The sequence below is a fragment of the Podarcis pityusensis genome, assembly GCF_964106645.2.
Source record: "Podarcis pityusensis genome assembly, chromosome: 2".
NCBI lineage: Eukaryota > Metazoa > Chordata > Lepidosauria > Squamata > Lacertidae > Podarcis > Podarcis pityusensis.
Genome location: NC_138029.1, coordinates 8,704,913 through 8,849,091, shown reverse-complemented (window position 1 = coordinate 8,849,091; position 144,179 = coordinate 8,704,913). Strand labels below are relative to the sequence as shown.

Here is a 144,179-nt window from a genome sequence, read left to right as displayed (position 1 = left end):
GCCTGTTGTTATGTACTGAGTTTGGATCCTAGAACAATAGGCAGGTAGGATCCTAGAAGGCAGCAACCTGATTGGTCTGCAGGAGCCACCCAATCCGGCTCCAGGAAGAAGTGAATCAGCAACCTGACTGGCCTGCAGGAACAGTCCAATCAGGCTCCAGGAGGGGAGTTGAATCAGCCAATCACACGGGACCCATTGTGTAAATAATGTACAGTCATACCTCGGGTTACAGACACTTCAGATTACTTTTTTTGGGTTACAGACCGCCGAAACCCGGAAGTACCGGAATGGGTTACTTCCGGGTTTTGGCAGTCGCGCATGCGCAGAAGCGCTAAATCGTACTTTGCGCATGTGCAGAAACACTGAATAGCAACCCGCGCATAAGCAGACGCGCCGCTGTGGGTTGCGAACGCTGCAGGCTGCGAACGTGCATCTTGCACGGATCACGTTCTCAACCTGAGTGTCCACTGTATATATAGCCAGAGGTTTGGGAGGAAAGCACTCACTCACTGTTCACCATGAGCTGAAATAAAGAGCATGAAATCAACACTCAACTCCGAGTATATTTCACCTGTCTTTTTTCTGGACTAGTGCTGGTGGCATGGGTAATGCGAGGGCTTGGCATGCAAGCCAAATCCGCCGATGCCATTGCAAACACAGCCTTTCCTTGAGTAATAGAAATGACTGTTTAAGCACAGATAGGCGTGGCTATCTTTCAATAAGCAAATCTCCATGGACAAAGGGAAGCCCACACTCCAGAATGTTTAGTCAAACCAAGTGGAAACATTGCCAATTGTTCTCTCGGTAGCTCCGCTGCGCCGAGCAAAAGGCTCCCTGCAATGAACGTGGCGGCTTTGAAGGATGCCTGGTGGACTATGCGCAGCAAGTGAGCAACCAGTGTCCAGTACTCTGCAAAGTGCTTAGAACGGAAGGGCACCTTTGATACATTATGCACCTCGGTGGAAACTCCCACAGTCGTGTCCGTGCTGAGCTTTGTCACCGTGCTGCCCTAGTGCTTGGGCTGCTGTCGGAAATGAGACTGGCGAAGCTTTCCCCATCCCTTTAACTCTATGGCGGTTCCCTCATTGCGAGAAGCAAAGCTACAGGGAACCTGGCAGAGGGCCTTCTCGGTAGTGGCGCCCGCCCTGTGGAACGCCCTCCAATCAGATGTCAAAGCAATAAACAACTACTTGACATTCAGAAGACATCTGAAGGCAGCCCTGTTCAGGGAAGTTTTTAATCTGTGATATTTTAATGTATTTTTTTTTTTAAATGATATTTATTAAAGTTTCACAAAAATACAGAAAACAAAGAAAAAAGTGTAAATTACAGCAAAAAAGCAAAAAGTAAGAAAAAACATACAAAATAAAACAGTTAAAAACACAATAATGTTCCATAACCTATCTTCCTTACTCTTATTTCCCCAGACCTCCTCATACCTCCCTTCTTTGTATTCCAATTCAGTTTGTTGGTTCAGCAAATCCTTACCATTAATCTTTTACCCAATTGTTAACCTTTTTTTTTTCCATGTCTCTTAAAGCATTACAGCTAAAAACCTCTTAATTTCTATCCAGCATCCTTCTAAAGTTCCTTAATTTTACAATATTTCTGTAAATAGTCCTTAAATTTTTTCCAGTCTTCTTTCACCGACTCTTCTCCCTGGTCTCGGATTCTGCCAGTCATTTCCGCCAATTCCATGTAGTCAATCACCTTCATCTGCCATTCTTCCAAAGTGGGTAGATCTTGTGTCTTCCAATACTTTGCGATAAGTATTCTTGCTGCTGTTGTAGCATACATAAAAAAGGTTCTGTCCTTCTTTGGCACCAGTTGGCCGACAATGCCCAAGAGAAAGGCCTCTGGTTTCTTCAGAAAGGTATATTTAAATACCTTTTTCAGTTCATTATATATCATTTCCCAGAAAGCCTTAATCTTTGGGCACGTCCACCAAAGGTGAAAAAATGTACCTTCAGTTTCTTTACATTTCCAACATTTATTATCGGGCAAATGATAAATTTTTGCAAGCTTAACTGGGGTCATGTACCACCTGTATATCATTTTCATAATATTCTCTCTTAAGGCATTACATGCCGTAAACTTCATACCTGTGGTCCATAACTGTTCCCAGTCAGCGAACATAATATTATGTCCAACATCTTGTGCCCATTTAATCATAGCAGATTTCACCGTTTCATCCTGAGTATTCCATTTCAACAGCAAGTTATACATTCTTGACAAATTTTTAGTTTTGGGTTCTAACAATTCTGTTTCTAATTTTGACTTTTCCACTTGGAAGCCTATTTTCTTATCCAAATTATATGCCTCCATTATCTGATAGTAGTGGAGCCAATCTCTCACTTTATTTTTTAATTTTTCAAAACTCTGCAGTCTCAATTTATCTCCTTCTTGCTCCAAAATTTCCCAATATGTCGGCCATTTGGCCTCCATATTGAGCCTTTTCAGAGCTTTTGCTTCCATTGGTGACAGCCACCTTGGGGTTTTATTTTCCAATAAGTCTTTGTATCTTATCCAGACATTAAACAATGCTTTCCTAACAATATGATTTTTAAATGCTTTGTGTGCTTTGACCTTATCATACCATAAGTATGCATGCCATCCAAATACATTGTTAAAACCTTCTAAATCCAAAATGTCTGTGTTTTCAAGAAGTAGCCATTCTTTCAGCCAGCAAAAAGCTGCTGATTCATAATAAAGTTTAAGGTCTGGCAGGGCAAATCCACCTCTTTCCTTGGCGTCAGTTAATATCTTAAATTTTATTCTGGGCTTCTTGCCCTGCCAGACAAATCTAGAAATATCTCTCTGCCACTTCTTGAAACAGTCCATCTTATCTACAATTTGTAATGTCTGAAACAAAAACAACATTTTAGGCAATACATTCATCTTTATCACAGCAATACGGCCCAGCAACGAGAGTTTCAAATTTGACCAAATTTCTAAATCTTTTTTCACTTCCGTCCAACATTTTTCGTAATTATCTTTAAATAAGTTTCCATTTTTGGCTGTCATATTAATCCCCAAGTATTTCACTTTCTTTACCACATTCAATCCTGTCTCATTCTGAAACCTCTCTCTTTCAATCGGTGTTAAGTTTTTCTCTAAAACCTTAGTTTTTAACTTGCTCAATTTAAAACCTGCCACCTGACCAAATTCCTGAATTAATTCTAAAACTCTTTTAGTACTAGATTCTGGCTCCTGTAACGTCAATACTAGGTCATCTGCAAATGCTCTCAATTTGTACTGTTTAGCTCCGACCTGTATGCCCTTAACCAACCGGTCCTTTCTAATCATATTTAGCAAAACCTCCAGGACCGATATAAAAAGCAGTGGGGAAATTGGGCACCCCTGTCGTGTCCCTTTTTCTATCTTAAATTCTTCCGTAACCACATTATTTACAATTAATTTAGCCTTTTGTTCAGAGTATATTGCACCTATACCATTTTCAAAACCTTGGCCTACCCCCATCCCATGCAGATTCTTCTTCATAAAACTCCAAGAGATATTATCAAAAGCTTTCTCCGCGTCAACAAATATCAATACTGCTTTGGTGTTTATATTCACTTCTAATTTTTCCAAAATATCAATTATATTCCTCAAATTATCAGACATGTGTCTTCCCGGGAGAAAGCCCGCTTGGTCTTTATGAATCTCTTTCATCAATATTTTTTTCAATCTCTTGGCCAAAATGTCTGCAAAAATTTTGTAATCCACATTAAGTAACGATATAGGGCGATAGTTCTTAAGCTGAGTCTTTTCAGTCTCTGTTTTCGGTATAAGTGTGATATACGCCTCTTTCCACGATTCTAATTTTAATGTATTTTTGGTTTCTATGGAAGCCGTCCAGAGTGGCTGGGGAAACCCAGCCAGATGGGTGGGGTACAAATAATAAATTATTATTATTATTATTATGCCAGCAGAACAGGAAGGCGCCCAGTCACACCATCAGGTCCTTCTGGTTCTGCATGATACCGATTAGCAGTGGCTCTCCAGGGCTTCAGATACGAGATGCTCCCAGCCAGTGCTGGATTTATGTATAAGCTACACAAGCTATAGCTTAGGGCCCCACTCTCTTGGGGGCCCCAAAAAAATCAAAGGGAAAAAACCTGGATCTACATTTCCAAAGTATAAGATAAAAAACAAATAAAATAAAACCTACATACAGCAACAGGGTTTTGTGTTGTGTAGGCTTCTATGATGTAAGTAATGGGCTGCACCTGCTAGCCTGCTCCCTAGAATATCACTGGTTTGCTCATTTCATTTCTATATATAGGGTAAGGGACGCGGGTGGCGCTGTGGGTTAAACCACAGAGCCTAGGACTTGCCGATCAGAAGGTCGGCGGTTCGAATCCCCGCGATGGGGTGAGCTCCTATTGCTCAGTCCCGGCTCCTGCCAACCTAGCAGTTCAAAAGCACATCAAAGTGCAAGTAGATAAATAGGTACGCTCTGGCGGGAAAGTAAACAGTGTTTCCGTGCGCTGCTCTGGTTCGCCAGAAGCGGCTTAGTCATGCTGGCCACATGACCCAGAAGCTGTACGCCAGCTCCCTCGGCCACTAAAGCGAGATGAGCGCCGCAACCCCAGAGTTGGTCACGACTGGACCTAATGGTCAGGGCCCCCTTTACCTTATATATAGGGTGCCTACATTTTAAGTAAGAGCTTAATAATTATTTCACTCTTAATATACTTCTTCTTAATTGTATTTCAGTTCAACAATTACTTTTATAAAATACATTTTTTTTAAATGTGCAAATTACCATATAGCATATATTCAGCACAAAAAACTGCGACAATTTGTTGTTGAAAAGGACAGCTGGACATATAAAGGGCCCCATTGCCTTCAGTAGCTTAGGGCCTCATCAAACCTATATCTGCCCCTGCTCCCAACTCTACTTGCAGAAGCCATTGGGTGGAACTGGGGTGAATTTATGGCACAGTTACAGGTTAGAGGGGCAACCAACTCCAAAGACTGTAAAATCTTTGCTGGCTTGCAAAAATCACAGTACTTTGGGGTGGGGGGGCATGTAGTACTTTTTGATGGGGCTAAGGACTAAGAGCTAGTACAGATAGCAAAAATGTACAAAACCGGGTCAAATACATGTTGGAAATGTAAAGAAGAAGAAGGGACTTTTTATCATATGTGGTGGGAATGTAGAGAAGTTAAATATTTTTGGGAAATGATATATAATGAACTGAAAAAAATGTTTAAAATGACATTTGTAAAAAAACAACAACCAGAAGCATTTCTGTTAGGGTTTGCAGGACAAGACTTGCCAAGAAAAACAAGGAACCTATTTATGTATGCTACAACAGCGGCAAGGGTCTTGATAGCACATGGATGGAAGAACGAGGAAATCCCAACGAAAGAACAGTGGCAAGAAAAATTGATGAGCTACGCAGAGCTGGCTAAACTGACATACAAATTGTGGGACAAGGACAACTGTGACTTTGAGGAACAATGGGAGCGTTTTACAATTTATCTAAAAAGACAACAAAATGAATTGGGCTCCTTGGCAGGTTTTGAATAAACATACACAAATTTATTAGTTGATAATATGGTAGATAGATAATGTAAGGATATGTATACTTTTATAACATGCAGAAAATAATATGTGCTGAGAAATCACAAAGAGGAGCTGTGGGAAGTCTTGGGGGGAGGGAAAAAATAATGAATATGATATGTTTTGATAATTTGTTATTTTGAAATTGTGAATAATTTAAAAAAAAAAATAGAAAAGAAAACAAGAGCTAGAATGACCTATGCAATGGTACTACGTGATGGTGAGGCATTCTTACCAGGAGCTTTCCAGGTGGCAGTGGGGGAGAAGGGATCTTTTCTCCCAGGAATGACCCTGGGATTGATGTCCCATCATCACATACTTTTCTTAGGAGGCATTCTGGCTCTTATTCTCAAAGCACTTGGCAGCTAGGCTCAACGTGGTTTCTCCTTTTTTGTCTATTTTTCTTTCTCCCGGTTCCAGTTGTTCTTTAATTAGCTGTCCTCTTGGCTGCGACTCTACTCAAAATTTGGAATATACAGGAAATGAATGCTGGAAGGTAGAGGTGTGTTCCCATTTAGCGTGTGAAATTGCAGCAAACATTGCCTTTGCCAGTGTGAGGTTGCTGAGCCACAAACATGAACAAAGGATGACTCAGAATCCTATTTTTAGTTGGCTTGATGAATTGCTGAGTTGCCCTTCTGAAGGTGGTGCTCTCATGATTACTCAATGAGTCGGTTTGGGTGATCCCATCTTGGCTCAATAAGCTGAGATGTGCACCAGAGTTTCACCTCTGTGTGCATCCCCTTCCCATTTCTCTTCTCTGTGAATTGCGATGAAACCATAGTTCAACTAACCATAGTTTCCCATTGCATCCTAAGCAGGGAGTAATGATGGTTGCTCAGTTTAGAACAGGCACCCCCAAACTCAGCCCTCCAGATGTTTTGGGACTACAATTCCCATCATTCCATGGTCCTGTTAGCTAGGGATGATGGGAGTTGTAGTCCCAAAACATCTGGAGGGCCAAGTTTGGGGATGGCTGGTTTAGAATGTTGTAAAAATATTTAATGAAAATGCTTCAGATGTGCCCAGGTATTTATAACTACAGCATGAGGGAATAATAGAATCAAAGAGTTGTAGAGTTGGAAGGGTCATGCAGGTATCTCAACTAGATCATACATGATAGATGGCCATCCAATCTCTGCTCAAAAAACCTCCAATGAAGTACAATCCACCATCTCTCTGGGCAACTAACACCCCTGCTGTCACAAAGTTCTTCCTGATGTTTAGTCGCAATCTCCTTTCTTTCTCGTAACTTCAATCCATTGGTTTGGGTCTTAGCCTTTGGGAAAGGAGAAAATGCAATGTGTTATTTTGTGAACTTCGTTTTTCTACAGAAAGGTAATTCTGTTTTAGCGAATATCTATCATAAGAGTTTTGAGTTGAAAAGGGGCCTTGGTGGCCGCCTATTTATTTATTAAGACGTTTATAACTTGCTCTTAATTAAATATAATCACAGAGCATGGTACATCATAACAAACTTGATACAAATTCAAAACAATATAACTTTAAAACAGCAAACGAAAAAAACAAGTTAAGTCTAGAGTGGGCAGACATGTTGACCTCCCACCAATTAACCTAAATAAGGACAATATTAACTGGCGCTGGAAACCCATCAGGGTTGGGAGTTGTTGAACCTGAGGAGGGAGGGCATCCCATGATTTGGGCACAAGTATTGAGAAAGCCCTCTCAGACTGATGTGTTCAAGGGCCCTGTCAAAACAGGACCTATAAAGCAGTATGTGGCTGATACTTGACATTTTCATTCTTCTCTAGGTTAATAGCTCATTTCATTAAAGTACATTCTATGTTTCACAACACATTTTTAAATATTTGATTTGTCTGCCCACAACTGCTTTTGTGTTTATCTATGCTCCTGGCAAATAGAAGGGGAAGAAATGGAGGCATTTTACTTTCTTGGGCTCCATGATCACTGCAGATGGTGACAGCAGTCACAAAATTAAAAGACGCCTGCTTCTTGGGAGAAAAGCGATGACAAATCTAGACAGCATCTTAAAAAGCAGAGACATCACCTTGCCAACAAAGGCCTGTATAGTTAAAGCTATGGTTTTCCCAGTAGTGATGTATGGAAGTGAGAGCTGGACCATAAAGAAGGCTGATCGCCAAAGAATAGATGCTTTTGAATTATGGTGCTGGAGGAGACTCTTGAGAGTCCTATGGACTGCAAGAAGATCAAACCTATCCATTCTGAAGGAAATCAGCCCTGAGTGCTCACTGGAAGGACAGATCGTGAAGCTGAGGCTCCAATACTTTGGCCACCTCATGAGAAGAGAAGACTCCCTGGAAAAGACCCTGATGTTGGGAAAGATGGAGGGCACAAGGAGAAGGGGACGACAGAGTACGAGATGGTTGGACAGTGTTCTCGAAGCTACCAGCATGAGTTTGACCAAACTGCGGGAGGCAGTGGAAGACAGGAGTGCCTGGCGTGCTCTGGTCCAGGGGGTCACGAAGAGCTGGACATGACTAAATGACTAAACAACAACAACAAATGTGATTGCAACTGTGACTCTCTGCACACACCGAACCCAGTGAGAATTACTTCTGAGTAGACATGTGGAGGTTTGAACTGCAAACCTGCTGCATTCAGTTTGTGATGTGAATCAGAACGGTGTCTCCCCTCTCCGCAACTAAATGAATCACTACCTCCTTACATATGCTGCTTTGCATTTCTTGGTCTGCAGCAAGGGTAGGGAACTTTTGGCTCTGCAGATGTTGCTGAACTATAATAATAATAATAATTTATTATTTATACCTCGCCCATCTGGCTCGCCCATCTGGCCTCGCCCACTCTGGGCGGCTCCCAATCAAGTGTTTAAAACAGTACAGTGTTAAATATTAAAAACTTCCCTGAACAGGGCCGCCTTCAGATGTCTTTTAAAGATAGGATAGCTGCTTATTTCCTTCACATCTGAAGGGAGGGTGTTCACAGGGCGGGCACCACTACCGAGAAAGCCCTCTGTCTGGTTCCCTGTAACCTCACTTCTCGCAATGAGGTAACTGCCAGAAGGCCCTCGGCGCTGGATCTCAGTGTCCGGGCAGAACGATGGGGGTGGAGACGCTCCTTCAGGTATACAGGACCGAGGCCGTTTAGGGCTTTAAAGGTCAGCACCAAGACTTTGAATTGTGCTCGGAAACGTACTGGGAGCCAATGCAGATCTCTCAGAACCGGTGTTATGTGGTCCCGGCAGCCACTCCCAGTCACCAGTCTAGCTGCCGCATTCTGGATTAATTGCAGTTTCCGGGTCACCTTCAAAGGTAGCCCCACGTAGAGTGCGTTGCAGTAGTTCAAGCGGGAGATAACTAGAGCATGCACCACTTTGGCGAGACAGTCTGCAGGCAGGTAGGGTCTCAGCCTGTGTACCAGGTGGAGTTGGTAGACAGCTGCCCTGGACACAGAATTAACCTGTGCCTCCATGGACAGCTGTGAGTCCAAAATGACTCCCAGGCTGCGCACCTGGTCCTTCAGGGGCACAGTTACCCCATTCAGGACCAGGGAATCCCCCACACCCGCCCACCCCCTGTCCCCCCAAAACAGTACTTCTGTCTTGTCAGGATTCAACCTCAATCTACAACTCTCAGCAGCCCCAGCAAGCATGACCAATAACCAGGGATGATGGGAATTATAGTTCAGTAGAGAGCCAGATGTTCACTTCCCTTGGTCTGCAGAAACTGGCAGGAAAAGCTTCTCATGGCACAGAGGTAAGTAAGCTACTCTTATGGCATAGCTGCAGTGCCTGGTTGGAAAGTTGGCAATCCTAGAAGCACAGGAGGATATGCCTGGCTCCTGTGACTGTTTGCAAAGGATATTTCAGTAATGTGGAATGGGAACTTTCTCCCATGTCAGTGTCATAATTTGCCTACATACATTTATTGCAGCTAAGGTTCCAAAGGCCATGTATACGTCACGGCTAATGGCAAAGTCTTTCTTGCCAACTGTTGAAACGCACAGGTACACAATGGTTTCTCAATATTTAAAGACCAGTCACGGAAGATCCGTTTCCTTCTGGAGCAGAACGGAGTTTGACTTTTGTGTTGCACAAAACATTGACATTTCAGTTATTCTTTTAAGCTCCTCCAGAACTTCCTCCTTGGCTACCGATTGTGCACAGAAACCAGATTGGCTTGTCAGGCTCTGTTGCAAAGACTTGACATGTCAGCTCAAGGATGTAATCTGGAATCCACGTCAGCCAGGGCACTATCTTGTCTAGGGCTGTAGCAAGTGATCTACATCGCTGAAGTCAGCACACTGGCCTTGTATCCTGGTCAGCCAGAGATTTTAGGAATCATTTTGCAATAGAGTTAGTATGCCTTTTATGTTCTCTCTTTATTTCCTGCAACACTTCCTTCCTTTCCATTTTCTACAAAGCCACAGAAAGTGTCCCTCTTGGCTTTTCAATAATCAGGTCCAGTTTTTCAAGGAAAACCTTTGTTATTGTAGATCAGGATCCCATTGTACAAGGCCTCTCACCACCACTAGGTGGTGCAAGTCCTCAAGAAACAGACCCCCCCCCCCCCCGGTTTTCTTTCTAATTCCAGGATAAAAGCAGAAAATAAATATGCAGCGTGCCAAGCAAATATCTCCAGAATGTGGTTGTTCCCATTTTGCTTTTCCATTTGTTGTTTTCTTGTGGGGAAAAGGCAGCATGAGACTATAGGTGGACCGGAGGCTTTGGATTTGGGCATAGAAAGAGGTCTTATGAATACTGATGCCCCAGGCAACACTCAGCTTCTGCCCACACCCTTATACACCAGCCTGGAAACTTTCCTCCTTCATAAAGTGACCTTGTGACTTGCTCAATCTTGTGAGGGCCTCCTCCATCCATGGAAGGTCTATGCCAGGGGTCAGCAAACTTTTTCAGCAGGAGGCCGGTCCACTGTCCCTCAGACCTTGTGGGGGGCCAGACTATCTATCTATCTATCTATCTATCTATCTATCTATCTATCTATCATCTATCTATCTATAAAATGAATGAATTCCTATGCCCCACAAATAACCCAGAGATTCATTTTAAATAAAAGTACACATTCTACTCATGTAAAAACACACAGATACCCAGACCGTCCGCAGGCCAGATGATGATGATGATGATGATGCTGATGATGATTTTATTTATACCCCGCCCATCTGGGTGGGTCTCCCCAGCCACTCTGGGCAGCTTCCAACAAAACACTAAAATACAATAACCTATTAAACATTAAAAGCTTCCCTAAACAGGGCTGCCTTCACATGTCTTCTAGATGTCAGGTAGTTGTTTATCTCTTTGACATCTGATGGGAGGGCGTTCCACAGGGCGGGTGCCACTACTGAGAAGGCCGTCTGCCTGGTTCCCTGTAGCTTTGCTTCTCACAGTGAGGGAACCGCCAGAAGGCCCTCGGCGTTGGACCTCAGTGTCCTGGCAGAACGATGGAGGTGGAGACGCTCCTTCAGGTATACTGGACCGAGGCCGTTTAGGGCTTTAAAGGTCAGCACCAACACTTTGAATTGTGCTCAGAAACGTACTGGATTTAGAAGGCAATTGGGCCAGATCTGGCCCCTGGGTCTATGCTTACAGAGACAGCCATCAGCTGCCCCTTTCTGGGCTTCCTAGACTGTTCCATTCTTTTCTAAGCCTGCCAGGGACACACCATATGTCTGCACATTTAGTTTGACACTTAAGATACTTTAAACCTGTATTTCAAGACACAACCCATGTGCTGAAGCCGGCTGAGATCGAATAGGCTTACGCATGCTTAGCTCTGTATTGAGTTTATAACTCGTGAGTGCGCCGTTCAAAGTCTCCAATCAGGAAGGAAGCTCACTGGGTGACTCTGAGTCAAGGGCTGCAGCTCCCTCATCTCACTATGATGGATTTAACAGGTCACTCCTGCCACCTGCTGCAATGAAACGGTATGTCTGGCATATTCACTGTGCAGCTTTGTCTACAAAGTTGAAGTTTCTGCAAGTTTCTCAGCCCTTCTTGTCCTTGGGATTTGACAGCAAAGGTACCTTGTTTTGGGGATACCCACCTCTTTTGCTGAATTTGCTGTTCTGTTTCAATTGGAATGGTTTTACTTACTGCAACTGCTTTATATGTTTTGATAATTGCAGGTCAGGGGTGGGGACCTGATAAAGAGGTAAAGGGGACCCCTGACCATTAGGTCCAGTCGTGACCGACTCTGGGGTTGCAGTGCTCATCTCACTTTATTGGCCGAGGGAGCCGGCGTACAGCTTCCAGATCATGTGGCCAGCATGACTAAGCCGCTTCTGGCGAACCAGAGCAGTGCACGGAAACGCTGTTTACCTTCCTGCCGGAGCGGTACCTATTTATCTACTTGCACTTTGACATGCTTTCGAACTGCTAGGTTTGCAGGAGCAGGGACCGAGCAACGGGAGCTCACCCCGCCACAGGGATTCAAATTGCTGACCTTCTGATTGGCAAGTCCTAGGCTCTGTGGTTTAACCCACATTGCAGCTGCTTTGTATGTTTTGATAACTGCAGGTCAGGGGTGGGGACCCGATACCTGGTAGCTAAATATGCTCTTCTGTGTATCTCTGCATCTGGCCCTGGGAACTCTCCCCAGCCCTGCCCTACTTTACACCCCCTGAGTGTTTTTGCCTGGCTGGAATCTGTCCTTAAACTTTGATGACGCCTCTTCCTTGCCTGGATGGAAAATAGAAATGGATGTGTGAGTGATTGCATTGAAACTAGCCTACTATTGTTCGCATTCGTTTGTCTCGAGAGACAATGGAGTGTACCTCCAGGGGTGAAGTCAGTGAGCTTCCTGGTACACAAGTCTGGGCAGTGTGTATGGAGTTCCTGCGCTGCCCAGACAACAAGACCACCTTCTCAGCCTCACTGATGTGGCTCAAAGGAAAGCAATATATTTGGCACCAGCTAAGCTGCAGGAGTTGCCGGAAGGAGGTGTACAAGGCACAATCCAATCATCTGAGGGACTTCATGCTGGATTTGTGCATAGCTGTCAATGTTCCCCCTTTTAAAAGGGAAATTCCCTTATTCCGAACAAGATTCCTCTCAAGAAAAGGGAAAATTTGACAGCTATGTTTGTGTAGATGTATGGAAGTGAGAGCTGGACCATAAAGAAGGCTGATCGCCGAAGAATTGAGGCTTTTGAATTCTGGTGCTGGAGGAGACTCTTGAGAGTCCCATGGACTGCAAGAAGATCAAACCTATCCATTCTTAAGGAAATCAGCCCTGAGTGCTCACTGCAAGGACAGATCCTGAAGCTGAGGCTCCAATACTTTGGCCACCTCATGAGAAGAGAAGACTCCCTGGAAAAGACCCTGATGTTGGGAAAGATGGAGGGCACAAGGAGAAGGGGACGACAGAGGACGAGATGGTTGGATAGTGTTCTCGAAGCTACCAGCATGAGTTTGACCAAACTGCGGGAGGCAGTGGAAGACAGGAGGGCCTGGTGTGCTCTGGTCCATGGGGTCACAAAGAGTCGGACATGACCAAACGACTAAACAACAACAAAATGTTTGTGTAGGGTTTACTCCTGAGCCTTCTTCTCCCAAAGAGATCCCACAAGGCAGTGGAGGTTTAGGGTCAGAGTTTTCCTTTTCCTGGTTAGGCTAGCTTCCCAAGTGGACGAGCCCGATCTGCCCCTGTTGTACAAAGGTAAAAATTTAATTTCTTGCTCCAGTCATTTTTGCCTCCACCATTGTCATGTGGCCGCCATATGGTTGCCAAGAATAGAATGTGACCCTTGGGCTGAAAAGGGTTCCCCAACCTTCACCATAGACTACATAGTTGGAACTCACCTGGCAGGTAAGAAATCATTTGTTGTTGTTTAGTCGTTTAGTCGTGTCTGACTCTTTGTGACCCCATGGACCAGAGCCCGCCAGGCACTCCTGTCTTCCACTGCCTCCTGCATCCCCTTCTCCATGTGCCCTCCATCTTTCCCAACATCAGGGTCTTTTCTCTTCTCATGTGGTGGCCAAGGTATTGGAGCCTCAGCTTCACAATCTGTCCTTCCAGTGAGCAAGAAATCATATAAAGAAGTAAATATCTAACTCCGGTCTCACTACAGAATGTTTCACTCCTGCAGATTTTGGGGCTTCTCCAAGCTTGCAAACACTCCCTTCTTGTGTGAGGACTCTGTCATTTTGGCTTGACAAGGATACACCCTCAGAGAACGTGTTCACTATTAGTATATAGGACGCTGAGCACAATTTCCCAAGAGGCAGCTGAAACCTTCTCCGTCTGGCAATCCTTATGCCTTGAGTAGCAGCTGGGCAAGTGAGAAAGCGACTCTCTAAGGCGGCAATCATAGCATGTGGCAGGGGCAGGGGTTTGCTTTATATATCTGTAGCTATTGGTTACTGCTGCGCCCTTGAGAGGGAGAAAGGTAGGAGAGCAGCGAGTGACAATCTCGTGCAAATGCTGGATGTGTGAATCACACTGCATGATAAATAGGTGCTGGGACACAAGTTGAGCAGGTGGTGTATTGAATAGTACTCAGATGGTGTGCAGCAACATTAATTGAAAGTGCAATTGCAGGATACTTTGTGGGGTTTAAGAAAGCTTACCCACAAGTTCTGCTCAGATTAAGTGAGAACATGGGAAGAGCCCTGCCTGCCAAAGGCCCATCTACTCCTGCACTCTGTTCTCACATTGGCCAACCAGATGCCGCTATGGCAAGCCCACAAGCAGCCTGGCTCACTGAGCGTTGTTTGTACCACCTTGCAGTGCCACCTGCAGTCTTATAAAGGGCTTGTCCACATTGGAGCAAAATGTGGTTTTCTACTTTCGTGTCTCTGTGGGAATGTTTAGGGTGGCAGAAGAGGATATATTGTTTATTAATATCCTTCCTAATTTGTGTAAGCAAGTTTCTTTCCTTAGCAGAGTTTACATTCCCCTTTTTACATGCACAGCAGACAGCTGGTTGCAGGCTTGTGTAAGCCTCTCACTATTATACATTTCAGTCTGTCTAGGATTGAACTGTACATTTCTGGTAAGTTTCCTAGAAGAAGAAGAAGAAGAAGAAGAAGAAGAAGAGGAGGAGGAGGAGGAGGAGGAGGAGGAGGAGGAGGAGGAGGAGGAGTTTGGATTTGATATCCCGCTTTATCACTACCCTAAGGAGTCTCAAAGTGGCTAACATTCTCCTTTCCCTTCCTCCCCCACAACAAACACTCTGTGAGGTGAGTGGGGCTGAGAGACTTCAAAGAAGTGTGACTAGCCCAAGGTCACCCAGCAGCTGCATGTGGAGGAGCGGAAATGCAAACCCGGATTACGAGTCCACCACTCTTAACCACACTGGCACACTGAATCCCTCTTAAAAGAATAAAGACACCACAATCTTATTCAAAGTCAATAAAAGAAGTTTACTTACATCAGGCAGAGCACAGACTGAAGGCAGACTTGGTTACAAATATGTACATGTGGATTGACCCCATATGGGGGGATGATCCCAGTGTTCCTGCTAACTAAAAGCTAGGAGAACAGACCTAGCTAAAAGCTGGTTAAATGACTAAGGAAGTCAAAAAGAGGGAGGTTTGCTGCATGACTCGTCCTTTTGTTACCTGGACAGCTTAGGTCAAGCCCACCTTGTATCACATGCAAAAGGAAGGATGCTCCAGCCCAGGAGGAAACAGGAAGTTTCTACTGGCTGGACCAAACATCCCCTTGCACGTCCACACTAGGAAAACAAGGAATGTTGTATTTGACTGCTCCCAGTAGCTTACATCCCACAGTCTCCCCATTAACATAAGGTCACCCATATGACATTACCTGAACCTCTGTGTTGCCCCAGACCCTTCCCCTTTCTGACCTGGGTTTTCTTTAATACTTGAGAAGCCTGAAGTGGCCAAGATTGAAAAGCCCTGCTTTTAAAAGAAGGGAAAGGTCCAAGGACAACGTTGGGAGCGGATGTCAGGTGGACACTTGGCGGGCAGGTGCAAATGCTCATTTTGCTCCAGGGTGGAAAAGTCCTAGGATTGTGCACCAGCAAAACCAAGTTCAGTCAAGTGATCAGAATGGGGGCATGAAAATCTGTGTAAGTACCATGCTGGACTCAGCTTCGTGGACTCAAGAGGATATGGGTGGGTGGCCCATGGCCTGAAACTTGCACCTGCCCTCCAAAAGGTTTTTCTGTGGCCCTCCAAGACTCCCCCTCCAAATTTGCCATTAAAATGCACACACACAGAGAGAGTTTTATTTATTTATTTTAAAAACCTGCTCCTATGGATGTTGCATAGTGACATGACAGTGGTGCTCTTGGAGGGCTGACGATGGCTCAGCGTGGCCCTTTTTGTGATGTACAGAAGCCCCACATGAAGGACTCCAGAGTCAAGCTGTTTTTTAAGCAGGGCTTTATTCCAATTGCAGTCTTGCATCATCATAAAGCAGTCTTCCTACATCCAGGAATCAGCATACACAGGTGGGATTACATACAGGGGAGAAGCTAGCATGGATGGCTATAGACCAACTAGGCAACGCCCCATGTCTCATGATGCTGACTCATCACATGATACTGAGTCAGTATTTGCATTTAGCACAGAGTGTTAACCCCTTGATACCCAACAGCCCTTGCCTGAAAAGGTTTAGCCACGCCTGTACTATGGCATGACAAAACTTTGGAAGAGTGAGACAGAAAGTTGGGAAATCCAATTCAGCTCACATTCACACTTCCCAAAGCAATGTATGAATTGAAACACAGCCATCCTTCGAAATTCGTACTCCTCCAAATTTTGTGATTCAGTTCTCTAGCCAAGTAATGTGTACATATACTAGGGTAAAGTGTGCATTAAAATGCATATCTTAGTGAAAATAACATGCAAAAATGCATTACATATGGGGAAATTGCTGTGCAAAAAATGTGTACATTGGGCAAAGTTGCATACTTTTATTTGGGCTTGCATTAGGAGAAATTTGCATTGAAATGCTGATTAATTTTCATGAGGGTTTAAAAATAATAACCCACAAACTTAATTTAAGATAGGAAAAAAATAAGAAGCTAAGAGAAATGGAAATTGACTGAGCTACACATCTTTAATGGCAACCAGCTGATTTCCTGACTACAGGCAAAGAGCAGAAAGCTAGCAGAATCCTAGAGAATCTTATAAAAGGACCGGAGACTTTACAACATGATCTGCTTTGTCCCATCTGAATGGTACCTGCTACTTTTGATTTTACAGCTCTGTTCCAGAATGCATTTCTCTGCAGTTGTATTCCAGAGCCATTCACTAAGAACCAGCGGCGTAGCGTGGGTTGTCAGCACCCGGTGCAAGGCAAGTAATTTGCGCCCCCTAACCCCTAACCTGCCGCCGCTGCCAGCTTCTTCTTGCTGCTGCCTGGTCTGGTCTGGTGTGGTTCTCTCCTGCGCTCAGCGCTGCGCTGGGCGGCCGCTGCACTGTCCCTCCCCCAGATAGTCCCTCGCTCTCTCTCCGCACCGCACGCCTGGCACCCACCCCCTCCACAGTGGACGGCGACCCAGCGGCTCGGATCGGATTCGCACAGCCAGCACTGCAGTGAGAGAGAGTGAGTGAGCCAGGTAGGGGCAGAGAGCTGCGAGTGCGAGCGTGCCCCCCCAGATGTTGCGCCCGGTGCGGCCGGCACCCCCTGCACCCCCCACGCTACGCCACTGCTAAGAACACAGCCAGAAAAATTAACTGATACTTTTTGGCCCCAGTCATTGCAAGTCCTGAGGTTTTATGGCACTCCCACAGCCCCTACCCCAAATACAGTGGTACCCTGGGTTAAGTACTTAATTTGTGATGGAGGTCCATTCTTAACCTGAAACTGTTCTTAACCTGAAGCACCACTTTAGCTAATGGGGCCTGCCACGCCGCCGCTACACGATTTCTGCTCTCATCCTGAAGCAAAGTTCTTAACCTGAGGTACTATTTCTGGCTTAGCGGAGTCTGTAACCTGAAGCGTATGTAACCTCTGAGGTAACACTGTATCTATTTTTTTTCCAAGTAGGTAAGCACACCTAATAATATAAATATCCAGTTAGCTAGTAAGTAATCATCTATTTTGAATCAAGAATTACATCACTATTCAATGTTTATGCGGTGCTAACAGAATTGTGCAAATTGAACAGATTGCACAGGATATTTGCCTGTTGGATTTGGGGGAATTTGGACGCAATATTTAGAATATTATTGCTGTTATTATTAATCTTCCTTCCAAATGCAGTTGTCTGCATATATTGGATCCTCTGCAGTCCTTTAATTAGAATGACCTCATTTTCTTGATTCCTAAGCAGAGATAAGTCTTGTCTTCTTGGATGGAAGGTGCTTTCTTCCCAAATTCAAAATGTGACAAGCTGTTAGCACCCGTCCCTCCCTGCTGTGCTTGTTTCCTGAGAACAGATTGGATCCGCACAACAGCTTACATATCTTGGAGGCGATATTGTTTCATCTGTATGGCAATCCAGAGGAGCCGCAGGTGCATTGGCCTGCAAACCTCCCTAATCAAACAAGCAGCCTGGCTCCACTTGCCAGTGCCAGATTTACATATAAGCTAAACAATCTACAGTGGTACCTCAGGTTACATACGCTTCAGGTTACATACGCTTCAGGTTACAGACTTCGCTAACCCAGAAATGGTGCTTCAGGTTAAGAACTTTGCTTCAGGATGAGAACAGAAATCGGGCTCCGGCGGCACAGCGGCAGCAGGAGGCCCCATTAGCTAAAGTGGTGCTTCAGGTTAAGAACAGTTTCAGGTTAAGTACGGACCTCCAGAATGAATTAAGTACTTAACCTGAGGTACCACTGTATAGCATGGGTAGGCAAACTAAGGCCCGGGGGCTGGATCCGGCCTAATCGCCTTCTAAATCTGGCCTATGGATGGTCCAGGAATCTGTGTGTTTTTACATGAGTAGAATGTGTCCTTTTATTTAAAATACATCTCTGGGTTATTTGTGGGGCATAGGAATTCGTTCACCCCCCCCCTTGTGGAGTCTGGCCCTCCACAGGGTCTGAGGCACAGTGGACCGGCTCCCTGCTGAAAAATTTTGCTGACCCCTGATCTATATCTTAGAGCCCCACTCTCTTGGGGGCCCCCAAAAAATTAAAGGAAAAAAACCTGGATGTACATTTCCCAAGTAAATAAAAAATAAAAAAACCTACATATAGCAACACTATCTTGTGTTGGGTAGGCTCCTATAATGTAAGTAATGCAAGCAATGGGCCTGCTAGTCTGCTTCCTAAAATATCACTGGTTTGCCCATTTCTATATATAGGGTGCCTACATTCACCTATTATTATTTCATGTTATAGCAAGTTTCTGGAGACTTGATTATGAGTCTTTGTAAATTGTGTTTCTAAAGGAACTTTTGTTATTTCCAAATGCCAATGTGTTTGCATTATTAAGTTTGTTATTAATAAAAAATCCTTTTAAGTTAGAGCTTCATAATTATTTCAGTATTAATATACTTTTTCTTAATTGTATTTCAGTTCAACAATTACTTTGATAAAATACATTTTTGGTTATGTGCAAATGACATTAGATACCTATTAGGTCCATAAATTACCATATAGCATATATTCAACACAAAAAACAGTGACAATTTGTTGTTGGCAAAGGACAGCTGGATATATAAAGGGCCCCATTACCTTCAGTAGCTTAAAGTAAAGGTAAAGGGACCCCTAACCATGAGGTCCAGTCATGGCCGACTCTGGGGTTGCGGTGCTCATCTCGCTTTATTGGCTGAGGGAGCCGGCGTACAGCTTCCGGGTCATGTGGCCAGCATGACTAAGCCGCTTCTGGCGAACCAGAGCAGCGCACGGAAACGCTGTTTACTTTCCCACTGGAGCGGTACCTATTTATCTACTTGCACTTTGACGTGCTTTCGAACTGCTAGGTTGGCAGGAGCAGGGACCGAGCAATGGGAGCTCACCCCATTGCGGGGATTCAAACCGCCGACCTTCTGATTGGCAAGTCCTAGGCTTTGTGGTTTAACCCACAGCGCCACCCGTGTCAGTAGCTTAGGGCCTCATCAAACCTAAATCCGGCCCTGCTTGCACTGTAGCTATGCATTCAGCATTCTGAGAACCTGCGGCCAGCCAGCCAGTATTTTCAAGTCAGGGCAGGGAGGGTGGGGGCAAAGAGGTCAACTCTCTGTCCCTCACCCCCATTGCAGGACCCCCATGACTTCTTGAAAGAAAGGCACTTGTCTCATACAGTGCTTCTATTTATGATCATTAATTTAAAATAAGGGACGCGGGTGGCGCTGTGGGTAAAAGCCTCAGCGCCTAGGGCTTGCCGATCGAAAGGTCGGCGGTTCGAATCCCCGTGGCGGGGTGCGCTCCCGTTGCTCAGTCCCAGCGCCTGCCAACCTAGCAGTTCGAAAGCACCCCCGGATACAAGTAGATAAATAGGGACCGCTTACTAGCAGGAAGGTAAACGGCGTTCCGTGTGCTGCGCTGGCTCACCAGATGCAGCTTGTCACGCTGGCCACGTGACCCGGAAGTGTCTGCGGACAGCGCTGGCTCCTGGCCTATAGAGTGAGATGAGCGCACAACCCTAGAGTCTGTCAAGACTGGCCCGTACGGGAAGGGGTACCTTTACCTTTACCTAATTTAAAATAATGCTGCAGTCCTAAGCGTGGCTACTTGGAAGTGAACTCCTTCAATTTCAGTAGGGGGGGGGGGAAATTGTTTAGGATGGGAACATTACTGTGAAGGGAGCATTATGCTGTACTTTCTCTTCCAGAAATCTAACCTGTGGGACGAAGCTCCCCCCTCGGAAATGTATTTATGCCTTCTTTGCCCCACTCCTCCATTTGTTAATAGTACCACCACTGAGAGTATTTTTATTGGCACATGTTCTTTAAAGGAACCAGCCTCTGAAAAAGCGGTAGAATTCAGATTTCGGCAGGCTCTGCTTCTGCCCTGGCTGTGCTACCAACCTGCCAAATTCCTTCCAGTGTCCCAGGCTCTGACGCAGCTTTCTTTGATCTAACTCCTGGTCCCTCGAAGATGAGTGACATTTAAAAAAATAAAAAGTGGGGAGCATCACTTTGCTTACCACCTATTTTAATACATGGTTACTTATTGAATATTTAATTTTAGTGTTACTAAATAAGGAACTGTCCCTTGAAATAGGGAGCGGGTGGTAAGTCGGTGTCCAGATTTTCACTTTTGGGAATATGGCAACCCTATACAGTGGTACCTTGGTTCTCAAACTTAATCCGTTCTGGAAGTCCGTTCAACTTCCAAAACATTTGAAAACCAAGGTGCGGCTTCTGATTGGCTGATTGGCCCCAGAAACAATGCCAACAGCTGAAACAGATGTTCGGCTTCTGAAAAATGTTTGCAAACTGGAACACTTACTTCTGGGTTTGAGGCATTTGGGAGCCAATTTATTTGTCAACTAAGCCATTTGGGAACCAAGGTACCACTGTATATGGCAACTATAATGTAGGCAACAGTGAAGAAAGTCTTAAAAAGGTAAAGGTAAAGGACCCCTGACAGTTAAGTCCAGTCACGAACAACTCTGGGGTTGCGGTGCTCATCTCGCTTTACTGGCCGACGGAGCAGACGTTGGTCCACAGACAGTTTTTCTGGGTCATGTGGCCAGCATGACTAAGCCGCTCCTGGCAAAACCAGAGCAGCGCACGGAAATGCCGTTTACCTGCCTGCCGGAGTGGTACCTATTTATCTACTTGCACTTTGACATGCTTTTGAACTGCTAGGTTGGCAGGAGCTGGGACCGAGCAATGGGAGCTCACCCCGTCGTGGGGATTCGAACAGCTGACCTTCCGACTGGCAAGCCCTAGGCTCTGTGGTTTAGACCACAGTGCCACCCACGTCCTGAAGAAAGTCTTAGGGTGCATTAAATCAGTGTCTCCTCTAGATACAAGGAGGGGCCTTAGCTTGATGTCATAACTTTTGCTTTGAATGTAGAAGAACCCAGTTACATTCTCAGCATCGCCAGTACAAGATCTTTAGGAGTGAGAAAAACCACCATTTGGAACTCCAGGAAACTGCCACCTGTCATGAGTAGACCATACTGGGCTAGACCTGGGGTGCAAAACCTATGTGGCCCTCCAGGTGTTGCTGGACTTCAACTCCCATGAGCCCTAGCCAGCATGCCCATTGATCAAGGATGATGGGAGTTGTAGCCCAGTAACATCTAGAGGACCATTCATTCCCTGTCTTTGCCACACACAGATCTTTCTATAGTGTTAAATATGTTGCAGTGATCAGATTGGTGGTCTTGCTTGAAACCAAGGTTCAAATCTTCACTCTCCATATGGTGGTTTGCTTGATGGCTTTATGCAGACCCCTTTTCACGACCAACCCCACCGATTTGGCAGTGGCTAAAACTACCACACCTTGCTCCTTGGATGTTGGGACTTGAAATACATTTTGCATCGCAGTCAAAAAAGATGGGACCCAATTTGGATGTCTGGGTAGAGCCCCCGAGTTACAGACCTGAGTTAAGGCTAACTAGCAGTACAAACAGCAACAGCAACAACAATTTTTAAGAAATACCTCTGTAATATACACAAAAAACCACAACGATGTGTCAATGAAAGTCTATATAATTTGGCCTTCTCATATTTCATCCAAAGCACCATTGAGGCATTTTGGTAAGCTGGTGTCCTTTGCTTCCATTGCCAAGAGGCAAAAAAATTGAGAGCATCACAATGCATTGGTCCAGGAGAGGGCAGCAGCAGGCTCCCATAATTCCTCAAAAAACCTGAGTTCCAGTACTATCGGATCCAACCGACAGTAACAGCAAAAGCATGATCCTAGCTCCTAGGATAGTTCAAAGCCTCCTTTCCTTGTGGAGTAGTCTAGGGTTTCAGATCATGTGATTCCCGAAAGAGAAAAAAACATTGAGGCTGTACTCCATATATTTATGGGAACCAGACCAACAAAATATGGCCTCTTTGCTGAGACTGGGTTTAGTAGTTTGAACCAATAGCAATTGGTATATCTCTGCTGTAAGTGAAGTGGTCAAGAGAGACAATTGGAAATTACTTTTTAAAATGGCTCAGTGTTCCTAAAAGATTTGAACTTCCATGACAAAACAGCTAACTAATTCAGACCAGGTGTCTATTCTGAAGAAAGGGATTAAACTGGAAAGGTGGGTTGGATTTAAAATCAAAAGGGTGGTTGCTCCCCACAAGGATTCAAAGTCCCAGACACTTTATATTAGGGCTGTCATAGGTTACTGGGATTTCAAAGGTGGAATTGATGTCTAGGGAAAATTTCCCAAAGGTGGCGCTTTGCCCTGGATCTTAGGCAAGGCCTAATCGAAAAATTGTTTGTGGTTTGTCTACAAAAAGCTCAACCATTTTGGTGGTTTCCTAAAAAAAAAGCTCAACAACAACTTTTGGGGTGTCCTGCCTGGCCTTAACTTTTTGAAATATGGGAACCCTACTCTATATGGCATTGTTGGTCTGTAGTGGAGTTCTTGCTGGAGGAGACTCTTAAGAGTCCCATGGACTGCAAGAAGATCAAACCTATCCATTCTGAAGGAAATCAGCCCTGAGTGCTCACTGGAAGGACAGATCCTGAAGCTGAGGCTCCAAGACTTTGGCCACCTCATGAGAAGAGAAGACTCCTTGGAAAAGACCCTGATGTTGGGAAAGATGGAGGGCACAAGGAGAAGGGGACGACAGAGGACGAGGTGGTTGGATAGTGTTCTCGAAGCTACCAGCATGACTTTGAGCAAACTGCGGGAGGCAGTGGAAGACAGGAGTGTCTGGTGTGCTCTGGTCCATGGGGTCACGAAGAGTCGGACACGACTAAACGACTAAACAACAAGTGGAGTTCTAAACATGAACATATTTTCATATTAAATCATAGTTATTTTCACATTAATGGCAGCTGCCTTCTTTTTTAAAAAAATGATGACTTAACTGGGGTCTACTTGATCCTGTTGCCATATTACTAAAGTGCTTTTTGCAAGCATAGATATGTTGGTTTCTGATATTTCTGGCCAGCACACCTGAGTCACCGAGGCATTTTGGAACATTCTCCCACTGTGCATGCGCACAGACAAAATCTTTAAATACCACATATGCCTGTTCTTCCTTTTAGAATTAGCTTTGTTGGAAACTCAACACTGAAATGTCATACAAGGGAACATTAGTCACCTCTGATGAGGCCATCAATGCTGGAAGAGAACCTTCAAATTGTTGCCTCAAGTGTTCCTTTTTCCCTTAAACAACCTTAAGGCAAGGAAATTTGTCATAAACCAAGGCCCAAGAGTAGGTGGTGTCTCATTATTGCTTTCTAGTTTCGGCTCACTGTAGTTGTCACCTTGGAGTGAGGACGTGTTTGACTGATGTTCATTTTAGGCACTGAAGAATGACAGACACAAAGCCCCATCTGCAGCACTTGATGTATAAAAAGCCTGATATGACTGAAATCACATTTTTCAATCAATTCTCATCCCATTTGTGTAGTAATCTGCAAGCATCCCTGAATACCTACAGACCAAAATGAAAAAAGACATACAGTACAATGCTCAAAGTATATGTGAGCAGTTTTTTTAAAAAGACATTGGATCGATTATTATTTATAGGGTCATTGTCAGAAGAGTACTTTTGAACCAAACCAATTAAAAGTTAGTCCAACTCGGAACAGACCCACTGAAATCAATGAACATTGCTAACTTTGGCTGATTAATTTCAATGTGTCTACTCAAACTTGGTTGAATACAGTCCAATAATCCATCTGGACTGTGTTTCTAAGCAGATGCCTCTAGGATTTCTAAAAGGTGGCTATCAAGGCAACACTCCTCCCATTTTATCTGCCCGAGCAACCTGTATTCAGAGGTGAAATGCAGCTGAATATGGAGGCTCAATTTAACTCTCATGGCTAACAAATGTTGGCAGGTGTATGTTCCACAAATCTGCTAAATTTGCAGTAAATTAACTGTACGTGTAGTCACAAAATTAAAAGACACCTTGCTTCTTGGGAGAAAAGCAATGACAAACCTAGACAGCATCTTAAAAAGCAGAGACATCACCTTGCTGACAAAGGTCTGTATAGTTAAAGCTATAGTTTTCCCAGTAGTGATGTATGGAAGTGAGAGCTGAACCATAAAGAAGGCTGATCACCAAAGAATGGATGCTTTTGAATTATGGTGCTGGAGGAGACTCTTGAGAGTCCCATGGACTGCAAGAAGATCAAACCTATCCATTCTGAAGGAAATCAGCCCTGAGTGCTCACTGGAAGGACAGATCGTGAAACTGAGGCTCCAATACTTTGGCCACCTCGTGAGAAGAGAAGACTCCCTGGAAAAGACCCTGATGTTGGGAAAGATGAAAGGCACAAGGAGAAAGGGACAACTGAGGACGAGATGGTTGGATAACGTTCTCAAAGCTACCAACAGGAGTTTGACCAAACTGCGGGAGGCCTTGGAAGACAGGAGTGCCTGGCATGCTCTGGTCCATGGGGTCATGAAGAGTCGGACACGACTAAACAACAACAACAAACTGTACGTGTATAACTAATATGTATATTTCCCTCTGTCAGTCCCAAACCTACTGCTAATGAATTTTCCTGTATTATAAATAGGGTTATGGTGTCATAGAAGGGTTTGTGTGTGTTTGTGTATTATTCCTATTCACTATACATCAGGGGTGAAGAACCTGTGGACTACTACAATTCCCATCATACTTGATTGGCACTGCTGGTTGGGGCTGATGGGAGTCAGATTCATAGCAGCCAACTCCTAGGCCCCCCCCCCAAATATTTGAGGGGGCTGAACCCCCCCCGAAAGTTGATGAGCATTGCCTTTCAAATGGTGTCCGTGCGGCATGCCATGTGATTAATTATGTGGGGCAGGGCTTATGTGCCCCCCCCCCCCAATTTTGCCCAAGTTGACACCCTGGGTTGGAGTCCAACAACATCTTCAGATACACAAACTACACCGATGATGTATGGAGCGATGGTGTTACAAGCACCAACAATGGTGATTAAAATTGTGGAATTCCAAGGAAAATGGCCAAATACCTTATCAGAATTCCTTGTCAGGTCTGGCAGGTTCTCGAATGCCCTCTGCCTTGTTAAACATGTATAGGGTCTCTCTTTATTCACCCGCGTTTAGTCGTTTAGTCATGTCCGACTCTTCGTGACCCCATGGACCAGAGCACGCCAGGCACTCCTGTGTTCCACTGCCTCCCGCAATTTGGTCAAACTCATGTTAGTAGCTTCGAGAACACTGTCCAACCATCTCGTCCTCTGTCGTCCCCTTCTCCTTGTGCCCTCCATCTTTCCCAACATCAGGGTCTTTTCCAGGAAGTCTTCTCTTCTCATGAGGTGGCCAAACTACTGGAGCCTCAGCTTCAGGATCTGTCCTTCCAGTGAGCACTCAGGGCTGATTTCCTTCAGAATGGAGAGGTTTGATCTTCTTGCAGTCCATGGGACTCTCAAGAGTCTCCTCCAGCACCAGAATTCAAAAGCATCCATTCTTCGGTGATCAGCCTTCTTTATGGTCCAGCTCTCACTTCCATACATCACTACTGGGAAAACCAGAGCTTTAACTATATGGACCTTTGTCGGCACGGTGATGTCACCTGCATTACCAAATGGCAAAATCCTCAAAAGCAACCCGACAACTACTTCCTCTTCTGCATCTTTTTTGATTTTGGTCATCTCTGTGTTTGTCTACACCACAATGGCTTACCTTGGCATAATATTCTAAAGCAGAAAACATCCTCTTGCAGAAAACAACCATCTCCCTTGGCCCATTATTTATATGCTCTGCTAGAACATATAGCAAAATATATTGCAGCTAGGTTTCCTCTTACTGATTGTCTCCCACGTTGCTTCCTGTTAGTAATTCTTTTGTGATAAAACGTGCTCTCCAAAGGGTGTACAGAAGAGTAGGTTAAGTACAAAGCTATAGTCTGCTTATCAGTTTATTTAGTCGCAATGAGTGAAACATTCTGTTTGCCATATGCATGAATACAGTTGGAGCCATTTCTGTTTGATCACCTATGGCTTTTGTTGGTGGATTCTCTGCATTTTCATGCACCATAAAGGAAGGGTGGATTCAGGCAACCACATTATTCTGTGATACTGAGGCTGTGTATCTAACAGGGAACGTCCTCTTCCACTCCTGTCCCCGCCACCCGTCCCCACATGCCCTTAAAATCAGTCCTGGGGGAATTCCCAAGAGCAGATTTGGGGGGAGGCCAGAAGACAAAAGTCTCATTGCACCAGTGGGACCCCACTGTTACATTTCTATGCATACTTCACCCTTGGCATATGCATTTTTGGCACACATTTCTTGGCTCGAGAATGCCATTGCGAAATTAGGAGAAATGTGAATTTCGAAGAAAGGCCATACAGTGAGCCCGCCACTTATACAGTGGTACCTCGGGTTAAGAACTTAATTCATTCTGGAGGTCCGTTCTTAACCTGAAACTATTCTTAACCTGAAGCACCACTTTAGCTAATGGGGCCGCGTGATTTCTGTTCTCATCCTGAAGAAAAGTTCTTAACCCAAGGTAATATTTCTGGATTAGCGGAGTCTGTAACCTAAAGCGTATGTAACCTCAAGTGTATGTAACCTGAGGTACCACTGTATGTGCATTTAACTTGTGCGCATTCAGCTTTATGTGCATGGCAAAGAAAAATAAATAAATTGGGGCAGTAAGGGGGTGGGGTTCTGGGAAAAATGACATTGGCAATCCCACCTGCCATGGAACCCAATGGGTCTTTGACTGCACGTGATTTTGGCTTTAGGCTCAATCAGGGCTTTTATTTTTTTAAAGAAAAAAGGTGCCAATGCTACCATGAAATTGTTACAAGTGGCACACTTATAATATTGAAAAAAGAGATGCTGGTAATGGGTAGCCTTAAGTATCCCCAGAAAGCACCCCTGCGTAAGTTGTGGGCTTCATAGGAACCAATTCCTAGGGGCAGAGGGGTCTTCGCCTCCCTCAATAAAATATTTGCGGGAGCCCCAAAGCTGATGGGCATTGCCATTCCAATGTTGTGCGTGTCCATGTCATATGATCAGTTATGTGGGGAGGGGCTTACCTGCGCCCTCCCCTATATTTTATTCAAGTTGGTGCCCCTGGCGGGCTTCTTGTGTTAGTATTATTATTTATTAAATTTCTTTTTTTTTTTTAAATGATATTTATTAAAGTTTCAAAAAAGTACAAAAAATACAGAATACAAAAAGAAAAAAAATAAAGTTTTTTTTTTAAAAAATATAACCAAAGAAGTAAAAAATAAAAGAAAACATACCAGATAAAACAATTAAAAGGACATTAAATTTCCATAACCTATCTTCCTTATACTTATTTCCCCAGACCTCCTCATACCTCCCGTTTTTGTATTCCAGTTCAATTTGTTGATTCAGCAAATCCTTACCATTAAAATTACCCAGTTGCAAACCTTTTTTCATATCTCTTAAAGCATTACAGCTAAAAAAAACCCTTAGTTTCTATCCAACATCCTTCTAAGATTTCTTAATTTTACAATATTTCTGTAAATAGTCTTTAAATTTCTTCCAGTCTTCTTTCACCATCTCTTCTCTCTGGTCTCGGATTCTGCCAGTCATTTCCGCCAGTTCCATGTAGTCAATCACCTTCATCTGCCATTCTTCCAGAGTGGGTAGATCTTGTGTCTTCCAATACTTTGCGATGAGTATTCTTGCTGCTGTTGTTGCACACATAAAAAAAGTTCTATCCTTCTTTGGCACCAATTGGCTGACAATGCCCAAAAGAAAGGCCTCTGGTTTCTTCGGAAAGGTATATTTAAATACCTTTTTCAATTCATTATATATCATTTCCCAGAAAGCTTTGATCTTTGGGCACGTCCACCAAAGGTGAAAGAATGTACCTTCAGTTTCTTTACATTTCCAACATTTATTATTGGGCAAATGATAGATTTTTGCAAGCTTGACTGGGGTCATGTACCACCTGTATATCATTTTCATAATATTCTCTCTTAAGGCATTACATGCCATAAACTTCATTACATGCCGTAAACTTCTTAGTCGCTTGATCTTGCCCCAGGCAACTCAACGAACAACCACAAAAGGTTTCTCTTCTGCCAGCGAAATCAGTGATGATACACCAGGCAAGAGACTTTGGTTATAGTATACAACTTCTATCATGGGAAAAGTTATGGAAAGAAGATTTGAAGTTTACGGCTTGCTGTTCGTTGAAAGAAAATTATATGAAAATGATGTACCGTTGGTATTTAACCGAGTAAGATTGCAAAAATGTATGGAACCAGCTCAAATTTGTGCTGGAAAATGTAAAGGAAAAGAGGCTACTTTTTATCATATGTGGTGGTCCTGCGGAGTGGTAAAAGCTTTCTGGGAAATGATATATAATGAGTTAAAGAAAATGTTCAAGAAAACTTTTGTTAAAAAAACAGATGTTTTTCTGTTAGGTATAATAGGAGAGGAACTACCAAAAGAAAATAAAAGACTGTTTATGTATGCAGTGATGGCAGTGAGAATGCCTTTAGTCCAGAGATGGGAAGAAGAAGAAGACCAGAGAAGAGTGGCAGAACAAGTTGATGGAATATGCAGAAATGGCAAGACTGATGGGAAAGATCAGAAACCAGGAAGACCAAGTATTTTTAAAAGGCTGGAATAACTTTGTAACATACTTAAAAGACCACTGTAGACAATTAAAATCATTGGCAGGGATACAATGACACTTGTAAAGTGAAATGAACTTTGGTTATATATGATTATATAATAGATGGATAACGGTAAGGTATGCAGGGGAAAAAGAAAAAATCTTTAGAATCAGAACACAGAGAGGGAAGGAAGGAGGTCCGAAGGTTCGAGAGAACCTTTTCTATTTTTCTGTTTTGGAATGGTTGCAGTTATTGTGTATAATTTTATGTAAAACAAATAAAAAATGATAGAAAGAAAGAAAGAAAGAAAGAAAGAAAGGTTTCTCTTCTGCCTTCACGGCCACCTGTCAGTTGAGCCTTGCTTCCTTTCAGCCTCCACCTGTTCTAACCTCCTGCTTTGGCCCCATCACATTCCTGGGATCCTACCCCTCAGGGAGCCTCGTCCCTCCCTCATTCCCGCCTTTTCCCCTCCACCATCACCAGTGCCGGATTTATGTATAAGCTAAACAAGCTATAGCTTAGGGCCCCAAGAGAGTCCCCCCCCAAAAAAAAATAAAGGGAAAAACCCCAGGATGTACATTTCCAAAATATAAGGAAAAACCCCAAATAAAATAAAACCTACATACAGCAGCAGTGTTTTGTGTTGTGTAGGCTCCTATCATGTAAGTAATGGGCCCCACCTGCTAGCCTGCTCCCTAGAATGTCATTGGTTTGCTATTATTATTTCATGTTATAGCAAGTTTCTAGAGACTAGATTACGAGTCTTTGTAAATTGTGTTTCTAAAGGAACTTTTGTTCTTGCCAAATGCCAATGTGTTTGCATTATTAAATTTGTTAGGAATAAAAAAAATCATTTTAAGTTAGAGCTTAATAATTATTTCACTCAATATGCTTCTTCTTAATTGTATCTCACTATTAATACACTTCTTCTTAATTGTGTTTCAGTTCAACAATTACTTTGATAAAATACATATTTGGTTACGTGCAAATGGCTTTAGATACCTATTTAGATCCATAAACCATCATATATAGCATATATTCAACACACAAAAAACCAGCCACAATTTGTTGTTGACAAAGGACAGCTGGACATATGAAGGGTCCCATTAGCTTCAGTAGCTTAGGGCCGCATCAAACCTAATTCCGGCCCTGGCCATCACCTGCCTCGCGCCCCTCCCCCCTCTGCTCCTCCTCCTCCCCGCTCCCCCTCCCCCGTTTCCCCTCCCATTCTCTCGCGCCCCCTCCCCATTCCGCGCCCCCCGCCCGCCTCGCTTGCGTCTCCCCGGACTCTCCGCTGCTGCGAACGCCCCCCCGCCCTTTTTCTCTGCCCACTCCCAAACCCCGTCCAAAAAAAAGCCACCCACCCCTCTCTACCCCCCCCCGGCTAAAATCCCTGGCTTGGGATTGGCTGCTTGCCGCGGCCGGAGGGGATGGTGCGGTGCGCGGCGGGCAGCAGGCGCCCGTGACTGGGCTCCTCCGGGGAGTCGCTGGGAGCCGCGCAGGGCGAAGCCCACTCCGTGCTGCGCGCCGCTCGACGGGGTCCCCGCTCCGAAGCAGCTCCGGCCACCTGCTCGCCCGGCTCCAGCCATGCCCGCCGACAGCAACGAGCCCGACTGCCTGCTCAGGTACCAGGTAAGGCAGCAGGCAGGCGAGGGTCTCCTCGGGGGAAGGGGCGTCTCCTGGCGCTGCTGCCGCAATGTCACCTTCTCGTGCGCCCCGGGCGGGGGCGAGGCTGGAGGATGCTGGCTGGGGCTCCGCGCTTGGTGCAGCCGCTCCGGGTGGAAGGAGGCAGCTCACTGCGGCAGAGCCGTGCGCCTCGCCGAGAAGACCGGGAGAGGAAGGGAAGGGATGGGGCGCGCGGCTGCGGGCCCGATCCGGGGAGAGGGGGACGGGCCGGCGGGATGAATGCGAGGGATGGATGCGAAGGGGAAGCTGCTCCGGCTTCCACCCGGAGGAAAACGCGCACACGCGCGCGCGCGCGCGCGCGCGCACACACACACACACACACACCCTGCTTTATTCCAGGAACTAGGCACCTCAACCTCGGATCTTGCTCTAACCGCCCGTTCTTTCGAGCCGAAAAACAGTTCCGAGGATACCTGTTTTGCACGGGGAGCAGGCGAGCTCTTGGAGAGACTCGCGACGTCAGGCGATTTATTGGATCCAAAATATCCAGGGATCGGGGCTAGCGTCATCTTCTGCGCTCTCGCTCGCTCTGCCTTGTGTGCGCGTGTGTGTACACACACACACATTAAGCATTACTGGAATTACTGGAAGGCTTCTGCTTTTCTTAAGCTCACCAATCGCTTCCAGAGACAGAGGCGAACTCTTCTTCGTCGCCAAAGTACGGGACACTCTTTTCTAATGTGTGGGATGACTGGCTAAAATCCCCTTTGTAACACCAAACTGTTTCATCCAGGCTGATTTTGTTGGTGATCGATCAGTCTGTCTACATATAGCCTCTTTTTCAATTCACACATACAAACACACTCATTAGCTGGGATTTATTTACCTGTTGGGTGTCTGTGCTGAACATGCCTTTGCACAGTTGTTATTCCCGCAAACCCAGACTCCTGGGAATGAGCTTTGGCAGCACAAACAGGCTCCAAAAGGAACTGAAGGGTTTGCAGTCAGGAGAAGAATTAAAAGTCAAAAGCTATTGTGCTGGATTGTGGATTCACCCTGTGTCTGTTGAGATACCACTGCTTTGACACACCAGCCTAATATTGCAACATTTGTGCTGTGTTAATCCCCACACATTTCTACCCAGCTTTTTGTTCTGCAGTCGGTAAAAATAGCATTTGAATAGTACTTTCCTAACATTCAAAGTATTGCATAAACATTACTTCAGTAAACTTTACAGCAGCTCCTCCAGGTTGGCCAAAGGTAAAGGGACCCCTGACCATTAGGTCCAGTCGTGGCTGACTCTGGGGTTGTGGTGCTCATCTCGCTTTACTGGCCAAGGGAGCCAGTGTTTGTCCGCAGACAGCTTCCGGGTCATGTGGCCAGCATGACTAAGCCGCTTCTGGTGAACCAGAGTAGCGCATGGAAAAACCGTTTACCTTCCCGCTGGAGTGGTACCTATTTATCTACTTGCACTTTGACGTGCTTTCGAACTGCTAGGTTGGCAGGAGCTGGGACCGAGCATCGGGAGCTCACCCCATCGCAGGGATTCAAACCGCTGACCTTCTGATCGGCAAGTCCTAGGCTCTGTGGTTTAACCCACAGTGCCACCCGCGTCCCATAGCCATCAGGTAAAAGGTAAAGGTAAAGGTACCCCTGCCCGTACGGGCCAGTCTTGCCAGACTCTAGGGTTGTGTGCTCATCTCACTCTATAGGCCGGGAGCCAGCGCTGTCCGCAGACACTTCTGGGTCACGTGGCCAGCGTGACAAGCTGCATCTGGCGAGCCAGCGCAGCACACGGAAACGCCGTTTACCTTCCCGCTATTAAGCGGTCCCTATTTATCTACTTGTACCCGGGGGTGCTTTCGAACTGCTAGGTTGGCAGGCGCTGGGACCGAGCGACGGGCCATCAGGTAGACCAGTATTATTGTTCTTTCATTGCAATGGTGGCTAATCGCATGTTGGACTGATGGGAGCTGGAATCCAACAGCATCCAAAGGGCCACAGGTTCCCCACTCATGCTTTCTTGCAGGATCTGTGCCCAGCAGCTTGCTTAGGTTACTCAAAGACAGAAGGGCTGAGGAGCTGGAGGTTTCTTAGCTAACCCTCTTAGGTCTCACTTAAGGCACTTTTCTCCTGCTCCGGAGGGTAGGATCCAAACCAACGGATTCAAGTTAAAAGAAAGGAGAATCCGACTAAACATTGGGAAGAACTTTGTGACAGTGGAATGGACTCCCACGAGCAGTGGCAGATCTTGGGGTCTCAGATTTCAGTGGTGCCTTGTGCAAAGTGAAAATTCAGCGCCCCTCCTCCTGTTGTGCTCCATTCTAAATCATAGTTAGACCAGATGACTCTTGGGTTCCCTTAAAACTCTACGATTCTATGATCCTAAGCCTGTACCCCACAAGAGTTGTATAAATTTGGGGATCGTTTCCTTCACATTCTGAAAATATAGGAAGCTGTCTTGTACAGTGGTATCTCGGGTTACAAATGCTTCGGGTTATGAACACTTCGGGTTACAAACTCGCTAACCCGGAAGTAGTACCTCGGGTTGAGAACTTTGCCCCAGGATGAGAACGGAAATCGCGGGGCGGCGGCAGGAGGCCCCATTAGCAAAAGTGCGCCTCAGGATAAGAACGGTTTCGAGTTAAGAACGGACCTCCGGAACGAATTAAGTTTGTAACCCAAGGTACCACTGTATTGAGTCAGACCGCTGGTACCTCTTGCTCAGTATGATTTACACTGACTGGCAGTGACTGTCCAGGATTTTCAGACAGGCGACACTCCCAGCCCGACCGGGAGATGTCAGGGATTGAAACTGGGACCTTCTGCATGCAAATCAGATACTGTCCCACACTCCCTTTAAAGTTCTCCTCCCCGTACAGAACTGTGTGACCCTTTTCAATGTCACCAGCACAGATTTCCTTCATGACCCTCTTCCCAGTTCTTGGGAGAAACCGACAAAGTTGCCATTTCTGGGGAAAGCATAGTTTGCTCCAATGAACAAATGAATCAGGCGAAGGTTCCTACACGATAAAATGCTTTGGATTTGACATACAGGTGTGGTTTTTATCCTTTGTTGCCACTATGCTATGTGTGTGTGAAAGTTCTTTTGTCAAACAAAAGTTTTTGTCATTCTACTTACGTTCACAGACAAAAGGGATTGTCATACGTATGCCTTAGACCTGCTTATGCTTAAACCGGTTTATAACGTGAATGTAAGCATACATTGGTTGGAAAGTTTCTCTGGTATTTTCTCATCCATTGCCAGAATTCATGTGTAGCAGCAATAGTGTAGCAGAGAGTCAGATACTCCATCCAGAATCATCTCTGTTGTTGGTCTCAGGGCTATAGCAGTACATGCCACATTCATTATCCAAGATGCGATGAGTGGAGTTTTGTAACATATCTCAATATTACTGTTTAATATTATTAATTAGGGACACAAGACACTGCCAAGTCAGACCACTGCCCAGTGCAGTCTACACAGAGGGACACCTCTCTACATTTTCTTTGCAGCCCAATCTACCTATAGATATAAGGGACCAGATGCTGATGACCTTTTCTGAGTGCAAAGCAAGTGCTGTACCACTGAACTTCAACCCTTACAGTGCAGCGTAGTGAAATGTGTGATTTATAGTACTTAAAAACAGCAAACACGTCAGGAGACTGTAGTTCTCACTTTAGAGGTGGGGATGCGGGTGGCGCTGTGGGTTAAACCACAGAGCCTAGGACTCGCCGATCAGAAGGTCGGCGGTTCGAATCCTCGCGACAGGGTGAGCACCCGTTACTCGGTCCCTGCTCCTGCCAACCTAGCAGTTTGAAAGCATGTCAAAGTGCAAGTAGATAAATAGGTACCATTCCAGCGGGAAGGTAAACACTCTTAAGTGACTCCTCCTAACTTGTGCTAGGAAGGAGACAACCACCTCCTTCCCAAACATTGCTGTTGCTGCTGATGCAACCTCCTCATTTAAACATACTGTAATTTGCTATAGGGGACATGGGTGGCACTGTGGGTTAAACCACAGAGCCTAGGACTTGCCGATCATAAGATCAGCGGTTCAAATCCCCGTGACAGGGTGAGCTCCCATTGCTCGGTCCCAGCTCCTGCCAACCTAGCAGTTTGAAAGCATGTCAAAGTGCAAGCAGATAAATAGGTACCACTCCAGCGGGAAGGTATACGGCATTTCAGTGTGCTGCTCTGGTTCGCCAGAAGCAGCTTAGTCATGCTGGCCACATGACCTGGAAGCTGTACACTGGCTCCCTCGGCCAATAAAGCGAGATGAGCGCCACAACCCCAGAGTCGGTCATGACTGGACCTAATGGTCAGGGGTCCCTTTACCTTGCTATGGTTCTCCCATGACTCCCTCGGCTGTACGCTGAGGAAGCCTGATCTATGGCCTTTTAAACTGTGTGTTTGGGGACTATTGGTTTGTTTTTGCTTGTATGTATGTTTTGTTTAACAGGGACGCAGGTGGCGCTGTGGGTTAAACCACAGAGCCTAGGACTTGACAATCAGAAGGTCGGCGGTTCAAATCCCCGCGACGGGGTGAGCTCCCGTTGCTCGGTCCCTGCTCCTGCCAACCTAGCAGTTCGAAAGTATGTCAAAGTGCAAGTAGATAAATAGGTACCGCTCCGGCGGGAAAGTACACGGCGTTTCCGTGCGCTGCTCTGGTTTGCCAGAAGCGGCTTAGTCATGCTGGCCACATGACCCAGAAGCTGTACGCCGGCTCCCTCAGCCAATAAAGTGAGATGAGCGCTGCAACCCCAGAGTCGTCCACGACTGGACCTAATGGTCAGGGGCCCCTTTACCTTTACCTTACTATGTTTTGTTTGTATGGTATGTATTTTTGTGTTTTAATATTGTAACCCACCCAAATAAAATTTGCAACAACATTAGTACATCCGTTATGTTTCTTGGTAAACAATCTTGGAATGTTACTTTATATATTTGCTCCATCTCTCTCTCTTTCCCTGTTGCAAGTCTTCCCATGATCCCCTTTTAAACTTCAGGAGTTTAAAGGTGGAGGGGGTTAGACTTGCAAAGCTGTGCAAGGGCTTTTTTACAAGGTGGCATCTCTGCTCACCTGTCAAATTTGACTGGCAAAGTTGATCCTAATAAGTATCAGGCTTGTGAAGCCAAGAAATTCCCCAACTCCTGGTCTAAAATGATCTAACTACACCAGCATTGCTTTGGGTGACCATTCCTGCTCAGTATAAACACCCCTTTCCCAACAGGAGCCAGTGAGGTGTAGTGGTTAAGAGCGGAAGACTTGTAATCTGGTGAACCGGGTTCGCGTCTCCGCTCCTCCACATGCAGCTGTTGGGTGACCTTGGGCTGGTCACACTTCTCTGAAGCCTCTCAGCCCCACTCACCTCACAGAGTGTTTGATGTTGGGGAGGAAGGGAAAGGAGAATGTTAGCCGCTTTGAGACTCCTTCGGGTAGTGATAAAGCGGGATATCAAATCCAAACTCTTCTTCCTTCTTCCTTTTGCAGCACGTTTTGGAATAGGAAACAACTCAAAGGGGATATGAGCCTCTGTTTTTATTACCTTAGAATTCTCCTTGTACAAGTCTTCCTTTAGCTCCAATCCACTGTAGTTAGCAGGAGAAAAATCTGTTGTACATGCTGTGTTTTTGTAACTACACCCTTCCTTTAACGAAGCATTTCCTCTACTCCAGGAAACAATTTTAACCAACTGAGCAGTTTTAAAGGCAAATGTCAAATAATAAATGAAAACATGAGTAGTTATTTTAATTTACAGATGAATATATGCATGTAATAGATGCATTCCTGAGCCTTTTTTTTTTTTTGCAGTTTCAAATACTAGAATGAAGACTATAGCATGTGCAGTGTGCCTTTGTCTCCCATCATTGAGTACTCCTGTCTTTCCCTGCAATCGCGGAATTAAAGAGCATTCCATGGAGCTTCTTTTCCCCACTGTAGATCTGTGCACTGGAACATAATCTTTTAAAAATTAAGGAATGTCTCCACCTCCTTGGACAGCATTCTGAGTATACAATCCAAATATTCTTTTTGAGACTTTAAATATTTATAGTGGCCCTTTGTACTGAATTAGACCCGCTGATTGTCACCACTGCCTTTATTGAGGATGAAAATACAGCCTTTGCTTTCAACAATAGCTGTGTGCATGCCAATTGGGGTTTTGTGTACTGTTTTTTTATTTTTAAGAGTTCTGAGCCAACAGGGCTTTTAAGCACTCAATGCTCAGGGCCAGATTGGAGTCCCTCCTCCACCAGCTTCCCAAGGTAATTTAGGCACCAATGCAACTGCTAAGTTTTCCCAGGAACCAGGAAATGCTTGTTGTGCTCTGTCTGGCCTAGGGTGGCCATGTGCCCTACTTTATGTCACCTCTTTGAAAGAGTGCTCTCTCTGAAGGATTGTTCGGTCCAAGTCTGATTTGCAGATACCCTAAGAAGGGAGAGCAGGGTGGCTTTGCAGTTGCCCATCAACAGTTAGCACCTGGACAGGTGACTGAGCAGGTGCACAGGTCACCTAGTCAAGGTCTTCCACACTATGATGAGACGTATTGTATTTCCATTTAAAATATACCGGTAGTCATTATTTCTACATTTTGCATAGGTACACTTTATGCAAATATGTGTTCTCTTTTGGTATGCCCCACAGAGAAACCTACGGTCTGCAAATAATAACATCCTCAAGGTCCCAGGCCTCAGAGAGGTTAGGCTGGCCTCAACTAGAGCCAGGGCCTTCTCGGCTGCGGCTCCAATCTGGTGGAATGCTCTGTCACAAGAGACTAGGGCCCTGCAGGACTTGACATCTTTCCGCAGGGCCTGCAAGACAGAGTTGTTCCGCCAGGCCTTTGATCAGGGCGCAGCCTGACTCCCTCCTCTGGCAACCTGCACAGAACTTTGCTTAATTGGTTGCCATCAATTTGATTTAATTAATTTTTATAATGAAATATTTTTAGATTGTGTGATTATTTGATTATTTGATTTTTTGATTGTTGTTAGCCGCCCTGAGCCCGGCTTCGGCTGGGGAGGGCGGGATATAAATAAAATTTATTTATTTATTTATTTATTTATTTTTGCCCTCCTCCTTTTTTTGGTTGATGCCTTTCACCTTTCTCTTTTTTTGGCATAACTGTCCTAAGAGCAGGTGTTTTTGGAGGGGAAGGACTTGGATCAACTCAGCAGCCATGCCATTAATTTATGAATAAACTACATCAGACAAAGGATAAAAGTGCATTCCCCACCCACTGTACTCATTTATTTTTTTAGAAAGGCGAGGAAAAAAGTGGGACCTTTATTTCGTGAATCATCTGCTAGAACAGAGAAGCTGAGGTATAATTATAATTATAATTATAATTATAATTATTATTATTATTATTATTATTATTCCTCTTGTATCCCATCTTTCCAGATCCGAATTCTGGAGCAGCTAAAAACATGAATAAGATACATTGTAAGAATAACAGTAATAACACATACCACAATATACATATACAGTGGTGCCTCGCAAGACGAAATTAATCCGTTCCGCAAGTCTCTTCATCTAGCGGTTTTTTCGTCTTGCGAAGCAACCCTATTAGCGGCTTAGCGGATTAGCGCTATTAGCGGTTTAGCAGCTATTAAAGGCTTAGCGGCTTAGCTGCTAAAAGGCTATTAGCAGCTTAGCGACTTAGAAAAAGGGGGGGGGGAGCGAAAAAAATCTCAAGACTCGCAAGACATTTTCGTCTTGCGAAGCAAGCCCATAGGGAAATTCGTCCTGCGAAGCGCATCGAAAAACGGAAAACCCTTTCGTCTAGCGGGTTTTCCATCTTGCGAGGCATTCGTCTTGCGGGGCACCACTGTATGGAAATATATATGGCAATCATTGGTAGGTTGAGAGGAAACCAGGGCTGTACTGTTAGGGAATGGACAGAACGTTATCTCTGGGCTAAGCATGTGCTTGGAGGCAACTCACTCCCAAAGACCTGGAGATTATAATCATTGAGTAGTGCACATTCTACAAATAATAATAATAATAATAATAATTGTTAGGTCGTGGGTTGACATAGCAGCCGGCACAGCGATTTCTTCAAGTAGCTCTTTATTATGGTAAGCTGGAATAGAACTGACTGCGAACAGCTCAGCCGGCCTGTATTTATAGGCAGCCGGCTGTCAACATTGTAACCACAACAGCCCAGAGTTCCCGCCTAAAATAACAGACGCGGACCTGAGTGAAAACTATCTACAGACCTGAGTGAAAACTATATACAGTATCCCCCTGTTGGCCCAGGGTGAAACTACACTACATAATAATAATAATAATAATAATAATAATAATAATATTAATTATATCCCACCCATCTGGCTGGTTTCCCCAGCCACTCTGGGCAGCTTCCCACAAAATATTAAAAATACATTAAAACATCTGTCATTAAAAGCTTCCCTAAACAGGGCTGCCTTCGGATGTCTTCTAAAAGTCAGATAGTTGTTTATTTCCTTGACATCTGATGAGAGGGCGTTCCACAAGGCGTTCCACATATATGCTGAGGTATATTTTTCTTCTAATGGTCCAAGATTCAGGTCTGATTTTGAATACAGATCCCTGTGCTGCGTTTTGATACAAAGTGGAGAAGAGGCAGGAAGACTTTAGTGGGTCTGACTATAGCAAGATGTGCTGGTGGTGGAGAACTGTGAAAAAAGGGAACATGTTTTCGAAAGGTTACTAGAAGGAAAGGGGGAAAAACTAGTGGTGGAGTAATGGGGGCTGAGTCAGCGCTTAATTTATTAAGTGAGAGTTGGGGGGTTTAGATCTGTGTTGGAGAAATGCTATCACATTGCTTTGTAATTATAAGTGTGTGCAGAGGGGAGAAGCTGCAGGCGGTAGGAAGGGGAAAGCATTTGATGATGCTCTGTTTCCACCTGCTAATTTTACTTAAGATTTCCCCGCTGTGGATTCACTGACCCGGTTGCTTATTGCTGTGGTTGATTGTTCCATAGCTACAGAATGGGGCAAATGTCCTCTTAATGCAGTATAATAGATGCATGTGTCTTATGTGGTTCTTAAAATTGAAATTTAAAAGTTGAATTTGAAAAGTGTGAGAGTTTACTTCAGAATGGCAAATTTTAAGGTTCGAGACTGAAAAAACTATATAAAAACAAATGAGATGTACCATCTTGGAATGAACTTTCATTTCATCAAATCCAAGCTAAAATCGGACCATAGGGCTTCTCCATAATCTGCTATACATTATTTTCTGACGCTTATTTTTTCTAGATCATTGACTTGCATCTATATTTGTACCTGAATTCCCTCGGTTCTTTGCCATGCAGGGTATGTACTGGCTTGCATTTTTCTTCTGGAAATTGTGAGTCTGGATTGAGGTTGTCCTACCACACTCTACACAGAGCCTAGGATTTGCCAATCAGAAACCTAGCAGTTCGAAAGCATGTCAAAGTGCAAGTAGATAAATAGGTACCGCTCCAGCGGGAAAGTAAACGGCATTTCCGTGTGCTGCTCTGGTTTGCCAGAAGCGGCTTAGTCATGCTGGCCACATGACCCGGAAGCTGTACGCCGGCTCCCTCGGCCAATAAAGCGAGATGAGCGCCACAACCCCAGAGTCGGTCATGACTGGACCTAATGGTCAGGGGTCCCTTTACCTTTACTTTGCTATGGTTCTCCCATGACTATCAAACCTTTAAAGATGCAGAGGGCATTTAATGTCATGTTAATGTCAGCAAACATTTTAAGCAGGGGGCTGGTCCACTGTCCCTCAGACCTTGTGGGGGGCCGGATTATATTTTGCGGGGAGGGAAATGAAAGAATTCCTATGCCCCACAGATAACCCAGAGGTCCATTTTAAATAAAAGGACACATTCTACTCATGTAAAAACACCAGGCAGGCCCCACAAATAACCCAGAGATGCATTTTAAATAAAAGGGCACATTCTACTCATGTAAAAACACCAGGCAGGCCCCACAAATAACCCAGAGATACATTTGAAATAAAAGGACACATTCTACTCATGTAAAAACACGCTGATTTCCGGACCATCCGCGGGCTGGATTTAAAAGGCGATTGGGCTGGATCCGGGCCCCGGGCCTTAGTTTGCCTACCCATATTATAGACCCTGCATCTAATCTCCCTGTGGATTCACACATCTCTATTTGCATTGCTCTTTGAATTGGCCACTGCACCGGCACTCTTCCATCCCAACAGTTGCCTTTGATACCCCCTGCAGTAATTAACTGGTGGTGATGATGATGCTTACTTCTGTGCCCTAAAAGCTTCACAATATAATGAATCTGCTGATGTCTGCAGATCAAGTTGCTGTTAAAAGGCACAAGAGCACAACAGGTTCCCCACTTCATCAGTTGGCAGCCCTATTCCCACCCACCCCTGGTCTTTTGGAGAAGCACAGCTGTTGAGTGGAGCTAATTCAAGGTTGCAGATTGAGCAGAGGAGAAAGGGAGATGGGCCTGCTCTTCCCAGTAATTAATCATACTTATTATGTATCCTCATTACCTCCAATGATACAGATCCAGTAGGTGGTGAAATATAATCTGGGGCTGGGAAAAAATGATGGCTAATGGCTGATTCACCATTTAGTGTACGTTCTGGCACCATATGCAGCCATATGTCTTTGCTGTAAACTGCCCCAATCAGACACCTGCCCTGTATAAGCAGGAATACTTACTGAGGTGTATTCTTCACAGGAATGTTGGGTCATGACTCAAAGAAGTTTGAATTAGGCATATATCTATCATTCTGGACTGTAACCATGCTTTAAGCGCATGTAGCTGTATTTCCCTATGTTCCTCACATAGGATGGAGCCCACAAGCAGAAAGTCTGAGATGTAGCTCAGACTTCTTTTCACTGTAACTACAAAACAAAGCCTGCCTTCAGATGACTGCTGTGAACTGAATGTGAGTAAAACATTGTTCTTACTTTTAAAGAAGACTGTGTTGTGTTATTATTATTATTTTAAGAGGGAAATAAAGGGGAAACATACCAGGAACAATCCAGACTGGACAAGCCAGACCAGATTGTTTAATTAAAGGGTTCTAAAGAATCAGCAACTTGCTTCCAATAAGTTGCAAAGGGAATGTGCTCTGTTGTTTACTCACTAGAGTGAGTGAGGACGGATACTATCAAAACAATATATCCTCTCCTACCTTCCTTAACATTCCCACAGGTATGTAATTCCAAAGAATATTTCCCTCTGGTTTTTCGCCCTGCACAGTCATGTTTATACAATCCCATACTTTCTCCTGTAAAAGGAAAGGTAAAGGACCCCTGGACTGTTAAGTCCAGTCAAAGGCGACTATGGGGTGTGGTGCTCATCTCGCTTTTCAGGCTGAGGGAGCTGGCATTTGTTCACAAACAGCTTTCTGGGTCATGTGGCCAGTATGACTAAATCGCTATTGGCACATGGAGGACTGTGACGGAAACCAGAGCTCACGGAAATGCCTAGTCCTTCCCACTGCGGTGGTACCTATTTATCTTCTTGCACTGGTATGCTTTCGAGCTGCTAGGTTGACAGAGCAATGGGAGCTCACCCTGTTGTGCAGATTCGAACCACCAACCTTCCGATCGGCAAGTCCAAGAGGCTCAGTGGTTTAGACCACAGTGCCACCCATGTCCCCATTAATACTGTACATATTGTTGGGAGGGGAAAGAAAGCTTTGAGATTGAAAGAAAAACAGCCAGCCTTGTGTGCTCAGTCAAGCTATCATGCTGATTAGGAGCATCTAGCAAGTTTAAAACTCAATTTAATGATCCTCCAATGTTTCTTTTATTCTGAAAGCTTTTGATGTTGCCAGAGTGCAAGGAGCAGTTCCTTTCCCTGGAGTGCAGAAGAGAAATATCAATTATTTCTTCTTAGATGATTCTCTAGTTTCTTCCCTGTATTCTTATAACCCCAAAATACCTTTTATGTGATACCGTCAATAGCTAAAGGCAAGTACACGTGTTTGTTTTTTAAATTAAAAATTGCTGCACCTAGCACCAGGAATATGAATGCTGCAGCCTGTATAAATGTTGCAAATTTAAGCTAACCCTTTTTTTTTTTTGCCTCCTCTGAACCTAGAGAGGCTGAAGGATCTGTTCAGGGGGCATTCGGCTTTTCCGCCCACTTGCAAGTTCTCTCTCCTTTGAGAACTACAAACTTTGTAAAAAGTGATACTAAGATTCTGAGCACAAAGGCAGAAGACCGACTTCGCGCCGGTCTCCCAAGGGTTGCGCAGAGCTGCCTGCATTCCCAGGCTTCGCGGGGGGAAATATATATTTTTTTCATTATTTCCCCCCCCCCAAAAAAACAAGGTGCGTCCTATGGGGCGGTGCGCCCTATGGGGCGAAAAATACGGTATATACGATTTACAACTGATTTACTCTAGAGCAGCAGTCACATAAGCTGTGGAGTAAGTTGCATAGCCTCCAACATTTATCCATAATAAAAGTGACATGCCTTTCATGGGACATGCAAACTGAGAGCAGCTCCACATGTAGTGCAAGCCATGCATGTTTACACAGAAATTAAATCCCCCACAGTGATTGACAGAGTTCACTTCCAGGTAAGTAAGCATAGGATTGCAGCCTAAATCAAGGGTCAGCAAATTTTTTCAGCTGGTGACCAGTCTACTGTCCCTCAGACCTTGTGGGGGGGGGGTCTATATTTTGAAAAAATAATAATGAACGAATTCCTATGCCCCACAAATAACCCAGAGATGCATTTTAAATAAAAGGACACATTCTACTCATGTAAAAACATGCTGATTCCTGGACCGCCCATGGGCCGGATTGAGAAGGCAATTGGGCCGTTTCTGGCCCCTGGGCCTTAGGTTGCCTACCCATGGCCTAAATAGTGCAATTAGACCTTTTGCGGAGTCTTGCCGTTAGCAACTCTCAGCGATATATTTGGAGAACTTCATTTCAAAATACAATTTTCCCTGTCAGCTGGAAAATACACTTTGGTAGTTAGAGCTGCTGCATCCTTCTAGGTCAGGGATGTGCTTGGAACCCCAGCTCCCATCATTCCAAACCACCATGGCCAATCACTAGGCACGATGGGAGTTCAGAAGCATCTAGCAGGCCACATTTACTTACACCCCTATTGTAGGTAAATGGCTCCCCCAAACCTGTGGTCCCCACCATGCTCCCCTCCCCTTACTATTGTGACGGTTGGGAATATTTCATGTACAGTAATGCTGTTCTAAGCTTCAGAGATGCTTTGAGTGCCCTGAAGAAGTGTGCATGCACACGAAAGCTTATACCCAGAACAAACTTAGTTGGTCTCTAAAGTGCTACTGTTGTCTTTGTCCATGGAGTTTTCTTGGCAGGGATACTGGAGTGGCTTGCCGGTTCCTACTCCAGGTGCATCACGTTTGGGCAAAACTCTCCACTATGACCTGTCCATCTTGGGTGGCCCTGCACGGCATAGCTCATAGTTTCTCTGAGTTATTCAAGCCCCTTTGCTACGGCAAGGCAGTGATCCATGAAGGGGACCTTGCCAACAAAGGCCCGTGTAGTTTAAGCTATGGTTTTCCCAGTAGTGATGTATGGATGTGAGAGCTGGACCATAAAGAAGGCTGATCGCCGAATAATAATAATAATAATAATAATAGTAATAATAATAATAATAATAAATTGAGAGCTGTACCATAAAGAAGGCTGATCGCCGAAGAATTGATGCTTTTGAATTCTGGTGCTGGAGGAGATTCTTGAGAGTCCCATGGACTGCAAGAAGATCAAACCTATCCATTCTGAAGGAAATCAGCCCTGAGTGCTCACTGGAAGGACAGATCCTGAAGCTGAGGCTCCAATACTTTGGCCACCTCAAGAGAAGAGAAGACCTCCCTGGAAAAGACGCTGATGTTGGGAAAGATGGAGGGCGCAAGGAGAAGGGGACAGCAGAGGACGAGATGGTTGGACAGTGTTCTCGAAGCTACCAGCATGAATTTGACCAAACTGTGGGAGGCAGTGGAAGACAGACGTGCCTGGCATGCTCTGGTCCATGGGGTCACGAAGAGTCGGACACGACTAAGCAACACAACAACAACAAGGTGCTACTGGACAATATTTTATTTTTTATTATTTCTTTCAACCGTGTCAGACCAACACGGCTACCTACCTGAATCTGAAGCTCAGCGTGAGGTCAGGGGAAGAGTCTCTGTCCTTCCTAGCACTGAACTCAGAAAAGCTGTGGTTTGCCAGTTTAATAAGAGTGGTAGGAGATGCTCATGGCTCTGAGTGCTGTGTATGAATTTGTGGACCCCTTGCTGAATAATTACAGTAGTACCTCGGTTAAGAACTTAATTCGTTCTGGAGGTCTGTTCTTAACCTGAAACTATTCTTAACCTGAGGTACTACTTTAGCTAATGGGGCCTCCTACTGCCACCGCGCCACCGCTGCACGATTTCTGTTCTCATCCTGAAGCAAAGTTCTTAACCCGAGGTACTATTTCTGGGTTAGCGGAGTCTGTAACCTGAAGCGTATGTAACCTGAAGCATATGTAACCCGAGGTACCACTGTATAGGCACAAAAATGCAATGCAGAGATGAATTTATTTTGCCCATTCCATTGCAAAATCTAGAATGCATAAGTTTCCTGTTCCTTTTAGCTGATGTAATCTTTCCTGGCTGCTAGAATGCATAAAATCCTAACACTAGTTTCAGTGCGAGGTCAGTCCATCATTCAATTTCAGCTCCTCAGTTAAATGAAGGTAGGCTGTCATTGGGATCTTAGGTTTTCTGGAACTTGGAATGGAATAAGTGTATGCATTTGTTTTAATAACTAATGAAAAACAAAACAATTGTGCCTCATTGATTTAATTTGTTTTTGTTGCCAAAACAAATTAGATTGCAAATGGATGAATTCTTAATTAGAAATCACATTAGTCATTTGTTTGATTCATTTTTCGTTAGTTTCTAATGAAAAATTGGAATGTTTTGGAACAGTATGTAACTGAAAGGTTACAGAAGGATAAAGAGACGGAGGCTGCACTGAAACTCACAGATGTAAACTGGGAACCCTTTGCTCTATTTGAAACTTTAAAATGTCTCCTCTACTTGAGGAGTGGTACAATGACGGAAAATTTCATAGGAACAGGTGTAAAACACAGAATTTACAAGCAGGAGAGGAGCACTTGGGAGCACTCTCATTGAAAGGATGTAATTACAACTAAAGAATTTTATCTAGACAAATGAAATTAACGAGGCACATTTTTCCCATAGGATATCAAAGCAAGTTCCAGAGAGCATAAAATCCCAGTAATGAACATCTGGGCCCCCCATTGAATGGATTTTTTTTTTTAAAGCCTCTAAAATGCCCTTTTCTAATGTGTCTCAAATTTGGCAGGGGTGCTGCATTCAAGGCATAGTAGAATTCCTCAAGTTTCCATGCCATTTGGATGGTACACATCAAATTTACAGTCAACAGAAAACTGGCTGGGTCTCCCATTGAAATCAATGGGGGGGAATGGATGGGAATGATAAAACAAATGAATTAATTGCAAATCAGTTATTAAAACACATGAAAAATGAAATGAGCAAATAATGAAACAAAATGAAGTTTTCATAATAAAAAGGAATGGAGAAACTAAACTAGCCTAGTTCTCGCACATCCCTGCAATGGAATCGGTGAGTGAATTAGGCGTAGCTGTTTCGATTTTTATATTTACAAGCAGTTTTGACAATGGATGGAAGGTTTCTAGATTTAAACTTATTCTAAGTATGTTTGCTTTGAACATTGTGTTAATACAAATGTAGCTGCAACCTCAATTGTATTTTTTCTCTGTGTAATTATTGGACTAGGAAAAAAAATTTGAAGCTGATTTTCAAGGCTAATTTAATTTAAACCTTATTAAATATGTGTTTTAGGACATTAGAATCAACTGCGTCCGCCAAAAGCTTGAGAAAACCATTCTGCTTGGATAATTGCAAGCACTACCACTGGCAGAAGTTCAAAGTATGACTAAACCCAGCTTTAAGAATTGATTAGTTTTTTTTAGTACTGGGCTCCCACTGAGGGTGTTGGTTTTCTTGGCTGTTGAGGATCCAAGCAGGAGTTACATGAATTGAAGATTGAAGATGGCCTAGTGAGATCAAGGGAAGATGGCAGAAGAAAAAGGTTTCATGTATCAGGAAGCTCAAGGCAGGATAACAGCGTTATTGAATAGGCAGAGTCAAGGTTGATTATAATTGAACACAATCATCTCAGTTTCTCCCATCGTTATTGTTAGGACCTATTCTAGAGCAAGAGAAACCAATGTATTTATAAAGGTGCATGATGATTAAGCTTGCCATCTATCAGCCCACAAATCTGGGAAAGTTACATGAATAAATATTTCCTTATCTTTGCACCCACCAAATACTAGGAGTCATGAGAAAAGGGTGCATTGGAGGCCAGGTCATTTTCTACAATTCAGTTAACAAAGCATTCTCACAATAAGGCCCAAGGTAGTTAAATGCATGTATCATGAGTCTATAATTTGCGTCTTGAAATACAGTTGTCTTAGCCCAAGTACTCCTCTCTCAGTACGGAAATAGGTTGATTTCCTGTACTAGTATCCTAAAGCTGAGTTTGAGGTGGGGTAGGGATGTGGTATGGGATGCGGGTGGCGCTGTGGTCTAAACCACTGAGCCTTGGGCTTGCTGATAAGAAGGTTGGCGGTTTGAATCCCCACGACGGGGTGAGCTCCCGTCACTCGGTCCCTGCTCCTGCCAACCTAGCAGTTCGAAAGCACACAGTGCAAGTAGATAAATTGGTACCACTCCAGCGGGAAGGTAAACGGCGTTTCCGTGCGCTGCTCTGGTTCACCAGAAGCAGCTTAGTCATGCTGGCCACATGACCTGGCTCCCTCGGCTAGTAAAGCAAGATGAGCGCCGCAACCCCAGAGTCGGCCACGACTGGACCTAACAGTCAGAGGTCCCTTTACCTTTAAGGTAACACATATGTAAACTTGGTGCTACAAAAGAAAGGTTTTGTTTGTTTGTTTGCATGATAAATAAACAAAAGGAGCTTCAGGTAAAATGCCATTGTACAACAGGGATGAGGAATCTGTGGCTCTTCAGTTGTTGCTAGACTACAACTCCCAACATCCTTGGCAGTGGACCATACGGGCATAGTGGCTAATGGGAGTTGGAGCCCAGAGGTGGCTTGAGGGGCCCAGCTTTCCCACCCCTGATGTGCAAAGTCTGTTTTCTTTGTGAAAGGAATGCTTTCACATATGTTTGGAGAGAGTCCAGGCCTACAGTTGAACCTAGTAACCTTGTGGCTTCCTGCTTGTTAGGTCAACAGCAAATCTGAAGGCACAATAATGTTGAGAGGAGGCCCAGATGGCAAGTGATTAGCTGAGGTTGAGATGCGTGGGTTTGGCTGACTTCATTGCACCCTGGTGACTATGATATCTTTTCACTCCAAATGCACTTCACAAAATGACCCCTCTATGTGATTCGCATGGCACCACATTAGGCGTGTATTCGAATTCACAGCACATAGCAGCCACAGTGTAGTATAGCAGCCATGCGTGTGTAGTAAGCATTTGCAGCCATGCTCCTCCCATGTGATGCCTTAGTAACCATCTCTCATATGTGCGCTGACAGAAAAAATGGACTTTTTCCAGTTCTGGGAACTGACAAAGAGGGTCCATTGGTGGCCATTAGACATTCCTGTGGGACAGTGTTGAATTGACGGTGGAGCAGTGTGCTTGCACGCAGTTCTGCTGCGTCTCTGAACTGGGGTGGTTGTGATCAAGGAACAGAGATCTGTGATGCTCTCACCCCCCTTTGAAAGAAGAAAAGTGAAATTCTTGCTGGTGCACCTCAGGAAATTAAGCATTCAGATCTGCAGAATCTTTTTGTTAATCTTTTAGCATTTAACCAGTTGCTGGAAAACACAAGGCAAGAAGGTTGTCCTCGGACTTGCTTGTGGGTTTCCTGAAGGATGTTCTTATGTTCATATCTCCTTATGTACCAGAAGAATTAACAATCTTAAGTCTATGCATGCTAATAAATAGTAATAATAATAATAATAATAATAATAATAATAATAATAATATATTAGTTATACCCCACCCATCTGAGTTCAGTGGGGCTTCCTCTCAGGTCCGTGAGATTGCAGCCTAAGTCACCTGTACAATGTGTTGCTGAACTTGTTTGTTTATAATACTAAGCCATTTTATTATCAAGGCCTCCAAAGTGGTGTACACTATCAAAAGCAACACCAGACACCAACTTGTGTCACTTGTTTTGAGCAGAACTTATTACTCACCATTTTCAAGACATAGTTTGAAAAAGTTAGTTTTAAAGTGAGTCTCTGTGTTGTATCGTGTTTCCTTTCCAAAATACAAACCTTCATTTGGGTTTCCACCTCCAGTTGTTGGCTTAATGAAGGTGCCCAGACTGGTACATGCAAGGATTAACTTTTGAAATGAATGGACACGTTAAATAGATATAAGCAAGCTTTCGTCGTTCTGTAACTGATTTATTGATTAAATAAATGATTTGCTTGGTGCAACATGCAAAGTTATCTGCCTTCACTGCATAACTAGAGACGAATACTAAATAACTAACTCTGAAGTAAGTGTCAAATGGTAGAGTTTGAATCTTTCTTATTTATGAGGACATTGATTTCTCTAGGGTTTTCTTTAAAAAGTATTATTGTTTTTCTCCACATCTCTAGTTTGTGTGTGTGTGTTCATAAGGAGAACAATTGTGCCCCCAGACCTGGGAACAATTTGGTTTATGATTTCTCATATAATGTAGAAAGACTTCCAACTGTCAATCAGTGTTCTGTTAGACAACTGTTGACCACAGTGTGTACACTTCACTGCTACTAATAAAAGACCCAACAATGACTTTAAAACCCTCTGTTGTTAGGAAGATATTTATAGTTGTGGGGATTGAGAAATGGACTTGACTTCAGCTGTTCTGTAGAGCATGGAATGAAATTCCAGCACTTCCACTGACGTAGAATCTGGCAATTGCTGTAAGTTTTGAGAATTTCACTGTCACTTAAAAAGCCTAGCTTCTCCCCAAGCTACTAGTTTGTTTTATTCTGGAAGGCTATTTACATTAGGGACCATTCAAACAAGCAATTCTCCACCTGCAGTCTAAAGTGATGCAGTCGCAGCAGCCAGTACTGTATGCTCTTCCCAACTTAACATGTAGATTAATAACTCCACCATGTAGATCAGCTCAAAAGTGTGCCCAGAAGGAAACTGATTTTGCGTTTTCCTTGGGATGCGTATTCTGTTTTCTCCAGATGTTTACTTTTGTGTTTTCCCCATTGTTAAACAGTAATATGGGGCACAGGGCTGAAGGCCACGGTCACCATCTAATTTTAACTGATTGGTGTCGTTTTTCATTTTGGATGCCCTATTACGTCAATGATCACATTTCAAGCAGAGCTTGCCTGTTAACGGGCATAGTCGTCGTGAAGGCTTGTCTGCTGTAGGAAAGAGAATTTTCAACATAGAGCTCACTCATGAGTTTCAGAAGGAGGGAAATATATCCTAAAAAACCCAGTAGTGCAACCTTATGCATGTTTATTCAGAAGTCCGTCCTACTGTGTTCAAGGGAGCTTATACGCAGGTAAGTGTTCTTAGGACTGCAGCCTGTGTTAGAATGTGCAGATAACGTACATATGCATGAATGGCTCCCCTTTTCTTGTGATAGACACCCTATTTTCTTGTATCTGGCCCTGGTAATGGCCCACATTTTTTTGCTGGGTGCAGTTCAGCACTGAAAAGGATATATCAAGAACTCTGGCCAAAAGTTTCAATATAAGGAATAATTCCTACTCAAGAGTTGAAATGAAAAACGTGTGTATTCTGCTAAGAATAACAGTTTGAAGCTAGTAGTAGATTTAAACACAACGTATAAGTATGATAGTTTTAAAGTAATGGTAAGTTTGGATACAACGTTTAAGTGCAGAAATAATGTCGTTTCAAATATACAATGATATAGTACAAAGGTACATGAAATACCAGTGCACAACAATTGTTTTATACAAGTCTCAATAGCAGTCAAAACGAGTCCACATTATATAAAATTAGAATAAAGAATAAAGAATGAAGGATCAAATGGGGCCAAAAAGGAGTATCCGGAGTGTGAATCAGATGTACGGTTCAGTGGTGGTAACCAGGACAGGGCCCTGTTTCGGAGTACACGCCTTCTTCAGCTCGGTTTTTTGACGACTATAAATCTGTTGGAAGTCTGTATCATTTAGTTCTTTTATGTTTCTATTTCGACATGCGTCTTAGATAATTGCATCCAAGTTTTCTTGCGTTTCTCTGTGCGTTTCATCTGTAGGGCTAGAGGTTGCTACAGAGGACAGTGCCTACCTCTGTACCCCCACCCCAACTCCCCTTTTAAACTTAAACAGGGCATCTAGCCACCCACAGTTTCAGCAGCTAGTGCATCTTGCCATTAAGTCTCCTCCCTCCTAAGAGGACTTAACTGTGTGTGTGATGTGCAGGGAGCCTTGTGTATTAGCTGCTCAGGCTGTAGGTGACTGGATGCCCTGTTTTAGAAGTTATAAAAGTTTGGGGGTTTTTTTGGAGGGGAGGGATGAACCCCCTCATAAATACTATTTTTTAAAGTGCTTTGGGTGGATTTTAAAGGATTTCCCATTAAAATACACCTTGAAATGTGATGGGAATAATTTAGTTCTCTCCCCTCAGGGAACTGGAATGGACCCCAACCCAAGATAAATATTTATAGGCCCCTGTTGCCATGACACCTACATCTGCTCCCAATCCCCTCCTCTACACAACTTTCTCTTAAAGAAAGTTGTCCTGCCCTCTTATTTTTTCACATGGCTAGCCTATAAACAAAAGAATGCTGCCTTCTTACCGGATGGGCAATCTGATGAAGCCCGGTGCATTTTGTACTGACTTCCAGTGTCAGGGAAGTTGTGGTGGGAACAGGACCTCAAGGTTTAGTTCCTTCCCTCCCACTCCCCTTACTTTCCAAGAAAGCTCCTTAAGAATGGATTTGATGAGACAGAAGGATGGGTACCATTTGGAATATTCATGCTGCCGTGTTCCATGCTGTCATAGTAATGAAGGTCAGGTGGCTCTGGGAACAGAGTTAGCGAGGAAACCCAGCTGAAGCAGCATCTTCAATGGTTCAACCTTTCCCCCTCCCCTACCCACCTGCCCATTGAAAAAGATTGTCTAAAAGAGATGCTTTAAGAAGTAGCAAGTGGCTTCTGTTGGGGGTCAATACCTAGTCAGCTAAATGGGTGTATGGAATGGACTCGAGCCTCCCTTTGGCTACCCAGACTTGCACCAGAAGAGAACTTAGCCCAGGACCTGGATTCTTGAACATAATTGTAGAAGAAGATTGATTCTTCTTTCTTTCTGACCTTGCACGGCTTCGGAGGATAACCATGACATCATTCAGGAACTTGCAGGTAAAGCGCTTTTATGAGGATGGATGAGTCCCCACTGGAAGCCCTGCAAATGGTTAAAACCCTTAAAGGTAAAGGTAAAGGGACCCCTGACCATTAGGTCCAGTCATGGACGACTCTGGGGTTGCAGCGCTCATCTTTCTCTATAGGCCGATAGAGCCAGCGTTTGTCCACAGATGGTTTTTCCGGGTCATGTGGCCAGCATGACTAAGCCGCTTCTGGCGAACCAGAGCAGTGCATGGAAACGCTGTTTACCTTCCCGGTGGAGCGGTACCTATTTATCTACTTGCACTTTGACATGCTTTCAAACTGCTAGGTTGGCAGGAGCTGGGACTGAGTAACAGGAGCTCACCCCGTCATGGGGATTCGAACTGCCGACCTTCTGATCAGCAAGCCCTAGGCTCTATGGTTTAACCCACAGCGCCACCCGCGTCCCCGGTTAAAACCCTTAGGACTTGTATCTGGCATTTTCTGTTTCTTTTAGAACAGGCAGTTTGGGTGACCATAATTACTTATAGCATTGGTTAACAGTGCTAAGGCTATAGCCTTCTTTTCAGACGTGAGAACTATGTAATTCATGTGAGTCTTACTCCCAGGTAAGTGGGTATAGGATTGCAGCCTAAATCAATTATGGTGTAATTGTAGTGTTAACTTCACACCATGAGTAGATGGTGTTAATGTTACCATAGTAGAAGCACTTACTTAATCACCTTACAGGAAACCAGGCTCCAAAGGTCTATCAGAGCAACAACATTAAAATAAAGGTTAATGTCAAATAAAGCCAATACCTGGATCTAGTGATATAACTGAATTAGAGTTGCCAGCTTTTTCTTTTTTTAATAGCCCTTGTCCTGTGCCTTTTACTGTTTTAGGGTGGTTTAATCCTAGACAAGGGACGCGGGTGGTGCTGTGGGATAAACCACAGAGCCTAGGACTTGCCGATCAGAAGGTTGGCGGTTCGAATCCCCGTGACGGGGTGAGCTCCCGTTGTTCGGTCCCTGCTCCTGCCAACCTAGCAGTTCGAAAGCACCTCAAAGTGCAAGTAGATAAATAGGTACTGCTCCGGCGGGAAGGTAAACGGCGTTTCCGTGCGCTGCTCTGGTTCGCCAGAAGCGGCTTAGTCATGCTGGCCACATGACCCGGAAGCTGTACGCCGGCTCCCTCGGCCAATAAAGCGAGATGAGCGCCGCAACCCCAGGGTCGGCCACGACTGGACCTAACGGTCAGGGGTCCCTTTACCTTTACCTTTAAGTGCTTTTTTTCTGGGGGTACACAGGGGTATGCATACCCCTAAACATTTTGTGAATCCAAGTTTGGCCTCATTGAAGGGCAGTATTTCAATATGAGTAGGAAAATGAGAGTACCCCTAAACATTATTTTTAGAAAAAAGCACTGATCCTAGACATGAAACAGGGACAACCCAAAGCCCAATTAAAATGGCTTACTCTGTGACTTCCTAGGATGCCAGGGAAAGAGGTTATGTCTCTCTGAAGGACCTCAGAATTTGTTGCTGTCATTCTTCTATACTGCTGTATATGGTCACAATTCTGTACTAAAATATAAACAAATCAGCCTCAGCCCTAGCACAACTGGGGGGGAATTGGCCATTCTGGGATTTCCTTGAAGTTGGCATTCTAACCCAATGATAAAAGCTCCCGGTATAGGCATTTAGAACATGGTAGTGCAATTCACATGCTTCATCTGAGGCCCATTTTGTGTGTGCCCTTTCCAAAGGAGATGCAGGGGGTGGCAACTTGAGAACAGGCCTTCTCAGTGGTGGCTCCCTGTTTATGGAATATGTGCTCCAGGGAGGACACTATTACTATGTGCTTTTACAAGTCAGGAAAAACATTATTATGTGTGTGTGTCATTTTAAGTTGTTTTATCCTTGTTTTTGATGTTCATATTTGCAAGTTGCTTCAAGTTTCACTTATCTTGGGAAAAACAACAACGAATAAATATAATAAATAATCATAATGCTCACATAATGAATTCTGCAGGCATGAGTCTGGATCTATACAGGAGGCAGCAGAATGAGTTCTATGAGAAGGAGGTGATGGTGGTGGTGGTGTTAGAGTGCGCTGTCATTTCAGACTGCAACTGGAGGCACGGATTTATTTATTTTAAATGATCCTCTATGTAAAAGATTCTCTGCTGGTGGAAAACTAGGCGGGGCAAGTGAGAGGTTCTTGTTCAGCTCCCTTTTCTGTTGTGCTAGCTTCCGACGTGCAGTATCCTTGCAGGAACAGAAAAAATAAAATGAAGATACAATGGGGAGGAAAACCTAAGAGCAACCGAGAATACAATACCCCCAGTTTGAACTCCAGTTTGGGCAAATCCTGGCAGCAACTCTGTCTCTTCATGAATTTTTGGATCTTGTAGTTTTGCTGTTGCTCAGGGCTGCCAGTTTGCCTCCCACATTGAGGGGACCCAGCGTTGTTATATGCACAATGTCATGCACCGGGTGGAGGGTGCCATGGGGGCTGTTGCCCTGGGTGTGCAAACGAGGGGGGGGCGTGAACCAGGAGCCCCCATTGCGCTCTGCCAGTGACAGGGCCTGGAGAGCACGTTGAGTAAATATCAACCTCCGCCCTCCATCCCTGCCCAGGACACGAGTACTCGCCCATCGGCCGGGGAATGGGGACCACAGAGGGCAGGTTTGCAGGGAGGCTGATCTGTTTTGGGGCCCCTCAATATTGGGGTGGCTCAGCCCCCTGCTCACAAATATTGAGGGGGCAGAAGCCGCTTCTAGCCCCTACAGTTGGTTCCCCTGCTGTTGCTCATTACGGGTGGAAAGAATGCTTTTGCTTTTCCCTATGGGAAATTCTGCCTTCAGCAGAGCTATGCATTATTTATCTCTCTAGGTTGAGGGAAGAAAAATAAATAAAAGAGTGGTACTGGAGCTTGCTATTAGCAAAGTGTCCTTTCTCCTCTATCTATCTAATTATTAAAATGATGTATGGAATCACTGTGTCCTGTGAGGAAGAGCTTTATCAGGCTATATAGTAAGTGCAACAAGTCTGAAATGCATCCAGTTTCCACTTTGATGAGAGAGAAATAATCCTTTCCCCCAGCCAAGCTTCTATGTCAGGAAACAGAGAAGGACTAAACAAGATTGTTGCTTCTCTGTACTGCTAAGCTTTAATAGTCTTAATTTTCTTTAGGACTTGAAAAATGAGTGTTGATGCATGATCCGAATTTTAACTTGAATGTTTCCCATCCCCCACATCTAAATTTGGATTGTGAGTCCCCTTGGCACAAAGGGCAAGTAAGCTTCTATAATGTCACACATCTCTGCCTCTTCTCCTACTTTTGAATTGGGGCAGGAGGAAAGGCTGGCTTTGCTAGGCAGCAGAAGGAAGGGATTTGCTTCAGACATCATGAAGTATGCGAACGTGGGGAAATAGATGTGCCCCTTTTTCTTTGGGGAAAAGGACAAAAAGTGGTCTTTGGTGCAGCAATACATGACCATAGCCAGGGGCATCGTGCGGAGGGTGCCAGGGGGCTGTGGCCCCAGACACACAGTTTTTGAGTTGGTTTAAACCAGATGCCCCCATGCAGGTGTCCCCAGCACAGCCTGGCGTGATACTCCTCTTCACCCGCCAAGGGCTGTGTTGGTCAGCCAGGCTGTTCCCTGCACGGGCAGGCAGGCAGCTCAGCGTGGCCACGCTTGGCTTTGGTGGGAGTGAGGTCACTCCAGTGGTGGTGGCAAGGGCTGGGCTGGCACTCCCTCCCAGTCTATGTGCTGCCTGCCTGGCACATGTGCACCTGCCCCAGGCACCACCACCACCACCAATTTATTATTTGTACCCCACCCATCTGGCTGGGTTTCCCCAGCCACGCTGTGCGGCTTCCACAAATACCAAAATACACTAATATGTCATACATTAAAAACTTCCCTAAACAGGGCTGCCTTAAGATGTCTTCAAAATGTCAGGTAGTTGTTTATCTCTTTAACACCTGGTGGGAGGGCGTTCCAAAGGGCAGGTGCCACCACTGAGAAGGCCCTCTGCCTGGTTCCCTGTAGCTTTGCTTCTCGCAATGAGGGAACCGCCAGAAGGCCCTCGGCGCTGGACCTCAGCGTCCGGGCAGAACGATGGGGGTGGAGACGCTCCTTCAGGTATACTGGGCCGAGGCCGTTTAGGTCTTTAAAGGTCAACACCAACACTTTGAATTGTGCTCGGAAACTGATGCTACGCCACTGACCTTAGCCTAGGGGGTGGGGTGGGGGCCCTGTGAGGCCACACGATGTTTTGGGTCAGCACTGGTAGGAGAAGTATTGATGAAAATTTGAGAAGGAGGGTAAAGCAATTGACTGGTGCTTAGACAACCTGCAACCTCTTCCCTCTAGGAAATGCATAAAGGAACAGCACTCCCTAACTCAGTGCTTTAGAGAGCCAGTGACGTTTTCTGATATCAGCAGCCATTATACCAATCTTAAATGACTGCACAATTTTATTGAATAGAGGTAAGACCACGTATTGGCTGCTTGCTTCCATATTCCTATAGCAAACATTGCCACGAAGCCATAGAATATTAGAGTTCATATAATGCTGTTTATATTGCAGATATTTCCAAAGGTATCCCAAAATGTGTGTGAGAGGAACTGTATGTGATTGTGTATGTACAAACATCTGGCTATATTTGGGTAGGCCAATATTTACATGTGACTGTTCAACAGAGGGGAAAGAATATTTGTATGTGTCAGAAATCTACAGTATTCTTGAACAGGAATCAGCATTGACCTCCACTGTTCTTTAATCTGGTTCATGGGGTAGATGCATAGATTTGTGTGTTAATAATATGTGTGACGCACCCTCATTGTTTCTCTACCAGAGACCGGAGGATGAGGCTGTTGTGGATCTGGGAGGTACCAGAAATGTTGTCAACATTCGTTATGAACCCGAAGAGCTGGAAGGTGAGGCTGTTCCTTCCTGGGCTCCCCCCCTTCTCCCCCCATTTCTCTGGCAGGCCATTAATCATCATTAACTATTTGGAAAGTGAAGTAAATGTGCTTTCTATCTGAGAAGGTTCCAGATACAGTGTCTTGTATACCACAGAACCAAAACTGCTTATACTGCATCTCATAAACAAGACTCTGGTGAAAATCCAATTTCTTTAGCAAGAAAATGCAAATTCTGCATGCAGGATTTGGGAAACTTGATTATTTTGCATGACTGCTTCCATTCTGCTTTATTTCAAGTGTGAAAATTCAATATATCTTGATTTTTTTAAAAAATGAGTTACATGTGGTGGTACATGTACAGGAGTTATACAAGTATTGTGGTTTTAAAAGTGTGTAGGAGATAGGGATGGGGGACAAAATTGATTCAGTTCTCATTTAAAGGCAAACCTACTAAACCCACACTTTCCAAATCAATAAGAATACTGAAACACAACCCTCCTTTGAAATTTCCCCTTTTCCAAATTTTGCAATATGGTTCTCTGGCCAAGTAATGTGTACAAAAATACATATACTGTCCCCAAATGTAGAAAAAAATATATATACTGGTGAAAATGACATAGAAAATTGTGTTATATTATGGGAAACTGCTTTACAAAATACTAGGGAAAATTGTGTAAAAAAATGTTTGTGAGAAATTAGTAGTAAAATGCTGATGAATTTTCACGAGAACTTTTTTTAATTGCAAACTAATATGGAATCAGAAAAATGGGAGTGACCAGATCTGAACTATTCAGCCATCCTTAGTTTTATCTATTTCATATCTTTCCCTCCAATCCATACCAGATGCTGTCTTCTGTCTGTATTTATCCCTTTTCTTTTCCCATGTTACAGGGGTGTGTGTGTGTTCTTGCAAGAGATGCATTTTGTCCTTGCAGAGTAGATGGCATATTTTGAGCTACATTTCATCTCATGGGAACAAAAAGACCTGCTTTAAAATGAAAACAAAAACACACACACTTTCTTTGTCCTCTTTCCTATACTTTGGTGTATCAAATCATGAGGCTGCCTCAACATGCTTCCTCTTGTGGCTGCATCCTATGTTTTCTATATGGGAATCAGCAGGCCCCACCAAGACGTCTTCACACTCAGCAACGATTTATTAAAACATACAGAACATAGGGCAACATTGTTTGACATTACCATAAATAGTGTGATTGAATAAAATTTATTGCGGCTAGCATTGAGAGCCAGTGTGGTGCAGTGGTTAAGAGCGGTAGACTCGTAATCTGGTGAACTGGGTTCGCGTCTCCGCTCCTCCACATGCAGCTGCTGGGTGACCTTGGGCTAGTCACACTTCTCTGAAGCCTCTCAGCCCCACTCACCTCACAGTGTTTGTTGTGGGGGAGGAAGGGAAAGGCGAATGTTAGCCGCTTTAAGACTCCTTCGGGTAGTGATAAAGCGGGATATCAAATCCAAACTCTTCTTCTTCTTCTTCTTCTTCTTCTTCTTCTTCTTCTTCTTCTTCTTCTTCTTCTTCATTGCCCAGGCTCCCCCCCCAACCCAGCCAATCTGAACCGTCTCTCAGACTTTGCTCCAGAAAGTGAGAACATCCTCTCCTGTTCCTTTTCACACTGCCTGTTTGACCTGAAGCCTTTTGTGCTTGCCTCTTAGAACAACACAGCACTATAGGTTGTGAGTTTTTGGAAAATGTTTAAAATATTCAACCCTTACACAACAAAGCCCTCAAGGGTGTCTGAGAAGGCATCTGAGAACTTCAGTGCATTGTATGCTGGAGCCTGAGCATGGCTGTTTCAAGATGGTGCCATTGCACCCACGATGGCGCCATCCCTAGAGCTATTGGTCTGACCAGGGCCAGTCCACCCATGATGCAGGCTGAGAAAGCTGCCTTGGGCAGCAAAACCCAAAGAGGCAATGCCCCCTTTGCTGCTGGCAGAGAAGTGGAGGCAGCAGCAGTAGCTTCCAGCAAGATTTTGTGAGATCATATAGAAGTCTCCTGAGATAACACTGGAAACTGATAAGGGAATCTTCAGGGTGGCAGTGCGGGGCAGCACATTCCTGTTTCACCTCAGATTCTGGCTCCAACAATGTATGCACACACAGTTTCACTTTAGAGACACTTCTTTCCCTCTTTTCACGGCCAGCACTGAAACAGATGTTAAGGAAGAGAGGAAAACTCAACAGGTGCATCATATGAGGGAAGAGAGGCTTAGCAATGCTAATGTATAAAGCACTGAACGAAGCCTGCAGAATGCTACCTTCCATATGCGCCATAGCGGAGGGGCAGTAGAAGTCTGTGGATAGTGGAATGTGACAGGATTCCAGGAAGGAGAGGCAGGAACTGGCCTCACTCAGGCATACTGGTCATTGGCACCTCCTGGACAGGAAGGACTATAAAAGGGCTTCCAGTTTGCATGAGCACAGGATATGCCTAACTCCGGTGTGTTCCTTTGGTCCTGATTCCTGGCTTTGTCATCTTCTCTAACTTCTGCTTTGCTTCTTGGATCCAATTCCTGCTTTTGTCATTCTTGCCTGCTCCTTCCCTGGTTCCATCTCCCTGGCCCAGCTGCTGCTTCCTGGCTCCTGACTTACATTGGACAGCTGCCTGTTGATTACACACCCATGGCACTTTCAAAACCACAGGGACCAGATATTTGACTGTCATATAAGAATGACAACCGATGTTCTTCAGAAACTTGAAATGTGGGATTGGATTTTGTGCAAGCCACTCTTACACTTGGAATCTGAGAAGCCAAAGAATCTTTGGCGGTGGTGCCACAGAGAACTCTGTCATTCCTTTAGCAGTGGTGCTGAGGCAGAGGACTCCCAAATGCTGGGTGAAGAGAACGCTGGAACTCCACGATTGGCACGATCATCCTTTGGGTCGAGCAGCTGCTGCTATGTGGGCACTGAGATGCACATGCATGTTTAAAGTAGCCTGTGTTATGTGACAGTGTGCGTACCTCCCACTATGACTAGCAAATATTTGCCCAACAAACACAGCCTGCTGCTTCTTCTGCTACCAAATATCCCTCTGAATGAAATTGTTCCTTAGCACGGACTGTTCCAAGCCTTCATGCAAATTTTTGACATGCAGAGGAGATGCAGATGAGCCAAGATCTGATAGAGCTTCCTTCCAAAGCAAGATTCTCCCTCTCTGTGTGTGGATCACAAGTTGATCTTGTTTTCTAATTGTTTTAGTTGTTTTTTTTATTTTAATAAAAGATATTTATTAAGAATTTAAAAATTACAGAAAGCAGTAAAAGGAAAAACAATAAGAAATTAACAAAACATACATTACAATACATATAGAAAAAGAAAAAACATAAAAGAAAACAATACAACAATACAGCAAAAAAGAAAGATCATTAAAACACATCCAATGTTCCATATCTTTACCTTTCATTTACTTGTTTCATCGACCTCACGCCTCCCTTTTTGTATTCTAGTTCAATTAACTATTTCAGCAAATTCTTTCCATCTTGCTCAATTTTTGTTCTATAATTTATCTTAACGGTCTAACCTTTAATTTTTTCATTTTTGCCCATTATCAATCAACTTTTACTTAATTCTTTATTACATTTCTGCTAAAACCATATAACTTCATTCCAACATCCTTCTAACATTCCTTAATTTTGCAATGTTTTTGTAAATATACTTTAAATTTTTTCCAATCTTCTTCCACCAACTCTTCTCCCTGGTCTCGGATTCTGCCAGTCATTTCCGCCAGTTCCATATAGTCTATCAGCTTCATCTGCCATTCTTCCTTAGTGGGTAGATCTTGTGTCTTCCAGTGCTTTGCAATAAGTATTCTTGCTGCTGTTGTGGCATACATAAAGAAAGTTCTATCCTTCTTTGGCACCAATTGGCCGACCATGCCCAGGAGAAGGGCCTCTGGTTTCTTCAGGAAGGTATATTTAAATACCTTTTTCATTTCATTATAGATCATCTCCCAGAATGCCTTAATCTTTGGGCATGTCCACCAAAGATGAAAGAATGTACCTTCAGTTTCATTACATTTCCAACATTTGTTATCGGGCAAATGATAAATTTTTGCAAGCTTAGTTGTTGTTGTTTTACATGTTTTAGCGGTTATGCTTTTTGACTGGCTTGTTTTATTGCATTTTTTAATTTTATATTTTTATTGAGTTTTCAATATTTATCATAGTCACGTTTTGTTACATACAGCAATAACCTTAAACATTGCACGACTGAGCACCGACCTCCTTCACTCCCACTTTCTGACTTCTGAACACCTTTACTAAATTCTTAGCATCTCTATACCCCCCTTTTTACTTTCTATCTTCCTTTAACATTTCACCTCATTATAAGTAAATTATGGATACTTTCAATACTTTGATGGAATTGTTTAATTGTGTATTTTAATAATGTATTGATTTCATACTGGTAAACCTCTTAGAAGCCACTTTGGCACGTAGGTGGTATATAAATTAATAATAATAAATCTATACAATAAATTGTCCTTCATAACTTTGAAACGTTCCAGCAGGGGAAAGCTCTGTTACCTGTGACACAGTAATAAAAACTAGTAAAAGATGCCAACAAGAATTGCAGTCATAAATGCAGAACACCATTAATTTTTTCACTTCAAACACATCCTCCTAGGCTGGACTGAAACGAAAGTCCCCCCCCCCCCCTTATGTCTTGTATCCCTGCAAGAAAGAACACGGCAAAGGACTCTCCAAACAGGAATTCTAAAGGGCAAGAACCACAACAGGAAATAGAAAATGTGCTGGAGATGAAAACCAGATTTTAAAGGATTCTGGGTTGTACCCATTGTTGGCCATGCTCTAAGTAGAGCCATTGACGTTAATGGACCTAAGTTAGTCATATCATTAATTTTAATGGCTCTTCTTAGAGTAGAACATAGGGGTCACAATACCAAATCCTGAATATGCTGCACATTGTATTCTGAGATTTGTTACATTCACTATTACTGATATACTGAGATTTGCACCTGAAACTTCATCTTATCTCAGGCTGCAGCACTGCAATGGGAGAAGGTAAGCCCATTGAATAGTGGGACTTAGACCTGAGTAAATATGCACAGGATTGCACAGTCTTTCACATCAGCTTCAAACAGACCCTTAAGGTGGCTTACGGCACTAATCTTCCTAACAGGATTTGGAAACGAAGGGTGAATATTGTGTGCTTCTCGTCTGTCAAAATCCCACGCAAAGCAAGTAGGGTGTCAATACCTATAAATAATTCCCTTTTATATCAAAGGGAAGTCACCCTTAAGAGGAAGCCCCTCTAAGTCCAAAGGCGGAAGAGGGGGAATCTCTGCAGCTCCTTCCACTGTTCTTTTTATTCCTTGTTCCTTTTATTCTCTCTTTGTATTCAGCATGGCACAGTGTGCTTGAATTAGTAATAAATTGCACAGCAGCAGAATGTCACAAATCTTTTCACCCTCTCAGTTTTATATAAATAAAGGTCATGGTTTCTTGGGACTCATACCCAGAACTTGAACAGAAGGTACCTGTTTTCTTGGAAGGTGTGCAGTAACAACAAGGACGGGGGTGCTCTGAACGACAGCTGAGTTCGTTTTCTGCATTGCCGTGTGTCCACGGCCTGAGCTTCCAAGTAGAACTGCATCCTTGAACCCTAAAAAAAGAGAAGAAGTTAAGTGATGGGGTGAAAAACTCATAAAAACCTCAGGGATCAAATGCTGAATGTTCTGCATGCAAAGCCAATGCTCTGCCCACGAGCTATGACCCTTCTCCAACAACATCTCACTGCCAATATTAAAATATTGGTAGCAGGGACTCAGGTGGCACTGTGGTCTAAACCACTGAGCCTCTTGGGCTTGCCGATCAGAAGGTTGGCGGTTCGAATCCCTGCAACGGGGTGAGCGCCACCTTCCAACCTAGCAGTTCAAAAGCACGTCAAAGTGCAAGTAGATAAATAGGTACCGCTCTGGCGGGAAGGTAAACGGTGTTTCCGTGCGCTGCTCTGGTTCACCAGAAGCGGCTTAGTCATGCTGGCCACATGACCCGGAAGCTGTACGCCGGCTCCCTCGGCCTATAGAGCGAGATGAGCGCCGCAACCCCAGAGTCGTCCGTGACTGGACCTAACAGTCAGGGGTCCCTTTACCTTTAGCAGGTTTCCAAATGGCTAAATTGAAAAGCCCCCCCCCCCCCAAACCCCCTACAATTCATAGCTTACATTGGTTAGAAAGCTGCAGCTGCTCCTTTTTCAAATTCTGAACTGGCAGTATTCATTCTTACTTTTGTAGCTTGAAGGCTAGACTTACTGCAATTAGGTCTACATGGGGCTTGAAGAGACTACTCAGAAGTAATGCAACACATGGTCTTGGAATCCAGAAAAAGATGGGTAATCAGAAACACATTAAACTGACATTCCTGGGTCTTCACTGGCTCCATATAGCCGTCTGGGCCATTCATGAACCACAATGCCCAAAACAACCTGGGCTATATATATTCATCTTGTCCAGGACCTGAAGGTGCCTGCAATTCAAAGGTTCACTTTTTGTAGAAGACTGGAGGCCATTTTTTGGAATATCTTCAAAGGGAGTGCATAGGAAATGGGCATTGAATCTTCCACCCTCCCTTCTGAGTCTTACTTCCCTGCAGTCCATTGCTCTACCTTCTTTTCTCTGTTCCTGTCCATGATTAACAGAAGTGAGCCATAAGCAGAGAAACATGGCTGATGCAATTGCATGAGGGGAAAGAGAGTGGACTCAGTGCCCCCACCCCTATTTTATATGTCAATAGGATGGACATGTGGAAAGGCTTTGATTCCTAGTTTTTCCAGGAAAGTTGCTCCAAAACCATTCAAGATGCTGTTACTGTTTGGGCTGTTCTGGTTCTGAAGAATGGCTGGGATTGGTATGAGAAGGGGAGAAGTTTGCACAGGATATGATTTGTATCAGTTACACCCAATACAAAACTTAAACTTCTCTGCTTTGATTCCAGGGCACAGGACTCTGTATGTTGGGGTGCGGATGCCTTTAGTGAGACAGACCCACAGACATCACAGACATGGCCAGAAGCACAGGAAGCGAGATCGGGTGCGACAAATGCAAGAAGAGCCTGGGTCTAATGGTGAGTGTGCAGTGCTGGGTTACTATGTGATGTGAACATGACAGTAGGGCAAGCATCTTCATGGGCCAGTGTCCTGTATAGATTTCCAATACCTCAGAGACAGAAGCTTTCCCAGCATGGCTACCATTGTTGTTTAGTCGTTTAGTCGTGTCCGACTCTTCGTGACCCCATGGACCAGAGCACGCCAGGCACTTCTGTCCTCCACTGCCTCCCGCAGTTTGATCAAACTCATGCTGGTAGCTTCAAGAACACCATCCAACCATCTCATTCTCTGTCGTTCCCTTCTCCTTGTGCCCTCCATCTTTCCCAACATCAGGGTCTTTTCCAGGGAGTCTTCTCTTCTCATGAGGTGGCCAAAGTATTGGAGCCTCAGCTTCAGGATCTGTCCTTCCAGTGAGCACTCAGGGCTGATTTCCTTCAGAATGGAGAGGTTTGATCTTCTTGCAGTCCATGGGACTCTCAAGAGTCTCCTCCAGCACCATAATTCAAAAGCATCAATTCTTCGGCGTCAGCCTTCTTTATGGTCCAGCTCTCACTTCCATACATCACTACTGGGAAAACCATGGCCTTTACCATACGGACCTTTGTTGGCAAGGTGATGTCTCTGCTTTTTAAGATGTTGTCTAGGTTTGCCATTGCCTTTCTCCCAAGGAGCAGGCGTCTTTTAATTTTGTGACTGCTGTCACCATCTGCAGTGATCATGGAGCCCAAGAAAGTAAAATCTCTCACTGCCTCCATTTCTTCCCCTTCTATTTGCCAGGAGGTGATGGGCCCAGTGGCCATGATCTTCGTTTTTTTGATGTTGAGCTTCAGACCATATTTTGCGCTCTGCTCTTTCACCCTCATTAAAAGTTTCTTTAATTCCTCTTCACTTTCTGCCATCAAGGTTGTGTCATCTGCATATCTGAGGTTGTTGATATTTCTTCCAGCAATCTTAATTCTGGCTTGGGATTCATCCAGCCCAGCCTTTCGCATGATGAATTCTGCATATAAGTTAAATAAGCAGGGAGACAATATACAGCCTTGCCGTACTCCTTTCCCAATTTTGAACCAATCAGTTGTTCCATATCCAGTTCTAACTGTAGCTTCTTGTCCCACATAGAGATTTCTCAGGAGACAGATGAGGTGATCAGGCACTCCCATTTCTTTAAGAACTTGCCATAGTTTGCTGAGCGTCCTTTCGGCTTTGGCCCAGCCGCTTCATCAGCTCTGGATCTACTTGTACTTGTCCTCCGCTCTTCCCCAGTAGCATGTTGGACACCTTCCGACCTGAGGGGCTCATCTTCCAGCGTCATAACTTTTATATGCCTGTTGTCTTTGTCCATGGAGTTTTCTTGGCAGGGATACTGGAGTGGCTTGCCGGTTCCTACTCCAGGTGGATCACGTTTGGTCAAAACTCTCCACTATGACCTGTTCATCTTGGGTGCCCTGCTCGGCATAGTTCATAGCTTCTCTGAGTTCTTCAAGCCCCTTCGCCACGACAAGGCAGTGATCCATGAAGGGGTGGCTACCATTAGATCCTTCAATAGAATCGTAGAGCTGTAGAGTAACTTTTTTTGCTGTACATGTCTGGCTAGGTAGTAAATGTATTTACTAGGTAGTAAATGTATTTACTAGGTACATTTACTAGGTAGTAAATGTAGTAAGTAGCTAGCAATGCAGGAAGTTGCTGCCTTTGCACAAATCTTCATTATCTGTGGTACTGCATATTATTCTTTTGCATGTTGTGTTCTTATGCTGAGGGGCTGCTCCTGTAAGCTACTAGTCCCATGTCTAGAAACATTGCAAGGCGTCTCCCTCTTGTCCTTTTTTTTGCAGGATATTCAAAAGGGGAGGGGAGCAATTAATCATGCTCTCAAAGCTCATCTCCCTGTTTGTTATTTACTTATTGCTCCGTTTTCTTAGATTCCCCATCTCGGAGAGTTCAGTTTATCATTGGCATGGAGGAGGATGAGGAACATGTCCCCCATGACTTGTTCACAGAGATGGATGAAATCTGCGTGAAGGAGGATGAAGATTCAGAGTGGAAGGAAACAGCAAGGTAAAAATGAAGGACAACAGGTGTACGCCAGCTTCCTGTGTGGTCAGTTTCGCTCCAAAGGATTAAGCCAGAAGCATTCTTAAAGAAACAAGTAACCATTTCCCCTGCTTATGAGCAGACTGCATCCTGAATGCTGATGCTGAACAGATGACCTTCTGTTATGTCGGTTGCCAGAGATGTGCAAGGGAATTGTCAGTACAGTAACATATCTGTGCGGGATTACTGTAAGTCTTGAATGAAGAATGGATAGTAGCACCCAGTTTCACTCAGGACAGTCTGGCAGGCCAGGATTTTGCATCTGGAATTCTACCATACTTTCTGCTCCTGTTCCAGAATCAGTTCCAGATGTCCCAGTTCTAATGGTATCTGGTGGGTACTGCTGACTCCAGAGGTTTTACTAATGTTATATATGGGCCTCTTTGAACATGCACACAAGCTTCCTGAGTCAGCATGAGATGGTAGTGCCATCACATCAATCCAATTGAGGAGGCTTTTCATCATTGGCTGCTGAGCCAACAACACTGGAGAAGGCTTCCAGGCTTTGCAGCAGGACCTTCTGGATTCCAGGAAATCCAGTCTCTGGGCTGTTTTGTTTCTGCTGAGCAAAGAGCTGCTAAGTTGCTGCCAAATGCCACTTTGCGTCTCTAGTTCATAAGTGCCTTAAATGTACTTCCAAACCTATTCAAAATACATGTGCTAATGTACCTGCCAAGCTCACACAAACCAAAGCACATTCACTGTTGCTTTGCCCAGTGGTGACATCTACTGGCAGAAGACATGTTGTTGCTACCAGCCAGTGTTTTCTACATTCAGCCTTGGTAGCTCCAGATGTTTCCATAGGTGTTCATTTTCAAAATAAACAAAGCAAGTGACTGGTAACTCCTTCTGTACCAGTTTGTTTGTGAACACTGGGAGAATTCATTCTAGTAATTTGGGCAGATCACAGCTTCATAAGCCTTGGTTTCTCAGAGCCACTACAAAGCAGGGAACTGCTATTTTGAGCCCCCTGAAGTGGCAAAATGTAAGACTCTCAGTGCTCTCTGAAAACAAGAAAACAAATTGCCTCATTTATGTTCTACTGACAGCTTCCCATAGCAGCTGATTGTACTTTCCTTGAAAGATACTTCTCATATTTTGAGAATACTTGGCTTTAGGTAAAGGTAAAAGTACCCCTGACCGTTAGGTCCAGTTGCGAATGACTCTGGGGTGGTGCGCTCATCTCGCTTTATTGGCCGAGGGAGCCGGCATTTGTCCACAGACAGCTTCCGGGTCATGTGGCCAGCATGACTAAGCCACTTCTGGCGAACCAGAGCAGCGCATGGAAATGCCGTTTACCTTCCTGCTGGAGCGGTACCTATTTATCTACTTGCACTTTGACGTGCTTTCGAACTGCTAGGTTGGCAGGAGCAGGGACCGAACAACAGGAGCTCATCCCATTGTGGGGATTCGAACTGCCAACCTTCCGATTGGCAAGTGCTAGGCTCTGTGGTTTAGCCCACAGTGCCACCTGTGTCCATACTTGGGTTTGGGCAGGGGCAATAATTTATAGGCAGAGTACAAGCAGTGCTTGCAGAAGCTCCCATGTTCAGTCATTGGCATCACAAATTAAAGGATTATGGGTAACAAGTGGAAGGTGGTGTAGAAATACTTAAAATAAAAATAAAAAGGCCCTTGAGGCCACCACCTTGCTGAAGCTAAGCAGGTCTAGTGATTGGGTAAGAGACTGCCTCCACCTTGGGTTCTGGGAAAGGATATAAATGTAATAAAACAAATTTGCACATTGGTAGTCAGCACCAGGGTCAAGGTTTTTTGTTTTTAAAAAAGCTGTTCCTATTGATTTGGATTGTGTTGGTGTCCATCACTTGCAGGTGGGTGAAGTTTGAAGAAGATGTGGAAGATGGAGGAGAGCGTTGGAGTAAACCCTACGTTGCAACCCTCTCATTGCACAGTATCTTTGAGCTGAGGAGCTGCATCATCAATGGGATTGTCCTTCTGGATATGAACGCAAGCACCATCGAAGAAATTGCAGGTGCCCGTTAAGGATGATTAAAAAGGAAAGGAACAGAGTCAGCTTAAGGTGGAGTGGAGCCCAGGGCAGAAAATCCAAAAGGCATCCTTCTTTGCATACAGCAGACCCCAATTTCACTGCCCGGCACCTTTTCTTAGTAGTGGGATGGAGATTAGAAGGATGTTTTTGCCAGAGACCCTGGAGGGCTGTCAGCAGTCAAGCAGGCAGTTCTGAGCCGTATATGGGCCAAGCGTAAAAGGCAGCTTCATACATTCATATTAAAGGTAAAGGGACCCCTGACCATTAGGTCCAGTCGTGGCCGACTCTGGGGTTGTGGCGCTCATCTTGCTTTACTGGCCGAGGGAGCCGGCATACAGCTTCCGGGTCATATGACCAGCATGACTAAGCTGCTTCTGGCGAACCAGTGCACAGAAACACCGTTTACCTTCCTGCTGGAGCGGTGCCTATTTATCTACTTCCACTTTGACGTGCTTTTGAACTGCTAGGTTGGCAGAAGCTGGGACCGAGCAACGGGAGCTCACCCCGTCGCGGGGATTCAAACCACTGACCTTCTGATCAGCAAGTCCTAGGCTCTGTGGTTTAACCCACAACGCCACCTGCGTCCCTATAGATTCATATTAGAGAAGGGCTAAAACCACCCCATTTTGGCTTCCAGAAATGGGGGCATAATTTTTGGAGTGGGGTGATGAAATTGTATGAATGGTTTCTGGGGGAGGGGGGTTATTGCCATGTCAACTAGAGACTTTCTCTTTCCTGGTTTTTTTTCTGGGTAAAAAAATGCAAGATGCACCAATGGTGACAGTCAGAGCAGAGATTGGAGAGGTAGGGAGGGGGGTACAGAGAGAAAGAAAGAACCGGTTGCCATCATGTCCCACTCACCTGAAACTATTGCAACTATTTGGCTCCCCACCCCAAAATTTGCCAAAACACCCCCAGGCAGGAATGGTAAAATCATGGGAGGGGTGGATTTTGACTTAGCCCTAGTCCATATGTGTGGCCAGTTAAGAGTTACGTGAGTGTAATTTCCTGATCTGGACCTTGTGATATGAATCAATAAACTCTCCGCCACAAGGAGTTCCAAAGTTTTACTGCAAACAGTCTTTAAACCTATTACAAAGAATCATTTCAAATATCAATCAACACATTGCTCTTAAACAACTATCAATGCAGTCCAGTTTTCTTTCAGTTCTTACTTGTTAGTATAGTCCAATAACTACCATCTTTTTCTGTGTATTAGACGAGGTTTTTTGACTCAGAAATCATGGGGTCGTCCAATACATGGATAGTGGCATGGGGGGGGGGGGGGGAGAGAAGCGGCGAAATGGGACTTCCGGGTCAGCGCCATTGGTGAATGGCGGAGTTCCTCCGACCGGAGGAACGGGCTCCATGGAAACTGGGTCTTCCCGCCGCGGCGAAGGTGGGAATCCCAGGCGGAGGAAGCCTGGGAACGTGGGGTTCAACAGGGCACCAGAAGCGCCCCCCTACTCGCGGGGAATCCCATCTAGGGGCTCCGGAGCGAAGTGGGGTGAGAAGCGCGGTGCTACGAACTGACTGCTACTTTCACGGAGTGAAGCCGCACAGCCATTGCCAGAGAGCGCTGACTTTTTCCTGTGGACAATTGGACTTAAAACAAGTACCTGTGAGTAGAAACGGAAAATTGGATCAAGAAATTGTTTAATTTGGTATTGAAGCGGGAAGGTGCAAACAGGAAGTCCGCCTTCCGCTTTTTGTATATAGACTAAAGCAAAAATTTTGCAAGCTAAAGCCGGGAGGCTGTCAAAAAAGACTAAATTTCCTTCATTCAGAATCACTGAAACCCCCCTTGGAAGCAGGAGAAAAGGGGGGGGGGGGACTCTGTTTAACCCTAGCAGAAGAGGGAGTGAAGAAGGATAAGTTTCCACCGTCTCTAACCTGGGAACGGGGTGTCAGAGACAGAAACTGTTGGAGAGGTTCATTGACTGTGAACGTAATACTTTGACAGATAGCTAATGAAGAGAAACAAGTTGATTCTAATGTTGCCTTTTGCATTTTAAAGAAACAAAATACCTGAAAAACATCTGAAATATCTGAAAAATGAATGTAACTTTCCTTTGTCTTCAAAAAAAAAAAATGGATACAAATAGATTGTCTCCTCTAGAGGGAGCTTGCTAAATTGTTGCTGTAGTATATTTGAGACCCAACATCTGTGAGATTAAGACCGTGGGAACAGTCTTTTCTGACCTTGAACAAAGATGAGCTGGGAGGAAGACTGGGTGCTTGCTTTATGCAAGACAAATGCTTTGCTGGAATAGATGCATGAGAAGATGGACTTGATGAATGAGAAAATGGATTTGACTGTTGTGGTTAATAACTGTGGACAAACAGGGAACATTGATACAGAAATCATTCAGGAACCAACCTATGAATCTGTACTGACTGGGCAAGTGCAGATGACAATGGAGGAGGATGCGGCTGCACCTCAAATAGTACAAATGGAGAGACCCGAGGCCCTACAGTAGCATAAGCCGCTGTTATTGAAGATTGAAGTTGGAGTGGGCCAAGGGGAGTCTGGAGATGAGGAGGTTCCTAGCTTTGGAGAGATCTTCAAATTTGATTTTAAATACATTTTGGATTATATTGAGGACTGTGGAGAGTGGGACTGTGGGGAATGGGCGAGCTGGATGAAGGGTGATGGAGACAATTTTGGGTTGGAATCCCCCAGAGACCTACTCCTCAGTGAGAAAGGAAAGAAACTAAGACAGAGACCAACAAAAGACAAGGAAAAGGGCAAGCACAAACAAGATGAAGAAGAATTGCAGAAGGGACATGGAAGAGACTTAAGGGCCTCGGACATAAGGCTTCCAGGTTGATGGACTAGATGGAATGGACAGTAAGGACTGACACGACCCGAGACCAGGAAGAAGAGACGCTGGATGATGATTGGAAGAGAATTTATAATGGAAATTTTTTATTTTAGAATCAGCTTAATGAATATTAGGGAAAATGTGGGAATGAAACTATATGACTCTAGCAGAAATGATATCAGGAGCTATGTATATTTGAAAACTAAGATTTAAGTCTTAAGGTACTTAGGGGTAAAATAAGGTTAAATAAATTAAGGTAATTTGAATAACAGAATATGGGGAAAGATGGAAAGGATTTGTTGAGTTAATTATTAGGTTAAATTGTTAAGATAAATTTTATAACAAAAATTGAGAAAGATGGAAAGAATTTGCTGAAATAATTACTAAACTAGAATACGAAAAGGGAGGTGTGAGGAGGTCAATGAAACAAGCAAATGGAAATTATGGTTATGCAATTTGGGATTTGTGTTTTTTCCCCTCTTTTTTCTTCTTTTTTACTCTCTTTTGCTGTATTGTCGTATTGGTTTTTATATTTTGTGCTTTTCTCTTTTTTTCTTTTTTTTGTATTGTAGTGTTGTTTTTTATTTTTTCTTTTTCTTGTAATCCTGAAATTATCAATAAATATTATTATTTTTTTTAAAAAGAGAAGCGGCGAATCTGCCTGCCAGCCGGTTGGTGGAAGCGCAACTTCCCCCGATGCTGCTGTGTGCGGGAAACGATCTAGGGAGTGTTTCCTGCCCGCAGCTGTTGGGGGGGGGAGAAGGTCAACAACTTTGGGCCACTCCCCTCATTTTCTTAAAATTGAGCCCTGAAAAACAGGGGGATCTTATACATGGAGGTGTCTTATAGATGAAAAAATACGGTATTCTCTCTCTGGTTACAGAGAGAGATTCAGAAAAGCAAGCTACTTATTCAATATGCTTTTAGCTTCCAAAAGAGATCCAGACTCCCAGGGATAAGTAATCAATTAACATAACATTGAAACATTAGTGCACCATTTGCGCTTGTTACAGTTCTCTGTAAAACAGATATTCTGCAAATGCAAACCTCCACATATCATTTTAGACACATTAAATTCACATATTTTACATGGCCCTGGTCAGGTTGGCTTGCAACCTCAAGATTTCCGCTGAGTCTGAGAAAATTGTTATTGCTCTTCATGATTTTGTCATGGTTGTTACAAGTGGAGTGCACTTTCCAGCAAAAATATGTGTGCGTGTATTGCATGCTACGTATTTCTACTAAACTGTGCTAAAAATGATATATATATATTTTAAAATGCAAATGTTTCGCTAGCTTTCATGACGATGACTTTTTATTTTTTTTAAAACACCATCAAACCTGAACTCACACCATTGACAGCCTTGTGAGACTTGCCCATTAAGGAGTTGATTAAGATATTATTGCCAAAGCCCAGGTTTGCTGTGGGAAATGCTATCTTTGTTTGTTGTAACAGACTCTAGTCATCCTCTGCAGGAAAGTACCGTATTTTTCGCCCCATAGGGTGCATTGGCCCATAGGGCGCACCTAGTTTTTTTGGGGGGGAATAAAGAAAAATCGCCCCCCCAGGCGAGGGGCTTGGGCGGGGGAAGCCCGAGCTTCCCCCGACCCCAGCCCCCAGAACAGGCTGCTATCCGCAAGCCCTGGGAGCCCGGCGCAACTTCCCGCCAGGCTCCCACAGCTTGCGGAGAGCTACCCGAAGCCCGGGGTGCACTCCGCTATGCGCCCCGGGCTTCGGGCAGCAGGCTGTTATCCGCAAGCCTAGGGAGCCCTGTGGGAACTCCCGCGGGCTCCCCAGGCTTGAGGATAGCTTCCTGGAGCCTGGAGAGTGAGAGGGGTCGGTGCGCACTGACCCCTCTCGCTCTCCAGGCTTCAGCGAAAGCCTGCATTCGCCCCATAGGACGCACACACATTTCCCCTTCATTTTTGGAGGGGGAAAAGTGCATCCTATAGGGCGAAAAATACGGTACATACACTTGTGAGTGATGGAGAAACTGCCCTGAGCTGTTAAAATCTGCACGTTTTGGAACTCTGTGAACTTCAAGCTTACATGGCTGCCTGGAAAATAGAAAGTTGCTTCAGACATTTTTGTAGCATTCGTTTTCAGTTGCTCTTTTGCCTGATAACCAAAGTCATGTCTTAATGGAAGAGTCAGTGGAAAACTTAATGGAGCTTTCTTAATTTTTTCCTTCCAGGAAAGTAGCTTTGTAGAAATGGGCTCTGGATTGACAAGATTCCATTCAAGCCCTCTGGTATCTGATAATTCTGAGCACATTTCCTTCCCACAAGGCTTACCAATATCAGTCAATTACGCAAGATATTTCAATGAGGCATTGTGCTGCAGATTGCTTTTTATTTGATTAGATGCGCAGAGAAATAAAACTGACTCAGATTGTGGAAGCGAACTGCATTATGTTGAATGGGGTTGCAGATGCATTATTTAGACGGTGCTTTAGCGTTTCAGCAAAGCTTATTAACTGAAGGAAAACGCCTGCTTTCTCATCAGAGACAAAGAGGGATTGTCTACACTGCAGCCTTCTGCATCACAAACCTGCACATGGACTTGGCTTCTGTGGCTTCACATCTGGCATATACCGTATTTTTTGCTCCATAGGGCGCACCGGACCATAGGGCGCACCTAGTTTTTAGGGGGGGAAATAAAGAAAAATTGCTGTCTTGGCTTCCTCTTTAGCCACGCGCAACCTCTCCAGCCGGGAGAAGTTGTGCGCAGCTTTGTTTTTAGCTGCGGGGCTCCCAAAACAGGTCCAGGAGCGGCGGCGAGATTGCGCGCAACCTCACCGCCGTTCCTGGGGCTTGTAGCCGTGGGGCTGGGACGGGGGAAGCCCAAGCAACCTCACCGCCACTCCCGGGGCTTGTAGCCGTGGGGCTGGGACAGGGGAAGCCCGAGCTTCCCCCGACCCCAGCCCCCAGAACAGGCAGTTATCCGCAAGCCTTCTGAGCCTGGTGGGAACTCCTCTCGCTCTCCAGGCTTCAGCGAAAGCCTGCATTCGCTCCATAGGACGCACACACATTTCCCCTTCATTTTTGGAGGGGAAGAAGTGCTTCCTATAGAGCGAAAAATATGGTATATGTTTTAGAGAGCCAAGGACTTAGACTGTTTATAGAGAAGAGGAATAGCTTGTGTTCGAGGGTTGTTTCTCTGGCACATAGGAACACAGAATCAAACCATGGGCCCATTTAGCTCAGTATTGTCTGCACTGACTGGCAGCAGCTGTCCAGGGTTTTAGGCAGGAGTCTTTGCTCGCCTTACCTGAAGCTGCCAGGGATTGAACATGGAAGCCACTGAGCTATGTTTATTGTTTAATTTTTATTAATTTTTATTAAGTTTTTCATATTTTATTACATTTCAGTATCAAAGAATTAGAGAAAATAATAATAATAATAATAATAATAATAATAATTCATGACTTAAAACATTGCTTAAATAAAGCATCGACCGCCTTCCTTCCCTCTAACGGACTTCCATATCTCATTACCGATTTCTCCACATTCCCAAATTCACTTTTTTACCTTAAATCAATCTTTAAAAAATCACCTCCTTATAAGTAAATCAGCTCCTTAATTTCCCATTACCAAACATTTCAACTTAAACCTACAAACGTATTCAACTGTTTACAACTTTCTTTCATATAGAGTACAAATTTGCCCCAGTTCTTTTGAAACAAATCAACACGGCGATTTCGAATCTTCCCCATCAGCTTCACCAGCTCCACATATTCGACCATTTTTACTTGCCAATCTTCCAATGTGGGGAGTTCTTGTTGCTTCCATTTCTGGGCCAGGAGTATTCTTGCGGCCGTTGTTGCATACATGAACAAATTTACATCTTTCACTTGAATTTCCTCAATTAGCCCCAACAGGAAAGCCCCTGGTTTTTTTACTGAAATTATACTTAAATACCTTTTTCGATTCATTATATATAGTATCCCAAAAGGCTTTAATCTTGGAGCAAGTCCACCACATGCTATGTTATATTTTCACTGTTTTATCTTCAGCATTATTGGGGAAAAGATTACATGCCTGCTACACTTGGAGGGTGGAAATGGATATCCTACACAATAGCTGTTAAAGCACAGAGACTGTCATAGGCCATGAATTAAGGCAATTTGTTGTTATTCTCCAGGAAATTCAGGGTAGAGAGCATCAGTGCTGAACTAACCTGATGACTGGATGGTAAGAATGGGTGCCACTCCCCACAGTCTGGAGCTCTCACATCCTTAAGCACCTACAACATGATTACTACCAGTCTGTTCTAACTCAGGAACAAAGGATCCTGCAGGCAAAGGACCACAGGACCACAAAGGACCACAGGCCCTCTGGGGTTTCTGACAGGGGTCTCTCCCAAACTCTGCCTGGGGATGGTGGGGGTTGAACCTGGGACCTTCTGCATGGAAACCAGATGTTCTGTCATTGTGCCATAGCCTTTCCCCTCAAGTCCCCTTACAAGTTGTTCCTGTAGCTCAGTGGTAGCTCACTGGTCTTGGGTTGACTCCCTGTCATCTCTACAAAGAGTAAAGAACCTTCAACTCCCATAATTCCTGGCTGAGACTAATTGGGAGTTGGGAGTTCAACAATGAATGGTGGGCCACATATTCCGTACCTCTGATGTAGGAAACACTGGAAGTCAGGGCTAAGAAAGGTCTCTGTTCAGGACCATGGAGAGCTCCTCTATTCAGTGTCGCTAGGTGGTCCTGGGTTCAGTAGAGCAGTGGTCTATGAACATAAGGCTGCACATGGTATGCTTTCTTTTCTTACACTTAAAAATCTCATGAAAATTGCACACAACCCCACCCATCCCCTACTCTCACACAACATTCCTTCGTCTCCTGTCAGTTCCATCTTGTCATTCCTCTGGTTGTATTTTGCTTTCCATGCTGGCACTAAGGCCACCAATAGTTATTTTCCTTTCTTGGTTTAGATGGGTTTTTTAAAAATACATTTTTATTAATTTTAATATTCAAATTATAAAACGTACCGCACAATTTATTACAAATACAATCTTATTGGACTTCCATCAACACCTCTGATGATCCCCCGTCTTAACCATTTCTTATGCATTTCTTAACTTTGTATTGTCTTTACATCTCTTAACATAACATCTCCCCTTCTCCATTTTTACAATACTTCCAATATTACTCCTCACAGAACTTCTTGCAAACCTACAAACGTCGTCTGGCCATCACAAATACTTTTCAATTAATTCGTAAATTTACTCCAGTCTTTGGTAAATTTCTGGTCCTGCCGGTTTCGGATCCTTCCTGTTAGTTTGTCTAATTCTGCATAGTTCATTAACTTCATCCTCCATTCTTCAATGGTTTAGATGCGTTTTTGAAAAGGTCTGGACAAATTCTTGGAGAGTAGGGTTGCTGTTGGCCATTAGTCATGATAGCTAAAGGGAACCTCCATGTTTAGAGGCAGTTTCTCTCTGCATAACACATGCTGGGGACAGAGAAGAGGAATGGCTTGCTTGTGAGCTTCCCACATATATCTGGCTCCACTTAAAAACAGTGAGACAAACCCAGTGGAACTGGGTGTGATCCGGTAAGGGCATTTTTGACATTCTTTCACTACTAAGGGCCAAGCTAGATGTTATATTAATTTTACTGTTGCATTAAAAGATGCCAGTAGCAGCTGCTGTGTGTGTACATTGAAAATTGTGGTAAGCCCTCAATTTACTCTGGGTTTCATTCTGGGGATCATGCCTAAAGCCAAAATTATGTATAGTCAAAATCCATTGGGTTCAACGGCAGGCAGGATCCCCTCCCCAGAACCCCACCTCCTTTTCGTCGTCGTTTAGTCGTTTAGTCGTGTCCAACTCTTCGTGACCCCATGGACCAGAGCACGCCAGGCACTTCTGTCCTCCACTGCCTCCCGCAGTTTGATCAAACTCATGCTGGTAGCTTCAAGAACACCATCCAACCATCTCATCCTCTGTCGTCCCCTTCTCCTTGTGCCCTCCATCTTTCCCAACATCAGGGTCTTTTCCAGGGAGTCTTCTCTTCTCATGAGGTGGCCAAAGTATTGGAGCCTCAGCTTCACGATCTGTCCTTCCAGTGAGCACTCAGGGCTGATTTCCTTAAGAATGGATACGTTTGATCTTCTTGCAGTCCATGGAACTCTCAAGAGTCTCCTCCAGCACCATAATTCAAAAGCATCAATTCTTCGGCGATCAGCCTTCTTTATGGTCCAGCTCTCCTCCTTTTCACTCCCTTTTAAATGAATTATTTTTTTTGCTACACACATAAAGCTGAATGTGCACAAGTTAAATGCATGTAAGTGGAGGACTTACTGTACTGGGATCGCAGCTGATGGGAGAGTCCAAGCCTCTTCTCCATTTTTGCAATCCTGAGAAAATTTGGTCCTCCCGAGCTGCTGTTGGAAGGAAAGCTCTCATTGGCTCTCGCAACTGGTCTGACAGCTGTGACCATTCCTGGACCAAGAAAGCTTGGCCACAGTAGTTCATACATGGGTTAATTCAAGACTGGATTACTGCAATGCTGTCAAGCGTGAGAGTTCCCCTCTCCCTTCGGTAGCTCACAGATAAGAATTAACGAGCAGTTGATAGGTTTATAGTCCTTTTATTACAGCATCATGTTGCAAGCACAAACAGAGAACCCTCCGCAAGGAGATCAGTTGCCTACTCTGAATCCTCCTTCTGACCTCCTCAACAAGGGGGTGCCAATGGGAAGTTCCTCCCCCTCTTTGCCTCCTTTGTTCTCTGATATGTTCAGACCTCAGAGTCCATGGGGAGGGTGGTTCTCCCCCACTCTCAGTTGATGTGTCTTCCAGCTGCCCCCTCCCTTCTGGATCTCTTAGCATTATCTCGTAGCTGGGTAAAAAGGTAAAGGTAAAGGACCCCTGATAGTTAAGTCCAGTCGCGGACGACTCTGGGGTTGCACGCTTATCTCGCTTTACTGGCCGAGGGAGCCGGCATTTGTCCGCAGACAGTTTTTCCGGGTCATGTGGCCAGCATGACTAAGCTGCTTCTGGCAAAACCAGAGCAGCGCACGGAAACGCTGTTTACCTTCCCACCGGAATGGTACCTATTTATCTACTTGCATTTGACGTGCTTTCAAACTGCTAGGTTGGCAGGAGCTGGGACTGAGCAATGGGAGCTCATCCTGTCGCAGGGATTCAAACCACCGACCTTCTGATCGGCAAGCCCTAGGCTCTGTGGTTTACACCACAGCACCACCCGTGTAGCTGGCTTACTCCTCCTTAATATGTTTAGCTTCTGTGTCTGCCTCTCTCTCTGCTTCTGAAAATACTAGAGGTGAGCCCCCCCCGAATATTCCCCCTCCTCTTCTGAGAGGAGCTGATCTGCCTGCGACTGCATTCCTCAATCTTCAGATCCAGACCATTCCCTGACAAACGCGCTGTATGTGGGGCTTCCCTTGTGCTTGATCTGGAAGCTGCAGTTAGTGCAAAATGCTGTGGCACCATTGGTGACAGGAGTGAGACCTTGTCAGACCTGTGCTGAGAGGTCTGCATTGGTTGCCAATTTGCTACTGGACCAAATTTAAGGTGTTATTATTAGTAAATAACCACTAATAACCTTAACCACTTGGAACCAGTTTACGCACAAGATTGCCTTAACTCATATATGACCACTCAGCCACTTCAGTCTGTGGAACTGGCATTTGTAAGAAACCAGTCTTTAAATGTGGCAGTATCTACACTCTGAAACTCCTTCCTATTGACACTAGGCAGGTACCTTCACTGCACTCTTTGGGGCACCTGCTAAAAACATTTTTCTTTAGACAAGCCTACCCAGACCTGGACAATGTCGATGTATGCTTTAATCTGTATTTATTTGACTGCCATCAAAAAAAAATATTTTCAATTGATGTTTATAACTGTTTTCACTGCGGATTTTATTGTTTATTGTCTTTGTTGAACTTCTTTGAGGTTTTATGTGTATATATATATATAGAGAGAGAGAGAGAGAGTATATATATAAAGCAATCAAGTGGTTTATGAATTTTATGAATTGCAATAAATGAATGGTGCTTAAAATGTTAATGACTTGGAGTTTCTCCCTTTCAGACATGGTTCTGGATCAATATGAACCTTCTGAGGAGATTGATAAGAAAACCCGTAAAAAAATCTGGGAAGCCCTTTTGAGGAGTCATCACCATCAGAATGGAAAGAAGAAAAACATCCTCCCAATTGTCCGCTCTTTAGCTGATGTCTCCCAGAAAAAAACTGAACCTCCCTCGACAGATAAAGCAGGTGAGAGTCCCTGGAGGTCTGTACGGTCTGGTTGAATTAGCACAATAACCTGTTCATCTCCTATCATGCCTCCCTAGCATCCAGCCAGTCTTCTCAGTGCCACCTTTGTTCTGTTATGGAGTCCAGGGCAACATACACATGGTTCCCAGGAGGTCTCGCATCCCGACATAGACCTGCTTAGCTTTAGCAAGTTGGTGCGCTTGTTTGCCTTCAGGTGCTACTCTGCGACCCTTATTCTGGCTAATTTGTCCTCCAGCACTAAAAAGGTAAAGGACCCCTGACAGTTAAGTCCAGTTGCGAACGACTCTGGGGTTGCGGTGCTCATCCCGCTTTACTGGCCGAGGGAGCTGGTGTTTGTCTGCAGACAGTTTTTCCGGGTCATGTGGCCAGCATGACTAAGCCACTTCTGGCAAAACCAGTGCAGCACATTTACGGCATTTACCTTCCCACTGGAGCGGTACCTATTCATCTACTTGCACTTTGACGTGCTTTCGAACTGCTAGGTTGGCAGGGGCAGGGACCGAGCAACAGGAGCTCACCCCATCATGGGGATTTGAACCGCTGACCTTCTGATCGGCAAGTCCTAGGCTCTGTGGTTTACACCACAGTGCTACCCGTGTCCCTACCCACCAGCACTACCTGGGTTCTAATATTAAAGGGCACTAGGGAGGTCATTGGCTCATTTGGGCAATACTCACCACCCCCTGTCCCCAACTTAACCTAGCACATGGAGCAGAAGTGAGTGCATACAACTCTCCTGCGTTGCCTCTGCTGTCGTTGCTTGAAAATGCAGAGACTGGTCATCTGATCTACCGTATTTTTCGCTCTATAAGACACACTTTTTCCCTCCTAAAAAGTAAGGGGAAAGGTGTGTGCGTCTTATGGAGTGAATGCAGGCTGTGCGGCTATCCCAGAAGCCAGTACAGCAAGAGGGATCGCTGCGCAGTGCTCCCTCTTGCTGTTCTAGCTTCTGGCTTAGCCCCTCAGTCCCTTCCCCCACCTCCTGGAAAAGCCCCCAAGAGCTGTGCTTCCTTTAAAGAGCCGCGCGGAGCGTGTGTGCAGCTCTTGGGGGCTTTTCCCCGAAGAGGGAGAAGGGCAGCCTGTCAGTGATGGGCTGCCCTTCTCCCTCCTCGCGGAAAGGCCCGCAAGCGCCGCGCACACGCTCCACGCGGCTCGTGAAAGGGAGCGCTGAGCAGAGCCTGGGATGCAGACAGGCTCTGCTCAGCGCTCCCTTTAAAGATTTTTTCCCCTTGCATTCCCCCTCTAAAAACTAGGTGCGTCTTATGGTCAGGTGCATCTTATGGCGCGAAAAATACGGTAATCCTGCATATTGTGTGCAAATTGTGTAAATGAAAATCAGCCTTCTGATTTGCACGAGAGCGGGATTAAATCAGAAGATCTGTTCCAAGTGTTCAGGCAGAGAAGGGGACAGCATACAAAGTGGCAAGGAAGGAGCTATGTGCACTTGTTTCCTTATGTACGTTGGGTTGGTGGGATTGTTGTCCAAACTGGTGTTGGCACTAACTTGCCTTATACACCCAGTCGATATCTGTGGTCTGCTGGAGAGCATCTCCTGCAAATGCCAGAGGACTCAGAAGCCCACTCCGGTGTGGCTGCCCCTGTTCTGTGCTTCATGGAAATAGACGAAAACATTTTTGCCACCCCGAGTGGATAAATGGGTCTTTCCCACAAGTGTTTACTTGCTATAGTTTTGGTCTTGTTTTGGTCTTGTGTTTACTGTTCAGTAAAATGTGTTTACTGTTCTTGTGTTTTTAACTGTTTTTATCCACTTTGTGGGTAAATCGCATCAAGGTGGTGGTTTAGTATAATTGTAATTACAGTAGCAATACAGTGGTACCTCAGGTTACATACGCTTCAGGTTACAGACTCCGCTAACCCAGAAATAGTGCTTCAGGTTAAGAACTTTGCTTCAGGATGAGAACAGAAATCGGGCTCCGGCGGCGCAGCAGCAGCAGGAGGCCCCATTAGCTAAAGTGGTGCTTCAGGTTAAGAACAGTTTCAGGTTAAGAACGGACCTACGGAACGAATTAAGTACTTAACCTGAGGTACCACTGTACTCCTTTTTAAAATTTATTTTTTTTAATTCCTTTTTTGTTGATACACCGAGGAAAAAAAGGAAGAAAAGCAAAAATACAAATGAAAATAATAATGAACACAAAATTATTTACAAAACCATAAAGCAAGATTTGGTCTTTGAACTATAGGCCCGACCTCCTGTCTATTCCTTACTTCAATTATATATTACTTGCTGCCAATACACATTTTTATCATAATTTAACTAATCCTTAATTTGTCTTAGGTCTCACGTCTTTCTTAAAGCTACTACTGAAATTATTCGAATGCTGTGACAGAGTTTAAACTGCTGTAATTATTTTTCAACTATACTTTAAAAACCTCCCATTTTGAGACAAATTCCTGTTTTGGTTTGTTCTTTTTTCCCCCCGATAGACTATCTAACTCCGCATATTCTGTCAATTTTTGAGTCCATTCATGAATAGAGGGGATTTCATCACTCTTCCATTTTGCAGCAATAAGAACTCTTGCTGCAACTGTAGCGTTATAAAAAGATACCCTTCATTTTTTTCCGGAGTAGCAATACTCTTAATGAAGACGCACCATCCACATAAAATTGGATATGTGGGTGAAAACAAATGCTTCATGTAATTTTTGCTGAGAAAAGTATGTGAGTGTGTGTGTGTGTGTGTGAGAGAGAGAGAGAGAGAGAGAGATTTCATGCATATAAATGTGCACTTGGTGAAAATGTATCTACAGACGGTGATATTCTGAAACTAAGCATTAACATACAATTTCATCTAGAATTATTTCTCTTCATTTCTTCCTAGGAGTGAGCTCACCAAGTGCCCCACCTCCTCCAGGCTTGGACGCTAAGAATGGAATAATCCATGATATCACCCCAACAGACTTAACTAAGGTGCAATCTTCTTTGCTCGTCTATTCAACTTAAACACTGTTGCTTGACTCTCGGTTTACTTATGTTGCTAATAAGATACATGAATCCCCCAATAAGATTCAGTTCAAAATTAAAACAATAAAATTGTGTTGTTTGGATTGCAGAAGAATTTTATTTTTTTTTAAAGAGAGCAGTGTGATAACGTGTACCCCTAGGGATATGCAAAACAGTTTCAAAGAGTACACAGCAGATTTTTATATTTTTTATTTATCATAGTAGAACTTTTATTTTGTATTATATATAATAAAGCAATACCGTATATTGCTGTAGTGCAGGCATTGCCAAACTTGGCCCTCCAGATGTTTTGAGACTACAGTTCCCATCATCCCTGACCACTGGTCCTGTTAGCTAGGGATGATAGGAGTTGTAGTCCCAAAACATCTGGAGGGCCACGTTTGGCCATGCCTGCTGTAGAGGTATGTAGAGTAGAGCTGTAAAAGCAAATTGCTGCCTGGAAGCAGATGGCCATTATAGACTGTCTCTTGCTAGATTATTGACACATAGTCCTGGTCCATAGTGTTTTAAATGTATGGTGAATGCGCAGCCGTACACTTATGGCGTGGGCATTTTCACGGGAGAGACAGTAGGTGAGAGAAGGGTTGATGATTCCTCACTGCTTGCCAGTTCTTCCCTGCAATTGTCCTTTCTGCCCCTGTTTTACTATGACAAGTGGACTCAGGTTTTCCTTGCAAGAAATATCTCTGCCCTCTCAATTTGCTGTTCTTGATCAATTGACCAGTGTGGAACGGTCAGTTAGGTAAAAGCAGGCAGATCTCTGGTTTCCTGTAACAGGAATATTTATTATGAAGGTGCAATTGTTTGTTTGTTTTTTAATGAATACATTTGATGTAAAGTCTTGATGGCTTATCTGATCCCTTGTTACCCTGTAAAAAAGAAAAAAGTCAAAGTCAGTGAAGAGGGAGTATCCCCAAAATTATGTATGAAAAGGTGGAATAAGCCAATCAAAGTTCATATATACAATATAACAGAGTGGTAGCGAGGACTGTCAAGCCGTGTGTTCAAAACAGATGTCTAAGGACAGTCTCACAATAGTCTTTCAAAAGTTTCAACAGAAGACGTATTGATAGACTTTACTTTTGAAACTTTTGAGACGTCTTCTGTTATTCCTATAATTTGAATGATATCATTATTCTGTTATATATTCTCTACTAACTATTAGCCTGCATGTTGTGTTTGTATTGTTGTGTTTGGTTCTTATTGCAACACAGGGGTTTGTTTTGCGTGAAAAGGAGGAGTGCCTTGTCTGGGTGGGCGAAAATGCTGGTCAAATTGTATCTCAGCCCTAGAAATTATGCCCTGTTTTTTGGAATTAGGCAGAGCTTCATTTTATGAAGAAGATTCCCACTGGAGCAGAAGCCTCAAATGTTCTTGTGGGAGAGCTGGATTTTCTTTCTCGACCGGTTATTGCCTTTGTGCGCTTATCACCAGCCGTTCTTCTCCCAGGCATGACTGAAATTCCTCTTCCTACCAGGTAAGAGTTGTTGTTACTGTTGTTTTGTTGGTTGTTGTTGTTGTTTAGTCGTTTAGTCGTGTCCGATTCTTCGTGACCCCATGGACCAGCGCATGCCAGGCACTCCTGTCTTCCACTGCCTCCCGCAGTTGGGTCAAATTCATGCTGGTAGCTTCGAGAACACTGTCTAACCATCTCATCCTCTGTCGTCCCCTTCTCCTTGTGCCCTCCATCTTTCCCAACATCAGGGTGTTTTCCAGGGAGTCTTCTCTTCTTATGAGGTGGCCAAAGTACTGGAGCCTCAGCTTCACGATCTGTCCTTCCAGTGAGCACTCAGGGCTGATTTCCTTCAGAATGGATAGGTTTGATCTTCTTGCAGTCCTTGGGACTCTCAAGAGTCTCCTCCAGCACCATAATTCAAAAGCATCAATTCTTTGGCGATCAGCCTTCTTTATGGTCCAGCTCTCACTTCCATACATCACTGCTGGGAAAACCATAGCTTTTACTATACGGACCTTTGTGGGACTTAGACCTGAGTAAATATGCACAGGATTGCACACTCTTTCACATTTGTTGGTGTTGTAGGCTTAACAACAACAACAACAACTATTTGTGATAATGAGAACTTGTATACATGCCTGTAATTTGCCCAGCTGTCATTTGCATTTTTATTTTTGCAGAATTTGGAATATTGTGCTTAATTATTATTATTTGTCTGGGGGGGGGGGAGGCAGACTGTCATTTGAGGGCAGGCATTGATATTAATAACCCCTTTATTATGGGAGAAAGGCTCCAAATTTCTGATTGAGGGACTGACCAAGTTTCTTAAATGATATCTGCCTTTCCACACTTTGAGGCAAAATTGCCAGTCATTTCCCCCCTGCTTTTCTTCAAATTAGGATAATTGAAACTTGCTGATTGAACAAAACCTCAAAACCCCCCAAAAGAGAGTAGAAAGCAAGCATTTCTACACAGCAGAAAACCTATATAAAGCAAGCATTTATGTTTTGTACCGTTATGATATATTTGGAAACCAGAAGTCTTGGGAGCTTGTACTTGAAGATGTATATTGATAATGCTCTATATTTACTCCAGGATATAACATTTGCTGCATAAAGTGTGGAGATGGTCTTCCTCTGGGGAACCGACCCAGATTAATAATTGAGGAACCTCTAGGCTAGTGAGTAGGGAAATCCAGAATGTTCCTTCCCTTCTGTTCACACTTGATATGTTTCATGCTGCCGCCATTGAAACCATTGTTGTCACAGGACAGGAAGAAGGTGCAATGCCTGAATTGGAAGAGAGGTTGATGTTACCTCCCACCCCAACTTCCCCAAAATGAATGAGAGCCAAAGGAAGCCTGCAAGCATGAACTAGCCCCAGTTGGCTGGGGCTGGGAGGAAAGTGAGCCTGACAATTCAGTTTGGTGCCCCAATGGGTTGGAGAGGGAACTTGACTCTGACAGTGTGTATATCTGGGATCCCAGTCCTCTCCTCACTGTGTTCATTAAACTACGGTTACCAGATTTTTTTCAATGAATCCGGGGACACTTTTTTTTAGATAAGGTGACTTTTGAACCCCATAAAATCTTCTCCAAAGTCGGGGTCGCCTTATACGCCGGGTATGGTTGTGGCAGGTGGCGACGGCTGCGCGGGAGGCAGCCAGGCAGTGGCTGCGGGCTGGAGAGAAGAACTGGCGGCGACTCTTCCCACCCACCCCATTGCAAGCCCTTGCCCTCTCACTCGCTCGCCCATCCTGCCACCATGGGGACCGCCGGATAGCAGGCAGCTATCCCGAAGCAGCAGCAACTGCGGCAGCCTCCTCTTCCCGCGGCGAGGTGGTGCGTGGCTTCTGCCAGAGCTCCAAGGAGCTGGGCATCCCCATAACTGCCAGAACCACCAGCCGGTAAGCACAGCCTGCTGCTTTGCTGGATGGCCGATCGGGGCCCACTCACCTCGCCTCGGGCTGCTGCTAGTTGGCTGCAGGCGGGGGTGGTCTTATATGGCGAGTATATCCCAAACTTTATATTTTTGCAGGAAAAGTTGGGGGTCGTCTAATATGCCCAGTCGCCTAATACTCTGGAATCTATGGTAGCAACAGGGAGTCAGTAGTGGGGATGGTGAGGCAAAAGACCCTGGGCCCAACCAAACACACATGCATATTGTATAAAGGTGCAAAGCCCTTGTTTTGCACCCTGTGAAACAGAAATGCACAGCTTTTTTAAAAAACTGGGCAGTGTTGCGTCGCCTGCCCATGCCTCCTGAACCTCCTCCGATCTGTCAAAACAAAGGGGGAAGGGAGCAGGAGATCTGCACTGCCGGACATCCCTTGTTCCCCTTCGGCAGTGGCGGCGGCAGAGAGCAGCTCCTGAAGCCAGCCAGAGCCAACCGCGCTACCAGGCTGGCTCTGGCCTGCCGAGGCTGCCACTGCCACGTTTCCCGGGGACAGATTTGCAAATCGGGGGATATTCTGAGGACAGAATTTGTCCGGGGACAGATTTGCAAATCTGGGGATGTCTGGTAACTCTACATTAAACTGCATCACAGCATCATGGATGTAGGTGGTGGGGAGGTCGTGGAAGACAGGCTTCATCTGAGCCCAGTTTCTCTTCCCATACTTGTGAAATGTTACATGTCAATACTTGGCTAAAAGCAGGCATCTCCAAACTCGGCCCTCCAGCTGTTTTGGGACTACAACTCCCATCATCCCTAGCTATCAGGACCAGTGGTCAGGGATGATGGGAATTGTAGTCCCAAAATGGCTGGAGGGCCGAGTTTGGGGATGCCTGCCTTAAAGGAATGTTAACTTCTCAAAGCCTTAAAAAATGTCTGCCCCATTTCTCCCTAGGTTCATGTTTATCTTGCTGGGTCCACTAGGGAAAGGACAACAGTATCATGAGATTGGAAGGTCAATGGCTACCCTAATGACTGATGAGGTACAGTAAAATACAAAATATATTTTCACCCCTTTTGTTTGCATTGCTTTGCCTTTCTGCCATAATTCGCGTTTCAGAAAGAATGTCACAATGATAAGAGAATAGGAATGCAAAACTGTTGCTAGAAATATGAGACATTTTGCTCAGGCTGCTACCCATTTTGTGAAATTCAATTTTTAAAACAACAAAGAAGCAGATACATTAACATTATACGTTAGAATAAACTATATGAGCATTGTTTGCAACAGATTATTGAAAGCATATATGGTCATCCAACCCATTCTATATTCAACCATACTCTTTTTTTGAGGGAGAAGCCTTTCATGGCCTGGTAGAAGACTTTATACCCCAACAGCCAGCATATTGCTCCCGCTTATAAGATAATGCAATGAAAAATATGTAATGAAAAATATAATGCAATGACAAATATCTTGTTACCTGTTTTTCAGGACAAACAAACCAATAGCTGAGATTGCAAATTATTTATCTGGCAAAACATCATGCAAATTTCATATGGCTTTGTTGTTGTTGTATGTAATGTAACAGACTGATGGCTTTGTCTTGATCTCCTGTCTACAGATTTTCCATGATGTTGCTTATAAAGCTAGGAACCGTAACGACCTTTTAGCTGGGATTGATGAATTTCTAGATCAGGCGACGGTGCTACCACCTGGAGAATGGGATCCATCAATTAGAATTGAGCCACCAAAAAATCTCCCTTCCCAGGTAAATAATGACTTTCTTCTCCGGTACACTAGAACACGATGGCTGTGTTTTTGGAAGCGATGCCTTTGTACTCCATAGGTTGGTCCTTTGATTAGGTGGACAGCATTAATAGTGTAATCAAAACCATGTTACATTTTAAGCCTTTCCACCTGTTTGTCCACACTAGGGCCCTGAAGCAGAGTCTGTTCAGCCTTTTTGGAACATTGAACTATAGGGGAAACGCCCCTGTTGTCTCTCATATGCTATTGCACATGACGTACAGGATTTGGCTTTTGGTACCTTTGTTGTAAACATCATTTTTTGAGAGTTTGTCCGATGGAAACAAATGACTTGCTGCAGGCTGAAACAAAAGGGAAATAATATGGGTGGGGCTTTTTTTTCTGTCCACCATGAACTGAAATAATTGAGAACATCTGGCTTTGTCTAACCCTTTTGTCTGGAAGGAGTTGTACTATCTGTGACCTGCCAAGCTGAATGCAACTCACCAGCCATGTAGCCTGTTAGAGGCTCTTCTTCTTCTTCTTCTTCTTCTTCATCCTTGACTGTCTAGACCAGGCTTCCTCAACATTGGCCCTCCAGATGTTTTGAGACTACAATTCCCAGCATCCCTGACCACTGCTCCTGCCAGCTAGGGATCATGGGAGTTGTAGGCCAAAAAACATCTGGAGGGCCGAGGTTGAGGAAGCCTGGTCTAGACTGCTAATGCACTTTTCAGAGCAGAATACACTGAGTTGAGTTGGAGTGTTCACCTATTATGGTGGAAGAATGTGGCTGACTTGGCTCACATTTGTAGTCTTTTGTTGCAAATTTGCGACTCCATCACCCATATATAGCTTTAAATGATTTCAGTCATTCTCCCTTGCTGCCCTTTTGCCTAGAACCCCATCTCATTTCCTTCTTTCAAATTCCACCCTACAGAAATTATGCACAAAGATAATGAACCCGTTGGGTGATTGCTTCAGTGTCAGGACAGAGGACAGCCTGCCATAAATATAGCATGCCTTCATAGGCAGAACACTGATTGACTCAATCCACTGTCTATTGCTTCTTTCTTTCCTTATTTTCACTTTCTTAGTTCCATTCAAGCCCAAATGCTGTTTTCATGTTTGGATTGGCTCCAGTTACTTTCACTCAGTTAATGAACTCTTCCTTGATTCCTTGGATAGAAATTAATGGGGTTGTTCATAATGTTCCCACTTTATTAGGAAAAGAGAAAGTTACAGGGAACACCAGGAGCCCCTAATGGAAGCATTAGCCAAGAGGACGCAGAAGATGATCATGGTGGGCCAGAGCTCCAGCGAACAGGAAGGTATGTTCTAGGTGCCTCAAATGGTTTCTGCTAAAGGCCACCTTCCCTCTTCCATAGCACTAGAGCTTGCAGAGTGTTTATGGTCATCCAACAAAATTGGCAGTAGATTCAAGGCAGACAAAATAAACCACAATTCTTCACACAACAGGTAATTTAAAGTATGACCTTCACTGCCACACAAGTTGGTGATACACAAGTACAACTTCTGTTTTTGAAACATTGGTCCAGGTGGCTTTCATAGCATGGAGGGCCCTAGTCAGAAGGCTAGTTAGAAGTATGAAGTGACCCAGCAGTAAACCTCATTACTTTTTTATAGTGGAGATTCAGAAGTCCGAATGATTCTAGCAAGTGCAGATGCCCATTTATAAGTAATGCCCAAATTAGCCACAATTCAGGCTGTCGTTTTGTGAATTGGTCATCTGGTTGCCTATAGACAACAATTTTATAGAGGATCAAGGTGGTGTGATGAAGATATCATCCTCCACTATCTGCATGTGTGTGCGTGTGAAAACACACCCACACCCACACACCCACACCTTTCACCCCACACTCATTTGGGGTGAAATAAGATTTTTGCAGAACCTGACATGATAATTGAATGGGCACGACTAACACTACAATCATACCACTTTCAACTATGCCTCTGTCCCTCTTTTGTTAACTCCCTTGTGGAAATCAAATGATGTATCTGCCCACCTTTTTCTTGTTGACCTCCCTGTATTTTCTTTGCAGGCTGTTTGGTGGTTTGATCTTGGATGTGAAACGGAAGGTTCCTTGGTACTGGAGCGACTATAAAGATGCTATGAGTTTGCAGTGCTTAGCTTCCTTCCTCTTCCTGTACTGTGCCTGCATGTCTCCTGTGATCACCTTTGGGGGGTTGCTTGGAGAAGCAACAGAGGGAGAAATAGTAAGAAAGTTCCCCCCTCTCATGTGTTATGAATAATTCCTAGGTAGCATTGCAAAAAAGCAGCAAGCATTTAACTTAACTGCTGCTCTTCTACATTTCAGGTTTGTGTGCTGTTCAGCATTAATAGAGCCAATGTTTTTATCTCACTGTGACAGACTTCATCACTCAGTTTGTGTGGCCAGTGACACATCTCTGAAGTATGGAATTTTATACCCCCAGGAGAATGTGGCCTTCAGGTGTTCATTTGTTATAGAAGACACATTCTCCATAATCTCTTTTAGAACAGAGGGTGAGGGTATGTACTTAGGATTCCTCACCTTGACAGATGGCCTCTGAACACTTTTCAACCATGCTTTGTATTCAGTCAGAAAATGCTCAGTGGTCGGACTTCCTTTTTAATTGATTTACTAGACTTATAGACAGAATGCAATACTTAAAGGACATTCATGAGTCTGAATATAAATTAAAGGGTGACAGTAAGTTGATCCATAATAATAAGGAGTGTGAGTGTGAGAAAGCAGAGGCTGAGGGCTATTGAACCTGAAAACTGGTGCTATTTGAAATTGCTTCCTGAGCTATCTATCTCCACACAGTTAGCCTATTTCTAGGGAAAGGGTGATTTTTTTTTATACTGCTGTAACTCCCCCACTCACCACAAACTCTGTTAAAAGAAATATGTGGTGGTGGTGAGACAATCAAGCAATCATTGCAAAGAGAATGCCGAAGACGCCAAAACACGGAGGCTGTTCTATAGGTATCTGAATCTCTGAAACTTCGCCTCTGCTGTAGAATCTGGAGTTAGTTAGGTGAGCTGAATGGACCAATAGTCTGACTCAACATGGCCACCCTTCTGTTTTTACCTGTTCACACCTGCAGAGTGCAATAGAATCCTTGCTTGGAGCTTCAATGACTGGGGTGGTGTATTCCCTCTTTGCTGGTCAGCCTCTCACCATCTTGGGAAGTACTGGGCCGGTACTGGTCTTCGAGAAGATTTTATTCAAATTCTGCAAGTAAGGCTATGTGCTCTCTTAAGGGGCAAACACTTTTTATAGTTTGAAAAAAGGACGTGGAAGAGAGACAGAGACAGACAGAGACAGAGAGTCGGTCTGTCGGTCTGGTGAATGGACCTAATGTTTCTCCCCTTACCCCACTTCCCTGCTTTGGTGTGATCTGGGGCTAATTGTGATGCATAGCAAGCCGGGGGGGGGGGTGGAAAATGGCAACCGCCATGATTTTGCTACTCATGATTTGCTATGTTGTTCCCTAAGTTTTATGTTGTGAATTGCCCTGATATCTGTGAATGAATTTAATAAAATACTAAAAATAATAAAAATAACTGGAGAGGGACAATGCCCCCCTCCTCTTTACTCTCACAGAAATGGTTGAATGCCATCAACCAAGATGCTGAACTTTGGAAGTTCAATTATTTAATTAAATTAATTTGTTTCCAGTCCTTCATCACACAATGTGGTCCACATCCAGTGGAAAAGACACATGCGGAGAGCCCTATCCACATGGTGTTGGGCCTCTAAACTTTAAAAAAGTGGCAGAAGATAAAGCGATGTCATCTGCGATTAAAAGGGTTCATTGTGGCTGGAGATAATATTTATTACTGTGTGTAATCAATAGTCGAATTCAACTGGACTTAACCGTTCAGGGGTCTTTTATCTTTACCGTTTAAGGATGGTAGAGTTTGGCCACAAAGCAAAACAGAGTCAATAGCATTTTAGGATCATTTACTTAACTCTATATTGCATTGCAGCTTTTTTCTGTTCTGATTATGGGTTTGAATTAAATACGTTCTGCAATGGAGAGAGTCTAACTTGGTCTTCTTCTTCTTTTTTGCAGAGACTATCACCTAAATTATCTCTCTCTACGAACTTGCATTGGCCTGTGGACTACATTCATGTGCGTCCTCCTTGTAGCAACTGATGCCAGCTGCCTTGTGTGCCACATAACTCGCTTTACAGAAGAAGCGTTTGCCTCTTTGATCTGCATCATTTTCATCTATGAGTCTCTAGAGAAACTGATTAAGTTGGGGAAAACCTACCCATTTCATATGCACACGGATCTTGATCAACTGAGCTTGTATTAGTGAGTTACTGTTGCTCTCCTTGTTTAAATGTAGCCTATTGATTTTTCTTTCGGTTTGTTTGAATTCACTGAGTGCTCTGAGAATGTCTGCTGCACAGAACTGGGAAGCAAAGGAATTCCCCCCTCATTCCAGCAATGGTTAAGCAAATACTACTGCATGATAGATTCACTGAAATGACACCCCATAATAAAAATACATCTAGGTATATCAGCCCATTCATATATTGGAGGCAGTGGAGGAAATAATTTTAGTTGGATGGAGCTCATTTAGGTTTTTTTAAAAAATGATATTTATTGAGAATTTAAAGTTACAGAGATAAAAAAAGGAAAAGGAAAAACAAAACAAAAAAGAAAAGGAATTAAACAATACAAGTCAGTAAAAACAAAAAAACAAAAAACAAAACACACAATACATCAAAACCAAAAACAAAAGCAAACAAAAAATTTAAAATCAAATCCAATATTCCCAAATCTTTATCTTTCGTTAACTTGTTTCATCGACCTCCCCACACCTCCCTTTTTTGTATTCTAGTTATTAATTATCTCAGCAAATCCTTTCCATCTTTCACTATATTCTGTCATTAAATTACCTTAATTTATTTTAACCTTATCTTACCATAAAAAGCCCTAAAGCTTAAAACTTAAAACTTATTTATACATAATTCCTTATAGCATTTCTACTAAAGCCAAATAGTTTCATTCCAGCATTTTTTCTAACACTCATTAATTTTACAATAATTCTCTAAATGAATTTTTAAACTTTCTTCCAATCTTCATCCATCGTCTCATCTTCCTGGTCTCGGGTTTTGTCAGTCCTTTCTATCCCTTCCATCTAGTCCATCAACCTGGTGACCTTCTATCCGAGGCTCTTAAATCTTTTCCATGTCCCTTCTGCAGGTCTTCTTCATGTTTATACCTGCACTTTACTTTGTCTTCTGCTGATCTTATTCTTGATTTCCTTCCTTTCTCACTGAGGGGTAGATCTCGGGGAGACTCCAACTTGACAATATCTTTATCCCTTCTCGACAGGTCAGCCCATTCTCCATAGTCAGCACTGAAATCCAAAAAATATTTGAAGGCATGTTTCAAAGTCCCTCCCAGGTTAAGGGCCCCCACAACTCCAAACTCCCCCTGGCCCAAAACCAGATCCCAAAAGTCAAAGCATCCCTGCATAGGGGGATCTATCCAACTTCCCATCTCCAAACCAAACAGTACTCCATCTCTCCAAATCTGACTTTCTCCAGGTTCAGTCGTCAGAAACAACAACTTATGTTCCTGCAAGGCTCTCTCCATTTCTATTACTTGAGGTTCAGCAGCAACCTCCTCCTTTGTCTTCTGCACAACTTGCCCTGTCAAAGCAAATTCCTGGGTTGGTTCCTGAGTGGTTTCTATATAGGTATTGACTGTTTGTCCAAAATTGCTAACTGCAACAGTCATCAAATCCATCTTCTCATGTAGCTGTTCCAGTAAAGCGATTGTCTTGCAAAAAACAAGCACTAAGGCTTCTTCTGGGCACATTCTTGTTCAAGGTCAATGTCTGGTTCCCACGATCTTTAATCTCTACAGCTGTAGAATTCCCCAGATCGACTCCAGCAACAGTTTCACAAGCTCCCTCTAGAGGAAACAATTTCTGTTTGTCTTTTTAAAAGCAGATCCCGCAACAAAATTACTTTCGTTTTTCAGATATTTTGTTCCTTTTAAATGCAAAAGGAAACATTGGAATCAATATGTTTCTCTTTTTTAACTATCTGTCAAAAAACGTTTTATTCACAGTCAATGAACTTCTCCAAAGCGTCTGTCTCTGACACCCCGTTCCCAGGTTCAAGACGGTGGAAATTTATCTTTCTTTACTCTCTCTCCTGCAGGTTTAAACAATCTAAGATTTCCCCCCTCTTCTCCTGCTTCCAAGGGGGGTTTGGTAGTTTTAACTGATGGAAATTTAGTCCTTTACAAACGACTTTCCAGACTTTAGCTTGCAATGTCTTTGCTTCAATCTATTTACAAAAGCGGAAGGTGGACTTCCTGTTTAGACCTTCCCGCTTCGGTGCCAAATTAAGATGTTTCATAGTCCAATTTTCCGTTCTACTCATGGGTAGTTGTTTAGAGTCCAATTGTCCACAGGAAAAAGTCAGCGCTCTCCGGCAACAGCAATGCGGCTTCATTCTGTGAAAAGAGCAGTCGATTCGAAACACCGCGCCATTCACCCCACGTTGCTCCAGATCCCCGAAACCGGGTTTCCCTGCGAGTAGGGGAGGCGCAAAAGGTGCCAGCCGAATCCCATGTCCACAGGCTTCTCCCGCCTGTGGTTTTTAGTGGGTCTCCGCCTCGCCGTGGCGGTCCAGACCCTAATTTCCACGAAGCGGATTCCTCCCAGTCAGAGGAAATCCGCCATTGCCGGAGGCGCTAACCCGGAAGTCTGGAGCTCATTTAGTGAAGAAGATAACAGAGGTCATTCAAAGGATTTTTATGCTGTACAGCTACACATATACACAGACCCACACTTTCTCTCTCTGGTATGGATATTTGCATTTTCAATTTATAAAGGTTAATTTATAAGCATTTTGGGCACTTATTAGCCATGGCCCATACTGTAGCATAGGGTGCATTCCTTGACCTGTTTCTCAAGGGGGTTGTTGTGTGTGCTGTTTATTTAATGGTTGTTATATCTGCCAGCACATCTGTTCCAGGTGCAGCGTGCTGCAGCTGCTTGCTGTTGTTGTTATTTTCATACCCGCCCATCTAGCTGGGTTGCCCCAGCCACTCTGTGCTGCTTCCAACAAATATAAAAACATAATAAAACATCAAACATTAAAAGCTTTCCGATACAGGGCTGCCTTCAGATGTCTTCTAACAGTTGTATAGTTATTTATTTCCTTGACATCTGATGGGAGGGCGTTCCACAGGGTGGGTACCACTACTGAGAAGGCCCTCTGTCTGGTTCCCTGTAAACTCACTTCTCACAGTGAGGGAACCGCCAGAAGGCCCTCGGAGCTGGACCTCAGTGTCCGGGCTGAACGATGAGGGTGGAGACACTCCTTCAGGTATACTGGGCCAAGGCTGTTTAAGGCTTTAAAGGTCAGCACCAAGACTTTGAATTGTGCTACCCATACTGTGGCATAGGGTGCATTCCTCAAGCTATTTCTCAAGGGGGTTCTTGTGTGTCTCATTTATTTACTGATTGTTATACCTGCTAGCACTTCTGTTGCAGGTGGAGTCTGCAGGGAGGATCAAGAAAGTGAAACTACAGTTCAGACAGGGAATTAGGACCATGGACAGCTCCAGATTCTGGCTGCATATAGGCAGCAGCCATGACCAGGCAGACTAGAATATTGCTCCAGCAATAGTCTGGAGATAACGGAAGCTTCATACAGTGGACACACGGGTTGCGATTTGGTGCTTATGCACATGTGCAAAGTGCGATTTAGTGCTTCTGTGCATGCGCGACCGCCGAAACCCGGAAGTAACCCATTTCGGTACTTCTGGGTTTCGGTGGTCCGTAACCTGAAAAAACGCAACCTGAAGCGTCTGTAACCCAAGGTATGACTGTAGTAATGAGGAATTATCTGTTTGTAAAGTGGTCACGTGATCCATCCAGGCATGGAAGTAAAGTCGAAGAGGGAAGGCAGGGCCACCAGTTCAGGCCATGTAGTTAAAGGCAGCTCTGTTGAGTTTCTCCTCTCATGAAGGATTTGGACAGAACAAAGTCTCAATTGTGGGAATGATTCCCAAGTAAATGTTTTCTGAATGGAGGTGTCTACCACAAATGGAACAATACGGTTTTTGTGTTTTCCCCCACTCCATCACAAATGGATATGCCATTTTGCTTTGGAATGTAAACAAGGCTGTCTTTTGAGACATTCTCAGTGTGCTTTATTAACCCTTTCCTTTGCCTGTCAGCTGCAGGTGTTCAGCCCCAGCGAATCCCAGCAATGAGACCCTGAAGTACTGGAAAGAAAACAACATCATTCCTTCAGCCGTCACATGGGCTAATCTCACAGTCTCCGTAAGTCTCTGGTCTTTGCATCCACCCCCCCATTGGAGATGGGTTGATGTCTGTAGCACAGCATTACCAATTGATTAGATCAGCATTTATTAAACCAATAATATTAGCACTTATTTTTTTTACATGTGTACCCTTAAAGTTCTTGTCTACAATTACTATGATCCTGCCTTTCCTCCAGGGAACTTTTCCAAGGAACTTCATGGCTATGTGCTAATTTGAAATTAGGCTTCTCTGATCCTTGTCTGACACTCCCACTAATTCACTACGTCAGGCACCCCCAACCTTTGGCCCTCCAGATGTTTTGGACTACAGTTCCCATCATCCCTGACCACTGGTCCTGTTAGCTAGGGATCATGGGAGTTGTAGGCCAAAACATCTGGAAGGGATGCCTGCATTACATTAGCTTTCAGTGGGTTGCAGCAGAACTGTTGTAGTAAAATATGTACACTGGTACCTTGGTTTACGAACTTAATATGTTCCGGAAGTCTGTTCTTAAACCGAAACCATTGTTAAACCACGGTGCACTTTCCCTAATGAGGCCTCCCACTGCCAGTGCCCTTCCACCGTTTCGATTCCATTCTTAGACCGAGGTAAAGTTTGCAAACTGGGACACTACTTCCAGTTTTGCGGAGTTCGTAAACTGAATCGTTCGTAAACAGGACTTAAACTGAGGTACCACTGTATTTGCAAAAAGAAAATATGGAAACATAGCATTTTAAAAATAAAAAGCATGTTCCTTCATTGCTGGAGAAGAACTGTTTGAGAAAAAAATGGTTTTGGCTTTTTGTTCACATATTACAAGACAATTAAGTTTGATGAACTGCTGGCAGAACCTGTCTGAACCTTGTTTAAGCCACTGTTTTATTTATTTCAACAATTTCCAACCTATGTTAGTCAGTTTGGTTTATTGTGTTTAGCAAGCAGCCTTTACACACATAAAATAAAAATAATAACAACAGGGATACTGCTACTAATAATGGTTTACATTTCTACTCCCTGACCCCTAATGGATAAATCACTTCCCGTTCCCCCCTCAAGTTTTGTTACACAAATCTGTAAAGCCTTAACAAGAAATTTAAATGTTCTAAAGGATATACAGTGGTACCTCGGGTTACATATGCTTCAGGTTACATACGCTTCAGGTTACAGACTCCGCTAACCCAGAAATATTACCTTGGGTTAAGAACTTTGCTTCAGGATAAGAACAGAAATCGTGCTCCGGCGGCGCAGTGGCAGCAGGAGGCCCCATTAGCTAAAGTGGTGCTTCAGGTTAAGAACAGTTTTAGGTTAAGAATGGACCTCTGGAACGAATTAAGTACTTAAAATGAGGTACCACTGTATATCTCTCAACACCTGGCAGCAAAAAACAGGTCTTTGAAAGAGACGACCTTCCCTTCTGCAATCTTGGCAATGGGCATAGCTGTCAACCTTCCCTTTTTTTGTGGGAAATTCCCTTATTTCAGCGCTGTTTCCTGCTGCTTCCCGCTGCTATCCCGGATGGTTAGATATACCGTAGACTGTCTCTGGGACAGGTGAGGCTGCTGATCCCTTATTTTCAAATCCGAAAGTTGACAGCTATGCTGCTGATCCCTTATTTTCAAATCTGAAGGTTGACAGCTAAGTCAATGGGTGGATGTAATTGTTTCTGAGATCATCATAGAAAGGGCACTCAAGGAGTACATGAGTTATGCCTTCCATTGATACAGAGTTGCAGCCACAAATTCTACCTTTCTTAGGAACTCCTTTATTATAATAATAATAATTTATTATTTATACCCCGCCCATCTGGCTGGGCTTCCCCAGCCACTCTGGGCGGCTTCCAAAAGAATATTAAAATGCTATAATACATCAAATATTAAAAGCTTCCCGAAACAGGGCTGCCTTCAGATGTCTTCTAAAAGCCTGGTAGTTGTTGTTCTCTTTGACATCTGGTGGGAGGGTGTTCCACAGGGAAGGCGCCACTACCGAGAAGGCCCTCTGCCTGGTTCCCTGTAACTTGGCTTCTCGCAGTGAGGGAACCGCCAGAAGGCCCTCGGTGCTGGACCTCAGTGTCCGGGTAGAACGATGGGGGTGGAGACGCTCCTTCAGATGTCGGCCATTCCAGTCTGCTAATGGAACGACATTTAGTCTTGCCTGTGTGAAGGCTGTCCTCATTTTAACATTTGGTAAATCTACCAGATATCTTGGCCGGGATGGGTGCAATGGGATAAAAGAAGCATACAATTTATTCGATTGACAGATGTTGATCTCAACCACTTGAGATTGCATCTCAGTGTCTCCCAGCCTTTCGAGTATTAATTATTTAGCTCTCTCAAAACACTGCGTCACAAGAAAGGGGGCAGAGAGTCCCAAGCTTGTGGCAGCAAGCTGAATTTCACGTTTCCACAAGTTGGAAGCCTAATCTTCAAAAGTTTTCATGAAAGATTCTGATATCTGCTTAAAAAATAGTTTTTAATCCCAAAAGCAGAGCTAGTCTAATGGCTTTGGCTTTAATGGGCATTACACCCAGTTCTGCAGGGAGTAGTGCTATTTTTGTAGAAATGGGGACTAACAGGAGTCTGTGCGAATAATTATTTTGAGCTCTCTGCAGTGAGTCTAAATTGGCCATGGCCCACAGTGGTGCTTCATATAACAACTTTGGCAACGCTCTGGTCTTATAAACTTCTAAAGTGGGCTGAACCAAGTTGCCCCCTTTTGTACAGTGGAATAGTAATAGACCATTTAAAGTTCTATGAGCTAATAGTGTGCTTGATTGGACCTATGCGGACTATTTGCCTGTTCATACAACAGTTTTAAGGGACGCAGGTAGCGCTGTGGGTTAAACCACAGAGCCTAGGACTTGCCGATCAGAAGGTCGGTGGTTCGAATCCCCGCAACGGGGTGAGTTCCCGTTGCTCAGTCCCAGCTCCTGCCAACCTAGCAGTTCGAAAGCACGTCAAAGTGCAAGTAGATAAATAGGTACCGCTCCAGTGGGAAGGTAAACGGTGTTTCCGTGCGCTGCTCTGGTTCGCCAGAAGTGGCTTAGTCATGCTGGCCACATGACCCGGAAGCTGTATGCTGGCTCCCTTGGCTAATAAAACGAGATGAGCGCTGCAACCCCAGAGTCGGCTACGTCTGGGCCTAACGGTCAGGGGTCCCTTTACCTTTACCTTTACCTTTACAACAGTTTTAATATTTGGGAAAGGCTCGTCTTTTGGAAGAGCTGTTGTAGCCTACTCTACTGGTTCTCTGGAATCCAGCTCTAATGCTTAGGATGTGTCCACACCAGTGTTCCTTATTATATTTAATGTCCTCACCCCTGCCTTGCCCTTACTTTTTTAAAGTAACTATCTGAACCATGACATACTTGATCATGGCCCAGCTTTATCATGGTATTAAATGCCGAACACGTTCTGCATGTTCATGCCTCCACATTTAAGGATTGTGGGCTTGGGATTCTCCCACCCAAGCAATGTTGAATTTGCATAACAGCATCCATGCACCCACAGGCTGTTCTGCTGAATAGTAGAGGATCACATTTAGCCCAAATGGAGACTTTATTTCAACTTCATTTTTCCCATTCTTACCTGGTAGGGATTGCCAACCTATGCCCACCTTGATTGTTGGACTACAGCTCCCACAATCCTTGGCCCTTGGCCATGTTGGTTGAAGATGAGTGGAGTTGGGAGCCCAGCAATCCGGAGAGCCACATCTCCCCCCGCTGCAAGTTTAGTATTCAAATTGAGCAGCCCTAATTTATTCAAGGGGATACGGGTGGCGCTGTGGGTTAAACCACAGAGCCTAGGGCTTGCTGATCAGAAGGTTGGCGGTTTGAGTCCCCGTGACGGGGTCAGCTCCCGTTGTTCGGTCCCAGCTCCTGCCCACCTAGCAATTCGAAAGCATGCCAAAGTACAAGTAGATAAATAGATACCACTCCGGCGGGAAGGTAAACAGAGTTTCCGTGTGCTGCTCTGGTTTGCCAGAAGCGGCTTAGTCATGCTGGCCACAGGACCCAGAAGCTGTACGCCGGCTCCCTCGGCCAATAAAGCGAGATGAGCGCCGCAACCCCAGAGTCGGCCACAACTGGACCTAACGGTCAGGGGTCCCTTTACCTTTACCTTTAATTTATTCAAATGTTCATTGCATCTAATAATCACTGATGTTACCATGCCTGCTGCCTGGGCTTTCTTTTCAATGCTTTGATTACACTTGTTTGTTCAGAAATGCCGGGAGATGCTTGGAGAATTCACAGGACCTTCATGTGGCGTTGATGGCCCTTTCACCCCGGATGTTCATTTCTGGTGCTGCATTTTGTTTTTTACCACCTTTATCCTGTCGAGTACGCTGAAGAAATTTAAGACCAGTAGCTATTTCCCAAAAAGAGTAAGTAGATAGCAGCAGTGAGCACAGGAAATTCAAACCCTGACAGGTATATGCTGTCTACCCTGTGTAACAATGACTGGCTGAATGATTTTTCTCTGTTCTGCACAATTACCACATTACCCTGGTCACATGAACAGGCTGGATTTTTTTTTTTGGGGGGGGGAGGACTTTCTGCTTATCTTCACCTCTACCCTGTGGGGTAAATTAAGGCACCTGGCATTTACCATGGGGAGGGCCAAAAGGTGGCCAGCATCTGGAGCAGTGGCAAAGGAGAGACATTGCTTCTCTCTCTTTCACAATGGCAGAGTACAGAGTTATAGCAGATACAATAAGCAGCAGCAGGTGAGGGTCAGGTATTATGGAGGGGAAAGTTAGGGTTGCCATATTACAGAGAGCAAAAAAGAGGACACATTTGCCAACTTCTACTTTTTGCTATGGATCGCTATATGGCGACTCTCATTTTACATACCCATGAGAAAGAGGGTGTGTCCTGGAAAAAGGGGACATGTGACAAAGTGGCAGTGAGGTTGGCATGCTGCAAACAAGCAGGCAGACCCAATCCAGTGCTCTTGCTGGTGTGTTTGCACCATGATGACCTTGCCACCGCCTCCCCTCCCCTCCTACTTCCTGGTCAACAACAGAAATGTGACTGACAGGAGACCAGGTAAACAGAGGCACCTCACCTCACTATGCCATTTGCTACTGCGTGCAGAGACTTTGGGCTGCATGAAGGAACTAATGAACTAAACGAGACATTTTACTTGCTTGGGTTGTGTGCTCAGCTTTTACCTGCATTTTGAGTTGTAATCTGGATTCAGATAGACAAAGCGTTTTCTGTGAATGTTGCCCCACCTAGGTTAGTATTGTAACCTCCCCATCTGCCCTTGCAGTATGTGGCTTGGCCCTCCTGTTTTTAGGGCATTTTTGAGCATCCACCTATTCTTGCCTTCTGCTAACTTATTTAATTATGCATTTTTTTTATTTATGCATTTACACCCCACCCGTCTTCCGAGGTGGCGTGCACAATTCTCTGCCTCCTGTGAGATGGGTTAAGCCGAGAGAAAGTGATCATCCAGGGAGCTTCATGGCTGAGTGGGAATTTGAACCCTTCCTCCAAGGTCTCAGTCTGACACTCTAACCACTACACCACAGTGGCTCTCATACTGCATTGTGTTCTTGCATTAATTTGCAAATAGGATAGTGTGCAAACAGTCCTGCATTGCAGTGAGGCAGCTTAACTCACTGCTTTCTGGCCTGCAGTCCTTTTCAGCCCCTGTCTCAGCCATCTGCATACTAATTAACCTGCTAAGTGCTCTGATAACCAACATATATCCTCTTGCTGAGCCCTCTCTTGCTTTTTTTTGCAACAGGTTCGTTCAACAGTAGGTGATTTTGCTATTTTCATTACCATTGCTATCATGGTTCTAATTGACTACTTAGTTGGAATCCCATCACCAAAGCTACATGTTCCCAGGGTCTTCAAGGTAGGCACCTTTCTTTTGATGATAGATTTGATGTGGCTTCTTAAGTGCAACTAACTTTTTGGTGTGGAAAATAAGGGATGTCTATGTGATTGGGGCAGAAGAGGACAGCACCATACCAGGTTCTGTCTGTGTTCTGGAGGAGAATTAATATTTCATAGCTAAATGTGCATAGGGGGAACTGAGGTTTGGGAGTTGTGTTTACTATTTTCAGTGGATGGGGCAGAGAGATGCAGCTAGGTAATTTTAGACTCTGGGCTTAAATGTCTTAGACATCACCAGGATAGTAATGTGTATCACTACACTTACTTCAAAATGTGGTAAGTCATCCCTGCAGTATTCCTATACCTTTTGCTGAGAGGGGCCCTGGACATCTGCCCCAATTGGGCATAGGTAGATTACAGGACAATGAGGCAAAGTGTAGAGTACAGGAGGTGAGAGGAATTCATGGCTTGAAATAAGCAGGTGGGTGTTTAAAAGCAGAGTGGGAAGCAGAAAGATATAATAATAATAATAATAATAATAATAATAATAATAATAAAATTTATTTATACCCCGCCCTCCCCAGCCAAGACAGGGCTCAGGGCGGCTAACAACCGATATAAAAACAAGTTGATTGAAATACAACTAAAAAACAAGATTAAAATACAACATTAAAACATTAAAATGCGGCCTCATCACAGGAGGAGAAAGGAAAAAAGAAAGAGGGGGAGGGAATCAAACTGATTTCAAGCCAAAGGCCAGGCAGAACAACTCTGTCTTACAGGCCCTGCAGAAAGAAATCAGATCCTGCAGGGTCCTGGTCTCATGAGACAGAGCGTTCCACCAGGCCGGAGCCAGTGTTGAAAAAGCCCTGGCTCTGGTTGAGGCTAATCTAACTTCCTTAGGGCCCGGGACCTCTAGGGTGTTACTATATATGGACCCTAAGGTCCTCTGTGGGGCATACCGGGAGAGGCGGTCCCATAGGTACGAGGGTCCTAGGCCTGGAAGCAGAAAGATGAAAGCACTGAAGAATTGTGGAACTGGAGGAAGCCTTGATTGAAATAGAAGTTGGAGGTTCTGTCGTCCAGTCAAGGCAGAAGAGACACTGTGGAAACAAGCAAAGGTTGCGGACAGTCCCATCATAACTGAAAATGCTTGAAAGATGCTTGTGCATGGTAAAATATTTGTGTCTTGCCACCTTAAGAAAAACACCCTAAGGGTGGATTCAGGGGACCATGTTTATTCTTCTCTGCAATTAACGTTTTGCTTTGCGAAACCTAATGCCCTCTGCTGAACTTGGCATGTGGCTCCACTCCACATTCCCTAAAGTGGTGGTATTCAAATGTCCTCCCCCTCACAGTGCTAAGGAACCCCAGCATGGCCAGCTGTGGGATCCCTACATGTTGCGGATGAATCCTGAGCTTTTTCTGGAGTATAGTGGTACCTCTGGTTGTGAACGGGATCCGTTCCAGAGCCCCGTTCGCAACCTGAACAGAACGCAACCTGTGTCTGCGCGTCTGCGCATGCGTGGGTCGTGACTCACCACTTCTGCGCATGCGTGTGACATCATTTTGTGTGTCTGCGCATGCACGAGTGGCAAAACCCGGAAGTAACCCTTTCTGGTACTTCCAGGTTGCCGCGGGACGCAACCTGAAAAGACGTAACCCGCAGCGTTCCCAACATGAGGTATGACTGTACACAGTTCAAGAATCCTCTCCGGGTGTGTGTTATAGGGAAAGATCAGTAATGGTGAATTGGCTGTCTTTTGGGTCATTTGCCTGCCATTAACCACCTTCTCATTGAGAACCTCCACTAATTTTCTGAGGGTTTCCCATTGTTGCTAGGATCAAAGTTTGAAAACCACTGCCTATGAGTATTGTTACTAGTCAAAAGTAACCAATCAGGATTACTGACTGCAGGGGTTGCTGCATGGCTTATAAAATACAGCACCAGAGTATGTCTTCTATCCTTTCTTTCTTTCTCTTCCCATACCTCTCTCTGGTTCCCCAGGCCTCTTGTTGTATTGTAGCCTTCTCCAGCCAGGTGCCCTCCAGGTGTTTTTGATGGCAACTTCCCTATTTTATTTATTTTATATTATACAGTATTTACCAATAACATTGTGCCTGTTATCATATTTAGTACATCCAAGGTTGACAATTGATCTCTTCTATATTGACTACGGGACATGGGTGGCGCTGTGGTCTAAACCAGTGTTCCCTAACCTTGGGCCTCCAGCTGTTTTTGGACTACAATTCCCATCATCCTTGACCACTGGTCTTGCTAGCGAGGGATGATGGGAGTTGTAGTCCAAAAACAGCTGGAGGCCCAAGGTTGGGGAACACTGGTCTAAACCACTGAGCCTAGGGCTTGACGATTGGAAGGTCGCCGGTTCGAATCCCCGTGACGGGGTGAGTTCCCGTTGCTTGGTCCCAGCTCCTGCCAACCAAGCAGTTCGAAGGCACGTCAAAGTGCAAGTAGATAAATAGGTACCACTCTGGCGGGAAGGTAAATGGCATTTCCGTGTGCTGCTCTGGTTTTGCCAGAAGCGGCTTAGTCATGCTGGCCACATGACACGGAAAAACTGTCTGCGGACAAACATCGACTCCTTCGGCCAGTAAAGCGAGATGAGCGCTGCAACCCCAGAGTCATTTGTGATTGGACTTAACTGTCAGGGGTCCTTTACCTTTACCTTTTTATATTGACTCCAGTATAAAATGCACATTGCCCAATTAAGATGGAACTTCCATAATCTCTGGCTATTGGCCATGCTGGAAGGGGCTGATGGGAGCTGGAACTCAACAGCATGTGGAAGGCGATGGATTGAGGAGGAGTGTTGTATTGCATGGATCAAGTTGGTCACTATATTGACAAGAGAAGTAGTTACAGTGGTACCTTGGAACTTGAACGTAATCCGTTCCGGAAGACCATTCGACCTCCGAAACGTTCAAGTTCCAAGCCGCAGCTTCTGATTGGTTCTTGCTCTCAGTGGAAGCTGCATCGGATGTTTGAGTTCCGAGGGACGTTCGAAAACTGGAGCACGTCCGGGTTTTCGGCTATCGGGAACCAAAACGTTCGGCAATGGAGCCGTTCGAGTTCCAAGGTACCACTGTATTTCATAGGGCATAGGCCTATTGCCAGGATATGTGTACCTGATTTGATGAGTGTCTCAAAACTGTGAATCCTTAGGGTCATATCAAAATGTCTGACACCCCAAGCATATGGAGGGCATTTTTAAATTTAGGACGGGGAGCCGTAGGCAAGGCTGTTGTGCACCATGCTGTGACATTCTAGAATTTTCAGGACATCAAGAAGAAAAGCAGCTGAGACTGGGCAGTGCACAAACCCTGTGTATTATTCTGCAGCCAACAAGAGACGACCGTGGGTGGCTCATTAGTCCAGTTGGTGACAATCCCGGGTGGACAGTAGTAGCAGCTATCATCCCAGCTCTGCTCTGCACCATACTGGTATTTATGGACCAGCAGATCACTGCAGTTATTGTGAACAGGAAGGAACATAAGCTTAAGGTAATGGTATACTTTGCTTGTTGAAGTCTGCAATACTTTTATTTCTGTTACTATGATATGAGAAGTATAATCATGCTGCCTACTAGGACAGCAGCATTGTGATGGCATTAAAAGGCTCAGATGAAAGATACTTAGTTGTGTTCTTTCATTTCCGTGGGTCTGCTCCGAGTAAAACTTAGTTGAATGCCACCCACTGGTTTTAATCAGCGCTTTGGTCCCATTGCAATTAGTAGCACATTAGACTAATGTAAGCCTCAGTGATTTTAATGGGACTAAAACATTACTACTCCCATCCTTAGCTGGAAGTAAATCTCATTAATGTCAATGGGCCTTGCTTCTGAGTAGGCATGTTTAGGATTGCAGTGTACAACTGGATGTACCTCTTGCTTGCAGGTATTTTATATATTCTTTGTCATCCTAATCTTCAGGTTTGGAGAAGTGAACGTTTCATGCTACTACATTTTTGCAATGTAATGAATAAAAACTGTTCTTCCACTCAATCAAATGCCTTCCTGACACCCAGGAACACATAATCATGCTTGTTTCTGTGGATATTCACTTTCAGCAATTACATTTATTCCTTTTCTCATATTGTGAACTGAAGCCCAACTACTTCTAAACTCTGATAGTGATTAATTTATTTAGAAAAATTCTGCAAGTGGCCAATATGACCACTTATTTTATTTTAAAAATAAGAGTGAATTTTCATCTTTTCAAGTATTTGAAAAATGGGAACATGTCTGATAATTATTTAAGAATTCTGTGATACGTATTAGTCTTACAAAAATCTGTTATAAAATTGCTAGGAAACCAGCAGTTTATTGGGTTGTTCCAATAAACAGATAACCTGTCTCACGTTTTCTTCCATAGGTAGGCTGTTTAACATAACCTCATCTGCACTGCTAATTTTAGGTATATCACAAACAAATGCCCTCATTAGATCTAAGTTATCTGATGAATAAACGGCTTTATAAAATTCAAAAGGCAAAGTTACAATTTCTTTTTTTGTTTTTTTTTTAATAATCTCTTTCCCTGTTCTAAATTAATCAAGGTGGTAATGTTCTTCTTTTGTTTGTCCGCAAACTTACTTATCAGCTTTATTGCCTTTCTTGAAATAGGTCGGCTTAGTAAATAAGCAGAGATCTTTCTGCTTTTAAAATAACTTGCAAAACCTAACAGTTTTCTATTGACCTCCCAGAAGATCTCAGGGTTTAGGAAAATAAATATGGGAGAAAGTATGTTCTCTAACAGATTGTGTGTGTGTGTGTGTGTGTGTGTGTGTGTAGTTTTAACTAGTTCAAAGTACTGCCAAAAGTGAAAGAATCTTGCATCTGACAGAGGTTGGATAATCTGCTTCTTACCTACTATCATCTTCCATGGTATGAAGAACTGGGGCCTGACCTTTGCCATCAGGTGTTCTGTGACTTCTGTTGCATTTCAGGCATGTGACAAACCTTTCTCTAGAACTTGTTAGTATTTGATAGCTCTCTGAATATATAAGCTTCTAGCTGCCATCTGCTAATGACTTATATCTCCACAGAAAGGGGGCGGCTACCACTTGGACCTTCTAACGGTGGGCGTCATGATTGGTGTGTGTTCAGTGATGGGGTTGCCTTGGTTTGTTGCTGCTACTGTTCTTTCCATCAGTCATGTCAACAGCCTCAAACTGGAGTCCAGCGTGGCAGCTCCTGGAGAGCAACCTAAATTCCTGGGCATACGTGAGCAAAGAGCTACCGGATTGATGATTTTTGTACTAATGGGCCTCTCGGTTTTCATCACTAGTGCGTTGCAGGTAAAAGGAACTTTCAAGGTTACAATATGACAATAGCCCCATTTTTGGGAAAGCGCTGAAATTAGATGGTGTTGGTTTTAATATGAGAAACCAGCTTTGGCAATAGCAATTAACTCTGGATTTCTGTTCCAAAAGTGCACTTATGGTATTTGCAGAATGTGTTTTGGAGAGATGGCCTCATTAAATGGGGGCTTTATTTCCTTCTGCTCCTCAGACTATAGGTACCTAGAGCACAGTTTTTTCTGCATTAAGTTGGAGCCAGATAATTCTCTTATACCCAAAATAGCAAAAAGATCCTTTCTCTCAGCTCCCATGGGCTACTAAATTGACATGTAGACAATTGCACAGTTAGACCCTAATAAGTGTTAGGATTGCGGCCTAAGTCTTTGCTCAGTCTGCATTTCATTGACAAGATAAGGGTTGGAAGAGTTGCCAGGAGATATCACAGAGGCAGGGAGGAGAGGCTGAGAAGGCAGATTTAGGCTTTCTTGGTGGGTCATTTTATATTATTTGCCAATACAATGACAGCTAGGAACTGTGCTTCAAGAGCTAGATGCATCCTATTAAGTGTGCCCCACAAATAAATATATAACTCATCTGTTTGTAATGCACAGTTTGCTGCTTATTAGTTATAGTTGTCTCTATTGACTTTTTACAACCAAGCCTTTATGCTTTATGAATTTTGTACTATGCTTTTAAATGCTGTTTTTACTGTTCTTGGATGTTGTTTGGAGTGTTGTTTTGGCAGAAGGTATGGTGTATAAGTGCTTGAAGTGAATGAATAAATGAATAGTGGAATGATGTGTGTACTCCTTTTCCAGTTTATACCTATGCCTGTCCTCTATGGAGTGTTCCTGTACATGGGTGTTTCTTCCCTGGACGGAATTCAGGTATGCAATTTTACTAAAAGGAATTGCCAAAAAGAGGCAGATCAACACAATGTTGTTGTTGTTTAGTCGTTTAGTCCTGTCCGACTCTTCGTGACCCCATGGACCAGAGCACGCCAGGCACTTCTGTCTTCCACTGCCTCCCGCAGTTTGGTCAAACTCATGCTGGTAGCTTTGAGAACACTATCCAACCATCTCGTCCTCTGTCGTCCCCTTCTCCTTGTGCCCTCCATCTTTCCCAACATCAGGGTCTTTTCCAGGGAGTCTTCTCTTCTCATGAGGTGGCCAAAGTATTGGAGCCTCAGCTTCGAGAACACTATCCAACCATCTCATCCTCTGTCGTCCCCTTCTCCTTGTGCCCTCCATCTTTCCCAACATCAGGGTCTTTTCCAGGGAGCCTTCTCTTCTCATGAGTATTGGAGCCTCAGCTTCAGGATCTGTCCTTCCAGTGAGCACTCAGGGCTGATTTCCTTAAGAATGGAGAGGTTTGATCTTCTTGCAGTCCATGGGAGTCTCAAGAATCTCCTCCAGCACCATAATTCAAAAGCATCAATTCTTCGGCGATCAGCCTTCTTTATGGTCCAGCTTTCACTTCCATACATCACTACTGGGAAAACCATAGCTTTTACTATACAGACCTTTATTGGCAAGGTGATGTCTCTACTTTGTCTCAACACAATACACATTAGAAAAAGCAGTCTGGAAATGTTCCACCATCTCTTAAAGGAGGAACCTTCTTCTTTCCCCTGTTTTTCTTTTCCTCTTTTTTTACCCCCCGCGCCCGAATATCACTTTCACTATTCCATCTTCCACTTTCACCCATCCTTTCCTTTCTTTTCCCTTCACTCCTTCACGCTATGTGGTACCCTACCTTTCTTCCAAGGAACTCGGGCCAGTATATGTGAGTCTCCTCTCATTTTATATTCACAATAACCTGGTGAGGTGTATTCTATATCAGGGAGGGAGTTGGAATTATTGTAGGTTAGACTGAGAGATGGTATCTGGCCCAAGATAAGCTTCATGGGGACCTAGTCAAACACTCTAGACATCATAGGCATAGTTATGTCTCGTGTTCTTCTTCTTTTTTTAAAAATGATATTTATTGAAAGTTTAAAATTACAGAAAAAAGTGTAAAAAAAAAGAGAAAAAGAGATTAAACAATACAAGTCAATACATATAAAAAAGGGAAAAAAAGAAAAAGAAAAAAAGAACAAAACACACAATACATCAACACCAAAAACAAAAGCAAAAAAGTCAAAAATAGATCCAATATTTCCATATCTTTGTTTTTCATTAACTTGTTTCATCGACCTCCTCACACCTCCCTTTTTTATATTCTAGTTATTCATTATTTCAGCAAATCCTTTCCATCTTTCACTATTTTCTGTCATTTAATGGTCTTAATTTGTTTTAACCTTATCTTACCATAAAAAACCCTAAAACTTAAAAACTTATTTATACATAACTCCTTATAACATTTCTACTAAAGCCATATAGTTTCATTCCAACATTTTTTTAACACTCATAAATTTTACAATATTTCTCTAAATAATTTTTTAAAACTTTCTTCCATTCTTCATCCACCGTCTCTTCACCCTGGTCTCGGGTTTTGTCAGTCTTTTCTATCCATTCCATCTAGTCCATCAACCTGGTGATCTCCTGTCCGAGGCTCTTAACTCTTTTCCATGTCCCTTCTGCAGATCTTCTTCATATTTATACCTACACTTTACTTTGTTTTCTGCTGATCTTGTTCTTAATTTCCTTCCTTTGTCACTGAGGAGTAGATCTCGGGAAGACTCCAACCTAACAATGTCTTTATCCCTTCTCAACAGGTCAGCCCATTCTCCATAGACAGGGCCAAAATCCAAGAAATAATTCAAAGCATGTTTCAAAGTCCCTCCAAAGTTAAAGGCCCTCGCCACTCCAATCTCCCCCTGGCCCAAAACCAGATCCCAAAGGCCGGAACATCCCTGCATAAGGGGATCTTTCCAACTTTCCTTCTCCAATCCAAGCAGGACTCCATCTCTACAAATCTGGCTTTCTCCAGATTCGGTCTTCAAAAGCAACAGCTTATGCTCATACAAGGCCGAGGCTCTCTCCACTTGTATTACTTGAGGTTCAACAACATCCTCCTCCTTTGTCTTCTCCACAGCTTGCCATGTCAAAGCAGATTCCTGGGTCGGTTCCTGGGTAGTTTCTTTATAAGTATTCACTTTTTGTCCCAAATCAATCCTTTTTTGTCCAAAATTGTCAATGCTAGTAGTCATCGCATCCATCTTCTCATGAAGCTGTTTCAATAAGGCACTTGTTTTGCAAAAAGCAATCACTAAGGCTTCTTCTGCCCACATTCTTGTCCAAGGTCAATGTCTAATTCTCATGGTCTTTAATCTCTACAGCTGGAGAATTCCCCAGATCCACTCCTGCAACAGTTTCAAGAGCTCCCTCTAGGGGAAACAATTTCTATTTATCCATCTTTTTAAAAGCAGGTCCAGCAACAAAGTTAACAAAGTTAATTTCGATTTTCAGATATTTTGCTCCTTTCAAGTGCAAAAGGAAACATTGGAATCAATATGTTTCTCTTGTTTAACTATCTGTCAACATACGTTTTATTCTCAGTCAATGAACTTTCCCAATACGTCGCTCCCTGGCAGCCCGTTCCCAGGTTCAAAACGGTGGTAATTTATCTTTCTTCACTCTCTCTCCTGCAGGCTTAAACAATCTAAACTTTCCCCCTCTTCTCCTGCTTCCAAGGGGGGTTTAGTAATTTTAGCCAATGGAGATTTAATCCTTAACAAAAGACTTTCCAGACTTTAACTTGCAATGTCTTTGCTTCAATCTATTTACAAAAGCGGAAGGCGGACTTCCTGTTTGGAACCTTCCCGCTTCGGTGCCAAATTAAAGATGTTTAGTAATCCAATTTTCCGTTCTACTCACGGGTAGTTGTTTAAAGTCCAATTGGCCACAGGAAAAGGTCAGCGCTCTCCAGCAACAGCAATGTGGCTTCACTTCGTGAAAAAAGCAATCGATTTGAAGCACCGCGCCGCTCACCCCACATCACTCCGGATCCCCGAAACCGGGTTTCCCCGCGAGTAGGGGAGGCGCAAAAGGTGCCAGCCGAATCCCACGTCCACAGGCTTCTCCCGCCTGTGGTTTTTAATGGGTCTCCGCCTCACCGTGGCGGTCCAGACCCTGATTTCCACAAAGCGGATTCCTCTCGGTCAGAGGAAATCCGCCATTGCCGGAGGCGCTAACCCGGAAGTCCCTTATGTCTCGTGTTCTTTACCTGGGTGGGAGTTGGTTGTTATGCACCTGTGTTGTTATGCACCTGTGTTGAAGCCTTGAAGTTGGCAAAGGCCCCTGAAGGTTGCAGTGTTCCTCTCTGTGCAGCAGACACAGATTGCCACAGATGTAGAAGGGATCCTTTCTTGAAGGAGCATCTTCACTCCCATTCTTCAGGTCGGACACTGAGGTCTAGCTCCAAGAGCCTTCTGACTGTTCTCTCATTGCAAGAAGCCAAGTTACAGGGAACCAGGCAGAAGGCCTTCTTGGCGACGGCCCTATGGAATGCCCTTCTGTCAGATGTCAAAGATAAATAATTATGCAACCTTCTGAAGACATCTAAAGGCAGTCCTGTATCAGGACTCTTTTAATGTGTGATGTTTTGTTGTTTATCTATATTCAGTTGGAAGCTGCCCAGAGTGGCTGGGGCAACCAAGACAGGTGGGTGGGGTACAAAAAAATATTATTATTTATTATTAGGCCTCCCCAACTGTAGCAGCTCACAGCATTAATAAGAGCACAACAATAAAACAATACACAGCATCCAGTGCATTGAAAGCACAGCATTCAAAACAGTACAGAGATATTTTGTAACACATATAATAATATTAATTGTGTATGTCTTAATTGCTCCTCTTCTCCTTGTTTTGCATTTTTTTCCAGATGTATAACAAGTCTTATTGTAGTGGGTTTTTGCCCTTCGGATCTAACACAAACCTCTGATGTAACACTGCACAGTCTGTTCTGCCAAAGATTAGGATAGTGGAGTCTGCTTGACTGGGGCGAATGGGGCACTCCCCTCTGCAACCTCAGCCAGTCCCAACCTGCTTGCCTTCTTATTTACAATCATTCCAGGGGGTAGCATGGCTGGTCAGTTTCATCGTCATAGTGATGCCTTTGCAGGACTCAGCAGAGAGGAGGCTGGGGACAAATCTAGAATTAGTTTGTTTTGCCTTTCACTGGCTGTGTTGGTTTCTCAGCCTCCCACATTTGTGCCTTTCCAACACTGTGCATAAAAATAAAGGCTGCTTCAAACACAGTGTTGACACCGCAAGTTCCAGTGTGTGTGAAAGAGACAAAACATGGTTTTTGGGGGAAAAGGTGTCTTGAGTGTATAATTTTTTTAAAAATCTCAAAGTGGTGAACAAACTATTACAAAATATCAAAATAAAACATTACAAATGAAAGTAAGCATAAAATACACATTTAAAGAAACATAATTAGCAAGAAAGCAAATGTTATCTTAAACATATACCAAAACAATTAAAGACTGCTGCAAAACTATACATTTACAGTGTCATTAGCAAGCAAACAAAATGGCGGAAACAGAAGCTGCAGCCACACTTCTACTTGCACAGTAACATCTCCAGTCAGCAGTGTTGCTGCTGCTTGCCAGGAGGTAGAGGGGCAGGGCCGAGGCGGTAGTGAGGTTGGCATGGTGCAAACGCACTGAAAGGAGTGCTGGATGGGCTCCACAGATGCGTATTCACTGTGCTGACCTCATAAATGCCTCGCCCTTTACCCTGTACTTCTGGGTAAGCAGCAGCAACGCAATGGAGGTCAGGGGAGAGGCAGCAGCCTACCATGCCTTCTGCCAATGAATGGGCTGCTGCTCCCTGCCTTTGGCAAAGCGTGGCTTTCTTGCCTTTCAATGTGACAGAAATCCCTTTTATTTATTAATATGAGATAAGAACTGGAAGACAGGGAATATTTCCTAATAAAATGGAAAGCACATTCTAGTGAAGATTAATATTGCTTTCAAGGTACACCCACATGTTAAAGGCGTTTTGCATCTGTGTCTTGTGTGGAAAATGCCCTTAGCTATTTTGTGCGGGTTTGTGTAAGGTAGTTCATGAAGTAGGCACTCTATAGTAATTTATGCCTTGTTTCAAATGCTTGTTGTATGCTCTTCCTAGTTCTTTGATCGCCTGAAGCTCATTGGAATGCCAACCAAACACCAGCCGGACTTCATCTATCTTCGACACGTTCCATTGCGAAAAGTGCACCTCTTCACTGCCATCCAAATGACCTGCCTCATTCTTCTCTGGGCTATTAAGGCATCTCGTGCTGCTATTGTCTTTCCCATGATGGTAAAAACCTATAACTTAAGGCTGAATAGGCCATAATGTTATCACGTGGACCGAGATTGCATCTGTAAAAATTGGCCTGTGTTTTGTGTCTTACTGCTGTTAAAAAGCCCCGTTTATTAATGGGAATTCTGTTCCCCAAATGGCTTTTGTATCCTCAGCATATTTCTTTGGTTACATAGTATTTATAAGCCAGTGTACAAAGTGGATAACAGAAGTCGAACCAGAAGGCAGGTTTGTTGTTGTTTAGTCATTTTGTCGTGTCTGACTCTTCGTGACCCCATGGACCAGAGCACGCCAGGCACTCCTGTCTTCCACTGCCTCCCGCAGTTTGGTCAGACTCATGCTGGTAGCTTTGAGAACACTACCCAACCATCTCGTCCTCTGTTGTCCCCTTCTCCTTGTGCCCTCCATCTTTCCCAACATCAGGGTCTTTTCCAGGAAGTCTTCTCTTCTCATGAGGTGGCCAAAGTACTGGAGCCTCAGCTTCACAATCTGTCCTTCCAGTGAGCGAAGGCAGGTTAGCCAGCCACAATTTAACCAAATTGGAAGGGATGGAAGGTGTCAGTAAAAAGGTAAAGGGACCCCTGACCATTAGGTCCTGTCGTGACTGACTCTGGGGTTGCGGTGTTCATCTCGCTTTATTGGCTGAGGGAGTCGGCGTACAGCTTCCGGGTCATGTGGCCAGCATGACTAAGCCGCTAGGTTGGCAGGAGCAGGGACCAAGGAATGGGAGCTCATCCCATCGCGGGGATTCAAACTGCCGACCTTCTGATCGGCAAGTCCTAGGCTCTGTGGTTAAACCCACAATGCCACCCGCGTCCCTAAGGTGTCAGTAGTACCACCAGAAATATAAATATGGACACTGATCTAACATCTGACTGCAGTCCAGTTCAGATAGTTGGCAGTAGTTCCAATCAGCCTTATTTTTTTTTTTGGGGGGGGGGGGGAGATTCAATTCAGTTCCTTGCTGTCCCCAGTGCTGGCCCAGTATATTTTGATCCCTGAAGCAGAGCCCAAATGGTTCCCTCCCTACTAGGGCCAACACTTTTGAAAGTTTTGCTGCAACACCAATCCCTGCCTTCATCTATCCTTCATCTGTCCCCATGGTGTTGTCTAAAGCAAGTTGCTTTGCTCTGCTGCATGATAGAGGCAGCGCTGGCTTCCCCTTCATAATAGCTGATTATTGCTATTGTTTGATTGCCTGAGCTGGGTTACAAACATGCTGGATTTTCATTAACATGTAACCCCCCAAATTTTGGATCCCCTCCAAGCTGATACTAAGCTGTTGTGTTCCTTTTGAGCCACAGACCCTGTGTTTTGTGCCTCCCCCCCCAGCTGAACAATTGACAAAGCAAACCAGGGTTCCAAGTTAACACCCCCAAATCCGGCATTGTCTAATCACCTCCAAACTGATGCCAAAGTTTTGTGCTCATTTTGTGCCATTTTGTCCTGAAAAGCCCATGTTTTGTACCTCCACCCCACTCAAAACTGCGTAATTAATAGACTGAGAGCCAGAGGTATTCTCCCAAACAAAATGGCACAAAAAGGACACAAAACTTTGGCATTAGCTTGGAGGGATTTTGGGATTACACATGAATGAAGTTCTCTTGCTCTCCTGTTTGCCTCCTTGCCACAAACAAAACTCTGCAGCAAGAATGGCAATCTTTGCATAACATTTGATCATGGAAGAGGAGAGTAAAAAAAATTGTGTCTTTCTCCCTCTGTCTGGTACCCTTTATCCCCTTTGTCTTCATCTGTGTATTGTTCCAGCTGGTGAATCCTCTCATTAAGAGTGTGAGTGATCTTTATCTTTTCCCACCTTCCCATTTCTCTTCTCCTTACTACAACAAGGTTTTGGCGTTGGTCTTTGTACGGAAACTCATGGATGTCTGCTTTTCAAAGCGGGAACTCAGTTGGCTTGATGACCTTATGCCAGAGAGCAAGAAGAAAAGATTGGACGATGCACAGATTGTGGCAGAGCAAGCAGAGCAAGCAGAGCAAGCAGAGGTAAGCAGGTTTATGTATTGCATGTATGTGTCCACCCTTCAGAATCTGATTGTGCTGTAGCAAAGTTAGGCACCAGCTATAAGATCCTCTTGTACTTTCTTATTATCAAGGGCAGGCACAGACATGTTACTCTTGAGACACCCATCTCATCACTCAAGCCCTTTTTGATCTTTCCTGTGCTATCACCATCTAGTTCCTCCCAATTTTCTCTTATTGATCAGTTGCCAATCCCTTACCATTTTCCACCCTAAATTCATACAGCAGCGGAGGAAGCCGCTTGGGCACCTGGGGCAGCACGCCCAAGGGCGGGGTGAGCCGCCCATAAAGGTGGGGCAAGCCACCCATATAGGCGAGCCGAGGGCGGGACGAGCCACCCATAGGGGCGGGGCGCACCATGGGGCCTCTGGAATCTGCCTGCCTCCTCCCACTCAGCCGCCCTACAGCTGGGGCGGAGGCAGCGGGTGGACCGTTTGGGCAGTGCAGAGCCTGCATGTACCCAAGCCACCATGTCTCTCCCAGGTGTGATACGTGGCTTGGGTGGGCTGCAGGCCCTGCGGTGAGTGCCTCCCGGCATTTCACCAACTGCCCATCATCTCCATCTGCATGCAATTCTTATCAAAATACTGTAAGAGAGAATATTAAATAAAGGAATAAAGAGAAAAGAGAAAGGAAATAAGAAAGAAATAGATAAAAGGTAAAATGACTTCCAGCTAGCCATCCCTCAGTTGTATATATAGTCATACCTTGGTTCCCCAATGCCTTGCGAGAACCGTTTTGGCTCCTGAACGCCACAAACCCGGAAGTGAGTGTTCCAGTTTGCAAACGTTCTTTGGAAGCCAAATATCTGACTCGGCTTCTGCGGCTTCCAATTGAGTGCAGGAAGCTCCTGCAGCCAATAGGAAGCCGCGCCTTGGTTGTTGAACATTTTCAGAAGTAAACAGACTTCCGGAACGGATTCCGCTTGACAACCAAGGTACGACTGTACAATAATTCTTCAAAGTGGTCAAATGTTCAATCTAAATTAATATCCAACTGTTCTGCCCTCTGCTGGGCAATGTTTTTCCAATCTTCAGGAACTTTGTTCTGAGTCACTTTTTCAGCCGTCCCAGATCCATCCTCCTGACTCTCAGCTTGGCCAGGACCATGACAGTCAATGCCTCACAGTTCCAGTTACGGTGCAAGGAATTTAAATGGGAGATGATCCGGCTGTGTACTGTACTGTAATTGTCCTTGAATTGTGGCCCGCACCCACCGCACCCCCCTTCCTCTACCTCTGCATCTGTATAACTGCACACAGGCTTTCTTTGCACAATAAGGAACCTTGCAAAAAGTGGGGTCCCTGTGTACACACACACACTTTATATATTTGTATGCTTTGTTCACATGTTCAGAGGAATGCATAGAGACTAAGGCTTTGTTCACATTCCTGTTCACCGTGCGTTGTTATAAAATGTTACTTTTCAATGTGTTGTTTCTCAAATCAGCCTTACGCCAGTTTTATGTGTCAAACAGGAGTCTGAAAAGATGAAAGAATCTTCAGAAGAAACTGTAGTTCAAATGCCAAATTTTCTTACTGTACCAGGAGCTGGAACTCCACCACCAAAACTTCCCCAAAAAAATACCAACAGGTAAAAACACAAAACGGGTAAAACCACAAAATTGTGAAGTCAAAAAGAAAATATTAGCCTTTGGGGAGGTCGTAAAATCAACACAAAAAGGGCATTCAATGGCACTAAATGAGTGATCAATGCTTGCTATAATTTTGGTGAATTCCAGATATCCAGAAATTGCATGTTTCCTCTTTTATTTTTATTTTTGAATATCTCTTATTTTGTGTTCCAGTGGCCTTTTACACTAGCAGGGAGAGAAATTCAACTTGGCAATGCTGTGTTAATTAACATCTGTAGTGGGCAAGGAGACCATTGTCTCTATTCAGTTACAAATCAACAGAGCTGAACTTCTTGGTGAATTGCAATTCAGCAGTTTCACATTGGAGCTTCCCTTTGAAACTGATTTCTTCAAGAATCGCCACTTTTATGATCAGTAGCAGAGAGTCTACCAGGACACTCTGCAACTGATCTAAAGATGGCCATACTTGTTAGTCTTTCAGGTACTACAAAACTCTTATTTGACTTTGCATTATTTTGCAGTGCTTTTAATTTCACTGTCCTAGGAGTTAATCTCTAACTAAAATGATTATTGCAGGCCTGATCCTTTAGAAATCAACATCACTGACGAAATGGCTAAAACAATCTTGTGGAAGAACATCGTGAATCAATAAATGCTCTAAATCAAGAGTAGAGGTACGGAGATTTCGCTGTACAGTGACCCTGGACCTGTACTTACCCATGCAATCTTCAAGCCAGCCAGCTAGAGTGGTTAATTTAAGGTACTGGTGAGAGCAGAGCATTAAACAATTTCACCCACACCCACATTCCACATTCACTAAGGTGGACAGAACATAGCAGAGTGTGCATGCAGACACAAAACATTATGCCGTCTGGACTGTGGAAAGTCTATTGCAATGCTACACTTTGATTACAACAGTGGAGCAATCATTAGGTAGTGCTAGGAGCTCCCTGTCTGGTAGCACATCTAATCTATTTTGCACTGTATTTATGTGTGCAAAGGATCCAAGCATTTGGCAGTCACCGATAGGCAAACTGACACTGTTTCTCATGCTCTCGGACTTAGAGTCATAGATTCATAGAGCTGGAAGGGACCATGAGGATCATCTAGTCCAAGGTTTCCAAACTTGTATCTCCAGCTGTTTTGGGATTACAGTTCTCATCATCCCTGACCACTGGTCCTGTTAGCTACCCTCTGGCCCTCTGGCTTAAGCCAGGTAAACAAGGCTTTGGGAAGGAGGCATAAGGCTCTGGCAAGGTCCTAGAGCCGTCCCTCCTCCTTCCCAAAGCCTGGTAAACACTTGCCTGGCTTTGGGAAGAAGACAGGAAGACTCTAGAACCCTGTAAGAGCCCTCATGCCTCCTCCTTCAAGCCAGGCAAGTGCTTACTGGGCTTTGAGAAGTCACCCTCCTTGGTTGTGCACCCAGTGCCCCTGCGCCTCTTGTGTTACCCTAAATCATCTTTGATAGAAGAAGATGGAGATTGGAGAAGAAACCACATTGATTCCTACCTTCAGAATGTCCAGAATTAATCTATCTCTAATAGCATGTTTTGGTTCACAGCTTTGCCATTCATGCCCCTCTGCTTTGGACGAGGAGCAGCAGCACACGAAGATGACTCAGGGAAGAGCCAAGACATGCAGGCAAGGAAGAAAAATGCTTTTGCAATAGAAAAGGGTGCAAGCAAACAAACTGCCCCAGTACTTCCTTCACACAAGTAACTGGGTTCATATTAAAAAGCCATTCAGAAGTGTTTTGAATATCCTTTAGTGTGCTTCAGTGGGCATCCTAATTATCTTCAGACCAGCAAATCAAGACGCACATGAAACAATGAAAATTTAGTGTTAAAGCCTGTGTGTGTGTGTGTACATTTGCCGTGTTGCAGTTTCTTAGCTATAGAGAGACTGCTGTCTCTGCATACTTAAAGTCTCCCTCTTCAGTGTCTGGTTTTTTTAACCATTTAAACTTTGAATGTACAACACCACCACTATGTTTGGATTTTCTTTTTTATTCTTTGTATTTACTTATTCTTTGCAGAAATAGTTCAATTAGGGTTTGCCTGAGTTTCTACACAGAATCACAGAAGCAACTGATAAGAGATAACTTACAAGAAAATGTGGGGCGGGGAATGGTCTTCTGAAATGCTCATTATAGAAAAAATTAAGTCACATTATTTTAATTCCTTTGTTTTTTTAGCTACTTTATGATGAAACCCTAATTCATCAGAACATTTACATGTTTCAGTGACAATATAGACATGGGCCAAACATATCTGTGTTGATTTGTCTGTGTGTGTGATCTTCATGGTCTAGATAAATGCAACCAAGCCATTGACCATAGCAATGTAAATGACCTAGCAGGCTAGAGAAGGGCAGTTGTGTCAACAGCTATTGATGTCACAATCGGCACTCTCTTGACAAATCCCTGCAGCCCAATGTATTATGAGGGCAAAAGTGGACTGATATGGGGAGAGCAGCAGTTGAGCCCAGAAATGTGATCAGAAATGTTGAGTTCATAGATTGAGAACAAAACAACAGACATCAAAAGTTGCCTTTTTGGGCCAGGAGTCTCAGTGCCTCAGTGCATGGAAACTTAGTTCATGATATTCTTCTACCCCTTTGAAATTAATAACATCAGAGCTAATTGATCTACTAGACAGAAATTTGGTTCTTGATTATTCTGTTTTCTATTATCGTTTGAGAACATTTGGGTTCTCAAGCATGGTTCTTGTGTGCCTTTTCAGGTCAAGAAGTGAACCTCCCCAAGTGTTAATTGGCCAAGAAATGATGACTAGGGCTGATGCTATTGCCCCAAGTGATGCTTGGTCATTTGAATTGATGGCATGATTTCAGGTGCCCCAAGGGCAGGTTTCAAGGAAGCCAACCAACCAGTTTGCTCCATTGGGGCTCTGTGCATTATCCGCTACTGCAACTGGGAGGGAGACATAACTGTATTACAGAGCAGGGACTCACTCTGCTTCCTCGCCCATCCAATCTGGTGCTTTGACTATGTGGCAGGGGGACTGATGGTAGCATAAGTAGTTTATGCTTCCAAAGCTGCTGGCACCTCAAAAGAATTGGTTGCATAGCATTTTGACAATCCTGGGCCCCTCAAAATTCAGAGAAGTTAAAAAATTTAAATAGACAAGAAAGAGATGGGCATGGCCTGCTGACTTTTCAGAACAAATCAATAATATCTGTCCTGACTTCTGCTGCCTTTTTCTACCCAAGAGCCAGATTGTGTGTGTGTTGATTTCCTCATAAAGCAGTGCTCTGCAATGGCCAATCCATACTTTGTCAAAACCTTTGAGGGACAAGGCAGGGATGATAGGCCAGGTGAGTAGGTCAGGATTCTCCAACCTAGACAGAACACTGCTGTCTTTTCTCAAGTTCTTCCTGTAGGTTTTTCTGTACCAAGTAAATTGATATTTTTCAGAAGTTGGACATGTGTTTATTGAGGACACATTGGGAAAGAGGGTACTAAGCTGGGAACAGCAATACCACATGCTTAAAACTCATTCAAAGCTATTCCTTCACAGTAGAAAACCCTGGAACAGAAGTTCTGTGATGGAGACTCTTAGCAGCGATTCTTGCTCCCAATATTTTTTTGGAGGAAGCGGTGGCAGTTTATTCTGAAAACCTTTAGCAGTTTCATTCCACCTAGATCTAAGTGCAATTTAGATCTGTTACCCTTCCATGAAACTTAAGCCAAACTACATTGCTCTTTTCTCCAGTTCTCTCCTTATCAATTTCCCTTCATCTCTTGGCTATGTGAAGAAAACCAGCATGGTGGATAGAGTTGTGAGTGGTTTATTTTCCTTGTAAATGTTTGCCTCAAGAGTGGCTGGGGAAACCCAGCTGGATGGGCGGGGTACAAATATTAAAATTATTTTTATCAAGACCCAGAATGAAGACATGAGACTCAAGAACTGGACTGAAAAGAAGAGCACAACTTTTATTGATAGACAACATGATCGGCAATGAGCAAAAGTCCTCTCTCCTTATCCCCCTTTCAGAGTATGAGTTCTTGGTGATAAGGTGAGAGCCAGGAGGTACTATCTCCCGCAGTCTGCTTCCTTTGGGTGACAGTACCCTGGTTCAGACTCTTGTCCCACATTGCTGGCCCTTTTATGGCACACAGAAGCAAGCAAGGGAGGAGCAAGCACTTACATGCATACTTAAATCCCACTCCCCACTATTGACTGCCATCCTTGCTAGCTGATCTGGCTCTGCATTGCAGTCTTGTGTTCCAAGGGTGTGAGCAAAGCCATCTCATTCACAAGCGCACACGGAGCTGTGGAGGGGTAGTCAAAGTGGTGGTATTGCCCTTTTCAAGTGGCTGTAATTGTAGGGATTCCATGCTTTAAGTAAGCAGCCTTTAAGACTGGCAGGAAATCAAAGGTGCACATTTCATATCTGGGCTTAATTCCTTATGCTGAGAGTGGTTTACGAGATTATACAACTTGAATAGAGACATATATTTCATGGGGGAAAGTGGGCAAGAGGTCTGTTAGGTTATACCTGTTGTCCTTGGGAACAGAGAGCATTAAATGCCCTGCAGGAATGGGCATGCTGAATTGGTCAGGGTAAACCTACCAATCCTAAGCTGGAGGCAGGTTTGGGAGACAGGATGCAAATCGTTTGCAAGTCACTCTGAACCTTGGGGTGATTCCCCCCCCCGACGCAAAATTGAGATTGTTTTAAGATACTTCATTGGTGAGAACATTTAGCATTAGGATTTGCTCGTTAGGATTTCAGAAATTCTGTCCCCTGCCCAGGTAGCATTAATGAGTAGAGCTAAAGCAAGTGGTAGCAAGATCATAGCTGCCAGGTAAGGGATTGAGCCAAGGCAAAGTTTGGTGAATTAGGAACATAAGTGTGATGGGATTTAGCTAGTCGGGGTAAAGCAGAGGCAGAAAATAGTGTGTAGCAGAATCAGGTTTCTCCTTTGTCACCGATGAAATACTGTTTTGGGCCACTGTTACATTCCTATTTGCTTGGCCATTTCATTGAAGTCAGAGGAACTCCCAATAACTGTTAGGTATAGGTGTCAGCGGCTTGAACTTAACTGGATTGCAGGTCAAATAATGGATGGAGCTATACCTACCAAGCACCACTTTATTGAAACGCAGTTTTGAATTTCCTTTCTGACTTGAATTTCAAAATCTCCACCACTTGACCTGCCATGAAAGTTAAGCCAAGAAAAACCAGAGTATCTGCGTTAATATTTGCATTCATTCTATTCATGGTTCTCCTTGTATGCCAAGTGACAATTTGCATTTTCATGCCATGAATAATCAGCAGCTTTCCTTTCAATTCTACCCTAAGCATCTCCAGCTTGTCTCTGCAAAAGGGCCCTGCAATATTTGCTTGGCAATCTTGATAGGAGGCCAAGATATGTAGCTTCTCTCGACTCTAGGGGCATCTGTGGCTAAACAAAGGAAAGCAGCACGAACTTTTAGGTAACCCTACACTATCTGTAGGCCAAATCATAGAGTGCTGGATGGGCACTGAGCAGAAAGTGACAGAAACAATCTCATTTGGTCTAATGTAGAAAGGTGTTGCTGCATGATGGATCTGTGGAGCTATCAGGAATCATAGTTCAGAATGGTTGGGGATTATTCTGGACTAAAGAAAAGTGTGTGTGTGTGGGGGGACCTGGACTTGAAGCAGGTCCCAGCTCCAAGAAGTGAAGACTTTTAACTAAGAGCGGTTGTCTATGGGAATTTAGGAAGGCAAGGAGAAAAACACAAAGCATGGCTGGGCATAGCCTGGTGATTCTGCTTGCAAAAATTGAAATGTATAGGGTGGTATGCAACTAATAATAATAATAATAATAAATTTTATTTATATCCCGCCCTCCCCCGCCAAAGCCAGGCTCAGGGCGGCTAACAACAAACAAATAATCAAACAATCAAATAATCCAACATTCTAAAACATTTCATTATAAAAATTAATTAAAATCAAATTAATGGCAACCGTTAAGCAAAGTTCTGTGCAGGTTGCCAGAGGAGGGAGTCAGGCTGGGCCCTGACCAAAGGCCTGGTGGAACAACTCTGTCTTGCAGGCCTTGCGGAAAGATGTCAGGTGCCGCAGGGCCCTAGTCTCTTGTGACAGAGCGTTCCACCAGATTGGAGCCGCAGCCAAGAAAGCCCTGGCTCTAGTTGAGGCCAGCCTAACCTCTCTGAGGCCTGGGACCTTCAGGATGTTTTTATTTGCAGACCGTAGGTTCCTCTGTGGGGCATACCAGGAGAGGCGGTCCCGTAGGTACGAGGGTCCTAGGCCGTATAGGGCTTTAAAGGTTAAAACCAGCACCTTAAACCTGATCCTGTACTCCACCGGGAGCCAGTGCAGCTGGTATAGTACCGGATGAATGTGATCTCACAGCGAAGACCCCATAAGGAGTCTCGCCGCGGCATTCTGCACCCGCTGGAGTTTCTGGGTCAGTCTCAAGGGCAGCCCCACGTAGAGCGAGTTACAATAATCCAGTCTGGAGGTGACCGTCGCGTGGATCACAGTGGCTAGGTCAGGGCGAGAGAGATAAGGGGCCAACTGCTTAGCTTGGCGGAGATGAAAAAATGCCGCCTTTGTTATAGCTGTAATCTGCGCCTCCATAGAGAGGGAGGTATCGAAGATTACACCCAAACTCTTAACGGACGGTGCTGGCACTAATTGCACCCCCGCAAGAGATGGGAGTTGCCCCCCCAATCCCATATCGTCCCGTCCCAGCCAGAGGACCTCTGTCTTCGAAGGATTTAACTTCAACCGGCTTCCACGTAACCATCCAGCTAAGTTTTACTCAGAGTAGAGTCACTGAAATTCATGAACATTACTAAGCTAGGTCCATTCATTTCAATGGGTGAGTAAAACTTTCTTGAATGCCACCCATTCAGTTAAGTGGCCCTGCCAGTGGAGGCCCATGCAAGGACTTCTACTAGGATAATGGGGTTCAGAGAATTGCCAGAACAGCTCATGCGGGAGGACAAGGCTGGTTGTTCCACTGGGCAAGTGGATGGAGTTATCTGCTTAGTGCTACATTGAACTTCTCCTACAGCTTCCTAGCTCAAGGGTTGGGGAATTTGTCAAGATTTACATGAGTCTTAGAACATGAACTTTTGCAACCTGAGGCAGAGAAAGAAAGAGCTTTCTTTCTTTCTTTCTTTCTTTCTTTCTTTCTTTCTTTCGGTGTGTGGATGTGGAGGGTAGACAGCTGGCTAGGATTATTTGGTAGGAAAGAATCTTTGAGCACACTGCTGTTCCTTCCTAGCGCCATACATAAGAGAAACCACAACCCAGTTGGGCCAACCTAAGCCTTTATCCCGAGTAAAGCAGGAATTTTGACTTCATCCCAGTATTGATGGGGAGGAGGGAAATGGCTCATAGCTGACAGGGATTAGATGACGAATGTTGCGGGGTGGGGCATAAGCTTGACTCCAGGTTCCACAGTATCTCCCAACAAGCTTGTTGTCTGAAAGGCTTTAGATAACAGAATCTGTGTCAGTTCTTAAGGCAGGGTCTGTCTTCTTTGAAAACCACAACGCACAAGAAGTGCTTCATAATCCTTACTGGAGAAGGAGGGGAATCAAATAAAGAAAAGGTGCTGGCACATTTTTTCTAGCGTATTTCCTTCCTCCTATAATCGCTACATGTAGAAATAGAGAGATTATTTTCTTTTTAGAAATAAAAGAAAAAAATATTTATTTTGTTGTAAGAGATGTAATTTCAAAAAAACACTCCATGTTGTAAATAAAATATGAAAATTGGAAGATTGGCTCTGGCTACTTGTTTTGTGCACAATAAAAAGGGTTTTTGCTAAATTCACCTAAGAAACAAGTACTATGGAAATGTACAGTCAGATGGCCAGAATATAAATCAATCAATCATCATCATCATCATCATCATTATTTACCGTATATACTCAAGTATAAGCCAACTTTTTCAGCACATTTTTTATGCTGAAAAAGCCCCCCTCGGCTTATACTCGAGTGAGGGTCCTTTTGGGCTGCTCCTTCCTCTTCCTCCGCCTTTGCCACTGTCGGCGATGGCAGAGGAAGAACGAGCAGCCTGAAAGCAGCCCTTTCTTCCTCCAATGTTCTTCCTCCGCCGCTGCTGCCACCACCCGGTTTGTGGTGTGGCGAACCCACTTATACTCGAGTCAATACGCTTTCCCAGTTTTTTGTGCTAAAATTAGGTGCCTTGGTTTATATTCAGGTCGGCTTATACTCGAGTATATACGGCATTATAGTATAGTTTTTGTTTGGTTCTATAGTAACAGGCTTCTGCCTTGTGGTTCTAAAATGTCACTGATGATGAAATTCTGACAATCAGGATTGTGCCTGTCATCTACATACTCACCCAAAATAACAAGGAGAAATGTAAAATAAAAGCTGCCCTTATTTGTCTAAGCACTCTTTCTACAGTGTATTTTCAGAAGACAATGGTTTCTGTTGGAAAAGGATGTTGGATTTTTAAAGGCCTTTTCAAAACACATCTGGAAATGGATATATTAACACACAGTATATGCTCCATGTCTTTATTTTAATAAAGTATTTCAGTATTTTAAAGTTTCCCAGAATACACCTCAGGATGCATCATCAAGACATCATAGATACAGTGGTACTTTGGGTTACATACGCTTCGGGTTACATATGCTTCAGGTTACATACGCTTCAGGTTACAGACTCTGCTAACCCAGAAATAGTGCTTCAGGTTAAGAACTTTGCTTCAGGATGAGAACAGAAATTGTGCTCTGGCTGCACGGCAGCAGTGAGAGGCCCCATTAGCTAAAGTGGTGCTTCAGGTTAAGAACAGTTTCAGGTTAAGAACGGACCTCCAGAACGAATTAAGTTCTTAACCCAAGGTACCACTGTATTTCACTGAAAAGGTGTCTCTGGTAGAACCTTAGATCCAGGCATGCCCTTGTCAATCAAATACAGTGGTACCTTGGGTTAAGAACTTAATTCTTAATTTAGCTAATGGGGCCTCCCGCTGCTGCTGCGCGATTTCTGTTCTCATCTTGAAGCAAAGTTCTTAACCCGAGGTACTATTTCTGGGTTAGCGGAGTCTGTAACCTGAAGCATCTGTAACCTGAAGCGTCTGTAACCCGAGGTGCCACTGTATAGTCTTTCACACTTACTCCATCATATCACAAAGGGAAGTATTTACAGAATTTACAGATCCCTGGTCCCTGAGCAGGAGGAGGACTTTCAGATCATGCCTGTCCAACTTGTGACCTACCAAGCCAGATGTATTCCCAGCAGCCATGTGTGGCACCCTGCCAGATGCAACCATCCCTTCCTGTTTGTGCAGTCTCAGTCCACCAGTAAAAACAGGGAGTTTATTGAACCCCAGCAGGCCACTGCGCATGACAGGTGGGTTGTCACTTAGTGAGTCACCAGTAGTGGAAGCCTCTTCCAGGTTAATTAGTGCAAAGCCCAAGGATGCAATGTTGCATTATGTATCCCACATGAATATTGAGAAAAGTGATGCAATAGGATTCGTAGCAAGGATGTCTTAACAGGAAATCGAGAACTTTGCCAGGAGTGATGTCATCACAATCCTTTCAAATTTAGTTGGGAGTGCAGTAAGCATATCACAAGAACTACCAGAGGCCAGATTCTGTGTGAAACAGAAAACATCTCGAGACATAGATAATAAGCAGATGCTAGAGGCCAGGCTGGACTGTCTTCACATATTTTTGTCAGCGTCCCTCTTTGCTTCTGGCTGAAATCGCTCCTTGCAACTGTTTCCTTCTCTTTTCCTTTTGGTATGCTCTGAGCCTAAGTAACCTTCCCCTCCCCCCTTATGAACCTACTGAGCACCTCAATGCTGAAAGGAGGTACCGCTCTTTTAAAAATATATGGGGACCCCCACTGCAGCTCAAGACCAACTTCCACTGAACTTTGCAAACGACGTAGTTGTGCACCAGGCTTCATATAAATGTATAATTCACAGCAATCATCCCTAACTCGATACATTCCAGATGTTTTGGACCATAACACAGTATGGTCATGCTAGCTGGGGACAAAATGTCTGCCCAGTCCAATGTCACATTGCTTAGAAGCAAGTCCCATGTATTTCAATGTACCGTATTTTTCGCTCTATAAGACGCACTATTCCCCTCCTAAAAAGTAAGGGGGAATGTGTGTGCGTCTTATGGGGCAAATGCAGGCTTCGTGGGCTCTTCCAGAAGCCAGAACAGCGAGAGGGAGCGCTGCACAGCGCTCCCTCTCGCTGCTCTAGCTTCGCCGCACGAAGCCTCCGCAGGGGAGCCTTCATCCCGCTGCCCTGCGGAGGCTTCGCGCAGCTATCCCTGGCTTTTGTGAGAGGTCCCAGAAAAGCCCCCAAGAGCCGCGCTCCCTTTAAAGAGCGCATGGCTCTTGCGGGAGGTTGGGGGAAAGCCAGGAGGCTTGGTTTCGCTGAAGCCAGGAGAGTAAGCGAGATCAGTGCGCACCAATCCCGCTTGCTCTCCTGGCTTCAGGGATAGCCCTGCAAAGCCTCCTGAGCAAAGAGGGAGGAGCGCTCCCTCTTTGCTCAGGAGGCTTCTTATTTCTTGTTTTCCTCCCCTAAAAACTAGGTGCGTCTTATGGTCGGGTGCATCTTATAGAGCGAAAAATACGGTAAGTGTGCATAGCTTATAACTAAGAGAGTTCTGGATTCAGCTGTGCCCTTGATTCAAGCCCTCAGATGTGAAAGCCCTTACCTTCTGTGGTTGCTCATTGGTGAGATATATGCATTCTGCATATGCTGGAAGGCACTCTTGTCTCTGATATTCTTTCAAATGTCCCAGGGTGGAAACCCAGCACAAGAAAGAGGTCTTATGTCCTCTGGGGAAGTCTTTATACGTGAAAAAGCATGCAACGTTGGAAGATACTCTGCATAGGTGAGTGGGGCTGTGCCCCACCAAATGCAGTCTGCTCTCTGCCACCCCCCACTTCTTTGCCGTCTTATCTATAGCCAGTCCAAGTGTGGCACTCACAGCCTGCCGGTTCCCACCTCCCTTGTCTCAATGTTATTCCTTGTACAATTCAGCAGGGAGGAAGATGGGGACAATATGAGAATTCATGTCATGAGCTGGCAGGACAATGCGGAGGAGGAAACGGATCCTGGCGATGGGTGTAGCAACAACTGGTACACATGAATGAATGAATCTTTATTTGCATCAGCCACCAGCCATAGCAATAAAACAAACAAAATGCGGTATACAGAGGTTAAAGGTAAAAAGTCAATTATATAAAGTACATTTTGGGGGTTTGAATCAATAGTCAAATAATGGAGCTTATTTTAATTGCCCCGGCTAAAAACCTTGCAACCTTTGCTGTCACCTGCTCATCTTGATCTGCCAAGAGAAAGGACACTGGTTGGGCGACCCGGAATGGAGGGGTGATAACCTCACTCTTCAAATCTTTATAAAGAGTGCAAGCCAGAAGGACATGAGCTACCGATTCAGTACTGCTATCTCCACTGGTACACGTTAGAACAAGCTGCAGATGGAGGAGGAAGAGGTTGGGGGCGTAGAAAGTACTCACAGGGTGTCAGAGGATGGCGAGGAGATCAGTGCACAGGCATCAGAGAAGCAGGACCCATTACCAGAGCTGGAGGTGTCCCCATCTCCACAAACAAAGCAGGCTCCAAGGCATAGGGAGGAGTGGGAGGAACTCTCTAGGAAGCTGAGACAGGCAAGGGCACACAGCCCAGCTCACTAACTGGCCAGGTGGGGCTGGCTGGATCTGGAAGGAGGTGTGTGATTCCTCAGCTGGATTAGTCTCAGGACAGGTGAGGACCACATGCCTCCTCAAGCCCAGATGCTGCTATCAGCATGCAAAGTACAGCAGGGAAGCAGAGCTGAGGTTCTGTGCCTGCTGTGATGGCCTGGGAATCAGATTCAGAGGCTGAACCTGAGGAATCCCAGCCTGCACAGGAGTCTCCACCTCCAGGGCCGGCTGAGCCGGGGCAGGGGCTTGAACCTGCAGGGCTCTCACCTGTGCCTCAGGAGCAGACACCAGCTGAATCTGCTCTGGCTCCGGAGGTGATAGAGGACCCATTGCCTGCAGGTGCTCCACTCTCACCCCCGTCAGGGGAAGGTGAGGTTGCCTCTGGATTGCAGAGGCTCAGGGCAGAGAGGTGGAGGGAACTAAGTTCTCGCAGGAGGAGTGCCCGCCTCCAGGCCAGGAGAGGCGAGTCACCTGTGGACCGGGGCCACCCTATGCCTCGGGGCAGATAAAAGCCAGCTAGCCCCAGTCCCAGGTTGCGGGAGCAACATTGTTGGTAACCTGTTCCTGCCGGCACCCTGTCCTGCTCTTCTGCCAGAGTTCCTGACCTCACCCGACTCCTTGCCTTGGACCCCGCTTCAGCCTTGACGGACAGCCCCATACCACACCCTCGACCTCGGACTGGACTCGGACCACACCACACTGTAACCCCCCGGGACCAGCACACCTGCACAGCTTCCCATTTTGATGGACCATGGCTTGGATGTCCTAGGCGATGAGTACCTAGCAATCATTTAAATCTTTCATCAGCAATTATGCTGCTGCTGCATTCCTTTTACCTGGAGTTGTAGACTGTTAGAACTATTGGAGGCCAGACTGTTTAGAATCTACATCTTATTAAAAACAGAACCTTTACATTGGTGTGTTTTGACCCATAAATCCCGCCTTTAACATCAAACACCTCCAAGGAACACAGGGGAAATCAAAAGAGAGAGGCTGGAAGAAACCACTTTTAACGTGACATTATTTAGTGCAGACAGCTTTAGCAGCAAGTTTCATAAGTGCCTGTAGCTCACCAACTTGGAAACAATGAAGAGTTGAAGAATGATGGTAAGACCATGTCGAGCAAAAGACTCCAGTGTTGGCTGAAGCTGGACATCAAAGCAGGGGAACTTGGGATTCTTGTATTTTGAGTTTTCCTTTTACGCATATCTGTAAAAGTGATAGATCATGGAATAAGGAGATGAACTGAGTTCAGGTCAGAAGGAATTTAGGGGTGCCCTAGCAGCTGCCTGGGCCAATTACGGGTGGGGGCTGCACACCTCCCGCTTTCAGAAAAATAGTTTTGAACTACTGTATTTTTCACTCTATAAGACGCACTTTTCCTCTCCTCAAAAGTAAGGGGAAATGTGTGTGAGTCTTATGGAGCGAATGTAGGCGGGAGGCTCTGCTCAGCACTCCCTTTAAAGAGCCACATGGAGCATGTGTGCGGCTCTTTGGGGCTTTTAAAGGGAGCGCGGCTCTTGGGGAAGCCTTAGCCATGTGCAGCCTCTCCTAGGCAGGGGGATGAAGGCCCCCCCTGCCCGGGAGAAGCTGCACGCGGCTATCCCATAAGCCAGGACAGCTAGCGGGATCGCAGCGCAGCGATCCCGCTTGCTGTCCTGGCTTCTGGGATCCAGAATATTTTTTTTGTTTTCCTCTTCCAAAAACTAGGTGCGTCTTTTGGTCTGGTACGTCTTATAGAGCGAAAAATACGATATTTCCTATTTTATGTAAGAAGCTCAAGTACAGAACAGCCCTGTGAGGTAGGTTGGGTGGAAAGACAGTGACTGTCCTAAGATTATTCAATGAACTCATACATTCCAATACAGTAAGATTGCAACTTAAACAGGGGTTATGTTCTGGGGATCACGACTAAAGCCAAAACACCCTGGGTTCAAGGGTGGGTGGGATTGTCATTTTTCCTGGAACTTTTAATTTTTTTGCCATGCATTTAAAGCTGAATGTGCACGAATTAAATGTGTGTGAGTTGTGGGCTTACTGTGATTGAAGTGGCATCTGTGAGACTGGTAAAAATCACTTGTAGAGTCGTACCTTGGAAGCTGAATGGAATCTGTTCCGGTAGTTCGTTCGACTTCCAAGGCGAGGCTTCCAGTTGGCTGCAGAAGCTTCCTGCAGCCAATCGGAAGCTGTGGAAGCCCTGCCGGAATCCAGCTTCCAAAAGAACATTTGCAAACCGGAACACTCACTTGTGGGTTTGCAGCGTTCGGGACCCAAAGCGATCGACTGCTAAGGCGTTCGTCAACCAAGGTATGGCTGTATTTCATAGTGTATGATTTTTCCAGACATGCAGACAGGGAAGTATTTCCTATTACACAAGGATTTGAATCAGTCAAATGTGACCACTTCTAGTGCATGGCACTGGCTTCTCCTTCTCTTTCCAGAAATAGGGAAAGTCAGAACCCTTGAAGCTTATCTGTCTTGAGGATGTGAGTCATACGGTAACAGTTCTCTTTTCAAATGCAGTAAGACTTACCTGAATGAGAGAAAGCCAGATGGGTAACTTTCCTTGATGAACCTCTTTTTATAGCTGTGAACAGGAATACGGCAACAGTTATGAAAACAACAGTAACACTGGAACCCTGTGCATGTCTACTTAGAAAGAACTCTGAATTCAATAGGAACTGTTCCTAGGTAAGACACAGGGAAACTTTGGCCCTCCAGATGTAACTGGACTACAACTCCCATCATCCTTGACCATTGGCCATACTGGCTGCTACTAAGCGTGGAGTTGAAAGCCTATAACATCTGAAGGACTGTGTGTTCTCCACCCCTGTTGCATAGGACTGGAGCCTAACAGAGCCAAGCCATTCCCAAATCACCAAACATCTAAAAGTAGGTGGAAATAACCTTTGACCATCCAGATGTTGCTGAACTACAACTCCCATCAGTCCCAGCAAGCATGGGATGGTGGGAGTTGTAGTCCAGCAACAAAAGTTCCCTACCACTGATCTAAAGCCTGACTTTCCTGTAGCTATTTTACCGTAACGAGACCAACTAGATAAATAACCCCATTGCTGATTGTTCCTGAATTGGGAATAATTATCAGTCAAGCTATAGTAGTATTGATGATGATATTAATAGCAATAATAACAACAAACGAACCTTTTACATTTCAACCAGTAGATTATTTAATTCAATTTTGCTAAATTGAGGCCCAATCAATGAAGAGTAGGGTTAAATAAATGGGTTTAGGATTAAGAGCGCCCTCATTTATCTGATTCTGGAGTGTTACCATACCGAGGTTGAAAAATCATCCTCCCTTCTAATCATGGTTGCAAGCTTTTGCTTATTGAATTATAAGTTGTTGTTTTTTTTTATAAAAAAAATTAAAACATTTCTTATCTACTTTTCACTCCTCTGTAATCCCAAAGCAGGGCATAATTTAAAAGCACAAAACATAATAAAGCAGAATAAAACCTTTGAACAATAAACTATAATCACTGTTTTGCTGTTGTCAAACAACTGGGACTCTGAAACCTATGCTGACCTACTGCAGAAAGCAAAGAACTATCTTGTGTCTGCCTACTCTTGCGTAAGAAAGTATTTTTATAGTTATACAGGAATCACCTTGGTTTTGATTCTTCTTTGTCTTTCTGCTGGCCCTGTTGTCTTTACTCTGATTGGAAAACTGATCTGCAGTCTACCACATACCTGTACTGTTTGGCATTGATGAGCCAGTGTACAAAATCCTTGGCCTTCATTTTGTCCAGATATTGAGTAAAATCGCTGGTAAAGGTGCCTTCAGAATGTCTTTTGACATTAGATGTAAAGCTATGGGCACTTTCTGTTTCATAAGACTGCCACCTGTATCCGAAATCAAGAATGGACAGAATTATACATCCTTTTAACCAGGCATAGGCAAACTCGGCCCTCCAGATGTTTTAGGACTACAACTCCCATCATCCCTAGCTAACAGGGCCAGTGGTCAGGGATGATGGGAATTGCAGTTCCAAAACATCTGGAGGGCCGAGTTTGCCTATGCCTGCTTTTAACCATAGTAAGAGTATCTTCATAGCACATCACACCTTATCAAAAAATTAAATTTTACACAGAGTAGAACCTACGGAAATTAATGAACAAGACTAAGTTAGGTCCTTTAATTCCAAGAGGTCCACTCTGAGTAACACCCATCATGTTTTTTAAAACACTGGCTACAACAAGCCCTGCACAGCAGACGTCACGTGACAAGAGAACACATATCTTCAGGGTAGTAATAGTTATGCCTGCTGGACCCACCCCAACTTATTCACGACCAGTAGGTCTTGTGAACGCACATGATATACCTACAAACAAACAGTACCTGTGTAGGCCAGTTTGCACGATTCTGCTGTTTGTAAGGATTGTGCATCTACAATCTAGGCATGTTACATTTGTGTCTGCAGAACAGTCTGCTCACAATTTAAACTGAATGTGCATAAGCTGTGTGGGTTCAGACTGGGGCATGAGCTTGACCTCCATATGCATACCCTGAACTTATTTCCACAAATAAGGCTCCCATGCAACTTACAAAGGGCACCAACTTGTACCATCTTCTTGTGTTTTAAGTAAACACACAGTTTATATACACCATATTTTTCTGTCTCTAAGACGCCCCCTATTTTTGGGGACTCAGATTTAAGAAAATGGAGGGAGACACTATCGTGTATAAAATGCCCCCTAATTTTTGACATTATTTTTTAGGGAAAAAACCTAGTCTTATACATGGAAAAACGCAGTAGTATGTAGTAATATATAGTTCAGCTGGCATACATTTCTAAATTCTGCTTTAACTGGGGTGTGGACAGAGGTTGCCAGTTAATCTCCACATATTATCTTAAACTGACCGTCCTATTTCCTCCGTTACAGGATTGGGGAAAGGGTTCAAATTTCTAGGAGTCAGCTTGACAGCGCTGAAAATATATTCTGAAGATTTCCACAAGGATTCATCAAGTATCTGCATCCCTGTGATTCAACTCCATTCTGTCGATCATTCTTAAATGCTTCTTACCTGGACTCATCAGTCGAATCTTTCAGGACCATTTGCCAGCTAACGGGGAGAAAAGCTGCAACAACCAGCCCACAAAGGTAAAGCCACTGTGTGTTCTTCATCAGACCTTCTGCACCAAAACAAGCAAATAAATGAACCAGAAATCGGATCATTGTTGTTAAAAGTTACATTTACCTACCAGTTTAGGAGATGACACAATGATGCATTTTTAAGGGTTCAAAGGAAAGGATGACTCCCCCGACTCTTAAAATGAGTTTGTAAACATCCAAATCATGATTCTATGCTGCATTTAATGTTAGCCATACTCAGAGTAGTAGATCGATAGGAATTATTTTTTTTTTCATATTTATTTATTTAGCATATGTGACTAACTTAAGTCCATAAATTTCAATGGGTCTGTTCTGAATAGAACTTATTTGGCCAGAGCCTTCTGATTTTGAACATTTGAACTTGCAGTTGGCACACACCAGCTAAGCTAAAGAAGCTGATGTGAAGTTGATTTCATGCCGTTCAGTCAAATGAGGCTGACATAGCAATCCCAAACACATGGAGACAGAGGAGTCCTTCCTCTCTAGATAATGAAAGTGGTATGAGAGAGCGAGAGAGAGAGAGAGAGAGAGGCATCATTGTCCATGCTGTGCAGAGACTCACCTTATTGTCTTTGTTCACAAGTTTTTGTAGTTCTTCAGAAACCTGATTGGAGAAAACAGGCTTTTTTATAATAAAAAAGGGGGTAAAGTTTTCAAAAACATGTTTTACAATATGAGGTGCTGCATATTGCCTCAATCTCTTTGGAAAGGAGTCTAACAAATCCAGCAAGTAAGCATAATGAGAAAATGTACGTGTACACTATGGGAAATTGTGGCTCTGTCGTTCCACCTTCTGTGCTCTTAAAAGCTGTCGCTTGTTCCTCCAGCCTTACTTGCAGCTAAGCACGCTTAAGACCACAGCATCCATTTCAGTGCATAGTGAGTTTGTTATTTGCATGTGTGCCTTTTTCATTTTAGTGGAACTTATTGATGCGTGCTTTTGCAAGCTATTCCCATCCAAAGTGCCAACTATACAATGACATTTCAGAAATGCCTTGCTTTTCCCAATCTATTTCCTTTAAAAGAATAGCTGTTTGCACCTAGGATGATGTCTCACTTTGGATAAACTGAAAGCAATCACATTCCTTCATGACTTAGCTTAGAAAACCCGATATCTGCCTTCTCCCCGCTACTTTGAATGTAATAGAGACTTCCTACTCCTCTGTCATTAGTTAATGCCTCATTTAAAGTGCTATAGATTGAGTCTTATACAGACGGATGGTGCTGCTGAAGAGAATATTGCTTACCTTCTGAAAGACGCAAGATTCTCTTTAAATCCCGAGTCCTTTCTCTTTGTGAGCTGATTTTGTGGCTTAATGCTATTCCTTACCAGGGTTTTTAAGCTTGTTAGTGGAATGCTAAAAGATGACAGGTAGGTCATTGGTGTTCATGATTTTGGTTGGATGGGCCAGTTATGAATCATTACCGGATCTTTCTTTCCTTTTCTATTTTTAAGTGGATCCATAGAGAAGATGTGACCATTGCAGGACTCCTTAGCAGTGCCTTCAGCAAGGTTTTCACCACGATGCTGAGGTAGATCAAGTCAACAGCACGCTTCTTCCTTACTGGCGGGGTGTGTGTGTGTGTGTGTGTGTGTGTGTGTGTGTGTGTCATTGTTGCAGGGCCACATCCTGTGTGAGCCTGAAGGAGTGATGTTCCAAACACCTTTCTCTTCCAAAACAACAAGAAGAGGGAAAGAGAGATAAAAGAACACACACCACAACACCAATCTGCAACATTCAGAGACTACTGGGGAGACATTTCTGTCTCTCAGGATTCTGCTACTAACATCTAAGGTTCCAGTATGAAGGTGAAAAGGGAGAATTCATTAGCAAATTCAAAGTGACTGCATTTGGACTCAGTCTAGATTGGAGCATCGTTTCCACCACAGAAGGTAATTGCCCTTCTTCAGGTGCTAAAATAGCAAAGCAAGGGAAATGATCTTAGCTGCAACTGGTTGGGAATGAGTGTCTTGGTTTGTATTCATTTGGAATTTATACAGAGATGTGATAGGCTTACGGCTATCATTTGCATTTTGTGACTTTTGGGCCCCACTGTCCATAAACTCCCCCCATACTCTATACCAAACTGCATATACCCCTTGACAACAAAGATTTATGCAATATCCAACGGATGAAATGGGCTCTCGTCTACAGAGTTTACCTACAATAAATGTGTTAGGCTTGAAGTTACCATAGGAATCTTGGTTCCTGTTACTGTAACTTGAAGATTCTTTCAGTCAAAGGTACTTTCAAATGACAGTGTCTTTTGTATGCTCTGGAAAAGATGCTGTCCATAATTATCAACATGAAACTTATATTTGATTAATCAACTAATTTCAAAGAGTGGTCAGTTCAGTCTTGGAAGTGCTTTAGGCCACTCTAGTTACCAGTTGCCCGTGATCTGTCTCCTCTTCCTCTTCCTCTTCCTCTTCCTCTTTCTCTTCCTCTTCCTCTTCCTCTTCCCACCACACACACATACTGAGAAAGTGAGAGAGGTAAGTGCACATTCCTTCAGAGAGAAGTTTCTCTTCCAGCAAAACATAAGCAACAAGAAGGACAGTGAAATAATGGAACAGAAAAGAAGACAGGGAAAGACAAGGTTCACCACCTGCAGGGTTACAGCCACCAGCCTAGAGCTCTCTCAACTTCATTGCCTGGCCCCATCCTGACATGGCTGCCACAGGGAGGATGCCACCGCCAGTGCCTTTCCCTCTAAAGCAAGGAATGACTGCAAACCAATAATGGAAGCTTTTCCTAGCCCACTTAGAAAATAACAGGGAATATGAACAAATGGAGTTCCTTCAGCTTCATGTTGGCTGTGGTATGTGCGGGTCCAGCCATAACATTGGGCAAAGTAAGGTGATCACCTCAGGTGGCTGATGCCAGCAAGGGGCACACATGGTTATGTTACCACCAAGGAAGGGTAAGTGTAGGATAGGGGTAGGCAAACTAAGGCCCAGGGGCCGGATCCAGCCCAATCGTCTTCTCAATCTGGCCTGTGGACAGTCCAGGAATCAGCGTGTTTTTACATGAGTAGAATGTGTCCTTTTATTTAATATGCATCTCTGGGTTATTTGTGGGGCATAGGAATTCGTTCATCTTTTCCCCAAAAATATAGTCCGGCCCCCCACAAGGTCTGAGGGACAGTGGACTGGCCCCCTGCTGAAAAAGTTTTCTGACCCCTGATGTAGGATAACCCTTGTAGGCTAGTTGCCTGGCTAGTCTTGGGTAATATATGCACCTTGATTTATGTGTGTGGAGTCGAGGGGGGGGGCATTTGCTGCTCTGCCTTAGGCAGCAAAATGTTTTGGGCCATCCTTGACGATTAAGAAGATAAGTGAAGCTGGAGATGCAATGAGGCTGAGGGTACGTTCTATCATATGTGGTGGACTTGGTAAAACAGTATTGGGAAATAATTTATAATGAATTGAAAAAATGTTTAAAATTACTTTTCCAAAAAAACAACACAGAATCCTTTTTGTTGGGGATAATTCAGATGGAAATTCCCAGATGTCAAAAAAGGCTTGTTTATGTATGCCACTACTGCAGCCCGTGTTTTGTTAGCCCCCAAATAGAAAATGAGTGAGGTCTCAACTAAAGAAGAATGGCAACTTAAACTGATGGAATATGCGCAGCTTGCGGGCCTAACACATAGAATAAGAGAACAAGAAGAACATACGTTTAAAGAAGACTGGGAAATGTTTATTCAATATATGGGGGAAAATTGTGTATACTTGAAAACGTTGGCAGCATTCAGACAAGTTCAACGGTGTAAATAAGTTTTGATGGATGTGACAATGGAATACTGAATGGTTTAGTTCATGTAAAATATGCAGGGAATTATGGCATGCAAACTGAACCATGGAAAGAGAAGAAGGGAAGTCATTGATATTTTAAGGTTGTTTAAATGAATATTCTAAAATGTAAAATAGAAAAACTTAATAAAAATTATACGAAAGAAAGAAGGTAAGTGAAGAAGTGGTCCATGTTGGTTATGGAAGGGAGACCATAAGAACAGTCGACAAAGAAAGACGGACATTTTGTGGAGTCCAGAGTTAATGCCGTTGAGAACCCAGAGCTCATAGCAAGGGGAAATGAGGGAAGAGCGGGTCACGAGCTTTTTTGTTTGTTTGTTTAAAAAAGGTCTTGTGTTGCCATTAATTATCACAAGGTGGCAATTTACCTGTTGTTCTCTGCTCTGCTTCTGGGCATTGCATTCTGAGTGTTGCCCCTTTCGGTCCTAGCCCAGAGACAGCCGTTCTGATTCTGAACTCCCCTGACATTTGCAGCCTGCACTTTTCATGCTAGACATGCTTCCATTCTCGCCAAGTAATTAGACTTTTCTCTCTAGTGCTGAGTTTATTTCAATACCCTTTTCAAAATACCACTTTCCAGGTGGGGTACAAGAAACCCCTGCTAATTGGGTATCTGGTGTGGGATGAGAAGAGGCTTTCCATTGCAAATAACTTGGATAACAGGTTCATTAGCACTACCTTTGGTGAACTGGGCTTTCAACTGTGTTGATCTTTTAGGACATGATTAAGCTTCTCTGTTTATTAATGCTGCCAGATAAGGTTGAACGTGCTCTGATGTAACATAGTGCCTTGATTCTGGGTCCTTGCAGGTATTAGGAATGTAATGACTAGGTATGTGGCAAAGATATGTTGACGTACATTCCTGGGTCAGAACTGATTTTTGACATTCATGTGTCTCAGATAAATGAAAGTTCATGTAGCTCAGATAAATGAAAGTTAACCAACACCCCTTTTGGAAACATGGGTAACCCTTGGAGATTAAGGAGCAATCAAAGCAAATTTCGAAGCGTTGTGATTTTGGGCTCCATACATTCATTCTTTCTTTTTGCCAAGCAGGATTTGAATTCAGATTGCATCCAGAAATTCTGAATGTAAATAAGTCTTAGGGAAATGGCTGTAGCTCAGTAGTAGAACACATGCTTTTCTATCATGGACCTCTTGGTTCTGCCAGGATCTGGCCTGCTTTGGTGGCCCCAGATGGAAGAGGATGACACTGAAGGAGAAGAAGCAGGGGGGGGCCCTGGAAGCTTGGTACCCAGGGATGCAGGCATCCCTGTGACACCAGATGCCCGAGAGGGGGGAGTTGTCTCCATTGCCCCTGCTGTGGAGTGCAGAACCTCATTGGGGAGAGGGGAGGACTTTGACCAGCCAGTGGGAGGGGCTGTGCAGGAGGAGGAGGAGGTGGCAGAACTGGAGTCAGAGGAGCAGCAATGCCAACTATGTAGGTGGAATTAGATGCACCCACTCAGGTGGAACACACACTTGAATGTGCACCTGTCTCTTAAGGTGTGAGAATTCTGTCAGTTAGCTCACTTCACTCCACCTCTGAAAGCATAGAGAGAGGAGTATGATAACTTGTTGGGACATCTTCATTGCCTCTGTTCAGTTCTGCTTTGCTTGCCTTTCCTGCTTACCTTGGAATCCTGGCTTGTGTACCCAGTGCTTGTTGCTGGGCCTTTACTATTATTTGACTCAATAAAGCTCCCTTCCTTACTCTCAAGTAAGAGCTGCTGTTTGGGGACAGGACCAGCCAGCCAGCCAGTTGTAGGGATGGGTGAAAAATTACATTCAGTTTGCATTTTAAAGCAAATCTACCTACGTTACGAAACACTATGTGAACTGAAAGACAACTGTTTTGAAATTTGCACTTATCTGAATTTTGCAGTACAGTTCTCCAGCCAAGTCATGTGTACAAAAATGCAAATATTAGGGTAAAATGTGCAGTAAGATGCATCTGATATTGTCAAAAGAATTGACCTTATATATGACCCTGGCAGCACAAATAGTAATTACAGCTCAATGGAAAACAGTCCTAGATCTTACACTTACTGTGGAATATAGCTATACAGTGGTACCTCAGGTTACATACGCTTCAGGTTACAGATGCTTCAGGTTACAGACTCCGCTAACCCAGAAATAGTACCTCGGGTTAAGAACTTTGCTTCAGGATGAGAACAGAAATTGCACAACGGCAGGCCCAATAGCTAAAGTGGTGCTTCAGGTTAAGAACAGTTTCAGGTTAAGAACGGACCTCCAGAACGAATTAAGTACTTAATCCGATGTACCACTGTAATGGAGAAAATTACTCTGAATTTGAGATTTTGGCAAGGACTAGACCCTCCTGACACTTTTTAAATGTTTTGGCATTCCATTATGACATATACAGCAGAACCATCATTTTCAGACAGCCCTCGTCACAAGCCTGGAACTAGACTTTATGATCTGATAATGTTGTTATTCCATACTTGGACTTTGTTGTTTTAACTCATGGGCAACTACTCATTCTACATTCCTATTTTATAATTTTTTGTTTTTCGTCTTCTAATTTTTGTCTGTTCCCTGTTTTATAGACATTATAAAATGAAATAAAATTTAAAACTTTACAAAAAAGACACATGCCAGTGAGATTAATATATGAGAATCTATTGCGTTGGGGAAAATACCTCTGCAAAGATGGTCATATTAGGGAAAATACTGAAATTTCCTTTGACTTTTCATAATGCGATTTCTTTTCCCATATACTGATGGTCGAAAAATGCAAGATCAATGTGTGGCTACATTTGTCCCCTTCACCAGAGTTAAGCTGTTGCTGCTGTTTCTTCCCTTTTCTTCTTCTTCCTTTGAGGATGCAATAAGAGTTGGTGGGGAAGAAGTTCAGCTTTTGAGCATTGTTCCTGAACATTCAAGCAAATACGTAGGGCTGCCTCTGAAAGCGGTTCAGAAACTTCAGCTGGTGCAGAATTCAGCGGCCAGGTTGCTCACTGGGGCAAGACAGTTCAAACATATTACACTGATCCTTGCCCGACAGCACTGGCTACCAATTAGTTTCCGGGCCCAATTCAAAGTGCTGGTTTTGACCTATAAAGCCTTAAACGGTTCAGGACCACAATACCTCCAGGACTGCCTCTTTCCAGATGAACCTACCCAGACCCTGAGATCACCTTCTGAGGCCCTCCTTCGTGTGTCTTCTTGAGAGGTGCAGAGGGTGGCGACACAAGAACAGGGCCTTCTCTGCAGTGGCTCCCCATCTATGGAATGCTCTCCCTGGGGAAGTTCGCCTGGTGCCTTCATTATACACCAGGCAAAAACATTCCTTTTTAACCAGGACTTTGGTTGATCTGATTTACATCCTATGCCCTTTTAAAATGTGGGGTTTTTTGGGGGGGCGGGGCGATTGGATTGTTGTTTTCATTTTTATTATGTATTTTGTGGTTTTATATCTTGATTTTATTCTGTGAACTGCCCTGAGACTCCTGGGTATAGGCAGTATATAAATTCAATAAAAAAGTCATTTGAATCTCTCTCTCTCTCTCTCTCTCTCTCTCTCTCTCTGTGTGTGTGTGTGTGTGTGTGTGTGTGTGAGAGAGAGAGAGAGAGAGAGAGAGAGAGAGAGATGCTATTATAACAAATAGAAGGGGGGGAATCATCCCTTCTAAGGCAGATTTTACAAAGCATTAAAACAAAACAAAGCAACCATCCAAATTGCTTTCATGCTGTAGGTGTGCTAAGGAAAAATATTATTCTTTCTCCACAAGGTGTCTCCACAGTACAGCCAAAACACAGAGCAGACCTCTGTACGGAGGTGGAAAAAGAGAATATAGAAGAAAAATACATTGGCACATGCCTGTCTTGATTCTAAAAAGCAAATTGCAGCCATGGAGTGATCTGAGCCAGAGGGGTGGTATTATGGCAGCAGGGAAATGACACAGATTGAATAGTTTTCCTGTGCATCATGACCCCGGTGAAAATCCATCTCTCTCAAAGGAAGCTGATAATTAGTGGGAGGAAGAAAGCTGGTGTTGGCCCCAGTGGAAGCTGCCGTCCTATACCAAATAGAGGCTTTTGTGGTGGTAGAGTTGTTGGGGCTTTGATAAAGGAGGAAAGGGTTAATCTCCCTTCCCAGTGCGCTGTGGTCCCAGTCTCGATCAGTCACAGCCCCTTGGCATCTGCTATTTACAGTTTAATGATGATTCATGCAGCTCCAAGTGACACATTCAATGTCATGTGTCGTTTGTCTCTCCGTCGCATCTGCAACGCAGAGGGGGCAAAAGGCTCCATGCTTGGGTGAGGCTGGTTGGAAGGCCTGAACAGTAAATCATGCAGAGATGCAGTGGGCAGCTTCCTCTAGAGCTAAGTACTTTCAGATCCTCAGAGGTTTTAAAACGTTTAATTTGTTGTTGTTTAGTCGTATAGTCGTGTCCGACTCTTCGTGACCCCATGGACCAGAGCACGCCAGGCACTCCTGTCTTCAAAAGTACCAAGTAGTACTAAGGTTCATGGTTCTTACATTCCAGGTTCCTATGCAATATTTTTCTTTACAGCATTGGACTTTCCTTTCGCTTCCAGGCATATCCGCAACTGAGCGTCCTTTTGGCTTTGGCCCAGCCGCTTCATCAGCTCTGAATCTACTTGTACTTGTCCTCCGCTCTTCCTCAGTAGCATGTTGGACGCCTTCCGACCTGAGGGGCTCATCTTCCAGCATCATAACTTTTATATGCCTGTTGCCTTTGTCCATGGAGTTTTCTTGGCAGGGATACTGGAGTGGCTTGCCAGTTCCTGCTCCAGGTGGATCACGTTTGGTCAAAACTCTCCACTATGACCTGTCCATCTTGGGTGGCCCTGCACGGCATAGCTCATAGCTTCTCTGAGTTATTCAAGCCCCTTCGCCATGGCAAGGCAGTGATCCATGAAGGGGAAGATTTAATTTATTTGCATATTATGACACACCAGTATAAGGTTACCAGGTGTCCCTATTTCCCAGGGACCGTTCCCGGATTTACAAATCAGTCCCCGTAGGAAGTTGAAAAGTGTCCCTGGATTCATTGAAAAAAATCTGGCAACCTTACACCAGGAGTTTTCTGGTATGTTTTGGACAACTGTCATTCTTGATCTAGAGCAGGTGTGGCCCTTGCACAGAAGCTTAACCCAAGGTTTTTCCCCTAGCCCAACGATACCCTCTCTATTTTGGTGGGAGTGGCATTAAAAAAATGAAAAAGTAGACCCAGCTGTGGTGTGTGCAGAGCTCAGCATCCCTGTAAGGATGCAAATAGCCGCCTCCCCACTCATGAGACTGATGAGTTGGCCTGCACAGGGCCAGATTTAGGTTTGATGAGGCCCTAAGCTACTGAAGGCAATGGGGCCCTTTATATGTCCAGCTGTCCTTTGTCAACAATAAATTGTCACTGTTTTTTGTGTTGAATATATGCTATATGGTAATTTATGGACCTAACTAGGTATCTAAAGCCATTTGCACATGTTGTCGTGCAACCAGTCCATGCAGAATGTAGACACCCTATGTATAGAAATGAGTAAACCAGTGATATTTTAGGGAGCAGGCTAGCAGGTGGGGTCCAATTCTTATATCATAGGAGCCTACACAACACAAAACACTGTTGCTGTATGTAGGTTTTATTTTATTTGTTTTTCATCTTATATTTTGGAAATGTACATCCAGTTTTTCCCCCTTTAACTTTTTTTGCTGCCCTAAGCTATAGCTTGTTTAGTTTATACGTAAATCCGGCACTGGGCCTGCATGGATCAGCTGAGAAGGGGAGGCTGTGTGCCATTGTGTGTCTGCCAGTGTGCATCCTGTGTGTGCTCTGAGGATGTGTGCCTATTGTGTGTGCTAGTGAGAGTGTGCACGGGAGTCTGGGGTGACTACACCCGCTGCTGCCCTGTGGCTCCCAGAGGTTTGGTCAAAAGTGAATGTGGACTTCAGGGCACAAAAAAGTCTGGGTTTGTAAATGGCTCGTGGAGTTCCCTTTACAACTTTTATGGGTATGAAACAGGGATGGGGAAGCGTTGACCCTCCAGATGTTGCTACGCTACAACTCCCATCCTTTCAGAGTATTTCCCAGAGTGGCTGATGGGAACTGCAATGCTGTTCCTTCCCCGGTGGCAGCAAGAAGCAGAGAAACAAGATAAAGTCCTTTTTAATTAGTTTAATCAATCATAACAATGAGAGACAAAGGAACGCCGTCTGCCCTAATTATGGGGTTGCTCCAAGCTGGGCTCCTCCCCTCCCTTCCTAGCAACAACATCTCCCTTTACGGTGGCCGCTGGTGGTCAAATGTCTTTGATTCTGTTGTTCCTGCACCCTTAACGAACGTCGAGTTCTGGGAGAAGGGGGATCAGAAATACTTTCCAGTGACAACGTGTCAGCTGGCTGCCCTGCCTCAGTTCTTCAACTGCTTCATCTAACACTTCCCAACTCTTCTGTTCACCTATCTCTGAGCTATGACTTCCCTCAAGCTCCTCAAACCCCTGCTGTAAATCAATGCTGTGTTCCTCTTCTCCTGCAGCGTCAGGAGAAGGGTGTGTGTGATTTCCGCCATTCCTCCTCCCTCTCGCCCTCTTGAGTCCAGTCCCTGACATGCAGATGGACTGTGCAAGCAAGACAGAGGAGCAGGGAGTACCCAAAATGTATCAGGCCACGCCACTTGCTCCTTTGTGCTGTTACTACTAGAGCAAACCTGAATCCCATGCCTGGTCATAGTGTGGAGCCCAAGATTTTTGGCAGGAGTTTTAAGTGGGTG

General features: G+C 44.2%; 2 protein-coding genes across 4 annotated transcripts; one reads left to right on the top strand and one right to left on the bottom strand.

The window, feature by feature from the left end:
- The first annotated feature begins 50,133 nt into the window (after positions 1–50,133).
- SLC4A8 (solute carrier family 4 member 8) lies at positions 50,134–118,607 on the top strand. Of its 3 annotated transcripts, none has more exons than XR_013982673.1 (25): positions 50,134–50,293; positions 56,952–57,033; positions 63,996–64,124; positions 66,030–66,165; positions 68,034–68,194; positions 79,105–79,290; positions 82,155–82,243; positions 83,617–83,774; positions 86,601–86,688; positions 87,268–87,414; positions 88,620–88,723; positions 89,456–89,630; positions 90,507–90,640; positions 91,479–91,724; positions 95,622–95,727; positions 99,928–100,089; positions 101,460–101,573; positions 104,915–105,076; positions 106,617–106,868; positions 107,690–107,758; positions 112,951–113,124; positions 114,976–115,131; positions 116,644–116,759; positions 117,337–117,520; positions 118,322–118,607. XR_013982673.1 is itself a non-coding variant. In XM_080994445.1 (25 exons), the coding sequence occupies exons 1-24, from the start codon at positions 50,240–50,242 to the stop codon at positions 117,410–117,412; spliced, it is 3,276 nt and encodes a 1,091-aa protein (XP_080850571.1). In that variant the 5' UTR covers positions 50,135–50,239; the 3' UTR covers positions 117,413–117,434; positions 118,322–118,607. The 3 variants fall into 3 exon arrangements, 2 of the variants coding, with proteins under 2 accessions (XP_080850571.1, XP_080850572.1); XM_080994445.1 differs by having other exon boundaries at positions 50,135–50,293; positions 117,337–117,434; XM_080994446.1 differs by lacking the exon at positions 50,134–50,293 and adding an exon at positions 51,800–52,118 and having other exon boundaries at positions 117,337–117,434.
- Positions 118,608–128,920: 10,313 nt separating this feature from the next.
- On the bottom strand, positions 128,921–134,912 carry LOC308472450 (exendin-3-like). Its single transcript, XM_080997324.1, has 6 exons — positions 134,855–134,912; positions 134,170–134,211; positions 133,519–133,627; positions 132,183–132,335; positions 131,005–131,058; positions 128,921–129,680 (listed from the first exon to the last, which is right to left on the bottom strand). The coding sequence occupies exons 3-6, from the start codon at positions 133,617–133,619 to the stop codon at positions 129,671–129,673; spliced, it is 318 nt and encodes a 105-aa protein (XP_080853450.1). The 5' UTR covers positions 133,620–133,627; positions 134,170–134,211; positions 134,855–134,912; the 3' UTR covers positions 128,921–129,670.
- Between the last annotated feature and the right edge of the window lie 9,267 nt (positions 134,913–144,179).

Coding starts and splice junctions, on each gene's coding strand:
- SLC4A8 (XM_080994445.1), top strand. CDS start 50,240: ATGCATGTTTATTCAGAAGTCCGTCCTACTGTGTTCAAGGGAGCTTAT. Junction 95,728..99,927: donor GGGCTAATCTCACAGTCTCC/GTAAGTCTCTGG, acceptor TTGTTTGTTCAG/AAATGCCGGGAGATGCTTGG. Junction 107,759..112,950: donor CTTCCCTGGACGGAATTCAG/GTATGCAATTTT, acceptor TGCTCTTCCTAG/TTCTTTGATCGCCTGAAGCT.
- LOC308472450 (XM_080997324.1), bottom strand. CDS start 133,619: ATGAAGAACACACAGTGGCTTTACCTTTGTGGGCTGGTTGTTGCAGCT. Junction 132,336..133,518: donor GATTCGACTGATGAGTCCAG/GTAAGAAGCATT, acceptor TTTCGGATACAG/GTGGCAGTCTTATGAAACAG. Junction 131,059..132,182: donor ATCAATGCCAAACAGTACAG/GTATGTGGTAGA, acceptor TCCTGTTCACAG/CTATAAAAAGAGGTTCATCA.